General features: G+C 37.4%; 1 protein-coding gene and 1 pseudogene across 1 annotated transcript; both read right to left on the reverse strand.

Annotated features, from left to right (window-relative positions):
* Positions 1–31,354: 31,354 nt before the first annotated feature.
* On the reverse strand, positions 31,355–74,211 carry LOC149748900 (tRNA-splicing ligase-activating factor archease pseudogene; annotated as a pseudogene).
* A 38-nt stretch (positions 74,212–74,249) lies between these two features.
* ZNF484 (zinc finger protein 484) lies at positions 74,250–101,587 on the reverse strand. The gene is given in 6 exon segments (XM_022564582.3): positions 74,250–74,403; positions 74,406–76,486; positions 82,758–82,853; positions 83,129–83,255; positions 91,309–91,353; positions 101,331–101,587. Coding segments are annotated over 6 exon segments (2,409 nt in total). The 5' UTR covers positions 101,352–101,587; the 3' UTR covers positions 74,250–74,364.
* Positions 101,588–144,179: the final 42,592 nt, after the last annotated feature.

Genomic DNA, 144,179 nt, shown 5'->3' on the forward strand with positions numbered 1-144,179 from the left:
CTGCAAAGATAATTTTACTTCTTCCTTTCTAATGTGAATGTCTTTTATTTCTTCTCCTTACTTAATTTATCTGTCTAGGATTTCCAGAACTATGCTGAATAAAAGTGGCAAGATTGGACATCCTTGCCTTCCTGTTCACAAAGGAAAAGCTGTCACTTTTTCACTATTGAGTTTGATATTAGCTGTGTCCTTTTCATATTTGGCCTTCTTTATGTTCATTTCGTTCTATTCCTAGTTTATGGAGGATTTTTATCTGAAAGAATGTTGAGTTTTTTCCAAATCCTTTTTCTGCATCTGTTGAGATGATCATGTGGGGGTTTTTGTTTTGTTTTGTTTTTTTCATTCTGGTAATGTCATGTATCATGACATTGATTGATTTATGTATGTTGAACCATCCTTGAATCCCAGTGTCATATGTATAATCCACTTGGTCATATGTATAGTCCATTTAATGTGCTGTTTAATTTGGTTTGCTAGTATTTTGATGAGGTTTTTAACATCTATGTGCCTCAGGGATATTTTATCTTTTCTTGTAGTGTCTTTGTCTGGTTTTGGTATCAGGGTAATGCTGGCCTTGTAAAATTAGTTTGGAAGAGTTCGCAGTTTTTCAGTATTTAGCAAGAGTTTGCTGTGGTTTGAATATGTCCTTCCAAGTTTCATATGTTAAAAACCTAATGCCTGATGTGATAGTAAGAGTAGGTGGGGTCTTTGAGAGTTGCTTAGGTCATGAGGGCAGAGCACTCATAAATGGGATTAGTGCCCATATATATATATATTTTTGTGTGTGTGTGTGTGTGTGTGTGTGTGGTACATGGGCCTCTCACTGCTGTGGCCTCTCCCGTTGCAGAGCACAGGCTCCACATGCGCAGGCTCAGCAGCCATGGCTCATGGGCCCAGCCACTCTGCGGCATGTGGGATCTTCCCAGACCAGGGCACAAACCTGTGTCCCCTGTATCAGCAGGCAGACTCTCAACCACTGTGCCACCAGGGAAGCCTCCTTATTATTATTTTTTAATAAAAGGCTCCAAAGATACCTCTAGCCCCTTCCATGATGTGAGAACACAGGGAGAAGTTACCGACTATGAGTCAGAAAGAATAGTCTCATCCAAGGGTGATGATGCCATAATGTCAGACTTCCGGCCTCCAGAATGGTGAGCTGTTATTTATAAGCTACTCAGTCAGTGGTATTTTGTTAGAGTATCCCAAATGGAGTAAGCAAGAGTTTCAGAAAGATTGGCATTAATCTTCTTCAAATGGTGACAGAATTCATCTGTGAAGACATCTGACCTTGGGCTTTTCTCTGCTGAGATATTTTTGATTACTGATTCAATCTCCTTACTAGTTTTAGATCTCTTTAGGTTTTCTATTTCTTTTTTACTTAATCTTTGCACATTGTGTGTTTCTAGGAATTATCCATTTCTTCTAGGTTATCCAATTTCATGGCATACAATTAATCATAACAGTCCCTTATAATCCTTTTTATCTCTGTGGAATCCATTTTATGTTTCCTTTCATACCTGTTTGATTTTATTGGGATCTTCTCTCTCTCTCTCTCTCTCTCTCTCCCTCTTTGTTAGACTAGCTAAGGGTTTGTCAATTTTTGTTTTTCTTTTTAAAAAACTCAGCTCTTGGTTTCACTAATCTTTTGTATTATTTTTCTAGTGTCTATTTCATTTATTTTGCTCTGCTCTTTATTTCCTTCCCTCTGCTAAATTTGGGCTTACTTTGTTCTTCTTTTTTCTAGTTTCTTGAGGTATGATGTTAGGTTGTTTATTTGAGATTTTTCTTTTATCTTAATCTAGGGATTTATGACTATAAACTTCCCTTATAGAACTGCTTTTGATGTATCCCATATGTTTTGGTATACTGTTTTCATTTTAATTTTTCTCAAGATATTTTCTAATTTCTCTTTTGTTTTCATTTTTGAAAACAAAATAATCTTTCTCAAGATTATATTATTTAATTTCCACACATTTGTGAATTTTCCAGTTTTTTTATGTTGCTTTTTATTTACATTCCATGGTGGACAGAAAAAATACTTAGTATAATTCAGTCTTGCTAATTTTATTAAGACTTGTTTTGTGACCTAATATGTGATCTAGGAGAAAGTTCCATGTATAGTTGAGAATAATATCTAACTGTTGGGTGGAATTTTCTATATATGGCTCTTAGGTCCATTTGGTTTATAATGTTGTTGAAAGTTAGCTGTTCCTTTATTGATTTTACGTCTCTATGTTCTATCCATTATTGAAAATGTTCTGTGACACTTCAAAAATTCATATCAGGGATTTCTCATTGACTCCATGCTGGCCCACAGTGAAACTAAAAATAGTATTTCCTGCAGGCATTCTTTTTCTTTAAGGCACAATGCAAAGAGACAGAATGACAGTCCCCCCTTTTGTTTCTGTTTTATTTTTTTTTAATATTTATTTATTTGTGCCAGGTCTCAGTTGTGGCATGTGGGATCTTTGTTGCTGCATTTGGGATCTAGCTCCTTGATCAGGGTTCAAACCCAGTCCTCCTGCATTGGGAATGTGGAGTCTTTTTTTTTTTTAATTGGAGTATATTTGCTTTACAGTGTTGTGTTAGTTTCTGTTGTACAGCAAAGTGAATCAGCTATACATATACATATATCCCCTCTTTATTGGATTTCCTTCCCATTTAGGTCACCACAGAGCCCTGAGTAGAGTTCCCTGTGCTATACAGTAGGCTCTCATTAGTTATCTATTATATATATAGTATCAATAGTGTATATATGTCAATCCCAGTCTCCCAATTCATCCCACACCCCCTTTCCCCCTTGGTATCCATGTGTTTTTTCTCTACATCTGTGCCTCTATTTCTGCTTTGTAAGTAAGATCATCTATACCAATTTTTTCAGATTCCAAATATATGCGTTAATATACGATATTCGTTTTTTTTCTTTCTGACTTACTTCACTATGTATGACAGTCTCCAGGTCCATCCACATCTCTACAAATGACCCAATTTTGTTGCTTTTTATGGGTAATATTCCACTGTATATATGTACCATATCTTCTTTATCCGTTCCTCTGCTGATGGACATTTAGGTTGTTTCTGTGTCCTGGCTACTGTGAATAGGGCTGCTGTGAACATTGGGGTGCACTTGTCTCTTCTTTCTCTTTAAGCTACAATGCAAAGGAATAGAAGAACAGGTGTTTCCCTTTAATTACTTAGAGTTTGACACCACCCCCCCTTTGTTTCTGTTCTGAACACTGGCCACAAAATAGTTATAGTTTGACACAATACTTGCCAATGAAATGCCACCTGAGAGATTCTGAGAACTTACTTGTTTTCCTGATCCAGCATGGCTCCTTCCAACTTCTGTTGTCCTTTATAGGTCAATCATGCACACTTGAAAGCAAAATAACACTTTCCAAAGATGATGTGGCAGGGTGATAAAACTTACCTGGGTCCTTCATCACATCATTGAGCTGTGTCTCCAACCCTGGATTTCTTATTAGGTGAGAAGGATAAACTGCAATATATTTAAGCCACTGCTGTATAATTTCCTGTATTCTTGGTAAAGAATGACCCACCTGGAAATGGCATTTCGAGGTGCAGACCTCAATATTTAAAATTGGCTGAATGGGGGTAGAAGAGAATATTCAGTTATTCCAGACAATAAAATTAGACATCTTTATTACATGGTGATGAAAATGTGTGATCAAACAGGTATATATTATCCTGGGACACAAAATATAGGGTAAGGAGAAATGATAAAAGAAAAAAAATTGAGAATTTTAACTTGGGTGTGTTATATTTTGCTACTTTCTATGCAGTCCTCAAAGGCAGGGATGATTTCAGATTTCAGACAACCATTCTGCTCAAGACATGGAAGAATGAAATATAGCTTTGCTAAGGGAACATTCTCTAACTGCAGGCTGTAATGTATATTGAGTCAAAGAGTCATGATTTGGAGTTCTGTGAGTTGAAATAATAACAGCTAACATTTATATGATACTCCCTACATGCTAAACACTGTCGTAAGCACTTTACATTTATTAACATATTTAATCCTCACAACAGCCCTGTGATGGGTGCCATTATCTGCAACATCCTTCCCGTATTGACAGATTTCTAAATGGAGGCCCAGAGAGGTTAACTACATTGCCCCTAAGGTCACACATATAAACAATGATTTGAACTCTGGTTATTTGGCTGCAAATTCCATGATCTCCAAACCTACCCTATAGCACTTCTCTTCCCCAAACTGAAAATATAACAGAGTGGCTACTACCCGTATTTACAGGGTATAAGAAGAGAATGCCCAGCCATTCTTAAACGAACACCTGGGACTGTTCATAATTACCTCAAGGCAATTCAGTTAAGGGAAGAGGGGATAAATCATAGAGGCCAGCTGATGAATGCAAAATCTTAACAGGCTTAAAAATGTTTAGAAAAAAACAGTTGATGACTGTTCCATGTGGGATGCACCAGAAATACAACTGGGATCTTCCACATGAGTTTAACTCAGGTCACATCTGGCTTGAGGATGCTGAGAGCCTTGTGAGGGAGAAAAGTTTACCCCATGCCCCTACAGAGACCACACACTCTGAATTCTCCTGTAAGGGAGATTGGGGTTCATCATCTCCTCTACAGCAGCAGTGGCGCTAAGCTACAGCTGCCTAGTGCCATAGTTCTTGGTTACTCTTTTTTCAGGACTTGTGCAATGCTAGAAGTTGCACTGTCCAGTGCCTCCACTTCCTCATCAGCAGTCACTGTTGAAGCATACCAGGGATTAGGAATACTCCATCTAACACTACACGTGGGGTCATCCTTGCCTCTAGCTAAAAGGTGATTCATCTCTACAGTCTCATCTTCTTCTTAGGACTACTGCCAGTACCAACTGCATTAGGTCAGGCTCACCAGAAGCAAAACGTCAATGGGGACACATGGGACAATGATTGACAGAATGCTCTCATCAACAGGGGAGTGGGGAAGACAGGATAGGGCAGGGGGAAAAAACAAAGCAAAGATGTGATCTGGAAAGTAACATCAGCTTGGTCCCCAAGGGACCTCTGGAACATGAATGGGAAAGAGTTGTTCCCGCTGGAGACAAGAGGGCTGAATTTGACACCCCCAGCCGCACCACCAGTCACTAGTTTCTGGCTGATACCACAGATGTGTGAGTTACTGAGTGAGGCAGTATGTGCCTAGTTAGGGGCAATTCCCTGAGAAGGCAGCAGCTGTGAACCATTAGTACCAACACTCACAGCCACCAGGGAAGAGGTGCCCCACCCCAGTGAAGGCACCTACGGGCCTCCAAGAGCCTCCACTACAGAGATTTAAAAGGAAGGACAAAAACCAGTGGAGCTCAAAGAACTTTAGGGGTAGGGCCAAGGGGCAAGCACTATCTCAAAGTTAGCCTAAGCTCCCCGTTCTCAGTCCCCACTGGGGACCTGGACCTCACATGAACAGGGAAGGTCCAGGCCCTGCAGCCATTGGAGTAAGAGATTCATGGTCTAAAAGCATAAATGAGTACCCAATTATTTTTCCAAAGACTCATATAACACCCTATGTGGGAAACCCTATATCCTGGAGCCACATGTCCCTTTGTGCCACCTCTTCTCCTCCTGGACCATTTCTTCTGAGAGGCCTTTGCACACTTCAGTCTGGTTCCTTCTGGGAGGAACAGGGATACAGGGAAGGGTGAGTGCTGATTCCAAACCCCCACCCTCCTGGGAGACCCAGGAAGGAATAAACAGTGGCTTGGTGAGGAAACCCAGAAGCTTCCTAAGTAGGCTGAAAAGACAGACCCTTTATGCTGTGCTTGGCTGGGCCAAACCATAGGCCAGGCCTTACAGTGCCTCTAAGAGATTGTGTGGACTTAGTAGAAAACAATTTTTTCCTTTCTTTCTACCATTTGAAAAAATTAGTTGACTGGTTTTTTGTTTGTTTGTTTCCATACAGAAGAGAATCAGCACCATAGTTACTTAGAATAAGGAGGTGCCATTTTCTCTGTTTTGACCCCAGAACACAGCACACCCCACACACACTAGTACACACATGCATGTGTGCACGTACACAACTTCCCTGTGGCTTTTGCTCTGGCTCTGGGAGATGCAGCTAAGGCCAAGACGCTTTATTGGAAACATGGTGCTTATAAGGCCCTGGTCCCCATCTCCAGGTAGTCCCAAGCTATCCCCACCAAAGCTGGCCCAGGGTCATCTCAAGGTCTAGACACTGCCAGTCGAGCTGTTGGAGCCAGTGACCTGTCTATTCTTCTTCCATCTATCCACTCAAGATTTTCTAATTTCCTAAAACTGAAAACTCTTTCCTTTTTTCCACGGAAATCCCCCTGAGCCAACAATGCCTTCGAGCCTAGGGAGATTGACCCTGCATGATCACTCAGTGCCTGAGGCAAAGGGATGTGGCCAGTCCTGGGCAGAGCATTGTCAAGATTTGGGACGTTGGGGCACTGGGGATTAGCGTGAGGGAGCAGGGCTAAAGAGACAGAGCCCTGGATGGATATAAAGCTGGGTGCTCCAGATCTTCAGTCCATGACTAGAGGACTGGGAAGGGTGTGGCTGAAGGCCCTGAATCCTGGGGCTGGATCACTGGCACATAAGCCTAGCAAACAGGATGGGGCCAAGGGTTGCAGGGCTTGGGGGTGTGGGCATTCACTGGCATTGTGCGAAGCTGAGTGTGTGGCTCGGGGCTCTCGTTCAGCTGTTGGAGGACTTAGGAAGGCTTGAGAATGAAGGCAATTATAATATTGCTCTCCCTTCCCACAGAACCAGAGTCCAGAACAAACACACACTGACTCCTCCCATGTCTCCCAAGAGGCTGAATACCATGGGGTTCTCAACATTTGAGTGAATGAGGTATAGCTGTTGAAAGAAGTGGAGAGAGATCCATGTGGGAAATGAACTGGAAGGTGTTTCCCGCATCCTAGTATTTCCTAGAGAATTATGCGCTGGGTTCTCTATCACGATGTGTGGACTTGGCAGTAAAACACCAAGACATAGTCTAGGCCTGCAGCCCCTTAAAGGATTTTGGCACCTGGTGACCCCAATCAATCCAAGGCCTGCTCTTCACGGTGTTTTTTTTTTAACTGTTATAAATGGAAGTATTTCCACCTAAAATAGCTCTAGCAGACGTCAAATTTGTATGCCTTATTCCATTTCCTTCTGTCCACCTGAAGCTGATGAAAAATACCATGAACCTTAAATAAACTCAGTATACCAGGCCTTTGCAGACCTGCCTGACTCTTTCTTCATCAATCAAAAGTGAGATGTATTTTATGAACCGTCTATAACACTGGGCAGCAAACTACAGCCAACCAGGTGTTTTGTAAATAAAGGTCTATTGGACCACAGCCACACTCCATCTTTATGTTATGTCTATGGCATCTTTCACATACAACAACACAAGTGAGTCATTGCAACAAAGAACATAAAGGCTACAAAGACTAAAATATTTACTATGTGACCCTTTTACAGAAAATTACTCATTCCATCTGGTCTAAGAGGCTAGCTCTCAATACTAACAAGAAGAGCTACCATGAAACCCCTTCCTAACACTTAAAAGCTCCTCCGCTAACTATTCAGTAAATTTGGTTTGTTCTGTGTGTGCATGTGTGTCTGTGTGTGTGTGCACTAGACCTAGAGGCTCCTGTGAAATGGCCTTGATAATCACAAGTGCTGACCCTGCTGGACTTTCACTGTGAAAGTGAACATCCTTTCAGTCAGAGGTCCCACGGGCCCTCAGAGGTCCCACCGTGGTTGGTCTCTAGTTCAGCTCATTGAACTATCAGTCAGTTTATTTTTTTAAGCTAAGCTGTCCACATTTTCAAAACTCGTGGCAGGTATGTACATTTCTGGCCTGCAGTTTCCAAGAAACACTTTGTTGTAATTCTAAAGTTCTGACAGCTTAGCTTTCAGTATTGCACTACTGTCTACTTGTCTGTGATGGGAAGAGAAAAGCAGCCCCTTCCTTCTCCTTGGCCTGTTTATACTCCCACCTAGCCATAAATTCTAAGGCCACTGGTAAACGGCACATCATTACACGTGTGCCGTTCAGTGTCTGCTGTATAAAATATGGTGACTGATTTAAATACAGGTAACGCTGCCCTTATGGGAGCCATAGCCTCTAATAAGACTGTTCACTCTTCATCATTTTTGTGGCTATCCAGTAATGTGGCAAATTTTAACTGAAAGTGATTAAGGGGACTTCCCTGGTGACGCGGTGGTTGAGAATCACCTGCCAGTGCAGGGGACATGGCTTCGACTCGTGGTCCGGGAAGATCCCACATGCTGAGGAGCAACTAAGCCCATGTGCCACAACTACTGAGCCCGCGTGCTACAACTGCTGAAGCCAGCACTGCTAGAGCCCATGCTCCTCAGCAAGAGAAGCCACTGCAGTGAGACACCCGTGCACCGCAATGAAGTGTAGCCCCTGCTCGCCGCAACCAGAGAAAGCCCGTGCACAGCAACAAAGACCCAACACAGCCAAAAATAAATAAATAAATTTAAAAAATAAAACTATGCTGTTGCTATAAAAAATAATAAATAAATAAATAAATGAATAACTAAAAGTGATTAAGAATTACAAAGTCCACTTTGGGAAACCCTAAACCTTAACAAGGTTTTAAACACCCAGAATTCCTCAATAATAGGAAAAATAAAAAATAACATGTTACCACATTAAAGCTTTTCAGTTAATCATAAAAATTTTCAGGACATAAAGAAGAATTAATCAGTTTATAAATTCGTTTATAATCTGCAGTTGCTCTTGTGCCAATTGATTTTTCAGACCAATAAGTACTTCAATAATTGTACATGACCTCAAATATTCCAAAGGAAAAAGAAAAAAATCCATGTCTAATGGCTCCTTAAAAAATTTTTCCTTCTACATCTGCAGTTGTGAGGAATAAAATGTATAGCAGTGAGTTAAATGAATATGACCATAGACACTGGATTACAACAGAACAAAGAATGCTATGCATTCTTTAAAGCAATTTAAAGAATTTGAAGACTTGGTCCATAAATGTAAAAGGGAAGACATTTTTAATATTAGACAACTTTCATATATATTGTCCCCATGATTTCATCACAATATACAAGTAATGTTAGCATAATATACTTTATATTCAATCTGACATAGTTTCTCACAAAAAGCCTAATTAATCGAAATATCTTCAAATTCCTACGTATGTTGTTTTGGTCAAGTAAAACAAAAAAACAAGTTTAAGATAAAAATATAAACATGCATTCAAACTAGTCAGAAAACCAGTGGTTTAGTGATTTGTACACATTGCAACAAATCATCTGAACCTATAGAGCTACTTTGCAAAAAGTCTATGTAAATTTTGAAAATGTGTTCCTTGAAGTTTTTAACACCAAAATTGACACATTGGTCTTTAAAATTTTTTTTGAATTTAACATCCATGATCTTTGACTGAAACCTTGAAAATCACTAATGAATATGTTTTGGCTAAAGTTTCCTATGGAAATCAGAATTTTAACATTGAGTAAACAAACATACTTCTTTGCCATGCAATAATTTTACTTCTATTCTTTCCTACAAATATCAGGGATCAGCAAACCTGTTCTGTAGAAGACCACACAGTAAATATTTTAGCCTTTAAAGACTATACCATTTCTGCTGCAAATAATCAACTCTAGTGCTGTAGTATGAAAGCAGCCATAGACAACAAACAAACAAACAGGTGAGACCTTGTAAAAACAAAACTGTATTTACAAAAACACGTAGTGGGCCACACTGGACCCACAGGCAGGCACATGCCAACTCCTATATGCATAATCTCTGATCTTTAAATCCTTAAATTCTAAAATTTACAGTATCAGGGTAGAATTTACATTATATTAATATAAGTGTAATTTTATTCATGATTGAAAATTAAAGCTTTAACTATCTTACATTATATATGCATGATTATATAATGTCTACATACATACATACACTGGAATGATGATGCTAAGAAGAAAAAAAGGTTAAATATGGAAAAAGGGAGGACATGAAAACTATGACTTTATGTACACTAGCTGTTCATCCTATGAAGAAATAAATACTGTTGGCTTTTGTATACTCAGGAAAAACAAGCTTAATTTTGCCTCAGTTACAAGAATACTTTCAATTTCCAAGAGTTCTTTTGTGCTTTGATTCTTCCTATAACCATACTCCTCAGGCTTTTTTTTTTTAGGTTTTATTATATTCTACTTTGTAATGGTTGTGTTCCCAAACTATGAAGTGCAATTGCAGCGATATACTGCTACCAGCCTAGTTTTGAAGGTTGAAGAACAGGAGACACAATGTCGAAATGATGGAAAACACCCAATTAACTGAAGTTTATTGGAGGGTCCTCTCATCATACCCATGTTCAAGAAAGGCAACTGATGTGTGTTGTCGTGAAATGGTAAGTAAGCCACCACCTGTTGGGGCAGGGGGCAATGGTCAGAACATTCTGGCACACAACTGTTTAGTTACAGATGGTCTCCATATGTCTTCAAAACCTCTCAGGGTGATGACCTCTCTGCTTCCTGCTAGCTGAAGTCTATATGCTCCTATCCTAGCTTCAAACCCTCCTTAGATTTGCACAAGCATACCAGCTATACGATTACAATCTGTAGCCCATGGATGGTGGAGACAGCTCACTCGTGGAGAGAGAATTTCATTTCCTATCATCTATCTACATCCTTGAAATTTCCCTTAAGGATAATTTAAAAACGTAAAAAAATATCACCACCACCACCCATTTCTTTTCCTGCTCTTTCCCACAAATAAAAGAACATGGGACTGAAGAAGGTAAGGGAAGAGGGGGCGAGAGAGAGAGAGAGAGAGAGAGAGGGAGGGAGAGGGGCAGCAAACTCATAAGGCCTTAGAATATTACCTTGAAGCTAAAGCCGGCCATAGTGCATCCATATGCAGAGGGAGATAAAGTAATGAGGGCTTCCAGAAGAGAAAGGAGGGGAAAAAGAGGGAAAGGGTAGAAATATGAAGTGTAGTAGTCAGTGTTCTCCAGAGAAATGCAACAACAGGATGTGTATATGGAGAAGCATTGATTCATTTTAAGGAACTTCACTCAATTTTGTAGGCACGGTGAATTCAAAATCTGACGGGAGAGCCCAGGAAGCCTGGAAGCTCAGGAAAGAGTTGTGGTTTGAGTCCAAAGGCAGTCTGCTGGCAAAATCCCTTGTTGCTTGGGGAAGATCAGTCTTTGTTCTAGTATGCCTTCAACTGACTTGATGAAGCCCACCCATATCCTAGAGGATAATCTGCTTTACTCAAAGTCCAACAATGTAAATGTTAATCTCCTACAAAACATACCTTCACAGAAACATCCAAAATGTTTAATCACATATGTGGGCACTGTGCCCCAGCAAAGGTGACACATAAAATTTACCATTAGTGGTGAGGAGAAAGACCTGTGCATTGGGAGATAGGAAGAATCATTTCTTTTTTTCTGATTACTCTATACCATCGTGCATTTCTTCCTTTTTTTTTTTAAGGTAATTATCGATATGTCTGTTCCTGTTACCATTTTCTTAATTGTTTTGAGTTTCTACTTTGTTTTCTTTTGTAATTTGTATTTTTATACAGCAGGTTCTAATTAGTCATCCGTTTTATACACATCAGTGTATACATGTCAATCCCAATCTCCCAATTCATCACACACCCCCCACCACTGCTTTCCCCTCTTGATGTCCATACGTTTGTTCTCTACATCTGTGTCTCTATTCCTGCCCTGCAAACCAGTTCAACAGTACCATTTTTCTACGTTCCACATACATGCATTAATATACAATATTTCATTTTCTTTTTCTGACTTACTTCACTCTGTATGACAGTCTCTAGATTCATCCACGTCTCTACAAATGACCCAATTTCATTCCTTTTTATGGCTGAGTAATATTCCATTGGATATATGTACCACATCTTCTTTATCCATTCATCTGTCGATGGGCATTTAGGTTGCTTCCATGACCTGGCTATTATAAATAGCACAGCAATGAACATTAGGGTGCATGTGTCTTTTTGAATTATGGTTTTCTCTGGGTATATGCCCAGTAGTGGGAGTGCTGGGTCATATGGTAATTCTATTTTTAGTTTTGTAAGGAACCTCCATACTGTTCTCCGTAGTTGCTGTATCAATTTACATTCCCACCAACGGTGCAAGAGTGTTCCCTTTTCTCCACACCCTCTCCAGCATTTGTTGTTTGTAGATTTTCTGATGATGCCCATTCCAACTGGTATAAGATGATACCTCATTGAAGTTTTAATTTGCATTTCTCTAATAATTAGTGATGTTGAGCAACTTTTCATGTGCTTCTTGGCCATCTGTATGTCCTTTTTGGAGAAATGTCTATTGAAGTCTTCTGCCCATTTTTTGATTGTTTGTTTTTTTAATATTGAGCTGCATGAGCTGTTTATATATGTTGGAGATTAATCCTTTGTCTGTTGACTCGTTGGCAAATATTTTTTTCCCATTCTGAAGGCTGTTTTATCATCTTGTTTGTAGTTTCCTTTGCTTTGCAAAAGCTTTTAAGTTTTATTAGGTCCCATTTGTTTATTTCTGTTTTTACTTCCATTACTCTTGGAGGTGGATCAAAAAAGACCTTGCTGTGACTTATGTCAAAGAGTGTTCTTCCTATGTTTTCCTCTAAGAGTTTTATAGTGTCCCGTCTTACATTTAGGTCTCTAATCCATTTTGAGTTTGTTTTTGTGTATGGTGTTAGGGAGTGTTCTAATTAGATTCTTTTACATGTAGTTGTCCAGTTTTCCCAGCACCACTTATTGAAGAGACTGTCTTTTCTCCATTGTATATCCTTGCCTCCTTTGTCATAGATTAGTTGACCATAGGTGCGTAGGTTTATCTCTGGGCTTTCTATCCTGTTTCGTTGATCTATATATCTGTTTTTGTGCCAGTACCATATTGTCTTGATTTCTGTACCTTTGTAGTATAGTCTGAAGTCAGGGAGTCTGATTCCTCCAGCTCCGTTTTTTCCCCTCAAGACTACTTTTCCTATTCGGGGTCTTTTGTGTCTCCATACAAATTTTAAGATTTTTTGTTCTAGTTCTGTTAAAAAATGCCATTGGTAATTTGATAGGGATTGCATTGAATATGTAGATTGCTTTGTGTAATATAGTCATTTTCACAATATCGATTCTTCCAATCTAAGAACATGGAATATCTCTTCATCTGTTGGTATCATCTTTAATTTCTTTCATCAGTGTCTTATAGTTTTCTGCATACAGGTCTTTTGTCTCCCTAGGTAGCTTTATTCCTAGGTATTTTGTTCTTTTTGTTGCCATGGTAAATGGCAGTGTTTCCTTAATTTCTCCTTCAGATTTTTCATCATTAGTGTATAGGAATGCAAGAGATTTCTGTGCATCAATTTTGTATCCTGCAACTTTACCAAATTCATTGATTAGCTCTAATAGTTTTCTCATGGCATCTTTAGGATTTTCTATGTATAGTATCATGTCACCTGCAAAGAGTGACAGTTTTACTTCTTCTTTTACAATTGTATTCCTTTTATTTCTTTTTTGTCCCTGATTGCCGTGGCTAGGACTTCCAAAACTATGTTGAATAATAGCAGTGAGAATGGACATCTTTGTCTTGTTCCTGATCTTACAGGAAATGCTTTCAGTTTTTCACCATGAGAATGATGTTTGCTGTGGTTTTGTCATATATGGCCTTTATTATGTTGAGGTAGGTTCCCTCTATGCCCACTTTCTAAAGAGTTTTTATCATAAATGGGTGTTGAATTTTGTTCAAAATCATTTTCTGCATCTATTGAGATGATCATATGCTTTTTCTTCTTCAGTTTGTTAATATGGTATATCACATTGATTTGGGTATATTGAAGAATCCTTGCATTTCTGGTATAAATCCCACTTGATCATGATGTATGATCCTTTTAACGTATTGTTGGATTCTGTTTGCTGGTGTTCTGTTGAGCATTTTTGCATCAATATTCATCAGTGATACTGGTCTATAATTTTTGTTTGTAGTATCTTTGTCTGGTTTTGGTATCAGGGTTATGGTGGCCTCACAGAATGAGTGAGGGAGTTTTCCTTCCTCTGCAATTTTTTGGAAGAATTTGAGAAGGATAGGTGTTAGCTCTTCTCTAAATGTTTGATACAATTCACCTGTGAAGCCTTCTGGTCCTGGACTTTTGTTTGTTGCAGGATTTTTAATCACAGTTTCAATTTCATTACTTGTGATTGGTCTGTTCATATTTTCTATTTCTTCCTGGTTCACTCTTGGAAGGTTATACCTTTCTAACAATTTGTCCATTTCTTCCAGGTTGTCCATTTAATTGGCATATAGTTGCTTGTAGTAATCTCTTATAATCCTCTGTATTTCTTCAGTGTCAGTTGTGATTTCCCCTTTTTCATTTCTAATTTTATTGATTTGAGTCCTCTCCCTCTTTTTTGTGATGAGTCTGGCTAATGGTTTATCAATTTTGTTTATCTTCTCAAAGAACCTGCTTTTAGTTTTATTATCTTTGCTACTGTTTTCTTTGTTTCTATTTCATTTATTTCTGCTCTGATCTTTATGATTTCTTTCCACCTGCTAACTTTGGGGGTTTTTTTGTTCTTCTTTCTCTAGTTCCTTTAGGTGTAACGTTGGATTGTGTATTTCAGATTTTTCTTGTTTCTTGAGGTAGGCTTGTATAGCTATAAACTTTCCTCTTAGAACTGCCTTTGCTGCATCCCATAGGTTTTGGATCATTGTGTTTTCATTGTCATTTGTCTCTAGGTATTTTTTGATTTCCTCTTTGATTTCTTCATCGATCTCTTGGTTATTTGGTAACGTATTGTTTAGCCTCCATGTGTTTGTGCTTTTTATGGGTTTTTCCCTGTAATTCATTTCTAATCTTATAGCATTGTGGTCAGAAAAGATGCTTGATATGATTTCAATTTCCTTAAATTTACTGAGGGTTGATTTGAGACCCAAGATGTGGTCTATCCTGGGGAATGTTCCATGCGTACTTGAGAAGAAAGTGTAATCTGTGGTTTTTGGATGGAATGTCACATAAATATCAATTAACTCTCTCTGGTCTATTGTGTCATTTTAAAGCTTGTGTCTTCTTATTAATTTTCTGTTTGGATGATCTGTCCATTGGTGTAAGTGAGGTTTTAAAGTCCCCCACTATTATTTTGTTACTGTTGATTTCCTCTTTTAGAACTGTTAGCAGTTGCCTTATGTATTGAGGTGTTCCTATGTTGGGTGCATATATATTTATAAGTCTTATATCTTCTTCTTGGATTGATCGCTTGATCATTATGTAGTGTCCTTCCTTGCCTCTTGTAACATTCTTTATTTTAAAGTCTATTTTATCTGATATGAGTATTGCTACTCCAGCTTTCTTTTGATTTGCATGGAATATCTTTTTCCATCCCCTCACTTTCAGTCTGAATGTGTCCCTCGGTCTGAAGTGGGTCTCTTGTAGACAGCAAATACATGGGTCTTGTTTTTGTATCCATTCAGCGAGCCTGTGTCTTCTGGTTGGAGCATTTAATCCATTCACATTTAAGGTAATTATCGATGTGCATGTTCCTATTACCATTTTCTTGATTGTTTTGGGTTTGTTTTGTAGGTCCTTTTCTTCTCTTGTGTTTCCCACTTAGAGAAGTTCCTTTAGCATTTGTTGTAGAGCTGGTTTTGTGGTGCTGAATTCTCTTAGCTTTTGCTTGTCTGTAAACCTTTTGATTTCTCCATCGAATCTGAATGAGATCCTTGCCAGGTAGAGGAATCTTGGTTGCAGGTTCTTCCCTTGCATCACTTTAAATATGTCATGCCATTCCCTTCTGGCTTGTAGAGTTTCTGCTGAGAAATCAGCTGTTAACCTTATGGGAGTTCCCTTGTATGTTATTTGTCATTTTTCCCTTACTGCTTTCAAAATTTTTTCTTTGTCTTTAATTCTTGTCAATTTGATTTCTATGTGTCTTGGCGTGTTTCTCCTTGGGTTTATCCTGTATGGGACTCTGCACTTCCTGGACTTGGGTGGCTCTTTCCTTTCCCAAGTTAGGGAAGTTTTCATCTATAATCTCTCCAAATATTTTCTTGGGTCCTTTCTCTCGCTTTTCTCCTTCTGGGACTCCTATAATGTGAATGTTGTTGCATTTAATGTTGTCCCAGGGGTCTCTTAGGCTGTCTTCATTTCTTTTCATTCTTTTTTCTTTATTCTGTTATGCAGCAGTGAATTCCACCATTCTGTCTTCCAGGTCACTTTTCCGTTCTTCTGCCTCAGTTATTCTGCAATTGATTCCTTCTAGTGTATTTTTCATTTCAGTTATTGTATTGTTCATCTCTGTTTGTTTTTTCTTTAATTCTTCTAGGTTTTTGTCAAACATTTCTTGCATCTTCTCGATCTTTGCCTCCATTCTTTTTCCGAGGTCCTGTCTCATCTTCACACTCATTATTGATTCTTTTTCTGGACGGTTGCCTATCTCCACTTCATTTAGTTGTTTTTCTGGGGTTTTATCTTGTTCCTTCATCTGGTACATAGCCCTGTGCCCTTTCATCTTGCCTATCATTCTGTGAATGTGGGTTTTGTTCCACAGGCTGCAGGATTGTAGTTCTTCTTGATTCTGCTGTCTGTCCTCTGTTGGATGAGGCTACCCCATCATGCATTTCTTCAATGTAGTGGGAATACATGAATTCCAACTAACCCAAATAATGTAAAATTCATAAAGGAAACAGGCCTAAATTGTGTCCTAAAAATTCTTCTCTAACCCAAATGGGATCGAGTACCTCCAAGATTAGGGCAGGAGTCTCTACAGGGCTTTTATGGCTTAAAATTTACCTTGGTTCTTTTTTAAAAATAAACTTTTAATTTTGAGATAATTGTACATTCACATACAACTGTAAGAAATAAACTAGAGATCCCGTGTACCCTTCCTGATTTTCTCCAGTGGCAACATGTTGCAAAACTATAGTACAGGAATTTAACAAAAATATTCATGTTGATACAATCCAATCATATTCAGGTTTCCACGTTTCACATATATGAATTTGTATTTGTGCATGTGTATATTTACCCCATGTAGTTTTCCCACATGCATATGTCCATATATTCACCACTAAATACACAAGAGAGTTTCATTACCACAAAGATCCCTCATGTTGCCCTTTTAGTCACACCCACCTCTCACTTGTCCCCCTAACTTCACCTTTAACCCATGTTAACCATTACTATTTTCCTCATAGTTTTCTCACTTTAAGAAATATTATAGAAATGGAATCATATAGTATGTAACCTACTGGGATTGGCTTTTTTCACTCAACGTAATTTTCTGGAAATTCGTCCAGGTTGCTGCTTTTATCAATAGTTTGCTCTTTTTCATTGCTGAGTTCCTAATATTGAACCAGCCTTGCACATGTGGAATTAACTCTACTGGGTCATAAGGTATCATGCTATTTATACATGATTTGATTTTATTTGCTAATGTTTTTGAGAATTCTTGCATGTATCTTCATGAGAGATACTGGTATGTACTTTTACAGTTTTGTAGTTTGTCTGCTTTTGGCATCAAGCTACAATGGCCTCATAAAATAAATTAGGAAATGTTCCCTCTTCTGTCTTCTGGAAGAAACTGTATAAAATTAATCCTTCTTCAAATGTTTGGTAGAATTTCCATAAGGCTATCAGCTGACTTTTCAGTAGAAACTCTGCTGGCCAGAAAGGAGTGGCATGATACATTTAAAGTGACAAGAGGGAAAAACCTACAACCAAGAACAATCTACTCATCAAGGCACTTGTTCAGATTTGATGGAGAGGTCAAAGATTTTACAGACAAACACAGGCTAAGAGTTCAGCAGCACTGAACCAACTTTACAAGAAATGTTAAAGGAACTACTCCAAGTGAAAAAGAAAAGGTCAAAACTAGAAACATGAAAGTTGCAAAAGGAAAAATCACATCAGTAAAGGCAAAGATATAGTAAAAGTAGGAAATCACCCATTCACAAAGCTAGTAGGAAGGTTAAAAGACAAAAGTATTAAAATTATCTATATGCACAATAAGTAAGCAGCTAAGGAATACACAAAACAATCAGATGTAAAATATGATGTAAATAATAGTAATCATGAGGGGAAGAGAGTACAAATGCAGGGTTGTTAAAATGCATTTGAAATTAAGAGATCAACAACTTAAAACAATTACATACATACATACAACAACTTAAAACAATTACATACGTGTGTGTGTGTGTATCATGGTAGCCACAAATGTACAATATTAAAACAGATACACACAAAAAGAAAAAGAAATCCAAACATAACACTAAAGATATTCATCAAATCGCAAGAGACTAGAAAAAAAGAAGAAATAAATGAATAAGACCTACAAAAACAACCCAAGAGCAATTAACAAAATGGCAATAGAAACATAAATATCAATAATCACTTTAAATGTATTTGGTCTAAATGCTTCAATCAAAAGACATAGAGTGAAAAAAAAAGGACATAGAGTGGCAGAATGGATACTAAAACAAGACCTATGTATATGCTTTCTACAAGAAACTCACATGAGATTTAAAGTCACACACAGACTGAAGGTGAGGGGATGGGAAAAGGTATTCCATACAAATAAAAATCAAAAGAAAGCCTGGGTAGCAATAGTTACATCAGACAAAATAGACTTTAAAATGACTGTTACAAGAGAGAAAGAAGGACATTGTATAAAGACCAAAGGATCAATCCAAGGTGAATATATAAAAATGGTAAATATATACACACCCAACATAGGAACACCTAAATATACAAAAGCAAATATTAACAGATATAAAGGGAGAAATTGACAGTAACATAATAATAGTAGGGGACTTCAACACCCCAGTTATATCAATGGAGGTATAATCCAGACAGAAAATCAATAAGGAAACACTGGCCTTGACACATTATACCAGATGAGATTAATAGATAGAATATCCCATCCAAAAGCAGAAGAATACACATTCTTTTCAAATGCACATGGAACATTCTCCAGGATAGATCACATGCTAGATCAGAAAACAAGCCTTGGTAAATTTAACACAATTGAAATCATACCAAGCATCTTTTCTGAACATAACACTATGAGACTGGAAATCACATACAAGAATAAAGCTGCAAAAAACACCAACATGTGGAGGCTAAACAGTATGCTATTAGACAACCACTGGATCACTGAAGAAATCAAAAAAATACCTCAAGACAACTGAAAAGAAAAGTACAATGATCCAAAATCTATGGGATGGAGCAAAAGCAGTTCTAAGAGGGAAGTTTATAGTGACACAAGCTTACTTCAGGAAACAAGAAAAATCTCACATAAACAACCTAACCTTACACCTAAAGGAACTAGAAAAAGAACAAACAAAACCCAAAGTTAATAAAAGAAAGAAATCAAAAAAATTAGAGCAGAAATAAATAAAATAGAGACAAAAAAAGCAATAGAAAAGATTAGTGAAACTAAGAACTGGTGTTTTGAAAAGATAAAGAAAATTGATAAACCTTTAGCCAGACTCATCAAGAAAAAAAGAGAGAGGTTCCACATCAAAGTCATGAATGAAAAAGGAGAAGTTACAACAGACACCACAGAAATACAAAGGACCATGAGAGACTACTACAAACAACTATATGCCAATAAAATGGACAACCTAGAAGAAATCGACAAATTCCTAGAAATGTACAATTTCCCAAGACTGAACCAGGAAGAAATAGAAAATATGAACAGACCAATTACCTGTAAAAAATTGAATCATAATTAAAATTAAAAAAAAAACTCCCACCAAACATAAGTCCAGGACCACATGGTTTCACTGGTGAATTCTACCAAACATTTACAGAAGAGTTAACACTTATCCTTCTCAAACTATGTCCAAAAAATTACAGGCGAAGGAACACTTTTGAACTCATTGGATGAGGCCAGCTTTCCCCTGATATGAAACCCAGACAAAGATATCACCAAAAAAAGAAAATTACAGGTCAATATCACTGGTGAACATAGATGAAAAACTCTTCAACAAAATATTAGCAAAATAATCCAACAATACATGAGGATCATAAGCCATGATGAAGTGGGAATTCTCCCAGGGATGCGAGGATGGTCCAATGTCCACAAATCAATATGATATGCCACATTAACGAATTGAAGAATAAAAACCATATGACCATCTCAATAGATGCAGGAAAAGCTTTTGAAAAAATTCAACATCCATTTATGATAAAACCTCTCCACCAAGTGGGTATAATGGAAGCACACCTCAACATAATAAAGCCATATATGATAGTCCACAGCTAACATGATGCTCAGTGGTGAAAACATTAAAGCATTTCCTCTAAGATCAGGAACAAGACAAGGATGCCCACTCTTGCCTCTTTTATTTATAATATTGGAAGTCCTAGCCACAGCAATCAGAGAATAAAAAGAAATAAAATGAATCCAAATTGGAAAGGAAAACATAAAACTGTAACTGTTTGCAGATGACATGGTGCTATACATAGAAAATCCTAAAGATGCTGTGAGAAAACTACTGCAGCTCATCAATGAATTTGGTAAAGTTGCAGGATACCAAATTAATATACAGCAATCTGTTGCATTTCTGTACACTAACAATGCAGTATCAGAAAGAGAAACTAAGGAAACAATCCCATTTACCATCACATCAAAAATAATAAAATACCTAGGGATAAACCAACCTAAGTAGGTAAAAGACCTGTACTCAGAAAACTATAAGTCACTGATGAAATAAACTGAAGACAACACAAAGAGATGGAAAGACATACCATGTTTCTGGATCAGAAGAATTAATATTGTTTAAAAATGCACATAGTACCCAAGGCAATCTATAGATTCAATGCAATTCCTATTGAAATACCAATGGCATTTTTCACAGAACTAGAAGAAATAATTTAAAAATTTGTATGGATGGGACTTCCCTGGTGGCACAGTGGTTAAGAATCTGCCTGCCAATGCAGGGGACATGGGTTCAAACCCTGGTCTGGGAAGATCCCACATGCTGCAGAGCAGCTAAGCCTGTGCACCACAACTACCGAGCCTGCGCTCTAGAGCCTGTGATCCACAGCTACTGAGCCTGCATGCCACAACTATTGAAGCCCACATGCCTAGAGCACATGCTCTGCAAAAAGAGAAACCACCGCAATGAGAAGACCATGCACTGCAGCGAAGAGTAGCCCCACACACCGCAGCTAGAGAAAGACTGTGCAGCTACGAAGACCCAGTGCAGCCAAAAATAAATAAATAAATTTATATATATATAACAATCCTTATTTTAAAAAACCAACCAGTTTCTTCAACAAATAAATTATTAAAAAAAACAAAAAAGAATCCTCCTGCCAATACAGGGGACAAGGGTTCAAGGCCTGGTTCAGGAAAATCACACATCCTGCAGAGCAACTAAGCCCATGCACCACAATTACTGAGCCTGTGCTCTAGAGCCCATGCACCACAATTATTGAAGCCCACATGCAGCTAGAGCCAGTGCTCCACAAAAAGCTAAGCCACCACAAGGAGAAGCCCATGCACTGCAACGAAGAGTAACCCCTGCTCACAGTAACTAGAGAAAGCCTGCACACAGCAATGAAGACCCAATGCAGCCAAAAATAAATAAATTTTAAAAATTTGTATGGAAACACAAAAGACCCAGAATTGCCAAAGTAATTTTAAGAAAGAAGAGCAGAGCTGGAGGAATCATGCTCCCTGACTTAACACTATACTACAAAGCCACAGTAATCAAAACTGTATGGCACTGGCACAAAAACAGACACATAGATCAGTGGCACAGAATAGACAGCCCAGAAATAAACCCATGCACTTATGGTCAATTAACCTATGACAAAGGAGTCAAGGATATACAAACAAGAAAAGACACTCTCTTCAATAAGTGGTGCTGGGAAAACTGGATAACTACTTGTAAAACAATGAGATTAAAACATTTTATAATAACATATGCAAAAAAAAACTCAAAATGGATTAAAGATCTAAATGTAAGATCTGAAACCATAAAACTCTGAGAAGAAAATATAGGCAGAGCACTCTTTCATATAAATAGTAATTTTTTTTGGATTTCTCTCCTAAAGCAAAGGAAACAAAAGCAAAAATAAACAAATGGGACCTAAATAAACTTAAAAGCTTTTGTACAGCAAAGGAAACCATTGACAAAACAAAAAGACAACTTACTGAATGGGAGAAAATATTTACAACTGTTATGATTGATAAGGGGTTAATATCCAAAATATATAAACAGATCATTCAATTCAACATAAAAAAAGAAACCAATTTTAAAATGGGCAGAAGACCTGAATAGACATTTTTCCAGAGAAGACATACAGATGGCCTACAGGCACATGAAAAGATGCTCAACGTCATCACTTATTGGAGAAATGCAAATTAAAACCACAATGAAACTATACTCTACATAGACATTTCAGACTGGCTTCTTTCAGTAAGCAATAGCATTTATGTTCCTCCATGTCTTTTTATTGTTTGCTCATTTCTTTTTCTTGCAGAATAATATTCCACAGTTTGTTTGTACGTTCATCTTTTGATGGACATTTGGGTTGTTTCCAGTTTGGGCAATTGTTAATGAATTTGTTCATAAACATTCATGCATAGGTTTTCATGTGAACATAGTTGAAAACTCATTTGGATAATTACTAAGAATAACAACCATTGGATCATATGGTGCAACTATGTTTAGCTTTGTATGAAACTGCCAAACTGTATTCCAAAATGTCTTCATCCTTTTGCATTCCCACCAGCAATGAGTAAGTTCTTGATGCTCCACATCCTCACCAGCGTTTTTGTACTGTCACATGATAAATTTTACCCATTTTGATAGATGTATAGTGATATCTCATTATTTTAACATTGTCATTAAGCAGTCCTCTAAAGACTTGATGATAAGCATTTTTTTCACATGCTATTGCCATCTGTTTATCTTCTTTGTGGAGGTGTCTCTCCAGATATTTTTCCCATTTTAAAATTGAATTGTTTGTTTTCTTATGGTTGAATTTTAAGAGTTCTTCATATATTCTGGATACGAGTCTTTTATCATATATATGTCTTGCAGATATTTTCTTCCAGTGTATACCTTGTCTTTCATTCTCTTATTAGTATTGTCACAAATCAGAAGTTTTAAATTTTAATGAAGTCTAACTTATCAATGTTTTTCCCCAAGGATTGTGCTTTTGTTGTTGTAACTAAAAACTTCTCGCCAAACCAAAGGCTGTTAGATTTTCTTTTGTTATCTTCCAGGAGTTTAATACCTTATAGCATCTAATATTTTAATCTATGATATATTTTGAGTTAATTCTTGTGGAAGGTATAAGAACAGTTTCTAGATTCATTATTTGGCATGTATATGTCCAGTTGTACCAACACCATTTCTTTAAAAGTCTATGCTTTCTCCATTGAATTGCCTATCCTTTGTCAAAGATCAGTTGATTATATCCATGTGGGCCTATTTCTGGGCTCTGCATCCCGTTTCATTAATCTATCTATTCTTTCAATGATATCATGTCCTTTTTAAAAATTTTATTGAAGTATAGTAGATTTACAATGTTGTGTTAATACAATGTCTTTTTAAAAAATTGTAGTTAATTTACAATGTTGTGTTAGTTTCAAGTGTACAGCAAAGTGATTCAGTTATGCATATACGTATATATATTCTTTTTCAGATTCTTTTCCATTATGGGTTATTACAAAATACTGAATGTAAATCCCTGTGCTATACAGTACGTCCTTTTTGTTTACCTATTTTATATACAGCAGTGTGTGTATGTTAATCCCCATCTCCTAATTTATCCCCCACACACGCTATGCCTTGGTAAGCATAAGTTTGTTTTCTACGTCTGTGAGTCTATTTCTGTTCTGTAAATAAGTTCATTTGTATCATTTTAATTTTAGATTCCACATATAAGTGGTATCATGATATTTGTCTTTGACTTACTTCATTCAAAAAGATAACCTTTAGATTCATCCATGTTGATGCAAATGGCATTATTTCATTATTTTTTATGGCTGAGTAATTTTCCATTGTATATATATATATATCATGGCCCAGCCACTCAGCGGCATGTGGGATCTTCCCAGACCGAGGCACGAACCCATGTCCCCTGCATCGGCAGGCGGACTCTCAACCACTGCGCCACCAGGGAAGCCCTCATTGCAGTTTTGATTTGCATTCCTCTAGCAATTAACAATATTGAGCATCTTTTTTTGTGCCTGTTGGTGATCTGTATTTCTTCTTTGGAGAAATGTCTGTTTAGGTCTTCTGCCCATCTTCTGATTGGGTTGTTTTTTGATATTAAGCTGTATGAGCTGTTAGTATACTTTGGAAATTAATCCTTTGTCAGCAGCATCATTTGCAAATATTTTATCCCAGTCCTTAGTTGTCTTTTCATTTGGTTTCAGGTTTCCTTTGCTGTGCAAAATCTTTTAAGTTTAATTAAGTCCCATTGGTTTATATTTGTTTTTATTTCCATTACTCTAGGTGACGGATTCAAAAAAATATTGCTACAATTTATGTCAAAGAATGTTCTGCCTATATTTTACTCTAGGAATTTTAGAGTATCTAGTCTTATATTTAGGTCTTTAATCCATTTTGAGTTTATTTTTGTGTATGGTGTTAAAGAATGTTCTAAATTCATTTCTTTTATATGTAGCTGTCCATATTTCCCAGCACAATTTATTGAAGATGCTGTCTTTCCTGCCTTGTACAGTCTTGCCTCCTTTGTTGTAGATTAATTGACCATAGGTGCATGGGTTTATTTCTGGGATTTCTATCCTGTTCTATTGATCTATATGTCTGTTTTTGTGCCAGTACCATACTGTTTTGTGCCAGTACCATACTACTGCTTTGTAGTGTAGTCTGAAGTCAGGGAGTGTGATTCTTCCAGCTCTGTTCTTCTTTCTTAAGATTATTTTGGCAATTCTGGGTCTTTTGTGTTTCCATACAAATTTTTAAAAATTTTGTTCTAGTTCTGTGAAAAATGCCATTTGTAATTTGATAGGGATTGCTTTGAATCTGTAGATTGCCTTGGGTAGTATGGTCATTTTGACAATATTGATTCAGGAATTCCCCAGTGGTCCAGTTGTTGGGACTCTGCACTTTCACTGCCACAGGCCCAGGTTCGATCTCTGGTTGGGGAACTAAGATCCCACAAGCCACGTGGCACAGCCAAAAAACTATAGATAGATAGATAGATAGATAGATAGACAGACAGATTCCTCCAATCCAAGAACATGGTATATCTTTCCATCTGTTTGTGTCAACTCCAGTTTTTTTCATAAGCATCTTATAGATTTTGGAGTATAGAGTTTTTGACTCCTTAGGTAGGTTTATTCCTATGTAATTTATTGTTTTTGATGTAATGGTAAATGGGATTGTTTCCTTAATTTCTCTTTCTGATATTTCATTGTTAGTGTATAGCAATGCAACAGATTTCTGTATATTAATTTTGTATCCTTCAACTTTACCAAAATCATTAATGAGCTCTAGTAGTTGTCTGGTAGCATCTTTAGGATTTTCTATGTATAGCGTCATGTCATCTGCAAACAAAGACAGTTTTATTTCTTCTTTTCAAATTTAGATTCCTTTTATTATTTTTCTTCTCTGACTGCTGTGCCTATGACTTCCAAAACTATGTTGCATAAAAGTGGCAAGAGTAGGCATCCTTGTCTTGTTCCTGATCTTAGAGGAAATACTTTAAGCTTTTCACCATTGGGTATGATGCTATCTGTGGGTTTGTCTTATATGGCCTTTATTATGTTGAGGTATTTTCCCTCTATGCCCACTTGCTGAAGAGTTTTTTTTTTTTATCATAAATCAATGTGGAATTTCATCAAAAGCATTTACTGCATCTATTGAGATGATCATATGGTTTTTATTTTTCAATTTGTTAATGTGGTGTATCACATTGTTTGATTTGTGGGTATTGAAAGATCCTTGCATCCCTGGGATAAATCCCACTTCCACAATGTCTTGATTATTGTAGATTTATAGTAAGTCCTGAAGTCAGACAGTCTTCTGCCTTTGTTCTTCTGCTTCAATATTGTGTTGGCTCTTCCAGTCTTTTGCTTTCCATATATACTTTAGAATCAATTTTTCAGTATTCACAAAATAGCTGGCTGGTATTTTGGTTGGGATTGCACTGAATCTGTAGATCAAATTGTGAAGAACTGACATCTTGTCAATCTTGAGTCTTCCTATTCATGAATGTTGAATATCTTACATTTATTCAGATATTCCTTGAGTTTTTTATCAGAGTTTTGTAGTTTTCCTTATACAAATTTTGAACATATTTCTTAGATTCTTAAGGGTTTCATTTTGTTGATTCTAATGTAGTGGTCCCCGACCTTTTTGGCACAAGGGACTGGTTTCGTGGAAGACACTTTTTACATGGACGATGGTGGGGGATGATTCAGGTGGTACTGTGAGTGATGGTTCAGGCTGTAATGCAAGCGATGGGGAGCGATGGGGAATGGCAGATGAAGCTTCGCTCCCTCGCCTGCTGCTCACCTCCTGCTGTGCAGCCCAGGTCCTAATAGGCTGTGAACTGCTAATGGTCCACAGCCAGGGGGTTGGGGACCCCTGTTCTAATGTAAATGGCCTTGTATTTTCGTTCCAGATTCCAATTATTCATTGCTGGTACGTAGGAAAGCAATAGACTTTTGCTGTTCTTGGAAGAAGTATTTTATAATGTCAACTAGATCCAGTTGATTGATGGTGTTATTCAGATGAAGTATGTCCTTACTGATTATAGAGGTATTGAAGTCTCCAACTATAGTATCGGATTTCTTTATTTTTTTCTTCAAGTTCTATCGATTTTTGCTTCAAGTCTTCTGATCCTGTTTTTAGATTCTTACACATTAAGGATTGTTATGCCTTCTTGGAGAAATGACCCCTTTATCATTATGTAATTATCCCTGTTAATTTTCCTTGTTCTGGAGTCTGCTTTAAACCAAATTAATATCACTACACTAGATTTCTTTTGATTAGTTTTAGTGTAGTTTTCTCCATCCCTTTACTTTTTTTTTTGTCTCCCTAGGTATATTTATTCCTAGGTATTTTATTCTTTTTGTTGCAATGGTAAAGGGGAGTGTTTCCTTAATTTCTCTTTCATATTTTTCATCATTACTGTATAGGAATGCAAGAGATTTCTGTGCATTAATTTTGTATCCTGCAATTTTACCACATTCATTGATTAGCTCTAATCATTTTCTGGTGGCATTTTTAGGATTCTCTATGTATAGTATCATGTCATCTGCAAGCAGTGAGTTTTACTTCTTCTTTTCCAGTTTGTATTCCTTTTATTTCTTTTTCTTCTCTGATTGCCATGGCTAGGACTTCTAAAACTATGTTGAATAATAGTGGTGAGAGTGGACATCCTTGTCTCGTTCCTCATCTTAGAGGAAATACTTTCAGTTTTTCACCATTGAGAATGATGTTTGCTGTGGGTTTGTCGTATATGGCCTTTATTATGTTGAGGTATTTTCCCTCTATGCCCACTTTCTGGAGAGTTTTTATCATAAATGGGTGTTGAATTTTGTCAGAAGCTTTTTCTGCATCTATTGAGATGATCATATGGTTTTTATTCTTCAATTTGTTAATATGGTGTATCACATTGATTGATTTACGTATATTGAAGAATCCTTGCATCCCTGGGATAAATCCCACTTGATCATGGTGTATGATCCTTTTAATGTGTTGTTCGATTCTGTTTGCTAGTATTCTGTTGAGAATTTTTGCATCTATATTCATCAGTGATATTGTTCTGTAATTTTCTTTTTTTGTAGTATGTTTGTCTGGTTTTGGTATCAAGTTGATGGTGGCCTCATAGAATGAGTTTGGGAGTGTTCCTTCCTCTGCAATTTTTTGGAAGAGTTTGAAAAGGATGGGTGTTAGCTCTCCTCTAAATGTTTGATAGAATTCACCTGTGAAGCCATCTGGTCCTGGACTTCTGTTTGTTGGAAGATTTTAAATCACAGTTTCAATTTCATTACTTGTGATTGGTCTGTTCATATTTTCTATTTCTTCCTGATTCAGTCTTGGAAGGCTATACCTTTCTAAGAATTTGTCCATTTCTTCCAGGTTGTTCATTTTATTGGCATAGAGTTGCTTGTAGTAGTCTCTTAGGATGCTTTGTATTTCTGCGGTGTCTGTTTTAACTTCTCCTTTTTCATTTCTAATTTTATTGATTTGAGTCCTCTCCCTCTTTTTCTTGATAAGTCTGGCTAATGGTTTATCAATTTTTGTTTATCTTCTCAAAGAACCAGCTTTTAGTTTTATTGATCTTTGCTATTGTTTTCTTTGTTTCTATTTCATTTATTTCTTCTCTGATCTTTATGATTTCTTTCTTTCTGCTAACTTTGGGTTTTGTTTGCTCTTCTTTCTCTAGTTCCTTTAGGTGTAAGGTTAGATTTTTTATTTGAGATTTGTCTTGTTTCTTGAGGTAGGCTTGTATAGCTATAAACTTCCCTCTTAGAACTGCTCTTGCTGCATTCCATAGGTTTTGGATCGTCGTGTTTTCATTGTCATTTGCCTCTAGGTACTTTTTGATTTCCTCTTTGATTTCTTCAGTGATCTCTTGGTTATTTAGTAACGTATTGTTTAGCCTCCATGTGTTTGTGTTTTTTACGTTGTTTTCCCTAATCTCATAGTGTTGTGGTTGGAAAAGATACTTGATATGATTTCAATTTTCCTTAAATTTACTCAGGCTTGATTTGTGACCCAAGATGTGATCTATCCTGGAGAATGTTCCGCATGCACTTGAGAAGAAAGTGTAACCTGCTGTTTTGGGATGGAATGTCCTATAAATATTAATTAAATCTACCTGGTCTGTTGTGTCATTTAAAGCTTGTGTTTCCTTATTAATTTTCTGTCTGGATGATCTGTCCATTGGTGTAAGTGAGGTGTTAAATTCCCCCACTATTATTGCATTACAGTCAATTTCCTCTTTTATAGCTGTTAGCATTTGCCTTATGTATTGTGGTGCTCCTATGTTGGGTGCATATATATATTTGGGTGCAAATATATATAATTGTTACATCTTCCTCTTGGATTGATTCCTTGATCATTATGTAGTGTCCTTCCTAGTCTCTTGTAACATTATTTTAGTCTATTTTATCTGATATGAGTATTGCTACTCCAGCTTTCTTTTGATTTCCATTTTCATGGAATATCTTTTTCCATCCCCTCACTTTCTCTTGTAGACGGCATATATATGGGTCTTGTTTTGTATCCTTTCAGCAAGCCTGTGTCTTTTGTTTGGAGCATTTAATCCATTTGCATTTAACATAATTATCAATATGTATGTTCCTATTACCATTTTCTTAATTGTTTTGGGTTTGTTTTTGTAGACCCTTTTCTTCTGTTGTGTTTCCCACTAAGAGAAGTTCCTTTAGCATTTGTTCTAGAGCTGCTTTGGTGTTGCTGAATTCTCTTAGCTTTTGCTTGTCTGTAAAGTTTTGATTTCTCTGTCAAAGCTGAATGAGATACTTGCCAGGTAGAGTAATCTTGGTTTTGGGGTTCTTCCCTTTCATCACTTTAAATATATTGTGCCACTCCCTTCTGGCTTGTAGAGTTGCTACTGAGAAATCAGCTGTTAACTTTATGGGAGTTCCCTTATGGGAGTTCCCTGTTATTTGTCGTTTTTCCCTTGTTGCTTTTAATAATTTTCTTTGCTTTCAATTCTTGTCAATTTGATTACTATGTTTCTAGGCATATTTATCCTTGGGTTTATCCTGCCTGGGACTCTCTGCACTTCCTGGACTTGGTGGCTATTTCCTTTCCCATTTTAGGGAAGTTCTCGACTATAATCTCTTCAAATATTTTCTCGGGTCTCTTCTCTGTCTCTTCTCCTTCTGGAACCACTATAATGCGAATATTGGTGTGTTTATTGTTGTTCCAGAGGTCTCTTAGTCTGTCTTCATTTCTTCTCATTCTTTTTTCTTTATTCTGTTCTGTGGCAGTGTTTTCCACCATTCTGTCTTCCAGGTCACTTATCCGTTCTTCTGCCTCAGTTATTCTGCTATTAATTCCCTCTAGTATATTTTTCATTCTAGTTATTGTATTGTTATCTCATTGTTTGTTTGTTCTTGAATTCTTCTAGGTGTTTGTTCTTTAATTCTTCTAGGTCTTTGTTAAACATTTCTTACATTTTCTCCATCTTTGCCTCCATTCTTTATCCGAGGTCCTGGATCGTCTTCACTACCATTATTCTGAATTCTTTTTCTGGAAGATTGTCTCTCTCTACTTCATTTAGTTGTTTTTCTGGTGTTTTATCTTGCTCCTTCATCTGGTATATAGTCCTCTGTCTTTTCAGTTTGTCTGTCTTTTTTGAATGTGGTTTTTGTTCCACAAGATGCAGGATTGTAGTTTATTTTGCTTCTGCTGTCTTCCCCCTGGTGGATGAGGCTATCTAAGAGGCTTGTGCAAGCATCCTGATGGGAGGGACTGGTGGTGGGTAGAGCTGGGTATTGCTCTGGTGGGCAGAGCTCAGTAAAACGTTAATACACTTGTCTGCTGATGCATGGTCTGAGTTCCCTCCCTGTTGGTTGTTTGGCCTGAGGTGACACAGCACTGGAGCCTTCAGTGTCTTTGGTGGGACTAATAGCGGACTCCGTGAGGGCTCACGCCAAGGAGTACTCCCTGAACTTCTGCTGCCAGTGTCCTTGTCCCTGCAGTGAGCCACAGCTACCCCTCACCTCTGCAGGAGACCCTCCAAAACTAGCAGGTAGTTCTGGTTCAGTCTTCTGTGGGGTCACTGCTCCTTCCTCCTGGGTCCTGGTTCACACACTACTCTGTGTGCGCTCTCCAAGAATGGAGTCTCTGTCTTCCCGAGTCCTGTCGAAGTTCTGAAATCAAATCCTGCCAACCTTCAAAGTCTGATTCTCTGGGAATTCCTCCTTCTGTTGCCAGACCCCCAGTTTGGGAAGCCTGATGGGGGGCTCAGAACCTTCACTCCAGTGGTTGGACTTCTGTGGTATAAGTGTTCTCCAGTTTGTGAGTCTCCCACTCAGCAGTTATGGGATTTGATTTTATTGTGATTGCACCCCCTCCTACCATCTCACTCTGGCTCCTCCTTTGTTTTGGATGTGGGGTATCCTTTTTGGTGAGTTCCAGTGTCTTCGTCTTGATGAATGTTCAGCAGTTAGTTGTGATTCTGGTGCTCTCTCAAGAGGGAGTGAGCACATGTCCTTCTACTCCACCATCTTGAACCAATCTCTGAAGTATTTGTCTTTTTGTGACTGGTTTACTTAACTTAGCATAATGTCCTCAAGGTTTACCTATGTTGTAGTGTATGTCAGGATTTCCTTCCATTTTAAGGCTGAATAATATTGTTTTATATATATATATATATATATATATATATATATATATATATATATACATTTTGCTTATCTATATGTATATATAGATAAAACATTTTGCTTATCCTTTCATCTGTCAGTGGACACTTGCATTACTACCACATTTTAGCTATTGTAAATAATGCTGCTATAATGTGTCTAGGATGGGTCTCTTTGAGTTCATTTTACTTGGAGCTTGTTGAGCTTCTTGGATGGTTATATTCATATCTTTTATCAAATTTGGGAAGGTTTTGGCCATTATTTCTTCAAATATTCTCTCTGCCCTGTTCTCTCTCTCTTCTTCTGAAGTCCCACAATGGTATGTTGATCTTCTTGATGGTGTCCCATACATCCCTCAACTCTGTTCAACTTGCTTCATTCTTTCATCTTTCTGTTCCTCAGACTTGATAATTTTAAATTCACTGATTCTTTTTTCTGCCAGCTCAAATATGCCTTTGAATCCCTGTAGCATATTTCTAATTTCAGTTATTATACTTTTCAGCTCCAGAATTTCATTTTGGATACTTTTTAGGTTTTCTGTCTTTTTACTGATATTTTCATTTTCTTCACATATCTTTTTCTTGATTTTCTCCATGTCATTATTTATTTCTTTGATCATCATTAAGATAGTTGTTTTAATTTTTTTTCTAGTCGTCCACACTCAGGTCTGGATCAATAGCAGAATCTGAATAATAAACCAGTTTCTTGGTTTATTTTTTCCTTTGAATGCCCCATACTTTTCTTTCTTTTTATGCCTTGTGATTTCTTTGTTGTTTTTGAAAACTGGACATTTGGATATAAAAATTTGTTAATTCTGGAGATTCAATTTTCCCCTTTCCCAAGAGTTTGCTGTTTTATTTTGGTTCTGTTGTTATTGTTTTCATTGTTGTAGACTGTCTCTGTGCTGAGGATAAGTCTGAGGTGAAAATTGATCTTCTTGGGTCTTTTCTGAGCTGTACTTTCCCTTGGGCAAACTCCCCTATATATGCAGTTAGTTTTTAATGTCCTGGTCTTTGATGTCTGGCTCCCAAAAGGAGGAGGGAAATGAAGAGGAAAAAAAGGGCGCTAGCTCCTTAAGTCTCCAGGAAGCCACTCCAGCTAGAGAAATAGATGCTTATAACAATGGGGGGAGGTTCAATGATAATGGCACCACCTCATTTTCTGCATCTCTGTTATCAGAAGCAACAATAAGTGATCAGAGCACAGATCCCAATATTTGGAGGACAGCATCCTCTTTGCCTAATCTGGTTCCCACAAGCTATGTTCAAGGCAACCCAAAAACACGTGCACACCTTGCCTGCCCCAGGGCTGGGAATGAGAAATGGGTAACTGCTACTGTGTTCAGAGGTGAAATTGATGGAAGTTAATTGCAATTTACCATACAAATCTTCCATTGGAAGTTGCAAACCTTCAGTAGACTCCAGTATAATTACATCTGACAGATTCTGCCATTGTAAATGTTTATGTGGGGAGACAGATTTCTGATATTTTCTACTCTCCCATCTTCCCAATCTTCTCTGCCTTTTGTTGATTACTGTTACAATGATTTATCTTTCTCCATTCTTTTTATTTTTAATATGTGTCAATATTTAAAGTAGGTTTATTTTAGAAAACATGGGTCTTGGTTTTTTATCCACTCTGACAATGTCTATTTTTAATTGGTGTATCTATACCATTGATATTTAAAGTGATTATTGATATATTTGGATTAATATCTAACTTTTTATTTTTACGTTTTCTATTCATTGCTCTTCTTCTTTGGTCTTCTTATTGTGCTTCACGTTTTTCTTCACTTTGTGGTTTTAATTGAGCATTGTATATTTTTCCATTTTCTCTCCTTTCTTAGGATATGTATTATATATTTTTAAAAACTTTTTTGAGTGGTTTCCTTAGAGCTTTCAATATACATTTACAACTAACAAGAGTCTACCTTCAAATAACACTATACTGCTTCACAAGTAGTACAAATACTTTATAATAACAAACGTATCTTATTCTCCCTTCCTGTCCCTTGTTTTATTGCTGTTATTTATTTCACTTACACATACAAAATTATATATGACATACATACACTTAAACACATATAAGCATACTTAAGCTATTATTATATTAAACAAACTGTTAGGTTAATTATGGATAAAAAGTACAAGATTTTATTTTACTTTTATTTTTCCTTTCTCTAACACTCTCTTTTCTTTATATAGATCTTAGTTCTGAATTTCATTTTTTTTCCTTCTAAAACATTTCTTGCAAGGTAGGTCTACTTGTGACAAATTACCTCAATTTTTGCTTTTCTGAAAATGATTTCTCCTTCACTTTTCAAGGATCATTTCACAGGGTACAGAATTCTAGGTTAGTGGGTTCTCTCAACATTTAAATATTTCACTCCACTCTCTTCTTGTATGATTACTGAAGAGAATTCAGATGAAATTCTCTTCTTTCCTTCTCTATAGATAAGTTGTCTTCCTCTGACTTTTTAGAAGATTTTCCTTCATATTTGATTTTCTGTAGTTTTAATATGAAATGTTTAGGGGTAGTTTTTTGGCATTTTCCTGCTTGAGGTTCTCTGAGATTCGTGGATCTGTGGTATGATGTCTGACATTAACTTGGGAAAATTCTTGGTCATTATTACTTCACATATAGCTTCTGTTCTTTTCTCTCTTTCTTCTTTTTCTGGTATTCCCTTTACATATATGTTCCTTTTTAGCAGTAGTCACACAGTCCATAGATACTCTGCTCTTCTTTGTCTCTTTTCTCTATGCTTTTGCATTTTGGAAGTTTCTAATAAGATATCCTCTAGCTCAGAGATTCTTTCCTCAGTCATGCCCAGCCTACTAATGAGGCCATCAAAAGCATTTTTCATTTCTGTTACTGTGGTTTTTTAATCTTTAGCATACTTTTTCATTCATAGAATTTCTATATATTTCTATATCTCTACTTACATGGCCCATCTGTTCTTTCATGCAGTCTACTTTTTCCATTAGAACCATGGCATAAAATCATAGTCGTTATATTTTATATTTAAAAATTTTTTAACATCTTTATTGGAGTATAATTGCTTTACAGTGGCGTGGTTCTGCTGTATAACAAAATGAATCAGCTATACATATATATATATCCCCATATCTCGTCCCTCCCACCTCCCTATGCCACCCCTCTAATTGGACACAAAACACCGAGCTGATCTCCCTGTGCTATGCAGCTGCTTCCCACTAGCAATCTATTTTACATTTGGTAGTGTATATATGTCCATGCCACTCTCACTTCGTCCCAGCTTAGCCTTCCCCCTCCATATGTTCTCAAGTCCATTCTCTATGGCTCCATCTTTATTCCTGCCCCTAAGTTCTTCAGGACCATTTTTTAAATTAGATTCCTTATATATGGACTCTTGATGAGTCTGGCTAATGGTTTATCAATTTTGTTTATCTTCTCAAAGTACCAGCTTTTAGTTTTATTGATCTTTGCTATCATTGCCTTCATTTCTTTTTCATTTATTTCTGAACTGATCTTTATGATTTCTTTCCTTCTGCTAACTTTGCAGTTTTTTTGTTCTTCTTTCTCTAATTTCTTTAGGTGTAAGGTTAGGTTGTTTATTTGAGATGTTTCTTGTTTCTTGAGGTAGGATTGTATTGCTATAAACTTCCCTCTTAGAACTGCTTTTGCTGCATCTCACAGGTTTTGGGTCATCATGTTTTCATTGACATTTGTTTCTAGGTATTTTTTTATTTCCTCTTTGATTTCTTCAGTGATTTCTTGGTTATTTAGTAATGTATTGTTTAGCCTCCATATGTTTGTATTTTTTACAGATTTTTTCCTGTTATTGATATCTAATCTCATAGCATTGAGGTTGGAAAAATACTTGATGCAATTTCAATTTTCTTATATTTATCCAGGCTTGATTTGTGACCCAAGATATGATCTATCCTGGAGAATGTTCCATGAGCACTTGAGAAGAAAGTGTATTCTGTTGTTTTTGGATGGAATGTCTTATAAATATCAATTAAGTCCATCTTGTTTAATGTATCATTTAAAGCTTGTGTTTCCTTATTTATTTTCAGTTTGGATGATCTATTTGGTGAAAGTGGGGTGTTAAGTTCTCCTACTATTATTTTGTTACTGTTGGCTTCCCCTTTTATGGCTATTAGCATTTGCCTTTGTATTGAGGTGCTCTTATGTTGGGTTCATAAATATTTACAATTGTCATATCTTCTTCTTGGATTAATGCCTTGATCATTATTTAGTGTCCTTCTTTGTCTCTTGTAATAGTCTTTATTTTAAAGTCTATTTTGTCTGATATGAGAACTGCTACTCCATCTTTCTTTTGATTTCCACTTGCATGGAATATCTTTTTTGATCCCCTCACTTTCAGTCTGTATGTGTTCTTAGGTCTGAAGTGGGTTTCTTGGGTGTTGTTTTTGTATCCATTCAGCCAGTCTATTTCTTTTGTTTGGAGCATTTAATCCACTTCTTTTAAGGTAATTATCAATATGCATGTTGCTATTACCATTTTCTTAATTGTTTTGGGTTTGTCTTTTCCTTCTCTTGTTTTTCCTGCCTAGAGAAGTTCCTTTAGAATTTGTTGTAAAGCTGGTTGGTTGGTGCTGAATTCTCTTACCTTTTGCTTGTATTTAAAGGTTTTAATTTCTCCATTGAATCTGAATGAGATCCTTGCCTGGTAGAGTAATCTTGGTTGTAGGTTCTTCCCTTTCATCACTTTAAATATGTCCTGCCACTCTCTTCTGGCTTGCAGAGTTTCTGCTGAAAGATCAGCTGTTAACCTTATGGGAATTCCCTCGTATGTTATTTATTGCTTTTCCCTTGCTGCTTTTAATATTTTTTCTTTGTATTTGATTTGATAGTTTGATTAATATGTGTCTTGGCATGTTTCTCCTTGGATTTATCCTGTATGGGACTCTCTGCACTTCCTGGACTTGATTGACTATTTCCTTTCCCATATTAGGGAAGTTTTCAACTACAATCTCTTCAAATATTTTCTCAGTCCCTTTCTTTTTCTCTTCTTCTCTGGCACCTCTATAATTCGAATGTTGGTGTGTTTAATGTTGTCCCAGAGGTCTCTGAGACTGTCCTCAATTATTTTCATTCTTTTTTCTTTATTCTGCTCTGTGGTACTTATTTCCACAATTGTATCTTCCAGGTCACTTATCCATTCTTCTGCATCAGGTATTCTGCTATTGATTCATCTAGAGAATTTTAAATTTCATTTATTGTATTGTTCTTCATTGTTTGTTTGCTCTTTATTTCTTCTAGGTCCTTGTTAAACATTTCTTGTATTTTCTGCATTCTATATCCAAGATTTTGGATCATCTTTACTATCATTACTCTGAATTCTTTTTCAGGTAGACTGCCTATTTCCTCTTCATTTGTTTGGTCTGTTGGGTTTATACTTTGCTCCTTCATCTGCTGTGTATTTATGTCTTCTCAATTTGTTTTTTATGTGTGTTTTTTTTGTTTTGTTTTGTTTTTTTGCGGGATGCGGGCCTCTCACTGTTGTGGCCTCTCCCATTGTGGAGCACAGGCTCCGGATGCACAGGCTCAGCGGCCATGGCTCACGGGCCCAGCTGCTCTGCGGCATGTGGGATCTTCCCAGACCGGGGCACGAACCTGTGTCCCCTGCATCAGCAGGTGGACTCTCAAGCACTGCACCACCAGGGAAGCCTGGTTAAATTTGTTTAACTTACTGCATTTGGGGTCTCCTTTTTGCAGGCTGCAGGTTTGTAGTTCCCACTGTTTTTGGTGTCTGCCCCCAGTGAGTAAAACTGGTTCAGTGGGTTGTGTAAGTTTCCTGGTGGAGGGGACTGGTGCCTGTCTTCTGGTGGATGAGGCTGTATCTTTTCCTTCTGGTGGACAGGACCACATCTGGTGGTGTGTTTTGGGGTGTCTGTGAACTTAATATGATTTTAGGCAGCATCTCTTCTAATGGGTGGTGTTGTGTTCCTATGTTGCTAGTTGTTTGGCATGGGGTGTCCAGCACTGTAGCTTGCTGGTCATTGAGTGGAGCTGGGTCTTAGTGTTGAGATGGAGATCTCTGGGAGAGCTTTTGCCATTTGATATTATGGGGGGCCGGGAGGTCTGTGGTGGACCAATGTCCTGAACTCGGCTCTTCCACCTATCAGGCTCAGGCCTGACACCTGGCTGGAGCACCAAGACTCTGTCAGCCACACAGCTTATAAGAAAAGAGAGGGAAAATAAAAGAAAGAAAGAAGAAATAAATAAATAAAATACAATAAAGTTATTAAAATTAAAAATTATTAAAAATTAAAAAATTAGAAAGTAATAAAAAAAGAAAGTAAGAAGAAAGAGAGCAGCCAAACCAAAAAAACACATCCACTAAGTATAACAAGTGCTAAAATCTGTACTTAAAAAAGAAGAAAAACCAGACAGACAGAACCCTAGGAGAAATGGTAAAAGCAAAGCTGTACAGACAGAATCTCTCAGAGAAGCATATACACACACACACTCACAAAAAGAGAAAAGGAAAAATATGTGTGTGTGTGTGTGTGTGTATGTATGTATATATATATATATATATATATATATATATATATATAAAGGAAGAGAGCAACCAAATCAATAAACAAACCTAACAATGATAATAAGCTCTAAATACTAAGATAAACATAAAACCAGAAACAAATTAGATGCAGAAAGCAAACCCCAAGTCTACAGTTGCTCCCAAAGTCCACCATCTCAATTTTGGGATGATTCATTTTCTATTCAGGTATTCCATAGATGCAGGGTACATCAAGTTGATTGTGGAGATTTAATCCACTGCTCCTGAGGCTGCTAGGAGAAATTTCCCTTTCTCTTCTTTGTTTGCACAGCTCCTGTGTTTCAGCTTTGGATTTGGCCTTGCCTCTGTATGTAGGTCACATGAGGGCGTCTGTTCCCCTCCCAGACAGGACAGGGTTAAAGTAGCAGCTGATTAGGGGGCTCTGGGTCACTCAGGCCGGGGGGAGGAAGGGGTATGGAATGCAGGGCAATCCTGCAGCAGCAGAGGCCAGCATGACGTTGCAACAGTCTGAGGTGCACTGTGTTTTCTCCTGGGGAATTTGTCCCTGGACCCAGGACCCTGGCCATGGCAGGCTACACAGGTTCCTGGGAGGGGAAGCGTGGATAGTGACCTGCACTTGCACACAGGCTTCTTGGTGTCTGCAGCAGCAGCCTTAGTGTTTCATGCCAGTCTCCAGTGTCCACGCTGATAGCTGTGGCTCATGTCTGTCTCTGAAGCTAATTTAGGCGGTGCTCTGAATCTCCTCTCCTCGCACCCTGAAACAATGATCTCTTGCCTCTCTAGCAGGTCCAGACTTCCCCCACCCCACTCCCTCCTGGCTAGCTGTGGTGCACTAGCCCTCTTCAGGCTGTGTTCAGACAGCCAACCCCAGTCCTCTCCCTGGGATCTGACCTCTGAAGCCCGAGCCTCAGCTCCCAGCCTCCACCCACCCTGGCAGGGGAGGAGACTCTCAGGCTGGTGATTGCTGGTCAGCACCGATCCTCTGTGTGGGAATCTCTCCACTTTTCCCTCTGCACCCCTGTTGCTATGCTGTCATCCATGGCTCTGAAGCTTCCCCCGGTCCACCCCCTGTCTCCACCAGTGAAGGGGCTTCCTAGTATGTGGAAACATTTCCTCCTTCACCTCTCCCTCCCAGAGATGCAGGTCCCATCCCTATTCTTTTGTCTCTGTTTTTTCTTTTTTCTTTTGGCTTACCCCAGTATGTGGGGGAGTTTCTTGCCTTTGGGGAAGTCTGAGGTTTTCTGCCAGCATTCAGTAGTTGTTTCAGGAGTTGCATTCCACATGTAGATGTATTTTTGATGTATTTGTAGGGAGGAAGGTGATCTCCACATCTTACTCCTCCACCATCTTATTATTATTATTATTATTTTTGGTACACGGGCCTCTCACTGTTGTGGCCTCTCCCATTGCAGAGCACAGGCTCCGGACATGTAGGCTCAGTGGCCATGGCTCACAGGCCCAGCCGCTCCATGGCATGTGGGATCTTCCCAGACCGGGGCATGAACCCGTGTCCCCTGCATCGGCAGGTGGACTCTCAACCACTGCACCACCAGGGAAGCCCCTCCACCATCTTGAAGGTCCCCCCTGATCATAGTCATTTTAAATTTCAGGTCTGATAGTGCCAACATCCCTGCCACATCTGAGTCTTGTTCTCATGCTCGCTTTTTCTCTTTAAACTGTTTTCTCCCTTTTAGTATAATTTGTACCTTTTTCTTGATAGCTGAACATCATGTACTGAGTAAAAGGAAGTGTGGTAAATAAGCCGTTAATAATGTGGTGGCAACGTGTGGGGAATGGAAAGCATTCTGTAGTGTTATAATTAGGTCTCAGTCTTTTAGTGACCCTGTGCCCTTTGACTGTTAACTTTACAAATGTTTCTCAGTTTTTCCTCCCTTAGATGGGAAAGGATGGCTAGTGTGGACAGGAGTTGGGTATTTTCTTTCCTCATGTGGAAGGGTAGAGAGGGCTGAGGTTGGTATTTGCTATCCCCTGATGTGGTTAAGCTCTGAAAAAATACCATTTAGGCTGTGGTAAGAGTTTCTCTGGAGGGCAGGCCTTGTTAAGAAGAACAAAATGCTCTGGCAAGTTTCAAAATTGTTCCTTTTCCCTTCTCCTACTAGAAGTATGAGGGGCTTTTTCTCTGATATGTACTGTGAGAATTTGGTTAGGTTTCTGGAGATAAACTCACAAATTTGTGGGAGTCTCCTTTTGACTGAGTCCCACTGGATTTTTTAACTCTCAAACTTGTCCACACTGCATTTCCAGCAATTCATCAATTATAGTTTAGGTTTTCCTACATGTGTACTGGTTCCCATAGAAGTTTCTCCTTGTGGGTTTCTGCTCTGGTAAGTTGTGATAATTTGTTTCTCCAATTGCCTGTCTGTCTCTTCAGTTTGGGGGATAATGGTTTGCCCTGTGACCTCATTTCTCTGGAAGATCCAATAATAGTTTTTATTATTCAGTATGTTCAGCTTTTTATTTATTGTTAGGACAAAGTGACGACTTCCAAACTCTTTACATGCCAGATCAAAAACAGAAAGCCTCTGCTGTTGTTTTTTGTTTGTTCCTATGTACATAAGGTGTCTTTTTTCCTTAGTCAACTTTTCAGAGTTTCTATTGTCACTAGTTTTGAGAAATGTAGTTATGATATGTTTTGGCATATTTTCTTCTTCTTCAGGTTTGTGAGGTTCTTGAATCTATGGGTATATAGAGTTCATCAAATTGGGGGAAATTTGACCATTATTCCTTTAAATATTTTTGCTTGTCCCCCCCTTTGGGGATGCTAAATATTTGTATGTTAGGATGCCTGAAACTGTCTTGCTGCTCACTGATGCTCTGGTGTCTATTTTTTGTGTCCATTTTCTGAGATTACTTTTGGACAGTTTCCATTGCTATGATTTTTAGTTCAGTATTTCTTCCTCAATGTAACCTAATATTAATACAATACAGTGTACTTTTAATCTCAAGCATAGTGGTTTTCTTATTATGAAGTTTGAATCATGTCTTTTTTATACCTTCCATATCTATTTAATTCATTTAATCTTCCCTCTATCTCCTTGATCATTTTTAATACAGTTATAAGTGTACTTTAATGTTCTTGTCTACTAATTCAATCATGTCATTTCTGGGTTTATTTCTAATTCATTTTTCTCCTCTTTCTGGGTTATATTTACCTCTTTATTTTCATGCCTGATAATTTATAATTGTATGCCAGACACTGTGAATTGTTGTATGCTGAATATTTTCATATTTCCACTAATATTTTTGAGATTTGTTCTTAAATGCAGTTTAGTTACTTGGAAACATTTGATCCATTGGGTCTTTCTTCTAAAGTTTGTTAGACAGGATCAGAGCAGCATTTGGTATAGGGCTAAATTGCCCCACTAGTGAGGCAAAACGTATCTATCTGAGTACCTTACCCAGTGCCCCACAAATTATGAGACTTTCCACTGTGGGTGTCCAGAACAGGAACAATTTCCATCCCTGTGCAGTGTTGAGTGTGGTGTGTGTGTGTGTGTGTGTGTGTGTGTGTGTGTGCAGCTCTCTCCTGCCTGGTTCTGTGTCCTGGAATGCTAGTCATTTTGACCTCCCTCAGCTCATCTCCCCATGCAATTTTTTAAGTAAACATTTTCGATTTAGCAAAAATGTATGAAAAATAGTACAGAGTTTCCATGTACCCCACACCTAGTACTCTCTACTATTTACATCTTACATTAGTATGGTGTTTGTCACAAGTAATGTATCAATACTGACACATTATTACTAACCTCATTCAGAATCTACTTTTTTGTATGTTCTTTTTTGTGTTCCAGGAGCCCATCCAGGATTACATTTGGTCATCATGTTTCCTTCTGGCTGTGACACACTTCATTTTTGATGACCTTGACAGGTTTAAGGAGTACTAGAGAGGTATTTTGTAGGATATCCCTGAATTGAGCTTTTTCTAATGGTTTTCTCATGATTAGACTGGTGTTATGTGTTTTGAGGAGGAAGGCCATAGAGGAACGTGCTACTCATTACATCAAATCTTTAGTACATATCATCAACATGATTTATCATTGTTAGTGTTAACCTTGGTCATATGGCTGAGTCCCCAAGTAACTTAGAACACCATTTTGTGCTGTTCGTCCTCTGTTTAGAGACAGGAAGAGCTATAAACAAATACTGAACTATAGTTTCTTATTTTGCAGAAGAGTAGATTAGCCATTCTGTACTTCCTATGTATTCTAGAGAGAGAATATGGAAATATATTGTGGATAATGGGAGCTGTGTTTCTCACTGTCAGAAAAGGGAGTTACAAATATGGAAAGGGAAGTGAGCATAAACATTTTCATTTTGGATATGAATTGGGGGTATTAAAATGAACTCATGCTTTTAAATATATAGATACTGAAACAGATCACATGTGCATGTACATGATATTTTGAATGTTTATGGGAATGTATGTATAGTTATTCATTTATTTATTAGTTCTTTCCCTGATACAAGAAATTATAATATTTCAATAGCAATGTATACACAGCACCCAGATCTTGGTTTCTAATATTATCCTCTTCTATAAATAAATATGATATTATATTATCCTCATCTTCATGTATCCTTTATGACATTGCTAACTTGGGGCTAGGAAAAGAAAAATGAACTTGGAACACCTTGTGGCAGAAAATAAGAAGTACTCAAAAAAAAATGGGAATACATCCAAAGGACATAGGAGTTTGCCTGAAGGGATGCCCACTTGTCTAATATGAGATAATTTGAGCATCAAAATAAATAATGGGGGATGAAGGGAAGATAGCGGAAGAGTAAGACGTGGAGATCACCTTCCTCCCCACAGATACACCAGAAATACATCTACACGTGGAACAACTCCTACAGAACACCTACTGAACGCTGGCAGAAGACCTCAGACCTCCCAAAAGACAAGAAACTCCCCACGTACCTGGGTAGGGCAAAAGAAAAAAGAATAAACAGAGACAAAAGGATAGGGACGGGACCTGCACCAGTGGGAGGGAGATGTGAAGGAGGAAAAGTTTCCACACACTAGGAAGCCCCTTTGCGGGTGGAGACTGCAGGTGGCAGAGGGGGAAGCTTCGGAGCCGTGGAGGAGAGTGCAGCCACAGGGGTGCGGAGGGCAAAGCGGAGAGATTCCCGCACAGAGGATCGGTGCCGACCGTCACTCACCAGCCTAAAAGGCTTGTCTGCTCACCCGCCGGGGTGGGTGGGGCTGGGAGCTGAGGCTAGGGCTTCGGTCAGAGCGCAGGGAGAGGACTGGTGTTGGTGGCGTGAACACAGCCTGCAGGGGGTTAGTGCATCATGTCTAGCCGGGAGGGATGCCGGGGGAAAGTCTGGACCTGCCGAAGAGGCAAGAGACATTTTCTTCCCTCTTTGCTTCCTGGTGCGCGACGAGAGGGGATTAGGAGCGCTGCTTAAAGGAGCTCCAGAGATGGGCGCGAGCCACGGCTAAAAGCGCAGACCGCAGAGACATGCATGAGACGCTAAGGCTGCTGCTACCACCAACAAGAAGCCTGTGTGCAAGCACAGGTCACTATCCACAACTCCCTTCCGGGGAGCCTGTGCAGCCCGCCACTGCCAGGGTCCCGGGATCCAGGGACAACTTCCCCGGGAGAACACATGGCACGCCTCAGGCTGGTGCAACGTTATGCCGGCCTCTACCGCCGCAGGCCTGCCCCGCACTCCGTGTCCCTCCCTCCCCCCAGCCTGAGTGAGCCAGAGTCCCCAAAGCAGCTGCTCCTTTAACCCCGTCCTGTCTGAGCGAAGAACAGACTCCCTCCGGCGACCTACACGCAGAGGTGGGGCCAAATCCAAAGGTGAGCCCCAGGAGCTGTGAGAACAAAGAAGAGAGAGGGAAATCTCTCCCAGCAGCCTCAGAAGCAGCGCATTAAACCTCCACAATCAACTTGATGTACCCTGCATCTGTGGAATACATGAATAGACAACCAATCATCCCAAATTGAGGAGATGGACTTTAAGAGCAAGATTTATGATTTTTTCCCCTTTTCTTCTTTTTGTGAGTGTGTATGTGTATGCTTCTGTGTGAGATTTTGTCTGTATAACTTTGCTTCCACCATTTGTCCTAGGGTTCTATTCGTCCAGTTTTTTAAATTTTTTTCTTAATAATTATTTTTTATTTTAATAACTTTATTTTACTTTATCTTCTTTCTTTCTTTCTTTCTTTCTTTCTTTCTTTCTTTCTTTCATTTTCTTTCCTTCCTTCCCTCCTTTAGACAACAAATCATCCCAAATTGAGGAGATGGACTTCGAGAGCAAGATTTATTATTTTTTCCCCTTTTCCACTTTTTATGAGTGTGTATGTGTATGCTTCTGCATGAGATTTTGCCTGTATAGCTTTGCTTTCACCATTTGTCCTAGGGTTCTATCAGTCCGGGGTGTTTTTGTTTGTTTTTTTAAAATTTTTTTCTTAATAATTATTTTCTATTTTAATAACATTATTATATTTTATTTTACTTTATTTTATTTTACTTCATCTTCTTTCTTTTTTTCCTTCCTTCCCTCATTCCTTCCTTCCTTCCTCCCCCCTCCCTCCTTCCCTCCCTCCCTCCCTCCTTTCTTTCTTTCACTTTTCTTTCTACTTCTACTAATTCTTTCTACTTTTTCTCCCTTTTATTCTTAGCCGTGTGAATGAAAGTCTCTTGGTGCTGCAGCCAGGAGTCAGTGCTGTGCCCCTAAGGTGGGAGAGCCACCTTCAGGACGCTGGTCCACAAGAGACCTCCCAGCTCCACATAATATCAAATGGCAAAAATCTCCCAGAGATCTCCATCTCAACACCAGCACCCAGCTTCACTCAACGACCAGCAAGCTACAGTGCTGGACATCCTATGCCAAACAACTAGCAAGACAGCAACACAAAACCACCCATTAACAGAGTCTGCCTAAAATCTTAATAAGTCCACAGACACCCCAAAACACACCACCAGACGTGGACCTGACCACCAGAAAGACAGGATTCAGCCTCAACCACCAGAACACAGGCACTAGTCCCCTCCACCAGGAAGCCTACACAACCCACTCAACCAACCTTAGCCACTGGGGACAGACACCAAAAACAATGGGAACTACGAACCTGCAGCCTGCAAAAAGGAGACCCCAAACACAGTAAGATAAGCAAAATGAGAAGACAGAAGAACACACAGCAGATGAAGGAGCAAGATAAAAACCCACCAGACCTAACAAATGAAGAGGAAATGGGCAGTCTACCTGAAAAAGAATTCAGAATAATGATAGGAAAGATGATCCAAAATATTGGAAATAGAATAGATGAAATGCAAGAAACATTTAGCAAGGACCTAGAAGAACTAAAGATGAAACAAACAATGATGAACAACACAATAAGTGAAATTAAAAATACTCTGGATGGAATCAATAGCAGAATAACTGAGGCAGAAGAATGGATAAGTGACCTGCAAGATAAAATAATGGAAATAACTACTGCAGAGCAGAATAAAGAAAAAAGAATGAAAAGAACTGAGGACACTCTCAGAGACCTCTGGGACAACATTAAATGCACCAACATTCGAATTATAGGGGGTCCAGAAGAAGAAGAGAAAAAGAAAGGGACTGAGAAAATATTTGAAGAGATTATAGTTGAAAACTTCCCTAATATGGGAAAGGAAATTGTTAATCAAGTCCAGGAAGCACAGAGAGTCCCATACAGGATAAATCCAAGGAGAAATACGCCAAGACACATATTAAGCAAACTGTCAAAAATTAAATACAAAGAAAACATATTAAAAGCAGCAAGGGAAAAACAACAAATAATACACAAGGGAATCCCCATAAGGTTAACAGCTGATCTTTCAGGAGATAGTCTGCAAGCCAGAAGGCACGGCAGGACATATTTAAAGTGATGAAGGAGAAAAACCTGCAACCAAGATTCCTCTACCCAGCAAGGATCTCATTCAGATTTGATGGAGAAATTAAAACCTTTATAGATAAGCAAAAGCTGAGAGAGTTCAGCACCACCAAACCAGCTTTACAATAAATGCTAAAGGAACTTATCTAGGCAAGATACACAAGACAAGGAAAAGACCTACAAAAACGAACCCAAAACAATTAAGAAAATGGGAATACGAACATACATATCAAAATTACCTTAAATGTAAATGGACTAGATGCTCCCACCAAAAGACACAGATTGGCTGAATGGATACAGAAACAAGACCTGTATATATGCTGTCTCCAAGAGACCCACTTCTGACCTAGAGACACATACAGACTGAAAGTAAGGGGACGGAAAAAGATATTCCATGCAAATGGAAACCAAAAGAAAGCTGGAGTAGCAATTCTCATATCAGACAAAATAGACTTTAAAATAAAGACTATTAGAAGAGACAAAGGACACTATCTAATGATCAAGGGATTGATCCAAGAAGAAGATATAACAATTGTAAATATTTATGCACCCAACATAGGAGCACCTCAATACATAAGGCAAATACTAAGAGCCAGAAAAGAGGAAATCGACAGTAACACATTCATAGTAGGGGACTTTAACACCCCACTTTCACCAATGGACAGATCATCCAAAATGGAAATAAATAAGGAAACACAAGCTTTAAATGATACATTAAACAAGATGGACTTAATTGATATTTATATGACATTTCATCCAAAAACAACAGAATACACATTTTTCTCAAGTGCTCATGGAACATTCTCCAGGATAGATCATATCTTGGGTCACAAATCAAGCCTTGGTAAATTTAAGAAAATTGAAATTGTATCAAGTATCTTTTCTGACCACAATGCTATGAGACTAGATATCAATTACAGGAAAAGATCTGTAAAAAAATACAAACACATAGAGGCTAAACAATACACTATTAATAACGAAGTGATCACTGAAGAAATCAAAGAGGAAATAAAAAAATACCTAGAAACAAATGACAATGGAGACACGACGACCCAAAACCTATGGGATGCAGCAAAAATTTCTAAATTCTTAAAAAGGCACAACCTGCCAAGACTGAATCAGGAAGAAATAGAAAATATGAACAGACAAATCACAAGCACTGAAATTGAAACTGTGATTAAAAATCTTCCAACAAACAAAAGCCCAAGACCAGATGGCTTCACAGGCGAATTCTCTCAGACATTTAGAGAAGAGCTAACACCTATCCTTCTCAAACTCTTCCAAAATAAAGCAGAGGGAGGAACACTCCCAAACTCATTCTACGAGGCCACCATCACCTTGATACCAAAACAGACAAAGATGTCACAAAGAAAGAAAACTACAGGCCAATATCACTGATGAACAAACATGCAAAATTCTTCAACAAAATACTAGCAAACAGAATCCAACAGCACATTAAAAGGATCATACACCATGATCAAGTGGGGTTTATTCCAGGAATGCAATGATTCTCCAATATATGCAAATCAATCAATGTAATATAGCATATGAACAAATTGAAAGGGAAAAAACATATGATCATCTCAATAGATGCAGAGAAAGCTTTCAACTAAATTCAACACCCATTTATGATAAAAACTCTCCAGAAAGTAGGCATAGTAGGCATAGTAGACATAGGAACCTACCTCAACATAATAGAGGCCATATATGACAAACCCACAGCCAACATCATTCTCAATGGTGAAAAACTGAAAGCATTTCCACTAAGATCAGGAACAAGACAAGGTTGCCCTCTCTCACCGCTCTTATTCAACATAGTTTTGGAAGTTTTAGCTACAGCAATCAGAGAAGAAAGGGAAATAACAGGAATCCAAATTGGAAAAGAAAAAGTAAAGTTGTCACTGTTTGCAGATGACATGATACTATACATAGAGAATCCTAAAGATGCTACCAGAAAACTACTAGAGCTAATCAATGAATTTGGTAAAGTAGCAGGATACAAAATTAATGCACAGTAATCTCTGGCATTCCTATACATTAATGATGAAAAATCTGAAAGTGAAATCAAAAAAACACTCCCATTTACCATTGCAACAAAAAGAATAAAATATCTAGGAATAAACCTACCTAAGGAGAGAAAAGACCTGTATGCACAAAATTATAAGACACTGATGATAGAAATTAAAGATGATACAGATAGATATAGAGATATACCATGTTCTTGGATTGGAAGAATCAACATTGTCAAAATGACTCTATTACCCAAAGCAATCTACAGATTCAATGCAATCCCTATCAAACTACCACTGGCATTTTTCACACAACTAGAACAAAAAATTTCACAATTTGTATGGAAACACAAAAGACCCCGAATAGCCAAAGCAATCTTGAGAACGAAAAACGGAGCTGGAGGAATCAGGCTCCCTGACTTCAGACTATACTACAAAGCTACAGTAATCAAGACAATATGGTACTGACACAAAAACAGAAAGATCAGTGGAACAGGATAGAAAGCCCAGAGATAAACCCATGCACATATGGTCACCTTATCTTTGATAAAGGAGGCAGGAATGTACAGTGGAGAAAGGAGAGCCTCTTCAATAAGTGGTGCTGGGAAAACTCGACAGGTACATGTAGAAGTATGAGATTAGATCACTTCCTAACACCATACACAAAAATAAACTTAAAGTGGGTTAAAGACCTAAATGTAAGGCCAGAAACTATAAAACTCTTAGAGGAAAACATAGGCAGAACACTCTATGACATAAATCACAGCAAGATCCTTTTTGACCCACCTCCCAGAGAAATGGAAATAAAAACAAAAATAAACAAATGGGACCTAATAAAACTTCAAAGCTTTTGCACAGCAAAGGAAACCATAAACAAGAACAAAAGACAACCCTCAGAATGGGAGAAAGTATTTGCAAATGAAGCAACTGACAAAGGATTCATCTCCAAAATTTACAAGCAGTTCATGCAGCTCAATAACAAAAAAACAACCCAATCCAAAACTGGGCAGAAGACCTAAATAGACATTTCTCCAAAGAAGATATACAGACTGCCAACAAACACATGAAAGAATGCTCAACATCATTAATCATTAGAGAAATGCAAATCAAAACTACAATGAGATATCATCTCACACTGGTCAGAATGGCCATCATCAAAAAATCTACAAAAATAAATGCTGGAGAGGTTGTGGAGAAAAGCGAACCCTCTTGCACTGTTGGTGGGAATGTAAATTGATACAGCCACTATGGAGAACAGTATGGAGGTTCCTTAAAAAACTAAAAATAGAACTATCATACAACACAGAAATCCCACTACTCGACATATACCCTGAGAAAACCATAATTCAAAAAGAGTCATGTACCAAAATATTCATTGCAGCTCTATTTACAATAGCCCAGAGATGGAAACAACCTAAATGTCCATCATCGGATGAAAGGATAAAGAAGATGTGGCCCATATATACAATGGAATATTACTCAGCCATAAAAAGAAACGAAATTGAGCTATTTGTAGTGAGGTGGATAGACCTAGAGTAAGTCATACAGAGTGAAGTAAGTCAGAAAGAGAAAGACAAATACCGTATGCTGACACATATATATGGAACTTAAGGAAAAAAAAGTGTCATGAAGAACCTAGGGGTAAGACAAGAATAAAGACACAGACCTACTAGAGAATGGACTTGAGGATATGGGGAGGGGAAAGGGTAAGCTGTGACAAAGCTTAGAGAGAGGCATGGACATATATACACTACCAAATGTAAGGTAGATAGCTAGTGGGAAGCAGCCACATAGCACAGGGAGATCAGCTCTGTGCTTTGTGACCGCCTGGAGGGTTGGGATAGGGAGGGTTGGAGGGAGGGAAACGCAAAAGGGAAGAGATATGGGTCATATGTATATGTATAACTGATTCACTTTGTTATAAAGCAGAAACTAACACATCATTGTAAAGCCATTATACTCTCATAAAGATGTAAAAAATAATAAATGACATTAAGGTGAATAAAATAAGAATCCAGGATTCCTTATGCATATAATAAAAGAGTAAAGGAAAGCATGGGTTAATTTAAAAAATTACAGAGAGAGAAAGGAAATATCTTTCTTATACTAGAAATCGTCTAGAAGAAGTGACATCAACAACATGGCAGGATAAGAGTTTCTACCATCTTCCCCCCAAAAGAAAACATATTTAGACAATTAACAATGGGTAAGAGACATTTGTGGATGTCCAGGAGGACAGTTCTAGCACAGCATTGGAACAAAAAAAGAAAAATCTGAGAGTGGATGCATTAAATAGGGAAGATGAACAGTTTAACATTACCTGTATCAACCCTCCCCCAAGGCAGTTTAGCTCAGTACCAAGAGGGAATTTCTTGGCCATGTTTTCTCCCATGGGGAAAAGCAAGCATATGAATGAGCACCCAGCTTCTTCAGCTCTGCAGGATGCTAAAAAACAGACCTACTTCTTTTTCACCCCACCCAGAATACTGAGGTGTGCAGTGAGATGAGGACAGGGAATGACTGGGAGAAGAGTAGCTACGTCTCTCAGAGGGCATCAAAGAGATGTGGATCCTATTAACTGCATTAGAGGTTCCAACAGGGAGCCCACCCATGACTGCTGGTAATGCCTTGCCTACAGATCCCCCCAACTGACCCAATGCCTCACATGCCTCACTCACACATACCCTCACACATTGTGACCATCTCCCTGTGCATGCCCCCCCCACAGAATGGTGAGAGTGAGCCTGTGTGGAGGCCTAGTGAGCTTGCATAGGAAGCTGGCACAACTGCAGAATCAGGAGAAACCTCATAAACGTAGGCATTCAGCACCACCTTAGGGAAAGCAAACGGGAGGTTGTCCACACCCAACCTGGCTTTGCAGTATTGATAGAAGGCATACAATCTTATTGTTTCTCCCACAAGAGGCAACAAGAAGCGTGGCACCAGCATATCCAAAGAAAATGTCTGAGAAAACCTCAGAATCCCTAACAGGGCTGATGGAAGGTATTTCTGTCCCAAAGTTAGTCAGTAAAGATGGGAAGATGTCACATCCTCTTCAATACAAAGATAGCAATGCAAGACTTCAAGGAACATGAAAAATCAAGGAAACAGGATGTAACTGAAGGAACACAATAATTTTCCAATAATCAAACCAAAAGAAATGGAGATCTGAAATTTGCCTGAGAAAGAATTCAAAATAGTTGTTTTAAGGAAACTCAGGGAGCTACAAGAAAACACAGAAAAACTATTCAACAAAATTAGGAAAACAACACACAAACAAAAACTTTTCAGTTTAACAGAGAGATAGAAATAATAAAAAAGAACATATCGGGCCAAAGAGCATAATGCATAAAACAAACAAAAAATAGAGAAAATCAATGAGAGAGAGGATCAAACAGAAGAATCTGTATAGTAGAAGACAGGTTTCTTGAAATTATCCAGTCAGAAAACAAAGAAAAAAGAATGAAAAAGAATGAAGAAAGCCTCTGTGAGCTATGGGATAAAATTAAGAGAAGCAATCTATGCACTATTGGAGTCCCAGAAGGAGGAGACAGGGAGAGAGGGGTAGAAAGCTTATTTAAAGAAGTAATAGCTGAGGGCCTCCCTGGTGGCACAGTGGTTAAGAATCCACCTGCCAATGCAGGGGACATGGGTTTGAGCCCTGGTCCGGGAAGATCCCACATGCCACAGGGAAACTGACAATGACCACAACTACTGAACCTGCACTCTAGAGCCCACAAGCTACAACTACTGAGCCCGTGTGCCACAACTACTGAAGCCTGCATGCCTAGAGCCTGTGCTCTGTAACAAGAGAAGCCACTGCAATGAGAAGCCCACACACCACAACAAGAGTAGCCCCCTTCGACACAACTAGAGAAAGCATGCAGCAATGTAGACCCAACGCAGTCAAAAGTGAATAAATAAATTTATTTTTTAAAAAAAGCAATAGCCGAGAACTACCCAAATCTGGGGAGAGATTTAGACATCTAAGTTCATAGGTCTCTTCAAAATTTAAACCCCAAATGATCTTCTCCAAGACACATTATAACAAAACTGTCTAAAATCAAAGACAGAGAATTTTAAAAGAAGAGAGAAATTTTTTTTTACATACAAGGAAACTTCAGTTAAGCTATCAACTGATTTTTCAGGAGAAACCTTGCAGGCCAGTACAGTGGAATAATATATTCAACATGCTGAAAGGGAAAAAAAAAAACTATCAAAGAATTATACTTTACCTGGAAAAGCTGTCCTTCAGAAATGAAGTAGAGATAAAGACTCTCCCAAACAAACCAAAGCTGTGGCAGCTCATCACCACTAGACCTGCCTTATAGGAAGTGTTGGAGCGTTCTTCAATGTGAAATGAAGGGCCCTAATTAGTAACACGAAACCATATTAAAATAAAAGCCACACTGCCAAAGGTAAGTATACTTCAAATTCAGAATATTCTAACACTATAATATGGTGGTGTGCTAACCTCTTGGTGCTAGTGTTAAGGTTAAAGGACAAAAGTATTAAAACTAGCTATAGCTACAACAATTTGTTAATGGATACACAATATAAAAAGAGGTAAAAAAAAAAAGAGGTAAATTGTGACATCAAAAGCAAAAAATGTGAAGGGGAGTAAAAGAGCAGAGTTTTTGCATATGACTGAAGATAAGTTGTTATCAGTGTTAAATAGATGGTTACACGTATACTATGTTTTATGTAAGCCTCATGGTAACCACAAAGCAAAAACATATAGTAGATACACAAAAGATAAAGAGAAGGGAATCAAAGTATATCACTATGGAAAATCATCAATACACAAAGGAAGACAATAGAAAGGAAAAAAAGAAAAAGCAAACAATAAAAAAAGCCAGAAACAGTAAGATTGCATTAATAGGTGCTTCCCTATGAATAAGTACTTTAAATGTAAATGGCTTCAATTCTCCAATTCAAAAGCATATAGTGGCTGAATGGATTTAAACAACAAGAACCAAGGATATGCTGCCTACAACTCATTTCCATTTTAGGGACATATATAGGCTCAAAGTAAAGGGATAGAAAAAGACATTCTGTGCAAATGGAAACCAAAAGGAAGCAGGGATTGCAACACTTACATCAGACAAAACAGACTTTAAGCCAAAAACTGTAACAAGAGACAAAGAACGTTATTGTATAATGATAAAGGGGTAAATTTATCAAGAGGATAAACAAATTGTAAATTTAAATGCACCCAACAACACAGTACCTAAATATATTAAGCAAATACTAACAGATCTGAAGGGAGAAATAGACAATACAATAATAGTTGCAGATTTCAATACCCCACTTTTAACAATGGATAGATTATCCAGAGAGTGGAAGCAGTGGACTTGAATTACACTTTAGACCAAATGGGCCTAACACACATATAACAGAACATTCCATATTATAAAACCAGAATACACATTCTACTCAAGCATACAAAGAACATTCTCCAGAAGAGATGATATGTTAGATGACAAAAGAAGTCTTAGCAAACTTAAGATGATTGAAATCATACCAAGTATCTTTTCTGACCACAGTGATACAAAGCTAGAAATTACTAACATGAGGAAATCTGTAAAATTCACAAAGATGTGGAAATTAAACAGCCTGCTCCTGAACAAGCAATGAGTCAAAGAAGACATCAAAAGGAATCAGAAAATATCTTGAAACAAACAAAACCAAAAATACAACATACCAAAACTTCTGAGATGAAGCAAAAGAAGTTCTAAGAGGAAAGTTTTAGCCTACATTAAGAGAAAAGAAATAACTCAAATAAATAACCTAACTTTACACCTCAAAGAACTAGAAAAAGAAGAACAAAGCCCAACTTTAGCAGAAGGAAAGAAACATCAGAGCAGACATAAATGAAGTAGATACCAGAAAAACAATAGAAAATATCAACAAATCTAAGAGCTAATTTTTGAAAAGATACAGAAAATTGATAAACCTTTTAACAAAGGAAAAAGAAGACTAAATAAATAATATCAGAAATAAAAGAGGAGACATTCCAACTGAAAGAGACTTTACAACTGACAACACAGAAATACAAAGAATCACAAGAGGTTACTCTAACAATTATACATCAACAAATTGGATGACCTAGAGGAAACAGAAAATTCCTAGGAACATGCAACATATCAAGACTGAATTATCAAGAAAGAAAATCTGCACAAATCAATATCAATAACATTGAAGCAGTACAGATGAAGAGAACACTCCCAAACTCATTTTACAAAACCAGCATTACTCTGATACCAAAGCCACTACAAGAAAAGAAAACTACATCCCTGGTGAATATAGATGGGAAAAAACTCATGAAATATTAGCAAACCAAATTCAATTAACACATTAAAAGGATCATACACCATGATGAAGAGGGCTATATCCCTGGGATACAAGGATGATTCAACATACACAATCAATAAATGTGATACATCACATTAATAGAATTAAAGATAAAAATAACACAATCCTCTCAATAGATGTAGAAAAAGCATTTGAAAAATTCAATATCCTTTAATGATAAAGATTCTCAACAAATTGAGTATAGAAAGAATGTACCTCAACATAATAAAGGCCATATATGATGAGCACACAGCTAACATCTTACCCAGTGGTGAAAGGTTGAAAGCTTTTCCTCTAAGATTAGAAATAAGACAGGCATGCCCACTCTCACCACTCTTATTCAAGAGAGTACTAGATGTCCTAGCCAGAGCAATTAGTCAAGAAAAAGAAATAATAGGCATCTAAATCAGAAATAAAGAAGTAAAACTGTCTCTGTTTTCAGATGACCTTATGTAAAAATAATCCTAAAGACTCTGCTAAAAACTATTAGAACTAATAAATGAATTTAGTAAAGTTTCAGGATAATGTAAAATCAACATACAAAAATCAGTTGCACTTCTATACACTAACAAATGATCAATCTGAAAAAAAATTAAAAAATGAATCCTATTTACAATAGTATCAAAAACAATATAATACTTAGGAATAAATTTAACCAAGAAGGTGAAAGATCTGTACAATAAAAACTGTAAGACAGGGAATTCCCTGGTGGTCCAGTGGTTAGGACTCTGTGCTTTCACTGCTGTGGACCCAGGTTTGGTCCCTGGTCAGGGAACTAAGATCCCACAAGTCATACAGTGCAGCCAAAAAAACAAAACCAAACAAACTGTAAGACATTGATGAAAGAAATTGGAGAACACACAAATAAACAGAAAGACGTCCCATATCCATGGATCAGAAGGATTAATATTGTTTAAATATCCATACTGCCCAATGCCATCTATAGATTCAATGCAATCCCTATAAAACTTCCAGTGGTATTTTTCACAGAAATAGATAAAACAATTCTAAAATTTGCATGGAACCACAAAAGACCCCAAGTAGCCAAAGCAATCTTAGGAAAGAACAAAGCTGGAGGCATAATGCTCCCTGATTTCAAAGTGTATTTCAAATCCACAGTAATCAAAACAGTATAGTATTAGCATAAAGAAGACACATTGATCAATGGAACAAAATAGAAAACATGGAAATTAACCCATGCATATTAAGCCAAATAATATTTGACAAGGGAGGCAAGAATACTCAATGAGGAGAGAACAGTTTTCAACACATATTGTTGGGAAAACTATATAACCACATGCAGAAAAATAAAATTGGACCCCTCCCTCACACCACTCACAAAAATTAACTCAAAATGGAAGTAAAGACTAAAGATAAGACCTTATATCATAAAACTTCTAGAAAATAACAGAGGGAAGAAGCTCTTGACATAGATGTTGGCAATGATTTTTTTTATGACACTAAAATCACAAGCCACAAAAGCAAAAGTCAGTAAGTGGCACTACATAAAACTAAAAACTTCTACATAACAAAATAAACAATTAACAAAATGAAAAGGAAACCTAAAGAATGGGAGAAAATATCTGCTAATCATACCTAGGATAAGGAGTTAATATTCAAAATATAGAAAGAACTCATACAACTCAGTAGCAGAAAAAAGAAACAATCCATTTTTAAAAATGGGCAGAGAACCTGAATAGACATTTTCCCAAAGAAGATATCCAAATGGCCAACATGTACATGAAAAGATGCTCAACATCACTTATCATAAGGGAAATGCAAATCAAAACCACAAGATATTATCTCACACCTGTTAGAATGGCTATTACAAAAAACAAAAACAAAAAGAAACAAGAGATAACAAGTGTTTTTAAGGATGGGAAGAAAAGGGAACTCTTGTGCACTGTTGGTAGGAATGTAAATTGGTACAGCCACTATGGAAAACCATATGGAGATTCCTCAAAAAATTAAAAATAGAACTAAGATATGACCCAGCAATTCCACTCCTGTGTCTGTATCCAAAGGTAATGAAATGAGTATCTCAAAGAGATATTTGCACTCTCATGTTCATTGCAGCATTATTCTCCATAGCCAAAGTATGGAAACAACCTAAGTGTCCATCAATGATAAAGAAAACATTATACACACATACATACATACACACACACAAATGCACACACAATAGAATATTATTCACACATAAGAAAGAAGGAAATCCTGCCATTTGAGGCAACGTGGATGGCTCTTTAGGGTATTATCCTAAGTGAAATAAGCCAGACAAAGGCAAATGCTGTATGATCTCACTTATATGTGGAATCTAATAAAACCAATCTCATAGAAACAGAGAGAGTATAGTGGTGGTTGTTGCCGGGGCTGGGGGCCAGGGGAAGTGCGAGTTTGTCAAAGGATACACACTTCTAGTTTAATATTGAATAAGTTCTTGGGATCTAATGTACCTCATGGTAACTATAGTTAACAATACTGTATTATATACTTGAAAGTTGCTAAGAGAGTAGATCTTAAATGTTCTCATCACACACAAAAAGGTAATTATGTGAGACAATTGAAGTGTTAACTGACCTTATTTTATTAATCATTTTACAATAAATGTGTATACAGTCATCACGTTGTACACCTTAAATTTACACATTATATATCAATTATGTCTCAATGAAGCTGTAAAAATAAAAATATGAATTTTTTAAAATAGAAAGTCTTCTAATACACATATAAAAAGTATGGAATTAAAAAGTTATCATTTTACAGCCATCAGAATAATAGATTCATGCAAGAAGCATCAGTAAATGCTAAGTGTAGTGGATGAATCGATGAGGAGTTAAAAGATATTTACATAGTCTCAAAGATTCCCCCCTCCAGGGAACTTATTAATATTAATGGAAAACAGAAACTTGACAGGGGAGAAACCTGGTAGACAGCAACCTTAAATGACCAAAGTTAATATAACTGGTAATGAAGTAAATCAATATCATATGAGTTCTGATATGATGAACTTACAATACAAAGTCATTTCTATGGTTTTTTGAACGAAAATGATCAGAATCTAATTACAAGGAAACATCAGACAGAGACAGTCTACAAAATAACTGGTCCATACTCTTCATTTAAAATGTCATGAAGAGGAGAAGCTTCAAGATGGCAGAAGAGTAAGATGCAGAGATCACCTTCCTCCCCACAAATACATCAGAAATACATCTACATGTGGAACAACCCCTACAGAACACGTACTGAGCACAGGCAAAAGACTTCAGACCTCCCAAAAGGCAAGAAATTCCCCCACGTACCTGGGTAGGGCAAAAGAAAAAAGAAAAAAACAGAGATAAAAGAATAGGAACGGGACCTGCAACAGTGGGAAGGAGCTGTGAAGGAGGAAAGGTTTCCACACACTAGGAAACCCCTTTGTGGGCAGAGACTGCTGGTGGTGGAGGGGGGAAACTTTGGAGCCATGGAGGAGAGCTTAGCAACACGGGTGAGGAGGGCAAAGCGGAGAGATTCCCGCACAGAGGATTGGTGCCGACCAGCACTCACCAGCTGGAGAGGCTTGTCTGCTCACCAGCCAGGGCAGGCAGGGACTGGGAGCTGAGGCTCCGGCTTTGGTAGGATCCCAGGGAGAGGACTGGGATTGGATGCGTGAACACAGCCTGAAGGGGGTTAGTGCACCACAGCTAGCCAGGAGGGAGTCCGGGAAAAAGACTGGACCTGCCGAAGAGGCAAGAGACTTTTTCTTGCCTCTGTTTCATGGTGCGTGAGGAGAGGGGATTAACAGCGCAGCTTAAAGGAGCTCCAGAGACGGGCGTGAGGCGCGGCTATCAGCGCGTACCCCAGAGACGGGCATGAGATGCTAAGGCTGCTGCTGCAGCCATCAAGAAGGCTGCATGCAAGCAAAGGTCACTATCCACACCTTCCCTCCTGGGAGTCAGTGCAGCCTGCCACTGACAGGATCCCATGATCCAGGGACAATTTCCCTGGGAGAACACACGGTGCACCTCAGGCTGGTGCAACGTCACGCCAGCCTCTGCCGCCACAGGCTCACTCTGAACTCCGTACCCCTCCCTCCCCGTGGCCTGAGTGAGCCAGAGCCCCCGCATCAGATGCTCCTTTAACCCCATCCTGTCTGAGCGAAGAACAGACGCCTTCAGGCGACCAACACACAGAGGCACGGCCAAATCCAAAGCTGAACGCCAGGAGCTGTGTGAACAAAGAAGATAAAGGGAAATCTCTCCCAGCAGCCTCAGGAGCAGCAGATAAAATCTCCACAATCAACTTGACGTACCCTGCATTTGTGGAATACCTGAATAGAAAACGAATCATCCCAAACTGAGGAGGTGGACTTTGGGAGCAACGATATACATTATTTTTGCCTTTTTCTTTTTTTGTGTGTATGTGTCCACTTCTCTCTGTGATTTTGTCTGTATAGCTTTGCTTTTACCATTTGTCCTAGGGTTCTGTCTGTCCGTTTTGGGGGGTTTTTTAGTATAGATTTTAGCGCTGGTTATCATTGGTGGATTTCTGTTTTGGTTTGGTTGCTCTCTTCTTTCTTTCTTTTTCTTTCTATTTTCAAATTTTTCTTTTTAATAATTAATTTTTATTTTAATAACTTTATTTTATTTTATCTTCTTTCTTTCTTAATTTTTTTCTCCATTTTATTCTGAGCCATGTGGATGACAGGCTCTTGGTGCTCCAGCCAGGCATCAGGGCTGTGACTATGAGGTGGGAGAGCCAAGTTCAGGACATTGGTCCACAAGAGACCTCCCAGCTCCAGGTAATATCAAACAATGAAAATCTCCCAGAGATCTCCATCTCAATGCCAAGACCCAACTCCACTTGATGACCAGCAAGCTCCAGTGCTGGACACGCTATGCCAAACAACTAGCAATACAGAAACAAGACCACACCCATTAGCAGAGAGGCTGCCTAAAATCATAATAAGGCCACAGACACACCAAAACACACCACCAGTCGTGGACCTGCCCACCAGAAAGACAAGATCCAGCCTCATCCACCAGAACACAGGCAACAGTCCCCTCCACCAGGAAGCCTACATAACCCACTGAATCAATTTTACTCACTGGGGGCAGACACCAAAAACAACAGGAACTACGAACCTGGAGCCTGAGAAAAGGAGACCCCAAACACAGTAAGTTAAGCAAAATGAGAAGACAGATAAACACACAGCAGATGAAGGAGCAAGATAAAACCCACCAGACCTAACAAATGAAGAGGAAATAGGCAGTCTACCTGAAAAAGAATTCACACTAATGATAATAAAGATGATCCAAACTCTTGGAAATAAGATGGAGAAAATACAAGAAACATTTAACATGGACCTAAAACAATTAAAGAGCAAACAAACAGTGATGAACAACACAATAAATGAAATTAAAAATTCTCTAGAAGGGATCAATAGCAGAATAACTGAGGCAGAAGAACGGATAAGTGACCTGCAAGATAAAATAGTGGAAATAACTACTGCAGAGCAGAATAAAAACAATGAAAAGAATTAAGGACACTCTCAGAGGCCTCTGGGATAACATTAAAGGCACCAACATTCGAATTATAGGGGTGTCAGAAGAAGAAGAGAAAAAGAAAGGGACTGAGAAAATATTTGAAGAGGTGACAGTTGAAAACTTCCCTAATATGGGCAAGGAAATAGTTAAGTCCAGGAAGCACAGAGAGTCCCACGTAGGTTAAATCCAAAGAGAAACACTGCAAAACACATATTAATCAAACCATCAAAAATTAAATACAAAAAAATATTAAAAGCAGCAAGGGAAAAACAAAAAATAACATACAAGGGAATCCCCTTAAGGTGAACAGTTGTGCTTTAAGCAGAAACTGTGCAAGCCAGAAGGGAGTGGCAGGACATATTTAAAGGGGAAAAAGCTACAACCAAGATTACTCTACCCAGAAAGGATCTCATTCAGATTTGACGCGGAAACTAAAACCTTTACAGACAGGCAAAAGCTAAGAGAATTCAGCACCATGAAACCACCTTTACAACAAATACTAATGGAACTTCTCTAGGCAGGACACACAAGAGAAGGAAAAGACCTACAATAACAAACCCCAAACAATTAAGAAAATGGTAATAGGAACATACATATTGATAATTATCTTAAATGTAAATGGATTAAATGCTCCAACCAAGAGACATAGACTGGCTGAATGGATACAAAAATAAAACCCGTATATATGCGGTCTACAAGAGACCCACTTCAGACCTAGAGACACATACAGACTGAAAGTGAGGGGATGGAAAAAGATATTCCATGCAAATGGAAATCAAAAGAAAGCTGGGGTAGCAATTTTCATATCAGACAAAATAGACTTTAAAACAAAGACTATAACAAGAGACAAAGAAGGACACTACATAATGATCAAGGGATCAATGCAAGAAGAAGATAACAATTGTAAATATTTATGTACCCGACATAGGAGTACCTCAATACATAAGGCAAATACTAACAGCCATAAAAGGGGAAATTGACAGTAACACAATCAGAGCAGGGGACTTTAACACCCCACTTTCACCAATGGACAGATCATCCAAAATGGAAATAAATAAGGAAACACAAGCTTTAAATGATATATTAAACAAGACGGACTTAATTGATATTTATGGGACATTCCATCCAAAACCAACAGAATACACGTTCTTCTCAACAGCTCATGGAACAGTCTCCAGGATAGATCATATCTTGGGTCACAAACCAAGCCTTGGTAAATTTACAAAAACTAAAATCGTATCAAGTATCTTTTCCTACCACAACACTATGAGACTAGATATCAATTACAGGAAAAAACCTGTAAAAAATACAAATACATGGAGGCTAAACAATACGCTACTTAATAACCAAGAGATCGCTGAAGAAATCAAAGAGGAAATAAAAAAAAAAACCTAGAAACAAATGACAATGAAAACACAACGACCCAAAACCTATGGGATGCAGCAAAAGCAGTTCTAAGAGGGAAGTTTATAGCAATACAATCCTACCTTAAGAAACAGGAAACATCTCAAATAAACAACCTAACATTACACCTAAAGCAATTAGAGAAAGAAGAACAAAAAAACCAAAATTAGCAGGAGGTAAGAAATCATAAGATCACATCAGAAATAAATGAAAAAGAAATGAAGGAAACGATAGCAGAGATCAATAAAACTAAAAGCTGGTTCTTTGAAAAGATAAACAAAATTGATAAACCATTAGCCAGACTCATCAAAAAAAAAGGGAGAAGACTCAAATCTATAGAATTAGAAATGAAAAAGGAGAAATAACAACTGACACTGCAGAAATACAAAGGATCATGAGAGGTTACAGCAAGCAACTCTATGCCAATAAAATGGACAACCTGAAGAAATGCACAAATTCTTAGAAATGCACAACATTCCAAGACTGAATCAAGAAGAAATAGAAAATATGAACAGACCAATCACAAGCACTGAAATTGAAACTGTGATTAAAAATCTTCCAACAAACAAAAGCCCAGGATCAGATGGCTTCACAGGCGAATTCTCTCAGACATTTAGAGAAGAGCTAACACCTATCCTTCTCAAACTCTTCCAAAATAAAGCAGAGGGAGGAACACTCCCAAACTCATTCTATGAGGCCACCATCACCCTGATACCAAAACCAGACAAGGATGTCACAAAGAGAGAAAACTACAGGCCAATATCACTGATGAACATAGATGCAAAAATCCTCTAAAAAATACTGGCAAACAGAATCCAACAGCACATTAAAAGGATCATACACCATGATCAAGTGGGGTTTATTCCAGGATTGCATGGATTCTTCAGTATACGCAAATCAATCAATGTGAGACACCATATGAACAAATTGAAAGAGAAAAAACATATGATCATCTCAATCAATGCAGAGAAAGCTTTCGAAAAAATTCACCACCCATTTATGATAAAAACTCTGCATACAGTAAGTATAGAAAGAACTTACCTCAACATAATAAAGGCCATATATGACAAACCCACAGCCAACATCATCCTCAATGGTGAAAAACAGAAAGCATTTCCACTAAGATCAGGAACAAGACAAGGTTGCCCACTCTCACCACTCTTATTCAACATAGTTTTGGAAGTTTTAGCCACAGCAATGAGAGAAGAAAAAGAAATAAAATGAATCTAAATCAGAAAAGAAGTAAAGCTGTCTCTGTTTGCAGATGACATGACACTATACATAGAGAATCCTAAAGATGCTACCAGAAGACTACTAGAGCTAATCAATGAATCTGGTAACGTAGCAGGATATAAAATTTGTGCACTGAAATCTCTTGCATTCCTCTATACTAATGATGAAAAATCTGAAAGTGAAATTAAGAAAAGACTCCCATTTACCATTGCAACAAAAAGAATAAAATATCTAGGAATAAACCTACCTAAGGAGACAAAAGACCTGTATGCACAAAATTATAAGACACTGATGAAAGAAATTAAAGATGACACAAATAGATGGAGAGATATACCATGTTCTTGGATTGGAAGAATCAACATTGTGAAAATGACTCTACTACCCAAAGCAATCTACAGATTCAATGCAATCCCTATCAGACTACCACTGGCATTTTTCACAGAACTAGAAAAAAAATCTCACAATTTGTATGGAAACACAAAAGACCCTGAATAGCCAAAGCAATCTTGAGCAAGAAAAACGGAGCTGGAGGAATCAGGCTCCCTGACGTCAGACAATACTACAAAGCTACAGTAATCAAGACAGTATGGTACTGGCACAAAAACAGAAAGATAGATCAATGGAACAGGATAGAAAGCCCAGAGATAAACCCATGCACATATGGTCACCTTATCTTTGATAAAGGAGGCAAGAATATACAGTGGAGAAAAGACAGCCTCGTCAATAAGTGGTGCTGGGAAAACTCGACAGCTACATGTAAAAGAATGAAATTAGAACATTCTTTAACAACATACACAAAAATAAACTCAAAATGGATTAAAGACCTAAATTAAGACCAGACACTATTAAACTCTTAGAGGAAAACATAGGCAGAACACTCCATGACATAAATCACAGCAAGATCCTTTTTCACCCACCTCCTAGAGAAATGGAAATAAAAACAAAAATAAACAAATGTGACCTAATGAAACTTAAAAGCTTTTGCACAGCAAAGGAAACCATAAACAAGACGAAAAGACAACCCTCAGAATGGGAGAAAATATTTGCAAGCAAAGCAACTGACAGAGGATTAATCTCCAAAGTTTACAAGCAGCTCATGCAGCTCAATATCAAAAAAACAACCCAATCCAAAAATGGGCAGAAGACCTAAATAGACATTTCTCCAAAAAGATATACAGCTTGCCAACAAATGTATGAAGGAATGCTCAGCATCATTAATCATTAGAGAAATGCAAATCAAAACTACAATGAGATATCATCTCACACCAGTCAGAATGGCCATCATAAAAAATCTAGAAACAGTAAATGCTGGAGAGGTTGTGGAAAAAAGGGAACCCTCTTGCACTGTTGGTGGGAATGTAAATTGATACAGCTACTATGGTGAACAGTATGGAAGTTCCTTAAAAAACTAAGAATAGAACTACTATACAACCGAGCAATCCCACTAATGGGCATATACCCTGAGAAAACCATAATTTAATAAGAGTCATGTACCACAATGTTCATTGCAGCTGTATTTACAATAGCCAGGACGTGGAAGCAACCTAAGTGTCCATCGACAGATGAATGGATAAAGAAGGTGTGGCACATATATACAATGGAATATTACTCAGCCACAAGAAGAAACGAAATTGAGTTATTTGTAGTGAGGTGGATGGACCTAGAGTCTGTCATACAGAGTGAAGTAAGTCAGAAAGAGAAAAACAAATACCGTATGCTAACACATATATATATGGAATCTTAAAAAAAAAATGGTCATGAAGAACCTAGGGGCAAGACGGGAATAAAGACGCAGACCTTCAAGAGAATGGACTTGAGGATATGGGGAGGGGGAAGGGTAAGCTGGGACAAAGCGAGAGAGAGGCATGGACATATATACACTACCAAATATAAAATAGATAGCTAGTGGCAAGCAGCCACATAGCACAGAGAGATCAGCTCGGTGCTTTGTGACCACCTAGAGGGGTGGGATAGGGAGGGTGGGAGGGAGGGAGACGCAAGAGGGAAGAGATATGGGGATATATGTGTAACTGATTCATTTTGTTATAAAGCAGAAATTAACACACCATTGTAAAGCAATTATACTCCAATAAAGATGTTAAAAAAAATGTCATGAAGAGCACAAAAAGACTGAGGAGCTGTTGTAGGTTTAAGGAGACTAAAAGACATGATAACAATGTAAAACATAATCTAGGATTTGCTTTAGCAATTAAGTATGTTATTTGATGAAGTAGTAAAATCTGAATAAAGTCTGTTCATTAGGTAATAGCATTGAATCCGTATTAATTCCTGTTTTGGTAATTGTGCTGTGGTTATATAAGAGAATGTCCTTGTTTTTAGAAAATAAAAATTGAGAATTTGGGATAAAGAGGAATGATATCTTCAATATACTCTCAAAGTTTCAAAACATGATGTGTGTCTGTGTGTGTTTGTGGACGTATGCATATTTTAATGGGGAAAGGGTTGAAGTAAATGTAGTTAAATATTAACATTCGGTGAATCTGGGTAAAGCATATATGAGAATTTTGTAATGTTTTTTCAAATTTTCTTTAAATGTGAAATTATATCAAAATAAAATTTGATGCATAGCTGAATGTATCACAAGCAAAATCAATAGAGAAATGACAGATTAGTAAGAACCATATGCATGGTATATGACAAAGGCATCATTTCCTAAGTATATGGAGCCAACAAAGAAACAATAAGACAGTAAAACAATGGGCAAAGAAAATAAGTAGGCAGTTCATAGTAAAAGAAAAAAAAATGGCTTCTAAACACACAAAATTCTACCACATTCATATGAAAATATAATTTAAAAATATATAGTTACCTTTTTCACTTATCAAACTGTCAGTAAAATTTGACAATCTTTTAACTTCTATGATGTATAAGTTTAAAATATCCCCAACCTGGAAATTCTCTTCATTAAAAACTATACACTTTCTGACATATAAAAATACTAGATACAAACAAATGCCCATCAGAATGTGATGGGGTAAATAATAATGGTACACCCATTATTAATGTATATATAGGATATATACAAGTAAAATTTTAAAAATAAGTGATACAGATATACGGGTTCTAATATCTAGACTAATTAACAAGCCATGCCTACTTTCTGCTTACATTTTCAAAGATTATAATCGGCAGAGGAATGTGCAGACCATGAAATAGTGGAGGTAGCATTTACCTGCACTTTCTTTTGTAATGTTTTAAATATTTCAGGCTGGTGCATATATTATCAATAATAAAAAGTGAATCACATTTTCTCATAGAATTAAATGCCACGTCTGCTGTTTTAAAACCCTCCTGCCACTAAAATCTATTCTTGTTTCCAATGTTTGTATCAATACTTGCATTTTTCATCTTATTTCATACGTCGTATTTTCTAATAGTATGTTAAACAATAATGGTACCAGTGGAAATCTCTAATTACTGATTTTAATTCAACTATTTATTTCCACTTAAAATATTTGTTGCTGCTTTTAGAGAATAACTATATTTAAGTAGTTTTCTACTATGCCTATTAGTAAAGAATGATGAACTAATCACTTTTCAGTAAATATTGATATCAACATATTGCTTTTCTCTTTTAATTTAATTACTTATTCTAATTTCTTGATATTCCATCACTGTTGAGTTTTAGAATTAAAATCACTACTAATTTTCATTTTATATACTGCAAGATTCTATTTGCTAAAATGCATGTGTAGTCATACATAACACGAGTCAATAATTATTTTTGTATTGTACTTACTATGATGGCTGTATAGTGACAGCATATTTTTAAACCACAAATGGTGCAATGAAAATAGTAAAATGTACTGGGAAACACTATCTTTCTCTAGGACTTGGAAGTATTGAATAAAATTATCTTGTCTTTAAACGTGAGCTAAATTCATATATAAGTCCATCTTTTCATGTTATTTTTTAAAATCAACTTTATTGATATAATTTACATACAATAAACTGCACCCATTGTGTTGAATTCAATGCATTTTGACAGTTGCGTACACCAACACAATAAAAATACAGAACATTTTCATCATCCCCGAAAGGTTCCTTGTACACATTTTCTGGTCATCCCTCCCTCTGCCCCTAGCCCCAGGCAACCACTGATGTGATTTTTGTCACTTCACTGTATATTAGTTTTCATTTCTAGAATTTCATATAAATGCAACCATTCAGTATATAATACTGGTTTGTGTCTGCTTCTTTTACTCAGAATGGCTTTGAAATTCATTTATGTTGTTACATATATCAGTAGTCCATTCCTTTTCATTGCTGAATAGTATTGTAGTATTAATTTATGAACATACCACATTTTGACTATCCATTCACTTGATGATGGACATATGGGTTATTTCCAGTTTGAAGATATTATGAATAAAACTGATATCAACATTCATGTACAAGTCTTTGTATGGACATAAGTTTTTATTTCTCTTGGATTAAATATAGGAATGGGATGGCTGTGTTGTATAGTAGTTGTATGTTTAACTGTTAAGAATTTGCCAAACTATTTTACAGTGTTTGTGTCATTTTATATTCCCATTTGCCATGTATGTGTTCCAGTTGCTTCACATCTTTCAACACATGATGTCAATCATTTTTAGTGTTTTTAATGAGTGTATAGAGGTGTCTCATGATTTTAATTTGTATTTCCCTGATGGCTAATGTTGAAAATCCTTTCTTGTCCTTATTGGCTATTTCATATCTTTTTTCATGAATGATCTCTATTTGAATTTGTTGCTGCTTTGCGGGGGGCGGTTATCTGGCTTTTTACAATTGGGTTGTAAATTTCTTTATATTTTCAGAATACAAATCTTTTGTCAGATGTCTACTGCAAATATTCTCTCCCATTCTGTATCTTGCCATTTCATTTTCTTAACAGTACCTTTCAAAGGACAAGTTTTTAATTCTGAAAAGTCAAACTTAACATTTTTTCTTTTATAGTTCATTATTTGTGTGTCCAATCTAAGAAGTATTTTCCTATGGTCCCAGTACATTTTAAATGGTTGCTCTATAATGACATTTACAATTTTTTATGATTGTTGACTTTTTTCAGTTTTTTCTTTTTGAATTTTGATCAATTATGTCTTGCTAGGGAATCATTTACTCTTGGTAGTATTCTCTTCTGGTCCTATTGATTGACCCAGTATCTGTGGCTGTTTTTACTCATTACACATCTTGTTTAATTTTGCTATCTGTCTACTTCATTTCGGTTTCTGTGGGGTATCTAGTTTACTGGGGTTTTAAAAAATCTTTTCTATTTATTTTAATAGAGAAAAGATGGACTACTTTATAAATTTGGTGCCTGAATAAATTCAGGCATACTTCCCCATGCAAGAGAAATTTAAAATAGAACGGTTTATATAAAGCATGTCTATTTTTATCACATAGTAAAAGTCAGGAGGTAACTTGCTGCTAGTGTTGATTAAATATATGTCAGGACATGTCTCTGATTCTTTTGGCCTCACCCCTATGGTTGAGAAAATATTGCCTCTGCCCCAGGCATCATGTAAAAGGAAGAAAGCGTAAATTGATGACAGCAGCTAAGTCTGTCCTTTTCTTTAGTAAAGCAAAGGTTTTTCCAGAACTACCAGTGTTTTGCTTCTCCTGGCCTGAGTCAGTTCACTTGGCCACTACAAGCTTCAAAACGTGCTAATGGAGTAAGCAGTGAGAGAGGAGTATTGGAATTGCTCAGCAAACCAACAGTGTCTACAACTGTGAAAGTGACTATCCATATACAAGAAAAAAGATATACAAAGTATACAAAAAACCCCACAAACACTTAAAAATCTTATAATATGTGAAGATTAACTAAGACTAGAAATTCAGAAACTGTGGAAGAATTGAGGCGCATATTTAAACACGTAAAAAGGGCTTCCCTGGTGGCGCAGCTGTTGAGAGTCCGCCTGCCAATGCAGGGGACATGGGTTCATGCCCCGGTCCGGGAGGATCCCACATGCCATGGAGCGGCTGGGCCTGTGAGCCATGGCCGCTGATCCTGTGTGTCCGGAGCCTGTGCTCCGCAATGGGAGAAGCCACAACAGTGAGAGGCCAGCGTACCGCAAAAAAAAAAAAAACAAAAAAAATAAAATGTGAATGGGAAAATATCATATACAAATTCAAGAGACAAAAAATAGGCTATTTTTTTTTAAAGGAGTCACTACCTTTAGAACATAAAAAGCTGTTACAAATTGACAAGACAATCCAAAAAGAAAAATTTAGGATGGTTTATAAAGGCAACTTTGCAGATTAGCAAAGTGGCGAAGGAACTTTTAAAGAGGTATATTAACATGTCAATTAAAATAAAACAGTTATTACTTTGAAATCATAAAATTCCTCAAGGTTAAAGAGTAACAGCTACTTGTAATACAGGGGAAGGGCATATTTTTATACTAATGTTAGAAATATGAAATGCTAGTCTTATTCTAGAGAAATCTGGCAACATCTATTAAAATAAGAAAACACAATTCAATCCATCAATCTCACTCTTACAGGGGGAAAAAAAAGCTCCAGTAGGTAAGGGCATGATTATGCTTGTCCACTAACCTATTATGCTATGTCAGCTCTTGAAGATGTTTATCAGATCATTTTTCCTAGTGATAAAAATGTCAATAAACAGTGGCAAAGTGGTTGAACAAATTATGGCATTCCACACCATGGAGTCTTCAGCTGGTTAAAGTACTGTTGAGTGCAAAAGATGCAAAAATGTGTGTATAATCCCATATTAAGACAATTGAAACACACACTCATATATGTGTGCACAGATAACATATTAATGTGTCTACATATGGTTATGAGTATAAAGAAAAATAAAAGAAGTTCATCAGCATTGCTTATCTGTTGACAGACTGTTGGTGGCTGGAGTGGCTGAGAATGGAGAAAGTACAAAATTCAAGAGATAAAATATATTATGTCACATTTATATAAAGTTTTATGTGTGTGCACATGTGTGTCTTTAAATATTTTTTTTAATTAAAAGAAAGGAGATTTTTGGACTGACCTATTTGTCCCCACTGGCTCTAGAGACATGGGCATGAAATTAAAGCAACAAACAAGAGGAATCATATTTCTTGAGGAATTTGCTTCTATAGGAAGGCTTCTTCCACTGTATCAAATATATAGTTTCCTCCCACTATGAATTTTGTGACATTTTAAGAAAATGATGTATTCTTAGAAGACTTATTTTTCTCAATTATTTATCTGATGTCCAGTAAGGTGTAACTCATGGACAAAGACTTTTTGACATATAACATACAATATACAATATCATAGGGCCTCTCTGTAGTATGAATAACTTGTAATTAATAATTTATAATTCTGACTTGTGTAAGAATACTTTCTCACTTTTAAGAAATACACAATTTTACTTGTGTATAATACAGAATACTGAAAACTGATTTCTGAATGAAGCTATTCCCATATTTAGTGCATTTGTCTTCCTCTAGCAGAAATTTTCTGATAACTTCCAGGTGTAGTGTTTTCTAGTCACTGCTTTTATAGGTTTTTCTCTCCAAAATGAGTTTCTGTAATGAAGTATGATTTGTGAATGCAGCCCTACCCACATTTAATCAAAGTACTCTCCCCTATGAATTACCTGATGTATAATTAAATACTGGTCCAAGTGACCATTTTCTTACATTTACTGAATTCACAGAACAAGATTCCTTTTTGAAAAATTAATATAAAGTGCATTTTTAATTTAAAAATTTCTATTGTAAAACTGCCTTAAAATAGTTTTGCTGTAAATACAAGTGAACTGTATTATAGTGCTGTCATAAAAAGATACAGCTGTGGAGAATGGACTTGAAGACATGAGGAGGGGGAAGGGTAAGCTGGGATGAAGTGAGAGAGTGGCATGGACATATATACACTACCAAATGTAAAATAGATAGCTAGTGGAAAGCAGCCGCATAGCACAGGGAGATTGGCTCAGTGTTTTGTGTCCACCTAGAGGAGTGGGGTAGGGAGTGGGGAGGGAGAGGCAAGAGAGAGGAGATATGGGGATATATGTATATGTATAGCTGATTCACTTTGTTATATAGCAGAAACTAACACACCATTGTAAACAATTATACTCCAATAAAGACGTTAAAAAAAAAAATGATATGGCTAACTCACACTACTTTCCCAAGTCTATACTCCACATTTCCCCCAATCAATTTATACCGACCTTGGGGTTTACCTACTTAAGATTTAGCTCTCATATTCCACTGATAATTTTCCATCATCCATTCCTCAATCAATTCCCAAGTATCCCTTGAGATACATGGAGGCCCACAAAACACTCTTCATTTCTCCTAGAGATTAATTGTGTGTTTACGAAAGGTAAAGTATCTTTTTTTTTTTTTGGCTTGGTAATGTAGAATTGTATTTTTTAAAATATACCTGAGAATAAAAAGTTGAGGGGCTTCCCTGGTGGCGCAGTGGTTGAGAATCTGCCTGCTAATGCAGGGGACATGGGTTTGCGCCCTGGTCTGGGAGGATCCCACATGCCGTGGAGCAACTAGGCCCGTGAGCCACAACTACTGAGCCTGCGCGTCTGGAGCCTGTGCTCCACAACAAGAGAGGCCACGATAGTGAGAGGCCCAAGCACTGCGATGAAGAGTGGCCCCCGCCTGCCACAACTAGAGAAAGCCCTCACACAGAAACGAAGACCCAACACAGCAAAAATAAATTAATAAATTAATAAACTCCTACCCCCAACATAGAGAAAAAAAAAAAGTTGAGAATCAAACTGCTGGGCTCTTGCCACCAGTTTTCATTAACTCAACTTTCTATTAATTAGCCAATGGGTGGGGGGGGCATACTATCAAAGAAGGAATCTGAGAGGCTCTTAGTCAATCTCCTCCTTTTGCTAAAATTTGGCAGCTACCATAATAAAATCTGACACCACCAGAAGTAATTTTCTCATATGTATCAAAGTTTATAAAGTGTTTAACAAAAGAGTGAATGCCTTAACTTTTAGCAGCAAAAATTGGTAATAAAGTCATGTTGCAAATCAGAGCACTTTCATTTTTTGGAAAGTTTGGAGAGTTTTGGTAATTAAAAATATGTATTTCTGGACTCTGCATTCCTTAAGTAGCAACAGCTATCTCAGTGAATTAAAAACTTATGTTAATGGCAATGTAGGTGGTCTGTACCAGTACTCCCTCTGAGAACTAAAAAAGGTGGAAGAAAATATTAAAAACGTTTAGCTTTGTGACAGCACTGGAGAGCTACCAAGGAAGTGAGAAACTGCAAGAATAAGATTAAAGACATAACCTCTGGAATTTGGAACTATTTATTAAAAAGAGTTGTTTACTAATTCTTAAATGCTAGGCAAGAGAAACTTACGACAGTTTTTTGACAAACTCATGGGACTAAAGGGACAAATAGTAGAATTAAGTTCCCTCTAAGGAGGAGCGTCCTGATAAATCTCCCAAAGTCCTAAGTCTTGTGGGTATCCCCTAAGAATAAGAGTGAAAAAAAACAAGCCCTCACAGGGACTGCAGCCCAGTTTCGAATAATCTTAGTACATGATTGGATGAAGGCAATCAGGGATTGCTCATGTTCCTAGGCTGGTCACCTGTTAGAAGCAAAGGAAATCCTCTCTGAAAGATATCCAGGTCATCTAATCATACCTACAATTTTTAATATATAATGTCTAAGCAGTTCACTTAAAAGCACCAGGTATATGAGAAGACAAGACATCACCAAAACCCAAGAGAAACAATAGTCAACAGAAAAATACTATGGGATCTAGACAATGGGGTCATCACTAGGAGAAGGAGAGGAACATAATGAAGTAAATGCATAATTTGAATAAATAATAGCTAGAAATTTCCCCAAATGTGCAAAAAAAAAAAAACCCCAAAGAAAAAACCATTAAGCTCCAGATTTTAAAAAACACTGCAAACCCCAAGCAGGATAAATACATAGAATATCATACCTAAGCATATCACTGTCCAACTGTTGACAGCCTAAGACAAAGACATAGATTTTAAAGGAGTGAGAGGAAAGAATAATTTAAAAAAAACATAACCTTCAAAGGTAACTGGATTGAAAGCTTACTTTTCAACAAAACAATGAAATACAAATCAAAACAAAATATCTCAAAATACTAGAAAATAACTGCCAACTTAGAATTCTATACTCAGTAAAAACATCCTTTAAAAATGAAGGCAAAATTGAGACATTTTCCAACAAATGAAAACAATTTGTCACTAGCAAACATACACTAAAAGAAATACTAAAAGGTGTTCTTCAGTCAGAAAAAAAAATGATTCTAGAAGGAAATTCAAGAAGGGAAAAAAGTAACAAAAATGGTAAATATATGGATTAATTTAAATGCATATTGACTCTGAAACAGTAATGATTGAGTGTTTCAACTACATTCAGAATTAAAATGCATGCTACCAATACCATATAAGTCAAGAAGGAAATAAAGTTAATGTTCTAACTCTTCACCTTATACAGAAAGTGGTGTACTAATTTACATTAGCCTTTAATAAGTGAAGTATGCATATTGTATTAATATCTTACATAGTAAATTTTGAGAGACAAAAAGCACCACCAGAGATAAAAAACAGATATTTTATAATGATTGTTTCAACTAACCAGAAAGAGTATAACAATTCTAAATATGAATATATGTAAAGACAAAGACTTAAAATATATAAAACAAAAATTGGTAGCTCTAAAAGAGAGACAAATTCACAATTATTCTGGGAGATTAGTACACACATTCTTTTAGTATCTGATACAATATAGAGGATTAAGAATTTAAGAATATAGAGGATTTGAAAACAATTGATTAATTTGTAGAGATTGAAAGGAAATAGTACTCTTCCAAATGTGCAGCTATCTTCTAAGAATACAAGCTCAAATGCAAGACAATTGCCCCATAATAACCTAGTATGTAATAATAAATATGTAGAGAATGCATTAACGAAATTCGAAGGAAAGAATTCTAGGTTTTAAAACTCATTTTCTTAATTTGTTTCTTTTTCAAACAGAAATCAGTAAAAAGTAGGGGTTTCTGTGGAAGATGCTGAGAATCAGGAGTGCTAAATCTGTAACCTGCAGCTAAATTCCATGATCTCAGGGCTAGTTCTAGTGTGACAGGTAGTCTATGGGGTGCTGCTTACATCATTGATCACTTTTGGGATATAGGCTGGGAGCACTTTATACCTCTTGGCCATGAGTTATCTGCTGCCATGGCAGGGAATTAGTAAACGAGGGAACACATTGGTTACTTAAAGATGCCTGTGAATATTCAGGTAAGTCTGTGGTTCTGCTTTGCCAATCTCAAAGTCAAATTGTTAATTTTAAATTTACGAATCCAAATTTCCACACACTAGTAAACATTATAAACAATAAATAATACTGACTTCCCAAAGGAAAAAAAAGTAGAGTCCTTCTTTGTCCGTTTAATGTCAATTTTCACAAAAACGTCTAGCTTTTCTTCATTATAGACCTGAATTGTCTATACTGTTGCCTTGATTTCAGTGTCCTTAGGGTGCTTGGACAATGAAAATTTTTCTTAGAACACTGTTCATTAAGAAATTCCTTTGGTCAACATTGAATATTTTTGCTATGCAGGGCATGAAAAACTCAACAGCCCTGATTTATAAAGCTCCTTATCCAAAATGTGAAACAAGAAAGATTGCCAAGTTATCTCCTTCCAAATGTACTATTTGCAGGGGCTTGACAATCCCAAGTAACCAAGCATGGCCATTAAACACTGCTTAAACACTTTCTCCAGAGTGTCTCCGCATATGTATAAAACTGGCCGTCAGCTGTGAGATCCAGATATTCATACTTCTGACTAGATAAAGTGACTGGTTACCTCTTGCTTCTTAGTCAAGCTATAGCTCCTCAAAACTTTTATCCCCACACCATGATTGTGGCACTGAGCATTCTACTTCCCCAGTATCAGATTTCTGATGTATACTGAGTTGTACTTTCCAGTTGAAGGCTTTCCTAAAGTCACTACATTTATAGGGTTTCTGTTTAGTATGAATTTTCTGGTGTTTAATAAGATTTGATCTGATGGTGAAGGCCTTTCCACATTCAGCACACATATATGGTTTCTCTCCTGTGTGAATTCGATGGTGTTCAAGGAGTTGTGTCTTCTTAATAAAGGCCTTCCCACAGTCACTGCATTCATAGGGCTTCTCTCCAGTATGAATTCTCCGATGTCGATTTAAGTGTGACTTCTGGATGAAGGACCTCCCACATTCAGTACAAATATAAGGTTTCTCTCCTGTATGAATTCTCTGATGCATAATTAGTGTTGATTTTCTTGCAAAGGCTTTCCCACATTCACTGCACTCATAATGTTTTTCTCCAGTATGAGACTGCTGATGTATATGGAGGCCTGATTTCCGAGTGAAAGCTTTTCCACAGTCATTACATTTATAGGGTTTCTCACCAGTATGAATTTTCTGGTGTGTAAAGAGATTTGATCTGTCAGTAAAAGCCTTTCCACATTCAGCACATCTGTAGGGTTTCTCTCCTGTGTGAATTTGCTGATGTACATGAAGCTGTGATTTCTTCGTGAAGGATTTCCCACAATCACTGCATTCGTAAGGTTTCTCTCCAGTATGAATTCTCTCATGTGTAATAAAATGTGACTTATGGAAGAAGGCCTTCCCACATTCAGTGCAAACATAGGGTTTTTCTCCTTTATGAATTCTCTGGTGCATACTCAGTGTTGACTTCTGAATAAATGCTTTCCCACATTCACTGCATTCATAATGTCTCTCTCCAGTATGACATTTCTGATGTATCCTGAGCCGTGACTTCCAGGTGAATGATTTTCCACAGTCACTGCATTTATAGGGTTTCTCTCCAGTATGAATTTTTTGGTGTTTAATGAGATTTGACCTGTCAGTAAAGGCCTTCCCACATTCAGTACATATATAGGGTCTCTCACCAGTATGAATTTTCTGGTGTATAATGAGATTTGTCTTGTGGGTGAAGACCTTCCCACATTCTGAACATATAAAGGGATTCTCCCCTGTGTGAATTCGCTGATGCACATGGAGCTGTGACTTCTTTATAAAGGACTTTCCACAGTCACTGCATTCATAAGGTTTCTCTCCAGTATGAATTCTCTCATGTGTAATAAAATGTGACTTCCGGATAAAGGCTTTCCCACATTCAGTACATACATAGGGTTTTTCTCCTGTATGAATTTTCTGATGCATACTTAGTGTTGATTTCCTTGTGAAAGCTTTTCCACATTCAGTACATTCAAAGTGTTTCTCGCCAGTATGAACTTTTTTCTGTATATTGAGGTTTGAATTCTGAGAGACATTTTTCCCAAATTCATTATAATTATAGGGTTTTTTCCCTCCAGTATGAATTCTCTGGTGTCTGAACAGATCTGACTTCTGGATAAAGGCTTTTCCATGTGGACTGAATTTACAATCAGTCTCCTCAGTGTGAGGAGTTTTCTCATGGTTTGAGTTGAGGGAAAAGTCCTTCCCATATTCAGTGCATATATAAGGTTTCTCTCTTGTATAAACCTGAGGTACAGCAAATTGGGACTTCCGAGTGAAGACTGTTTCACATTTGCTGCACTCATGATGTTTCTCTTCAGTATAAAGCCTTTGATGTGCAAAAAGGTGTGACTTATGGGTGGAAAGTTTTACACAATTAGAAAATAAACAGAGGTTCTCCCCATGAAATTTTTGATGTTGAATGAGAGTTTGCTTATGACTCAGAAGTTTCTTACATTGATTATATTCACAAGCATTCATTTCTGTATGAGAATTCATATGAGTAAAGATATTACCATATCCAATAATCTTATCAAAATTTTCTGTTACATTGTTTCTATTATAATTACATAGGCTTACAATAGGCTTCAAACTCTTTTGAAATGAGTCATAGTTATGGAGTCTTTTTCTTGAAGGAACAAGGTATGTGTTTACACGAAACATTTTCCTAATGTCTTTATTATATTCACAGTCTCCCTCATTAGCTAGTGTATCCTTGTTGATGAAGGCAACATGACTTAAATGTTTGTTCTGGTTTTCCTCACATCTCCCTGTCTGTTCATCATCTTGCCACAATTCTTCTAAAATGGAATACAGGTCATCTCTTGTGAAGAGATTAATTCTCTCAAACTGGATTGAAACTTCTTCAGACATTCCCTGTTGTGACGTTTCAAAACCAATACCCTGATCTAAAAAATAAAATAAAATAAAACACACAAAGAACAGTTAGCAGAACACAGAAGGGATGATACATAGAGTGGATACAGGGTGAACACAGAGAAATGGAAGAGGTTTATATAAACATAATACTAAATATAGATAAATATATGAATAAGTATATGTGTAGTAATCTCTTTATATATAATAATATGCAATAATAAAATAAGCATTTACATTAACTTGCTGTCTGATAAACAATAGCATTTAGATTTGCCAGGCATTTTTCCAAGTTCTAACTCATTTAAACATCATCACAACCTTTTGATATTGGTGTTATTATTATCCCTATTTTACAGATGAGGAAACTGAGCCACAGAAGAGTTAAGTAGGGTGTCCAAATCAAATGTTTAGTAATTGGGGAATATGAGATTCAAACTGAAGTACATCAGTTCTGTGCATGTAGCAGAACTACATAGTAAGGGGTCAGAAAAACAAAGTGACAAACTAAGTGGCTAAAAAGAAGTGTTTCTGAGTCTAGATTCTTACTATCCTTCATCTATAAATCTTAATCTCCCTGCTTTCTCTTTTCCCTATTAACCACTGTGCCCTAAATACCAACTTATTTATGTTTAGAAAACTATTGTAGCCTCAGTCATCCTGAATTAGCTTTACCATTACAAACAATAAATGTATGTATATGATTCAATTCTTTATGTCCTGTTTGGGGTGCACATACATGCATCTAATAGGAAGAATATAACAGCAAAAAGGGCCAACTCTGAAGCAGAGACTGAAAGTTGTCCATCTGTCCCCTTCCTTCAACAGTATTAAGCTTGTAGCCAAGCATGTGCCTGCCTCAAAATAGGTCTAAAAAAAACAAAAAAACAATAGGTCTGTGCAGCCTCATTTGTCATTAGGTAAAGCCAAGTAATTCAGTTATCACCAATCAAATGGGAGTAAAAATTATATTTTTTGTAATCAGGCCAAGGTCTTAAGGAAGTGGGTGTGTCTCCAAAAACCCTCTCCTCTTCCCACTGGCTATATTTCAGACTTGCAGCTGGCAATGCCCAAGGCAGAGATAAGAAAACTACAGCCTCAGGCTAAATCCAGGCCTCTACCCAAAAGCTAAGAAAAGATTTTACAGTTTTGAATGGTTGAAAAAACAAAAGAAGAGTAATACTTCATGGTACATGAAAACTATATGAAATTCAAATTTCCATGTCCATAAAGTTCTTATTGGAACACAACCACATCCATTCGTTGATGTATTGTCTATAGATGCTTTGGGGCTTCAAAACAAAATTGAGTAATTATGACAGCAATCACATGCCTCACAAAGCCTAAAATATTTACTTCTGGGCCTTTACAGAAAATATTTGCCGACCCCTGCTCTAGGAGATGATGGTGCAATGACTTTCTAGAAACTCTGTCCCTAAATAGTCATTGGAAGCAGAGTGGCCTGGCAGACCTGGACCACTCACTTTGGAACTGTCATGTGATGGGTCAATGTTTATATTCTCTAAGTCACTGTTTCTTGGGGGTCTCTCAGTGACAGGGGCTTAGTTTTACTCCAATATACCATTCTTGCCCAGAATAAGAATCACTAATATTCCAAATTCTGGAATAGTGTGTAAGACAAGATTCTCAGTAAATATTTAAGTAAAAATTAGATTATTCTTGAATATAGACACAGTCTAACCTCATATCCATTTCATTCTATCTCTAAGGCCTTGTAATGTCCCCAAACACATTCTTTATTTTTTATATTACATTTTTACTCACACACATTAATGGCTTTCATTAATCCTGAGGACCTCTAATACTGATTTCTAAACATGGATTTTCATCTTTTGCAACCTTTCACTTTCTTTAGCTTATAAATCCATTGCTACACCTGACAACATTTACATTATTACCAAACAAAAAGTTTGCTCCTGTGGTAAAAAGTTTATCCATAATTCCTCTGTCACACATTGAATTACTCATTCAATAAAATACAGAGTCATAATTCAGGCCAATAAAATGAATGTATGCAAGCTATCTTTCCACCAGTCACTAAAATCTATTTTATTACTGAATCCAAACATCTATTCTTTTCCTTTTCCCCATTAAGCTTCCTTTTTCTGGTCCTCTGTTCCTATTCAAAATTCATTTTCTTCATGGATCATTTAGGGTTCTATGCTCTGAAAATGAATCTCAAATCTCAGCACAACTCTAGGAAGACTCTCTTTTCTTTTAACTTAAAAACAAACACAGATATTTCTGAGCCTTTCATAGTCATATTTAATCGGCATAGATTTGCACAATAACAAATGCTTAATGCTCAAAGCCTGAAATTTTAAACATTTCTTGCAGTTATCTTCCCTTTCTAATTACAATTATTGGCCCTTTGAATTACTCCTAGCAGAAAAATTTTCAAATCCCTCTGAAATAGCACAAAATAACCTCCTCTGCCTATGACATAAATTAAAGAAGTTAATTTCACTAACTATTCACTAAGGAAACATTTTAAAAAAGAGGTAAAAGACTCAGTTATCACACAAATTAATGTTGTTTTCTCTGAATTTCTGGGGGTTGAAGAATTAGAAAAGGGAAAAGCAATGTATGCTGTAATAGTTAGGTCCAATTCAAGGAGTAAGTGAAACCTGAGAGCAAAGCATAAGTATGTGGATTATCTGAATAGGCAGATAGGCCAGAAAATAAAGGGTCAGACACAGGGGTATCATTAAAGAAAGTGTTAAAACAAAGTAAACATGATTATGGAAACTAAACAGAGATAAATGTGAATTGCAAATATGAGGCATGTTCTTCCTTTAGTTTATAAACCCATTGAGAGAGGAATTTGTCATATGTTAGATAATATTTTGCACCATATAGCTATGACAAGATAAGCAGAATATTTTAATCAGCATCTAAGAAAAAAAGTTAAAAAAAAAAAAGGAAACAGTACATCCAAATAGGGTTAGAATAATCCAGGCATAAGTAAATACAGACATGGTTTTGGTGATATCACTGGAAAGTAAAAGGAGGAGGGCATCTAATTGATATTTTATAAAAGAGAAAAATTAGTAGAAAGAGCATAAAGAATTATTTGAGAAGATGAGTCACAGGGAAAAGCAAAAAGCACAATAAAATATGACAAAATTTTGAAAGGTGTACCATCTGCTGTTAGCATGCTGCACTGTAACTGCTCTTCCTCCACACAAGCAGCCACCTGATGGGCCCTTATATGTGTAAGGTATCAGTTGTTCCCCTGAAAGGCTTATGCCAGAATTGAGACACATGATTCAATCTGAGACACACAGATAGGTCTAGGCCACTTTAACGAAGGCATTGTCCTTTACTTATGTCCCATAATGCCAATAACTTACAACTTCAATTGGTTAAAAATATGACAGAGCATTATAATTTATTTATATTGTTTAAAATCTTATAAACCCTGCTAAGGTCTGTGTGTACATTACATGTATTTAAACTCTGTGTTGATTATTTGTTTTTGCTTCTTTCACATAACATTTCATAGTGCATTTCTGTATATTAGTACTTCCTATACTTATAATTTTTTTTATAGCTATGGTAGTTTTTCCTCTGTTTGGACCATTTGGGATGTTTAGTTTATCCTCATACATAGTGTAGCCATAAAAATCTTTGTGTCAACTTCTTGACTTTTCTTTTGCTTACTTCCTTGGAGTATGTCCCCAAAGTAGAATTTCCAGGGCAGGAAGCATGTTCAGTTTAATATCACTTATTATATGTTTCCAGAGTTCTTTCCAGAAAGATTTGGCTAAACTTACAGAGCTTTCAGCATTGTACCTGTTTCTCAATGTACCTGCCATCATTGTTTTAACTGTTATTTGTTTTTTGATGTTTTTATGTTTGTCATTTTTATTTCAATTTCACTTATTGCTAATCAGCCTACAAAATATACATATAAATGTGATTATTTACTCTGATTCTTATTTCCATTTATTAAGTATACTCTGAGAGAATAAATATATCCTCACCCACCCACAGAGAAAAAAAAAAAATATGACAGAGACTTGTGGCACTCAGCAAATGTAGCATAAAGTAACACAGCTCGAAGTGTATACTCACCAGAGAGCAGTAAAGCCACAGAACAAGAGAAGAAAGACCCCCTGGTGGTGGTCATCGCCTAAAGATCCTTCCAAAAGTGACTTAAGAGAGCAAGAAAAGGAAACTTGCTTGGGTTTTTTATGGTGGTTGGGATATGGGACTAAGCTGACTGATGAGTGCAACTTCCCACTAGTACCAAGGGAAAGAGCACCTGGGCTTTCTTGTCAGTTTGCCCAGATGTGGGGCAGAAGGTGAAGAGACAGTGGTGAAGTTTAGAAGGTGTCAGCAGTCAAATACCAAAAATGAAGTCAGGATCTACTACAAGGTACATGATAAGATGTTCAAAATATTTTGTTATTAGAGAAACACAAATTAAAACAATAGTTAGAAATTAAAATCCATCCGATTAGCCACATTATGTGAAATTATTAAAAATATGGGCAGGGATGTGGAGAAACTGATGCCCTTGTATGTTCAGGGGATTGCAGACTAATACATCCAATCTAGAAAACAACATGTTTATACTTAGTGAAATAAAGTATTAGTATACTCAGTAATAAAACAATCCCACTACTCTTCCTCAAGAAATTCTCATTTCCTATAAGAATAGAAATTATTACAGTACTAGTTGTAGTAGCTAGAAAGTTGGACAAGTAAATGTGGTATATATACACACTATGAAATGTATGCGTCAATTAGAAGAAATGAACTAGAAAAACACATTGTGACATGAACCAATTTAGTTCTGAGAGAAAAAAATAAGAAACTGAGTAGGACATACAGCACAGTACCATTTCTATAAATTAAAATGACCAACAATTTAAATTTTACAAATACCCCACAAATACAAGGATAGATTGCAAACATATCAAATATAATAGAGCAGTTGCCTCTGGGAAGAATAAAAACAAACAGGAAGTGAGGATTAAAAGGAATAAGTAAAGAAATAAAATAAAATTTATTTTTAATTGTAAAATAGGGAATTCCCAGGCTGTCCAGTGGTTAGGACTCTGAGCTTCCACTGCAGGGGGGCACAGTTCGATCCCGGTCAGAGAACTAAGATCCTGCATGCTGCAGGGTGTGGCAAAAAAAAAAAAAGAAAAAAGTTATGAAAGAAATAAAATAAGAAGGGGAGCTTAAACAGAATGATGAATATATTGACTACAAACTGGGGACTATAATTTACTCAATTTCCTGCACACAAGGTACAGAAACTTTTTGTAAAATATCAAAATTAATAAATTAATCAGAAAGACCTAGTGAGTGTTGTGTTACACTAGTCAGGTAGGAAGAAAATGTCAGGAAGCATAATTACTAATATCACATACAATAAAAAGCTGTCCCCAATTGTAGGTAATGGTACCCTCAAAAGTCAACAGTTGGAGGAGAGGCATGGGAGAAGATATAATAAGGCCATCTCTAGGTGACAATTCTGAAGCACTAAGGGAAAAGAAAAACAATGAAAAGAAATCAGCAGGAGTGTGACCCACAGTAATTTTTTTAAAAAGCAACTCTATGAGCCCCTGAATGTGTAAGAAAACGATTTAAGACCTTGATGGAGGTAAAAAGAATAAAAAAATGCTATAAAAAGGGAGGAAAAGCAAAAAGGCAGTATCTTAAATCCAACATACCAGTAGTTGTAGCACATCCCTCCTAAAAAGTCAAGCAAAGTGGGATGAAGAGAGTGGCATGGACATATATACACTAGCAAATGTAAAACAGATAGCTAGTGGGAAGCAGCCACATAGCACAGGAAGATCAGCTCAGTGCTTTGTGACCACCTAGAGGGGTGGACTAGGGAGGGTGGGAGGAAGATGCAAGAGGGAGGAGATGTGGGGATATATGTATATGTATAGCTGATTCACTTTGTTATAAAGCAGAAAATAACACACCATTGTAAAGCAATTATACTCCAATAAAGATGGTTTTTAAATTAATTAATTAATTTAATTTAATAGACAACCAGCAAGGACTTACTGAATAGCACAGGGAACTCTGCTAAAAAAAAAAAAAAAGTCAAGCAACAAAGACACTGATATTGGAAGGGGCCTGAAGTGGGGATGGCATTTAGATGTCCAAGGGGCCAATATCAACTCTATCCATGCAGTTCCAAAAGTTCAGAATGTTGAGAAACATCATAATAATAGCACTTCAAAGTTGTCAGCCTCTGCCAGTACAACTGCAGTTCGGTTGTACTATCTCTTATGCTTTTTGTTCCCTACTCACCTAGATAGCTCTGGCTTGAGATTTCACCATCCAACATACATGGCTGTTCTCCCCGCTCCAAGTTGAAAATGACTTCTGGTTTGGGAACTTGACACCCTAATAACAGGAAATGATAAAATACTTGATTTCAGAGGTCATACAATGAAATATTCCATTTACTTTCCAGAAAAGTTCATGGGGAACAGAAGTATATTCATAATATTGTTAAGAACATAGGACAAAAAATAAGGACAAAACTATTACACACTTCAGATGTCCTGCAGTCTTTAGAAGTCCCACGTACCTCAGAAATCTCACAGATTTCAGAAATTCCACTGAGAAAGAAAATACACTCAATTAGGTACAGCCTTACCCAGCAGAGCTGTGCTTACCCACTGAGATCAAGTTGAAATAGTTTTCCAGCATTACATCCCTGTATAGGCTTTTCTGAGCAAGGTCCAACTGTTGCCACTCCTCCCTGCTGAAGTCTACAGTTACATCCTTGAAAGACACTGATCCCTGGAAAAACACATGCTTATTCAATGTAAAGGATCAGGATTGCAGGACAGGAACAAGATATTTAGAAACTTATTTTTAATAATTTTTAACATGATATGACATATAAGATTCCCACTAAATACCTAAATTTTACATTATTATTTCAAGGAAAAAATAAATATTAAAAGTATCATGCCATTCTTTCTATGGTTCTGATAATATTCTGGAGTTTTATTTTGTTTTGTTTTTATCTGTGTACTGGTTACAAAAGAATAAGCTGTGAAAACTCATCAAGCTGCATACATGATTTGTGCATTCTTTTCTATGTATGCCATATTTCATTAACACTTCACTTAGAATATATCTTCTGCTTTTCACTTTGCACTCATCAATCCACTAAGTCAATTCTTTCTTTAAAAAAGATGAATAAAATAGGCTTCTTTTTCCAATAAACTGTGTGGTATTGGTATAAGTATAGACGATAGAATTCAATGGAATGTAACCAAGAATCCAGAAATAAACCCTCATATTTAGGGTAAACTGATAATTCAACACAGGTGTCAAAACAATTTAAAAGGGGAAAAATAGTCTTGTCAACAAATGGTGCTAGGACAAGTGGACATCCACATGCAAAAAAATGAGGTTGGACTCCTACCTCATGCCATATTAAAAAAATAAACTCAAAATGGATCAAAAGACCTAAATGTTCTTAAGTTTTAGCTAAGGGTATATCTTTGTGACATTGGATTTGGCAATGATTTCTTTTTTTTTAATAGATCTTTATTGGAGACTAATTGCTTCACAATACTGTGTTAGTTTCTGTTGTACAACAAAGTGAATCAGCTATATGTATACATATATCCCCATATCCCCTCCCTCTTGAGCCTCCCTCCCACCCTCCCTATCCCACCCCTCTAGGTCATCACAAAGCACCCAGCTGACCTCCCTGTGCTATGCTGCTGCTTCCCACTAGATAACTATTTTACATTTGGTAGCATATATATGTCAATGCTTAGATATAAAATCAAAAGCACAAGCAACCAAAGAAAAAAATAGATAAATTGGACTTTATCAAAATTAAAAACTTTGTGTTTAAAAGGATACCATCAAGAAAGTGAAAACACAGGGAGAATTCTCTGGTGGTCCAGTGGTTAGGTCACTGCGCTTCCACTGCAGGGGGCATGGGTTCGATCTCTGGTTGGGGAACTAAGATCTCACATGCCCTGTGGCGCAGCCAAAACAAACAAACAAACATATAAAAGGTGTACTTTTAAAAAAAGAGAGTGAAAAGACAACCCAAAGACTAAGAGAAAATGTTTGCAATTATATATCTGATAAGGGACTTGTGTATAGAATAGATAAAGAACTCTTACAACTCAATAAAAAGATAAATGATCCAATTAAAAATGGATCAAGAATCTGAATATACATATCTGCAAAGAAGATATACAAATGGCCAAAAAAGCACATGAGAGGGTCTCAATATCTTTAGTCATAAGGGATATTGAAATTCAAATCAAAGAGATACCCTTCAAATTCACTAAGATGATTATAATTTAAAAAATGCTGTTTGTGCCTATTTGTATTTTTATGATTATTTTGTAGCAAAATAATAAATGACATTAAAATTTTCATTCTGACATTTAAAAAACTGCTTAAATCATTAGTCATTAGTCATCAGAAAAATACACCCATTAGGATGGCTATAATTTTAAAAAAAAAAGACACATAATAACAAGTGTTAGTGAGGAAGTGGAGAAACTGGAACCCTCATACAGTAAAGATGGGAATGTAAAATGGTGCAGTCATTTTGTAAAACAGTCTGATACTTCCTCAAAAGGAATAATATGACCCAACAGTTCCACTTCTAGGTACATACCCAATAGAAATAAAAACACTTATCCACATGAAACTTGTATAGGAATGTTCATAGTAGCATTATTCTTAATAGTCAAAAATAAAACCAGTGCAACGTCTGCCAACTAATGATGAATTTTAAAATGTGGTATATACATACAAGAGATTATTCAGCCATAACAAGAAATGAAGTATACTGATTTATGCTACAATATGGATGAATCTTGAAAATACTATGCTAAGTGAAAGAAGCCAGTCACAAAAGACCACATATTATATGATTCTATTTATATGAGATGTCCAGAACAGGCAAACCTATTGAGACAGAAAGAAGACTACTGGTTGCCCAGGGCTAGGGGGGAATGGAAGGATGTCGGCGGGGGGGGGGGGGGGGGTGTCGGAGTAGGGAGGGAAAGAAAGAAAATGTTCTACAACTGTGAAAAAGGGTGCACAACTCCATGAATATACTAAAACCCACTGAATGCACACTTTAAATGGGCAATATATATGGTATGTGAAGGAGACCCTTTTGAGGCACTGTCATTTCCAGATGGCATACAATAGTTTGTGGCAGTCCAGTGTTTCTTCCAAGAATAACTATAAATGCCAGATGAAATACTGAAATCATCTGTTTGGAAGTACTGGAAGCTTGTTAGGTACTAAGACTCTCAAGAGAACATTGAAGATTTAAGTTGATGTACGCAGACACTTTTACACTGGGAGTATTTACCAATTCTGGGTGTGGCAAAAGGTGAAAATCCAGCTTTGAACAAGTAGAAGGCTACAGTTGGGTGACAGAGAAACCAGAACTCAAACACATGGCCAATTTTCCCCTCAGGACATCTGTCAAATTCTAGGGTTGTATGGGCAGAAGACTAAAAACTTAAGCAGAATAACCTCTGAAAAGCAAAGCAAAATTTTAGTAGTCTGGTAAGAAGACAGAGTTGGCATCTATCAGGAGGAGGGTCCACAGAGGACAAACCAGGCTCTCAGCTGAAAATCTTAGATGGCCAGAGTGAACCAAAGGTAGACTATTATTAGGGCTTAAACTCAGCCTTGATTCAACATAACACTGTGCCTGACTGGATAAAGATGTTCATCTTCTACTCTATCTGCTCAGGGAAAGATGAAATCACTATTGAGAAAGATATCATAATCTAGATCTTCTACAATGCTTTATACATGTTTTGATACAATAAAAGAAATCCTATGCCTATCAGAAAACGGGGCCAAATATCCAAAACCAGAGGAAAAGAATTCAAAAGAAGCAGTCCTACAGCACTTTGGAGTTAGAAGAAAAGATGGAGAATTTCATTAGAGAAAATGGGACTTATAATAAAGATATCAAATGAAAACTGAAAAATTCAGTATCTAAAATTACGAACTGAGAGAGGTTTAATTGCAGAATACAGAATTACTAAAATGGAAGACAAGCAAACAGAAAATATACAAACCAGACCACAGAGTTTTTTTTTAATAAAATAAACACAAGCGCATGTGACGTATCACATGTACAACACAGTGAAAAGGAATAACATATTGTAGTCTGAGAAGATAAAGAGGGAGAATATGAGGCAGAAGCAAAATTTGAAAAAGTAATGGTGAATGACAGCAACTCAAAGATTCAAGAAGTTTCTCAAATCCCACTTTACAATACTGTAAATACTGACTATGCAAAAACAGTAACAGTAATATCTTGTGAAGTTTAAAATATGTGTAGAATTTAAATGCAGCAAATGGAATTAAGGTGTTTTAGTATCTACTGAGAAGGGGGAAAGGTAATAATGAGTTAAAAATGGATATTGTAATATCTAGGGAAACAAATGAAAGAATGTATAACAAGCAAGTTAACAAAATTAAAATTAAAATTTTGACTAATCTAAAAGAAAGTCAAGAAAGGAATGTAAAAATAATATTAAACAGACAGTTCAAACATAAAACTAATAAAACTGGATATAGGACTTCCCTGGTGGCATAGTGATTAAGAATCTGCCTGCCAATGCAGGGGACACGGGTTCGAGCCTTGGTCCAGGAAGATCCCACATACTGCGGAGCAACTAAGCCCTCACACTACAACTACTGAGCCCATGTGCCACAACTACTGAAGCCCGTGTGCCTAGAGCCCATGCTCCACAACAAAGAAGCCACCACAATGAGAAGCCCAGGCACCACAACAAAGAATAGCCCCAGCTCGCTACAACTAGAGAGAGCCCGTGCCCGGCAACAAAGACCCAACGCAGCCAAAATAATTAATTAATTAATTTAAAAAGAAAGAAAGAAAGAAAAAAAAACCCGGATATAAATTCAAGTATATCAGTAATTGCATTAAATATAAATAAACTAAACAATCAAATTAACAGCAAAGATTGAGACTTCCAGTTCAAAAAAAAAAAAAAAAAAAGGTAAATGCATTCCACCCTATTCATCCTGCTAAATACCTACATTTTTTTCTAAAAACCTAGAAATATATACAAACATCTTTCCACACCCTTGACTTTCTCTCAAGAGCATACTTTCCTACAGTTAAACTAATTTTAGCATCTTTTGGAATCTTGATAGCCCCAAAATTTCCCAAAACATCAAATATAGTTCCTTTTTGCTCAACAGTTCTTCCTTCAATCTGTCTCTTAACATTCATATTTTACTATAACCAAGAAGAAGAAACCAGGCTACATCTTCAACCTTTTGCTTGAAAATCTCCTCAGAGAAAAATACAAGTTCATCATTGACAAATCTGCTTTTCACATAACTACAGGACAAAATTCAGCTAAGCTTTCTGCCACTGTATAACAGAGATGTCCTTTTCCTCTAGCTTCCAGTAACATGTTCCTCATTTCCTTCTGAGTCTTCAGCAGCGGCACCATCAACACCCATATTTCTATCAATAGTCTGTTTATAATAATTGAAATATTCTCTAAAACAATATAACTTTTTTCCTAGTGTGCTCCTCACTTCATTCTGAGTCCTCTGGCAGAGTTAACATTCATATTTCTATTACCAGTCTGTTCGAGGAAATCTAGGCTCTTGCTATTATACTCTTCAAAATTTTTACAGTTTCTATTACCAATTCCGAAGCCATTTGACATTTTTGGGTATTTGTTACAGCATCATTCCACTTCCAGGTACCAAAATCTGTAATGGTTTCCTATTGCTGCTGCAACAAATTGCCACAAACTTAAAACACAAATTTATTATCTTACAGTTCTGGAGGTCAGAAGTTGAAAATAGGTCTTACTGGGCTAAAATCAGTGTGTTGGATGCACTCCTTCTGGAGGCTATAAGGGAGAATCCATTTCCTTGTCTTATATGACTTCTAAGAGGCTCATGGTCCCTTCCTCTATCTTCAAAGCCAGCAGAGTAGCATCTTCAAATCTCCCCTTGACTCTGACCCTTCTGCCTCCCTCTTTCACTTATAAGGAACCGTGATTACACTGGGCCCTCCCAGATAACCCAGAATAATCACCCCATCTCAAAATCCTTAACTTAATCACATCTTCAAAGTCCCTATTGTCATGTGAAGTAACATATTCACGGGTTTCAGGAATTAGGATGTGGATACCTTTGGGGGTTATTATTCTGCCTATCGCAACCAGTAAGAAAAGATGGGATAGTAAAAGTAAAAAGAGTGGCTTAAAATTTCTGAGTAAAAATGACTTACAATCTAGAATTAGCTATGAAATTACTGAGGGTAAAATAAAAATATTTCCAGACATCCAAGGTCTCAAAAAATTTACTTTCCACAAAATACTTTCTAGAGAGCTACTGGATAATATTCTCTAAAACTGAAAGCATAAATCAGGAAACAGCCAGAAAACAAGAGCTCTAATACTTGAGAGACATGAAAGGAATTCCTAGTATCATGCCAAAGGGAGACCCCCAAGTCAGTAGATGAGTATCAAATAGAGAGCAACTTCAAGCAGGTCAAAGACTCTAAGGGAAGCTTCTTTCAACAGCTGAAATAAATACCTATATTCTGGAGCCAAATTGCTTGGGTTTTACTTCTGGCTTCACCACTTACTAGCAGTGTGACCCAGGGCAAGTTACTTCTCTGTGGATCTGTTTCCTTCTCTGTAAAATGAGGATAATGATTATAGATACCTCAAAGGGGTTATGATTAAATCAGTTAATAGAGAATGTTTATAGTGCCTAGCATATAGTAAGCCTATATTAATGTTTGTGATTACTGTTATTATCTAATATATTTTAACATATTGAGAAGATATTTATATACCTGGGAAGAATGTGGAGTTGAAATAGTGATCCAAATATGGAAAATGAAACAAATGATTAAACCAAACAATAATTAATTCCAGGTAAAACAAAAAATAGTGCATAAAAGGTAAAATAAATGGTTCAGCTGTGAATATAATTAAAATAATCATAATAATAAATACAGCCTATTGATTTACCCAAAATTATGATATACCTATATTAGAAGGAGGGGAAGAAGAAATGTTCGTATAAGTGTTGAAGCCTTAAGTGTCTGAAAGAGAGTTAAATCCCTATTTTCTATTGTGCTAAGTCAGTAGAAACTGCCTAAAACTGAAAACCAAAAGGTACCAATATAAACATGTTATTTAGACATGGGAACGTAAATACTAAAAAAATTAGTTCAATTGAATTCAGAGTGATGTGATTACCTTTAAGAAACTGCAATTTGAGGGATAAGAGAGCAGCTAACAGGTGGTTTGTTTTTTTTTAAATGAAGCTTCAAAAAACTATTTGATTGAGTAAACATATCTATAACCTTAATGATATTCAAAATTAAATATTTACTTTTAAAAGTTAAAATGCAAAGAACAAAGAGGTTAAAAAATTGAAAAAAAAAAGACCATGCTTAATATATAAATAACTCCTCCTTTAAAAAAAAATCAATGAACTGACTTCAACCCCTGGAAAAATAGAGTAGATGCACTTGTCCCTATTCACCCACTAAGTATTTCTAGTAACCATAGACATTATCCATAAAGCAAACATAAGAAGACTGAAAGCTTAAAGAAAAAAAAGCAAACTGTCTAGGGACCTCAGGAACCAAGGAACTACACAGCATGAGTTTCCTGAAGTCTATTGACTCATACAGCCCTGACCAAGTACTAGAAAAGCCTACAACCCAGAAACACCAACAAAGGCACAACAAAAAAACTCACAGAAAAGTCTGCTCTCTCTAGCTAAAAGACCAGGAAAGGGGCAATCTAGAAACAGAAAACCTTTAGGCAAAACATGCTCCAGCCAAACATAATAAATAAACAGAAAACTCTGGGCCTGATCCCCTGCCCATCAGCAAAGACCCAGTGCGTAGCTTAGATTCCCACTCTTGCCTGGCTGAACAGAGGGGCCCCATCACGCTCCAATGGAGTGGTATGGAAAAAGAAAAAAGCCAAGTGGAGTTTTGGGACTTTCATCCATGCATAGTAGTAATGAAAGAAAAAAACAGAACAATATCCCTCCTAAACATGATATAAAATCCTTAAAAATATACTAGCAAATACAAATATATAAAAAGAAGTGTATGTCATGACCAAGTGGAAATTATTCAGAGGTTGCAAGGCTGCTCAATATGTGAAAATCAATCAATGTAATCTACCGCAGCAATAAGCTAAAAAGGAAAATCACCTGACCATGTCAACTGATGCAGAAAAAGCAAATGACAAAACTCAACATCCATTCACTCAAAACTTTGCCTCACAAGGTGGTCCTTGCACCAGCAGCACTAACATCCTGTGGGAATCCCAGTCCTATTAAATCAGAATCTGAAGTCATGTGCAAGTTGAAAAGCACTACTTTGTAAGTCACTATAGAAAACCTGTTAGTGAACTTCTAACAGGGTTGTTAAAGACACTGTCCTATCTCCATTCATCTGAAGATCTATCAAAAATTTTCTCAAACATCAAAAACCAGGAAATAGTTACTATAGATGAAATAAATTACTTTTCAACAATATAAACCATGTATTTCACTTCCATCATTGCTATGTCTTTCAGGAAGATCAGAGACAATTTTACAGTTCAAAGTTCATAACTGTGTGAAGCCACACAACTCATATATACCTATAATCCAAGCTTGACTTGGAGTTGATAATCTCTTCTTTACTTTCTCTGATCTTAGTTTTCATTTATTTATACTTACACATTTACTATATGGGTTAATAGATGCCTCCTAAAATCCACTAAAAAATAAAGAAAGCAACAAATAAATACATGAACAAATAAGAACTCACCAGGGACTTGGTCATTTCTGGTTCTTCTGGGAAAGGGGCAGAGATCTGAAAAAACAGATTGACAGAGGGACCGATGAGAGAAGGAAGTGTGTCAATGGCACACATGGACATATACATCATTTAGTGTCCATGCAACTGACCCAAAAACTTATTCCTAGAATTACATTATAAAAAAATCATCCTGTGTTGCACAAAGATTTAAATCCAGGAGTTTTACCACAGCTAATACCAAAAAAAAAAAAAAAGTTTAGAAACATCTTGATAACAATTGTGGACAGCTAAATACTTTATAGGGCATCCATAGACATAATGTCATGTAAAATTAAACTACTGTAGAAAAATGTGTTAAAATGCTAAGTAAAAATAAAAATATGTACCAAACAGTATGAGTCCATTTTCATTGAACAATATGTGTGTACATACACACATACATGAATGAATTCATGCACATGGAGAAAATTATCTGGAAGGAGCTGTATGTTAACAGATATAATATTTGGGTGATGGTAAAATTATAAGTAATTTGAATGTTTATATTTTTCTTATTTGCTAGTAAAAAGCAAAGTAACTTTTTAATGATTTTGCTCTGAGCTTCTGTGACCAGCCCATCACAAGTAGTGAGAACATCCATAAGTAAGACCAAAAAAAGGGAGACTGCTAGCTTTTTCACTGTTCTTTGCTTACAGTTCTTTTTTGGGGGGGCCACACCCCATGGCTTGCGGGATCTTAGCTACCAGAACAGGAATTGAACCAGGACCCAGCAGTGAAAGTGCTGAGTCCTAGCCACTGAACCACCAGGGAATTCCCGCTTCCCATTCTTAAAAGGGAACTGTCAATGGAAACTTTGTCTTAACTACAACATAGTAAGTGGATTTGGTTCTAGTTAATAAACCTTAAGACCTAAGTCACTTACTGACAGAAGCCACTGTTTTCTAATTTTTTTTTTTTTTTTTTTTTTTTTTTTTTTGCGGTACGCAGGCCTCTCACTGTTGTGGCCTCTCCCGTTGCGGAGCACAGGCTCCGGACGCGCAGGCTTAGCCGCTCCAGGCCTAGCCGCTCTGCTACATGTGGGATCTTCCCCGACCGGGGCACGAACCCGTGTCCCCTGCATCGGCAGGCGGACTCTTAACCACTGCGCCACCAGGGAAGCCCCTCTAATTTTTTTATTGAGTTTTCTAACATAAAGAGTTGAATTATTAGTACAAGAAATACACATATACCTTCCATCTAGTTTCAACAATTAGTATTTTGCCATATTTGTTTAATCTTTCTATATAAACATATAGTTACATGTAAATGCATACATATATATGAGTATACTGGTGTATATACTTTTTCTTTGGCTGAACCATTTGAAAGTTGCAGATGTCATGACACTTCATGCCTAAATTCATAACATCAATCTCCTAAAAGATTATTATCATGCCTGAGAAAATTATTAGCAATTCTATAACACTTTAATATTCAGCTCATATTCAAAATTCCCAATTACCCCAGAAAAACCTTTTCTTGCTGTTTTGTTGAAAGCATGTTCCAATCAAGACTCATACATTGGGGACTGTGTCCCTTTTACCCTAGACCTATCCTCCCCAGTATCTTTTTATGATGGACTTTTAAAATTTTTGCTTCTAACATACACTTTCTAATATAAACAACATTTTGGTTACTTCTTTGCTAATTTTTTTGTGTGGTATAACTTGTGTAAAGTACATTAATATTAAGTATACAGCACTTTCCCCTATTTTTCACATCTGCCATCCAGATCAAGAGAGAGAACACTTCTAGCACCTTTGGAAAGTATTAGGGAATCAAACCGTTATTTTTGAAACTTGTCAAAAAGCAAAAGAGTCAGTCAAGCATAACCAAACACTTCATGAAGGAATTTCTTTTTCTGCTTATATAATTATTCCAGCTACAAGTTGCCAACTAAAAATTGGCACTTGCCATCTGCCTCTACAAGGGTTAAGTCACTAGCCACTGCAGCTGCTGACCTTCAACACATCCTGAAAGGAGTTCAGGGTGGAGATCAGGAATGAGGCACTTGATGCTCTGGCAAAAACTGGCAGAACAGCCCTGCAGATAGTAAGATATTTTCAGGAGAATATTTTATGAGCCCAAATTCTTGCATCTCCTCATATCTAGAAAGGCATTAAAATCATTAACAGAGACATCTGCTCCTTGTGACTAGCAGCAACCTTCGCAGGACTAGCAGCAAGACTTTGCCAAAATGTGTGCTTGACTGTACGTACCACCCCCTTCACCTGAATCATATATAATAGTGACCCTCTCTGCTAGCTCTCGGAGCAGTTTCTCAGAGCTATATAAAACAGTCTCCTGGGCTATGGTCCTCATTTTGCCCCAAATAAGACAACTCTCAACTCTCACATTATGCATTTTTATAAGTCGACAAAGTAAAGGAATGGTAGAAATAGAAATGTCCATTTTGCACACATAATGAAATATGGATCTAAGAAACAATCGTCAATGGCTGCTCACATCACAAAACAGATAACCAGACATTATGTGCCTCCTGATCAAGTATATCACCTGGGAAGTAGTCTTGCTCCCCAGAAAACAAAAACAAAAAAAGGAATCTGAATCTGATCAAGCCTCTAAATCTTACCAATCCAATCCACATAAAATGATACTTTAAAATGTATTGTAATTTTTTAAGGTGTGATAATATCACCGTGGCTATTTTTATTAAAGGAATTTTACATATTGAAATATTTATGGATAAAATGACAAAATCTTTGAGATTTGCTTCAAAATAATCCAGCAGAAGAAAAAAAATATTGGAGGAAGGGATAGACGACAAATGACTGGGCATGAGTTGATAATTGTGAAAATTGATGGGTAATTGCGGCACGAGGGTTTCTCTCTAGTTGTGGCGTGGGGTTTTTCTCTTCTCTAGTTATGGCACATGGGCTCCAGAGCGCATGGGCTCTGTAGTTTGTGGTACATGGGCTCTCTAGTTGAGGTGCACAAGCTCAGTAGCTGTGGTGCACAGGCTTAGTTGACCCGTGGCATGTGGGATCCTAGTTCCCTGACCAGGGATCGAACCCACATCCCCTGCATTGGAAGTCGGATTCTTTACCACTGGACCACCAGGGAAGTCCCCTAAATGAAGCTTCTTTATACTACTTTCTCTACATTTGTATTTTTTTAATTTTCATAGGAAAATTTAAAAAGTCATTTTTTTAGATAACATCGGCTGAAAAAAATGCACAACCTAAAAGGTGAGAATTATGTTTTATTTGGCGGACTTGCTGAGAACTTAAGCCCAGGATGCAGCCTCTCAGATAGCTCTGAGAGACTGTTCCAAAAAGGTAAGGGAGGAGCCAGGATATATAGGAGTTTTTACAAAAAAAAATAAAAATAGGTAGCTGGAACATGAAAAGATTACTGTTAAAGAAAATCCACTGTAATAGCCTATATGGGAAAAGAATCTAAAAAAAAGTGGATATATGCATAAGTATAACTGATTCACTTTGCTGTACACCTGAAACTAACACAACATTGTAAATCAACTATATCCAATAAAAATTTTAAAAAAAGAAAAGAAAAAGAAAATCCAGACATCTCAAGTTAATGAATTTAGCAGTTCTCTATGTATGGGAAGATTCAGAGTCTGGGCTCATTAAATCATGGCTTTGATATGCACCTTAAATATCTAGGGCCAGTATCCTGGTTTTTTTCCATCCTGAATCCCCTCAGGGTGCACAGTGGGGGCGAGTGCAGTGGCTGATGGATTGTTGACCACAACTTCCTTTGTTTACTGATACAGCAGATGACAACTTTCTTTGTCCAAAATAATCAGAGATCTCTGACTATAGATTGAATAGCAGATGATATTAAGGAGCTACTGTAACTTTTGTTAGGTGAGTAATGGCCTGGGGGTTATGTGGGGGAAAAAAGTCCACATCAGTTGGTTTGTATGCTAAAGTATTTGTGGGTAAAATGACATGGTATCCAAGATTTGTTTTAAGATATTCTAACTAGAACAAAGCAAGTGAGAAGAGATAGGTGAAACAACACTGGCAAATGGTTGGTAATTATTGAGACTGGGTGATGAGGGCATTTGTAGGTTCATTATAACATTTTCTCTACTTTCCTCTACTTTCCTGTATGTTTGAAATTTTCTATAATAAAAACTTAAAAAAATAAATCCTCTCCCACTACAGGGAACAGCCTTTGAGTACATGACATGAGCCATGCATTGTTCGCATTGCAAAAGATCATGCTTTGTTTCAGCAAGTCCACCTCTGAGAAGATTCGTGCTTCTGGGCTTCCCTCTCCCCACTCACAGGAACTGTCACATTCCTGCCAAGCCAGGATTTGAACTGGATATGGGATCTATGAGACAAGCTCTTTTTGGCTGGCATGTTCACAATGAGCTTCACCTCCGTTTTCTTAGAACTCCAGACTTCCCAGGAGCCCTAAGTTGAGTGAGGGTCCAAAGACTGCCAGTGATTATCGGGCCAAGTTGGGCTGGAGTCTGAAAAAAACGATCCTGAAGGTTCAACTAAGTGGTCTGACCTCAGGGCTCTGTGGAAACACAAATGGATCCTGACAGAGAGAGTGCCACTCAGTGACAGCCTCTCAGCTGTCCTCGCAAGAGTGCATCAAACAGTATGGAACAGGGTGGCACAGGGGAAATATATGAGGTGTGGAGCCAAATCAATGTACATTTGAATCCCAGGTCTTCCATCTTCTAGCTGTGACAATCGGAAGAACTTACTTCAGTCTCAGTTTCCTCATCCTTATACTTTTAAGATAAACCAATTTTATAATACTTAAAAAGCACTCAGTCCATGTGTGGCACATAAGTGCTTGTTATATATTAATTACTGCTATTATTACAAAATCAGTAATCCACATAGAATGCAATTACTGTATCAAACATTATCTGACTTCACCAGTCCCTCAAGTCATCACCAACCCTGACAATTCCTCACTCCCACTCCTCAATCTGCTTACTACAACTGTCAACTGCTGCACACTGACCTCACCCCAGCAGCCATCACTCACACATCAGAATCACTGGTTCCCTTGTCCTGCTTCCCACAGGCCGCAACTGAGGCAGAAGATAGATGGGTTCCAGGCTAGACATTTACAACCATCCTCTGTTTATATTTCTTGAGGCAAGAAATAGATGGGCTCCAGGTTAGACATTTACAGCCAGCTTCCTGTTTACACTTCCAGATAGAAAGAACACAGGAACAGGGTAAACAGCTGCACTTTGCCTCCAGTGGACACTTTAAGATAACAGTAATGGCAGGGGCAGACAGGAGCTGAGTCCTGCCCAGATAAACGATAAAGAGACCACATATTTCTCATGTTTGAGGTCAAGGAGACCTCCCCAACTACACGTGCAAAAAAGGGAGGGGGTGCCACCCCATAATAGGTGGTGTCAACCTTCCCACAGGCTTCTGCACTGGAATCCATCTTGGCAAAAAGATGTGCATACATGTGAGGGAGGGACCTAGGATAGGTCAGGTGTGGAAAAAGAAGTGAGATAACTGGTTAAAGATAAGCAAAGACCCAGATGAAATGCCTTATATAAATGATTTAACCACCTCCTTACTTCACTCCTCCTCATTAGGGAGGATGCCCGTACTCTTTCTCTCCGGGTGTGTATCTCTGCCTTGCTTCTGTCTTAACTACACAAACTGTTTCTCTATGTCTCTCCCACATGTTGTGCTGTGTCTCTAATAATAAACTTTGTACCTGTTTTTACGGTTTCTGCCTCCTTGAAACATTCTTGCTTTCAAATGGGGCAAGAGCCAGGGAAACTTTGCCCTTGCTGGTCTAGGGGCTAGGATTTTTGGTTTTCAGCCAGGCTACCCAGGTCCAATTCTTGGGCATGGAACTAAGATCTCGCTTCAAGCCACCACTCACTGCTCTCTCCACGAGATCACAATCACTCATTCTACAGTCCCTGATCACAGAACCTCCAACATCTCTACCTCATGGTCCTGGTTCTACATCAATCATGCCCTGAAAAGGAAAAACTCCTCCTGTGTATTTTTCCTCTATTCTCAACACTTCTGGCCACCAAATGTGTGTGTGTGTGTGTGTGTGTGTGTGTGTGTTGTGTGTGTTGGGAGGAGGGGGCCGCAAACCAAGCAATTCTACAACACCAGCTGGGTGTCCTACAATTTAACTCAGTTCTGACACCATCTACTTAAGAGTTAGCACTAGATCACACAGGTTAAGGGCTTAGTCCTATGAGACTGTCCCCACCCCAACTTCAGGTGCCAATCACAAGTTCAGGTTGTTACTTGTGCTCTGACCAACCGGTTATAATCAGAGGTTCCCACGACCTCCTCCTCAGTCTCCATTAATTTGCTAGAGCAGCTCATAGAACTCAAGAAAATATTTTACTTATTAGATTACCAATTTATTATAAAAGAATATAACTCAGAAACAGCCAGGTAGAATAGAAGAGATGGTTATGGCAAGATATGTCGGAAGCAGTGCATCTCTCTCCCAGAATCTCAACATGTTCAATCCAGAAACTCTCCAAACCCCACACTTTTGGGTTTTTATGGAGGCTTCACAATGTACAAATGATTGATTAAATAACTGGCCATTGGCAACTGATTCAACCTCCAGCCAGAGAGTGGGTTTCAAGTTCTAAAACGCTAATAATTTGCTTGGTTCCCCTGGCAACCAGCCCCCATCCAGCAATTCACTAGGGCCTTTCCAAACATCACTTCAGGTGTGCTTGAAAGGAATGTTTTATAGCAAAAAACCCCCACTAATTTCACCCTATCCCTTTGATGCTATTTCAAGAGACAGGAACAAAAGAAGCCCCTATAGCCCTTATCACTTAGGAAATAATAAAGGTGTTAGGAGCTATGTGCTGGGAACTGTGGATGAAACCCAAAATATATATTTCTTATTATATCACAATACCACATGTACCAATAACTGGCCTCCACACTGTTATCACTACTGTCGACTGAAAAAAAAATGCACAGCCTAAAAGGTGAGGATTTTATTCAGCAGACTCACTGAGGACTTAAGCCCAGGGTACAGCCCCTCAGATAGCTCTGAGGGACTGTTCCAAAGAGGTAAGGGAGGAGCCAGAATATATATGAGTTTTTGCAAAACAAAACAAAACCAAAACCATCTAATTGGAACATCAAAAGATTACTGTCAATTAAAGAAAATCCAGACATCTCAAGTTAATAAATTTAGCACTTTCCTATATATGGGAGATGCAAGAGTGTGGGCTCACTGAAATCATTCCTTTGACATGCATCTAACTATCTAGGGCCAATATCCTGCTTTTCCCCATTCTGGATTCCCCTCAGGATGCACAGTTGGGGGTGGCTGCAGTGGCTGATGGCTTGATAGCCACAACATACTTTGTTTACTGAAATGGCAGGCAGTGTTCTTTGTCCACACTACCCACAATGCATCTCCATCAGTGATCCCAAGACTCCAATTCCAGACATACCTGCACCTGTGATGGACTCTGAGAAATCACCCAAGGACTCCTACCACTATCCACACCACTCACTAGGCCTACACCATTAGCCTTTCCAACAAATTTACACACAAACACGCACACCAGTTGGAGCTCAATCAGTGAACAAATCTAGGAATATTTTTGAATTTTAAAGGTAAACTTTAAAATCTAAAACACATCTAAATCATGTGTGAAAGAACAGATTATTTACAGAAAAAGAATTAAGAAAATCAAGATGCCCCATCTGCAGTAATGAAAGCTAACTGACATCAGAAGTAGCATCTAAAGGACCACTTCTGTTAGGGCCAAAGACATTTTCAGAAATAAAAGCACTTGAAGAATATCTCTTATCATTACCTGAGGAAAATACCCACAAAAAGTATTCCAAACAAATGTAAAATAAGTCAGATGAGAAACAGCAAATGGAAAAATTGTTCAGCAATAATTTTTGCAAGAGATATATAATTATTTAAAAAGATGATTATGTGATAAGGAGGCCATTAAACAGAAAATTAATAATACTATCCTATGACAAAACATTTTAAACTATCTCAGGAAAAAAACAGGAGTTATCTGGGGTGTAGAATGGAAACAATGAACAGAAATTTCATCAATCTAATAAAAGTATGAAAAAGGAAAAGAAAATGAGTTAAAATAAATAGTAAACATTAAAACAGAAGGTATAAAAATCAGGTAAATCATTATTACACTAAACTGAAAAGGTAAAATTATCCTATTGACAAACAAAGACTAGGTTATAGGTTGGATTTGAGAAAACTAAAATGTATCTATTATAAGTAGTTAACCTAAACAATGAGACAAATAGAAATATAAAATAAAGACCTGGGCAAAGATAAATCATCCAAATGAAATGAAAGTGAAAACAAGGATAGCAATATAAATACCAAAGTGAAATTCAAAATTGAAATTGCTTTGTGTTGAAAAGAGGGATCCTGTAATAATAGCATCCAATAAATGAAAAAAATGATACAAAATGCATTAACCATTAGGTTTATGTGTGTCTCTCCCCCAAACACACACAAATAAATCTAGCAAAAAAGCATATAGAACTACAAAGTGAATTATTAGTGAGAGATTATTTTTATATCTTTTTCAGAATATGATGAATCAAGTAGACCAAAAATAGGAAAGAAAAAAACTTGAAAAATACTAACAGGCTATATTTAATATACATTAAGAGAAGTTTATACCACACAAACAGAAAATATACTTTCTCCTATAGCCATTGAACAAAGTTCAATGTAACTTGTGTAACCTGTCTTCAAGGAAAATCTTGACAAATTTTTAAAATTTGAGACTTTGTAGTCTACAGTTTATGACAATATAATAAAATTTTAAATAAACAAAACATATCAATAATTTGGGAATGAAGAAACTCCAATAACTCAGGATCAAAGTGGAACATCAAACTGAACTTATACATTTCAAAGATAAAGATGTATATAAAAGAAACTTTATACCCCTAAACGTATCCAGTATAAAACTGGGAAAATAAGGGAAAGAATGGCAATTTACATAAAATGGAGATAAAAGAGAAACTATCTAAAAATAAAAAGATAAAATTAATATAAAAACAGAAGAGAGTATAAACACAATCGGTACTTCAAAATGACCAATAAAGTAAACCTTGAGATGATTGATAATAAAAAAGGGAAAGAAAAATGATACATAAATATTAGGAATGACACAGTAGCTACTAATCTGGATATGGAAGGGATCAAAAAGTCTCTAGCAAAGTGTACCATGATAACGATAAAGAAAATTTTCACATACAGAGGTATGGGGAAGTCATTCTGGCTTATACATGGTTCTGCCTGAACTTGTGTGAACACACACAGCACATCCGCTTTAACCATTAAAGTAAAGAAGTCTGTTTCGAAGATAAAAATAAATAACTCCCTTCCCGTGGCATCCCCTTCCTAGACACCAAGATCCTGCTCTCTCACTTTATATGTACTAAATCTGGTGCTCTTAAAACCTTGAAGGAATATATCCCTGTCATGTTTGATGTATGATTTTTGTTCTGATAAGGTATAAGACTATGCTAAAAATCATGCTTCAACCCAGAGATTCCTCAGAGCCTTCTGAGACGCTATCTCCTGCGCTACAGTCCTCAGTTTGGCTCAAATAAAACTCTTTTCTACTCCTGTTATGATTATTTATTGATTATTTCCATCGACAACTTTTAAAATATCAGAAATAGAAACAAACCAGTAATTAGAAAAAAGAGGAAATCAATGAAGATCTAGCATCCTTCCCCCTCAGAGCCTTCATTACTCAGGCCCCACAGTTATCCTCCCCACCCCCCACAGACTGCGGGAAGCCGTCCACAGATCCAACATCAAAGATCCCACAGACCCCATCACTCCGCCTGGGAATCCACCATCGTAGACCCCATCACTCCCACCCCATGTCTCCGCGGATCCACCATTAAAGACGCCACTATCAATCCGCCGGGAAGCCACCATCAAGACCACACCGACCGCTATTATTCCATCCACTGACCGCCTCCATCACTGACCCGATTGTTCTTCACGGACATCAGAGACACCTCTTCACTCAGCCCTCGGAAACTCCCTGCACTCACCAGCCCCTCACCCTCGCTCTTTCAAGACAGTGGTCATTTAATCACTGGAACGACAACAGCACCCACTTCCTTTTTCTGGATCCCTCCCTGTCCCTGCGGAATTCCTTAGGCGCCTCCTGGGTGTGCGCATGCTCAGTAGCGGCTTCTTTGCCAAAACTTGCCAGTATCCAGCATGGCGCTCTGCTGAACCCCGCCCCTCTCTAAATGTCTTAAATTTGAAGTCATTATGGCGGCGCCCCTGTAGTCACTCAGGCCTGTGGGCGGCCATGTTGAAGTGACGTAGACTTGTGTGTAGTTAAGAGTTGTCAGGAGGAAAGGTGGACCAGAGGTATGTATCCTGGAATTAAGCCAGGAACAACCCAGAGCTCTGGGTGACCAGAGTCGGTCACCCCAAGTAGCCCCAGGCCTTTCCCCTACTCCTGTGGCTTCAAACACCATCAAACAATAATATCTAATCAGCAATTATTAAACACTCCGCCCCCAAACAGTAGAATAAACATTCTATGCAAGCACCTATGGAGCATTTACCAAGGGATACCATAAGCTGGGCTGTAAAACAAATCTTATCGAATTTAATAGAACTGAAATCTTAGACAGTATTGATGGAAATAATAAGTAAACAATCTAAGATAGGAATATAAAAGAGTTTTATTTGAGCCAAACTGAGAACTGTAGCCCAGGAGACAGCTTCTCAGATAGCTCTGAGGAACCACTCCCCTGAAGCATGGTTTTTAGCATAAGCTTAAACCTTATCAGAACAAAGAGCATACATCAAACATGACAGGGGTATATTCCTTCAAGCTTTCAAAAGAGACAGATTTATTACATATACAGCGAGACAGCAGGACCCTGGTGTCTGGAAAGGGAACTTTATCTTTGAGGGAGTGTTAACATTGGAAGCTATAGGAAGGGAGTTATTTATCCTTACCTTTGAAACAGACATTCTTTACCTTAATGGTTAAAGCAGATACACTGTGTGTACTTGACAGGCCATGAGTCAGGCTGCTTTAGTTCACCCAAAGTTCAGGCTGAACCATGTATAAGCCAAAATGACTTCTCCATACCTCAGTATGTGAAAATTTTCTCCATCAAGAGTATGTTCTCTGGACACAATAGAATCAAACAAGAAACCAGTAACAGAAAGACAATGGGAAATTAACACTTGTAAATTAAACAACACAATTCTAAATAATCCGTGGGTCAAAAGAGAAGACTCAAGGAAATTTTTTTTTTTTTTTTTTTTCCCGTATGCGGGCCTCTCACTGTTGTGGCCTCTCCCGTTGCGGAGCACAGGCTCTGGACGTGCAGGCCCAGCGGCCATGGCTCACGGGCCCAGCCGCTCCGCTGCATGTGGGATCCTCCTGGACCGGGGCAAGAGCCCATGTCCCCTGCATCGGCAGGCGGACCCTCAACCACTGCACCACCAGGGAAGCCCTCAAGGAAATTTTTTTAATACATTGAAATGAATGAAAGTGGAAACGAAATGTATCAAAATTTGTAGTTGACAAGTAAAGTAGTGGTGAGAGGAATTTTATACTGCTAAATGTTTACATTAGAAAAGAAGAAAATTCTCGAATCGATAACCTAAGTTCCCACGTTAATAAACTAGAAGAGGAAGAGCAAAAAAAAAGGTCATGAAAAACTTAGGGGCAGGATGGGAATAAAGACACAGACTTACTAGAGAATGGACTTGAAGACACGGGGAAGGGACAAAGTGAGAGAGTGGCATGGACATATATACAGTACCAAATGTAAAATCGATAGCTAGTGGGAAGCAGCTACATAGCACAGGGAGATCAGCTTGGTGCTTTGTGACCACCTAGAGGGGTGGGATAAGGAGGGTGAGAGGGAGATGCAAGAGGGAGGGGATATGGGGATACATGTATATGTATAGCTGATTCACTTCGTTATAAAGCAGAAACTAACACACCATTGTGAAGCAATTATACTCCAATAAAGACGTTAAAATAAAAGAGGATACCCAAAACCATTCTACACACATAAATTTGACAACTTAGAAAAATACACCAATTGCTCATAAAAGCACAAACTCCAACAACTTTCACAGCAAGAAATAAATATGTTGAGTAGCTCTATAATTGAAGTCAAAATTTAAACATCTGAAAATGAAATCTTCAGGCCCAGATGTTGGAGATTGGAGATTTCTAACAAACATTTAAAGATTAACACAAATTCTATACAATCTCTTTCAGAATAAACAATTGAAAGGAACACAGTCCAACTAACTTCATGAGGCCAGTATTGCCCTGATACCAACATGAAGGACAGTACCAAAAAAAAAAAAAAAAAAGAATACAGATCAATATACTTCATGAATGTTGATAAGGAAAAAATCCTTAACAAAGTATTAGCAAATAGAATTTTTAAATATATTAAAAATAAAATTCAACTGAGTAAATTTTAAAGATCTTATTGGCTTTATTCAACGATTCATGAGCCTGGCAGCATCCAACGTAGCAGATAGAAAGGAGCTCTGAGAAGCTGTGCAAAATGAAATTTTTTTATGGGCAGAAGAGAGCAGGAACAAGGAAGTTATTTCTATCAGGCAGAAAACAGATTGGTTATTGCAAGATTACTTTCCTTTAGGGAATGACAGGGGTCTATCAGGCAGATTACCTAACAAGTGCTGATCAGGTGATTCTGTATTGACTGGTTTAAGATTTTATTTCTTGGAGAGCTGAAACTGTAATTAAGGTATGTGTCGGTTTGGTGACATGAGGTTTAGCATAAGTGACTCCATTTGGGGCCTGTTATTATGTTTTTAACAAATATATAAAAATAATCATACACTATTACCAAGTGGTGTTTATTAAGTCATGGAATAAATTAAACCAATGTAATCAATCATTGTAATCCATCATATTAACAGGATAAAATTAAAGATATTACATGATCTTATCAATTGATGCAGAAAAGGCATTTGACAAAATTGAACAGTCATTTCTTGTTTTCTTTTAACTGTCAGGAATTAAGAGTAGAGGTGAACTTCCTAACTTCATAAGTTAGGGGGGGAAACTATAGCTAATATCAAATTAAATTATGAAAGACTGAATGCTTTCTCCCTAAGTTTGGGAACAAGGCAAATATGTTTGTTCTCACCACTCTAATCCTACCTAGCCCTGGAAGACCCAGCCAGCTCAATAAAATAATTTTGAGACAAAATAAAGTGGAAATCATTCTACTCATTTTTTAGACTTATTATATAGCTACAGTATCAAGACAGTTTGATATTAGCAAAGAGACAGACAGTTCAAAGAAAAAGAATTGGGAACCCAGAAATAGTACACAAGTACAGCCAACTTATTTTTGACAAAGGTGCAAAAGCAATTCAATGGCAGTATAGTCTTTCCAACTGTAACAGAGGAAGAACAGAACTAACACCATGTTGGAACAGCCTCCCTCATTTTTTAGCTTATACTCTATTACTCTAGTCCTGCGCATAAAGAGTTAAATATTAGAGAAATATTGCTTGTGCCCAAATAGCTCATTAAGTTTCTCCTGAGGAAAGTTTCCATCCCCTGGTCCCGAGCTAGTTATGGCTACTACTTGTAGATAAGTTTGCTTTCAGCCCAGAAATCTTGCTAATAAGCAGAGATAAGAATGGTAGAGTAAAACTAACTACTAACAATTTTAAGTTTTTACAGGGGGCTTGTGATCCAGCCTACATGAGCAAGCAGAAGGACAAAGAAATGTTATGCTTCCCTTGAAGGCCAGGTGGCTCCAAGAAGTCTGCACTCCACTTTTACCCTTTAATCTTGAATCCTCCTGCTTCCCCTTTCCCTTAACATAAAAGAAGCCTGAATTCTATTCCAAGTTAAGATGGTTCTTTAGGACATTAGCCAGCCATCTTCTCAATTTTCTGACTTTCCAAATAAAGTCACTATTCCTTGCCCCAATAACTTTTCTCTCGACATATTGGCCTATTGTGGACAAGCAGTACAAGCTTAGACTCGGTAACACAACAAATGGTTTGGAAGCTGTGATATTGTGATTTATAAAAAGAAATATATATATTTGGTCTTTGTCCCCCCACTCCTGGCACAAAGCTACTAAAACATTTGGAATTTCCTGCGTGATAAGAAAGAAAAAGTTGTCTTTTGTTATGTTAATGAGGTGACTCTGGGAAATCACCTAAGGATGGGGGCTAGTTATCAGGGGAGCTAACCAGGGGCCCCTGACCTCCTACCTAACTTTCAGTCTCACCCCACTGACCTCCAGGGAGGGGAGAGAGCCTGAATCAAGCACCAGTGGCCAACAATTTAATCAATCATGTCTATGAAATGACACCTCCGTAAAAATCCAAAAGTTCAGAGAGTTTCTGAATTGGTGAACACATGGAGATTTGGGAAGAGTGACGCTCTCAGAGAAGACATGGAAGTGCAGTGCCTATTCCCCATACCTTTCCCTTTTATAATAAACTGGTAATCTAGTAAGTAAAATGTCTCTCTGAGTTCTGTGATCCACTCTAGCAAATTAATGGAAACCAAGGAGGAAATCACAGGAACCTCTGATTTATAGCCAGTTGGTCAAAAGTACATGTAACAAAACCTTACTTACCATTGGGATCTAAAGTCTGGGAGGGAGTAGGGGGGCAGCAAAGGGGGGAGCATTTAACCTGTGAAATCCACTACTATCTCCAGGTAGAGAGAAATGTACACTTTAAACTTACACAATGTTATATATCAATTATTTCTTACAAGGGGTTAATATCCAAAATATATAAAGAACTCATACAACTCAATAGCAAAAAGACATAATTCAATTAAATAATGGGAAAAGGATCTGTATAGACCTTCATATGTATATATAATGGAAAATTATTAAGCCATAAAAAGAAGGAAACCCTGCCATTTGCAACATCATGGATGGACCTTGAGGGCATTATGCTAAGTGAAATAAGTCAAACAGAGAAAGACAAATACTGTATGATTTCACTTATATTTGAAAATTTTAAAAAGAAAGAAGGAAAAAATTGAACTCAGACAAATTGGTGGTTGCCAGCCATGGGGGTGGGGGTGGTTGAATGAGGTGAAGGGAGTCAAAAGGTACAAACTTCTGGGACTTCCCTCATGGCACAGTGGTTAAGAATCTGCCTGCCGATGCAGGGGACATGGGTTTGAGCCCTGGTCCAGGAAGATCTCACATGCCACGGAGCAACAAAGCCCGTGCGCCACAGCTACTGAGCCTGCACTCTAGAGTCCGCGAGCCACAACTACTGAGCCCGTGTGCCACAACTACTGATGCCCACACACCTAGAGCCCGTGCTCCACAACAAGAGAAGTCACCGCAATGAGAAGCCCCTGTACCGCCATGAAGAGTAGCCCCTGCTAGCCACAACTACAGAAAGCCCGTGAACAGCCAACAAAGACCCAATGCAGCCATAAATAGATACATACATACGTACATTTATTTTTAAAAAAGGTACAAACTTCCAATTATAAAATAAATGAGTCCTGGGGACATAATGTACAGTACGGTGAAAATAGTTAATAATAGTGTACTGTATATTTGAGAGTTGCTGAGGGTAGATCTTAAAAGTTCTCATCACAAGAAAAACATTGTTACTGTGTGGTAATGGATATAATTAGACTTATAATAATGATCATTTTGTTATATATATATGTACGTATGTATACATATATATCAAATCATTATGTTGTACACCTGAAACTGATACGTTGTATGTCCATTATATCACAATAAAAAACTGTAATTGTGTGAGATGATGGATGTATTAACTAATCTTTTGTGGTAATCATTTTCTAATATATATGTGTATCAAATCATTACACGGTACAGCTAAAGTTTACATAATGTTATATATTAATTATTTCTAAATAAACTGTGGATTCAAACTAAACAAAAAATATTTTAAGACACAAATAGATCAAATTAAAGTAATAGAGAAAGATATAGCATGCTAACATTAGTCAAAATAAAGCTAGAGGTTTTGCACAGCAAAGGAAATCATCAAAAAAATGAAAAGAGGGGACTTCCCTGGTGGTCCAGCAGTTAAGATTTTGCCTTCCAGTGCTGGGGTGCAGGTTCGATCTCTGGTCGGGGAGCTAAGATCTCACATGCCTCATGACCAAAACACCAAAACATAAAACAGAAGCAATATTTTAACAAATTCAATAAAAACTTTAAAAATGGTCCACATAAAAAAATCTTTTTTAAAAAATTAAAAGACAACCTACTGAATAGGTGAATATATTTGCAAATGATATTGCTGATAAGGGGTTAATATCTAAAATATATAAAACTCACTATCAAAAAAACAAACAAACAACCCAATCTAAAAATGGGCAGAGGGAAATTCCCTGGTGGTCCAGTGGTTAGGACTTGGTGCTTTCACTGCTTTGGGCCAGGGTCCAGTCCCTGGTTGGGGAACTATGATCATGCAAGCCATGTGGCATGGCCAAAAAATAAAAGGGAGGAGGGGGCAGAAGATCTGAATAGACATTTTTCCAAAGAAGACTTACAGATGGCTGACAGGCACAGGAAAAGATGCTCAACATCACTAATCGTCAGAGAAATACAAATCAAAATCGCAATAAAATAGCACCTCACACCTGTCAGAATGGCTACGATCAAAAAGAACACAAATAACAAATGTTGGCAAAGATATGGAGAAAAAAGGAACACTTGTACACTGTTGGTAGGAATGTAAATTGGGGCAGCCACTGAGGAAAACAGTATGGAGGTTCCTCAAAAAACTAAAAATAAAACTACCATATGGGGCTTCCCTGGTGGCACAGTGGTTAAGAATCTGCCTGCCAATGCAGGGGATGCAGGTTCAAGCCCTGGTCCAGGAAGATCCCATGTGCCACAGCGCAAGTAAGACAATGTGCCACTACTACTGAGCCTGTGCTCTAGAGCCCACAAGCCACAACTACTGAGCCCATGCACCACAACTACTGAAGCCCACGCACCTAGAGCCCCTGCTCTGCAATGAAGAGTAGCCCCTGCTCACCACAATTAGAGAAAGCCCATGCCCAGCAATGAAGACCAAACACAGCCAAAAATAAATAAATAAAATAAATAAATTTATTTTTTAAAAAAAGCTACCATATGATCCAGCGATTCTACTTCTGAGTACAAATCTGAAGAAAACAAAAAAACTTAATTCAAAAAGATACATGTACCCCAATGTTCATAGCAGCATTATTTACAATAGCCAAGATATGGATGCAACCTAAGTGTCCATCAATAGATTGAATGGATAAAGAAGACGTATGAATATCTATATATTCACACAGACACATATACATACAATGGAATACTACTCAGCCATAAAAAAGAATGAAATCTTGCCCTTTGTAACAACATGGATGGGCCTTGAGGGTATTATGCTAAGTGAAATAAATCAGACAAAGACAAATACTGTATGATTTCACTTATATGTGGAATCTGAAACAAATGAACAACAACAACAAAACAAACCAGAGAGACTCATAGATACAGAGAACAAACAGACGGTTGCCAGAGGAGAGGAGGATGGGGGGTTGAGTGAAATAGGTGAAGGAGATTAAGAGGTACAAACTTCTAGTTACAAAATAATTGAGTCATGGGAATGAAATGTACAGCTTTGGGAATATAGTCAATAATATTGTAATAAATTTGTATGGTCACCGATGGTAGCTAGACTTACTGTGGTGATCATTTTGTAATGTACAGAAATATTGAATCACTGAGGTGTGTACCTGGAACTAATACAGTGCTGTAGGTCAATTATACTTCAATTTTTTAAAAGGATATATAATCACAGTATTCTAAAAGGTTCTGCAGTGAGCTATATTTACATTGTTATAATGATGCAAACACTAATTATGATATAATTTAAAGTATGATAAAATTTTTGGATAGAAGGTGAGGAATGACAGGAGGAGGTATTAAATTTTCATCCCATAATATTTATAAATTTAAAGATTGCTTTTTTCTTTTCTATTTATGTATCTATGTGAGATGATAGATGTTAACTAAACCTTATTGTGGTAATCATTTCACAATATATATAAATCAAACCACCATACTGTACACCTTAAACTTACTTATACAGTGATGTGTGTCAATTATTTCTCAATGAAACTGGAAAAAAAACTGGTAGAACTGAAAAGAGAAGAAGTCAAATTCACTGTTACTATTGGAGACTTCAGTATTCCTCTATCACTAATTGAAAGATCCTATAGGCATAAAATCAGTAATGATATATTTGAACTCACCAGCACCATCAATCCACTGGACATAATAGACATTTATAAAAAATTCATCAAACAACAGCAGAATACACGTTGAACTCAAGCTCACATGGAACATTCACCAAGATAGATCACATTCTAGGCCATTAAACAGGTCTTAACAAATTTACAGGGATACAAATTACATAAAGTATGTTCTCAGACAACAGTGGAATTAAACAAGAAATCAGCAACAAAAAAGGAGCTGAAATATCCCAAAATATTTGGAGACTCTGCAATACACTGCTAAATAACACATGTATCAAAAAAGTCTTAGGAGAAAATTTTAAAATATTCTGACATTTTTCTCAAGTGCTCATGGAACATTCTCCAGGATAGATCATACCTTGGGTCACAAATCAAGCCTTGGTAAATTTAAGAAAATTGAAATCATATCAAGTATCTTTTCTGACCACAATGCTATGAGATTAGATATCAATTAGAGGAAAATATCTGTAAAAAATACAAACACACGGAGGCTAAACAATACACTACTTAATAACCAAGTGATCACAGAAGAAACCAAACAGGAAATCAAAAAATACCTAGAAACAAATGACAATGGAAACATGACAACCCCAAATCTATGGGATGCAGCAAAAGCAGTTCTAGGAGGGAAGTTTATAGCAATACAATCCTACCTTAAGAAACAGGAAACATCTCAAATAAACAACCTAATGCTGCACCTAAAGCAATTAGAGAAAGAAGAACAAAAAACCCCCAAAGTTAGCAGAAGGAAAGAAATCAAGAAGATCAGATGAGAAATAAATGAATAAGAAATGAAGGAAACGATAGCAAAGATCAATAAAAGTAAAAGCTGGTTCTTTGAGAAAAAAACAAAATTGATAAACCATTAGCCAGACTCATCAAGAAAAAAAGGGAGAAGACTCAAATCAATAGAATTAGAAATGAAAAAGGAGAAGTAACAACTGACACTGCAGAACTACAAAAGATAATGAGAGATTACTACAAGCAACTCTATGCCAAAAAAATGGACAGCCTCGAAGAAATGGACAAATTCTTAGAAATGCACAACTTGCCAAGACTGAATCAGGAAGAAATAGAAAATATGAACAGACCAATCACAAGCACTGAAATTGAAACTGTGATTTAAAATCTTCCAACAAACAAAAGCCCAAGTCCAGATGGCTTCACAGGCGAATTCTATCAAACATTTAGAGAAGAGCTAACACCTATCCTTCTCAAACTCTTCCAAAATATAGCAGAGGGAGGAACACTCGCAAACTCATTCTACGAGGCAACCTTCACCCTGATACCAAAACCAAGATGTCACAAAGAAAGAAAACTACAGGCCAATATCACTGATGAGCATAGATGCAAAAATCCTCAACAAAATACTACCAAACAGAATCCAACAGCACATTAAAAGGATCACACACCATGATCAAGTGGGGTTTATTCCAGGAATGCAAGGATTGTTCAATATATGCAAATCAATCAACGTGATACATCATATTAACAAATTGAAGGAGAAAAACCATATGATCATTTAAATAGATGCAGAGAAATCTTTCGACAAAATTCAACACTCATTTATGATAAAAACCAGGCAGAAAGTAGGCATAGAGGGAACTTTCCTCAACATAATAAAGGCCATATATGACAAACCCACAACCAACATCATCCCCAAAAAACTGAAAGCATTTCCACTAATATCAGGAACAAGACAAGATTGCCCACTCTCACCACTCTTATTCAACAGAGTTTTGGAAGTTTTAGCCACAGCAATCAGAGAAGAAAAAAGAAAATAAAAGGAATCCAAATCGGAAAAGAAGAAGTAAAACTGTCACTGTTTGCAGATGACATGATACTCTACATAGAGAACCCTAAAGATGCTACCAGAAAACTACTAGAGCTAATCAATGAATTTGGTAAAGTAGCAGGTTACAAAATTAATGCACAGTAATCTCTGGCATTCCTATACACTAATGATGAAAAATCTGAAAGTGAAATCAAGAAAACACTCCCATTTACCATTGCAACAAAAAGAATAAAATATCTAGGAATAAACCTACCTAAGGAGACAAAAGACCTGTATGCACAAAATTATAAGACACTGATGAAAGAAATTAAAGATGACACAGATAGATGGAAAGATATACCATGTTCTTGGATTGGAAGAATCAACATTGTGAAAATGACTCTACTACCCAAAGCAATCTACAGATTCAATGCAATCCCTATCAAACTACCACTGGCATTTTCCCCAGAACTAGAACAAAAATTTCACAATTTGTATGGAAACATAAAAGACCCTGAATAGCCAAATCAATCTTGAGAACGAAAAATGGAGCTGGAGGAATCAGGCTCCCTGACTTCAGACTATACTACAAAGCTACAGTAATCAAGACAGTATGGTGCTGGCACAAAAACAGAAAGGTAGATCAATGGAACAGGATAGAAAGCCCAGAGATAAACCCACGCACATATGGTCACCTTATCTTTGATAAAGGAGGCAAGAATATACAGTAGAGAAAAGACACCCTCTTCAAAAAGTGGTGCTGGGAAAACTGGAGAGGTACATGTAAAAGTATGAGATTAGATCACTCCCTAAAACCATACACAAAAATAAGCTCAAAATTGATTAAAGACCGAAATGTAAGGCCAGAAACTATCAAACTCTTAGAGGAAGACATAGGCAGAACACTCTATGACATAAATCACAGCAAGACCCTTTTTGACCCACATCCTAGAGAAATGGAAATAAAAACAAAAATAAATAAATGGGACCTAATGAAACTTAAAATCTTTTGCATAGCAAAGGAAACCATAAACAAGACCGAAAGACAACCCTCAGAATGGGAGAAAGTATTTGCAAATGAAGCAACTGACAAAGGATTCATCTCCAAAATTTACAAGCAGTGCATGCAGCTCAATAACAAAAAAACAAACAACCCAATCCAAAAATGGGCAGAAGACCTAAATAGACATTTCTCCAAAGAAGATATACAGACTGCCAACAAACACATGAAAGACTGCTCAACATCATTAATCATTAGAGAAATGCAAATTAAAACTACAATGAGATATCATCTCACACTGGTCAGAATGGCCATCATCAAAAAATCTACAAACAATAAATGCTGGAGAGGTTGTGGAGAAAAGGGAACCCTCATACACTGTTGGTGAGAATGTAAATTGCTACAGCCACTATGGAGAACAGTATGGAGGTTCCTTAAAAAACTCAAAATAGAACTATCATGCAACACAGAAATCCCACTACCGACATATACCCTGAGAAAAGCATAATTCAAAAAGAGTCATGTACCAAAGTGTTCATTGCAGCTCTATTTACAATAGTCAGGACATGGAAGCAACCTAAGTGTCCGTCATCGGATGAATCGATAAAGAAGATGTGGCACATACATACAATGGAATATTACTCAGCCATTAAAAAGAATGAAATCATGCCATTTGCAGCAACATGAATGGACCTGGAGATTATCATACTAAGGGAAATAAGTTAGACAGAGAAAGATAAATATCATATGATATAGGTTATATGCAAAAATCAAAAAAATGAATACAGATGAACTTATTTACAAAATAGAAACAGTCTCACAGACTTAGAGAATTAACTTATGGTTACCAGGAGGGAAGGAGGAGGGGGAGGGATAGATTGGGAGTATGGGGTTGACATGTACATACTGCTATATTTAAAGTAGATAACAAACAAGAACCTACTGTAAAAATAAATAATTAATAAAGTTAAAAAAAAATAAACTTCCACCTTAGGAAGTTAAAGAAAAAGGGCAAGCTAAAACTAAAGCAAGCAGAAGAAAAGAAATAAAAATTAGAGCAAAAATAAATAAAATTGAAAACAGGATATTAATAGAGAAACTGAACAAAACCAAAAGCTTGTTTTTTGAAAACATCAATGGAATTGATAAGTCTCTAGCTAAGCTAACTAAGAAAAAGAGAGAGAGGACAAAATTACTAGTATCAGAAATGAAAGAGAGAACATCACTACTGATCCCATGCATATTAAAAGGACAAAAAAGGAATTTTGTAGCAGAATGTAAATTTCTGAGCAGTTTCAATTTCCAAGCAAAATTGAGAGAAAGCTACAGAGATTTCTCATATACTGCCTGTCCCTATACCTGCATAACCTCTGCCATCATCAATATCCTCCACCAGAATTGTACATTTGTTATAACTGAGCAACCTAGGTTGACACAACATAATCACTTAAATCCATAGCTTACATTAAAGTTCACTCTTGGTGTTGTCCATTATATAAGTTTGGAAGATGTATAAATACATGTACCCATCATTATGATATCCTCTGTGAAAATTCTCTGTGCTCTGCCTATTCACCCATTCCCTTACCGTAACCCCTGGCAACAACTAATCTTTTTCCTGCCTCCATAGTTTTGCCTTTACTAGAATTTCATATAGTTGGAATCATACAGTATATAGCTTTTGGCTTCTTTCACTTAATAATATGCTTTTTAAATCCCTCCACATCTTTTCATAGCTTAATAGCTCATTTCTCTTTAGTACTGAATAATATTCCATTGCCTGGATGTACCACAGTTTATTTATTCATTCACCTACTGAAGAACATCTTGGTTGCTTCCAAGATTTGCCAATTATAAATAAAACTGCTATAAACATCCATGTGAGATTTTTGTCTGGGCATAGATTTTCAAGTCCTTTGGGTTGAAAGGAGCACAAATGCTGTCATATGGTAAAGTGTGTTCAGTTTTGTGAGAAACTGTCAAACTGTCTTCCAAATTGGCTGTACAATTTTGCATTCCCACCAGCAATGAATGAGAATTCCTTTTGCTCCACATCCTCATGAGCATTTGGTGTTTTCAGTGTTCTGGATTTTAGACATTCCAATAGATGTGTAGTAGTATCTCATTGCTGTTTTATTTTGCATTTCCCTGCAGACATATGATGTGGAGCATCTTTTCATATGCTTATTTAACATCTGTATATCTTCTTTTTTTTAATCATTGAACTGTACATTTACTTATTTATTTATTTTGTTGCACTGGGCCTTAGTTGTGTCAGGCGGGCTCCTTAGTTGCAGCATGTGGACTCTAGTTACGGCATGCAAACTCTTAGTTGTGGCATGCATGTGGGGTCTAGTTCCATGACCAAGCAGGGATTGAACCCAAGCCACAGCAGTGAAAGCTTGGAATCCTAACCACTAGGCAACCAGGGATCTCCCCCAAATAAAGTTTAGAATCAGTTTGTCAGTATCCACAAAATAACTTGCTGGGATTTTGATTGGGGTTACAATTAATTTATAGAGCAAGCTGGGAAGAATTGACATCCTGACAATACTGAGTCTGAGTCTTCCTATCCATAAACATGAAATGTCCCTCATTTTATTTAGCTCTTCTTTGATTTGATTCATCAGAGTTTTGTAGTTTACCTGGTATAGATCTTATGCATATTCTGTTAGCTTTATATGTAAAGATTTCATTTGGGGGGGTGCTAACATAAATGATACTGTGTTTTTAATTTCAAGTTCCGCTTTTTCATTGATGATATATAGGAAAGTGATTGACTTTTGTATTTTAACCTTGTATTCTGAAACCTTGCTATAATCACATATTAGTTGTAGGAGCTTTTTGGTTGATTCTTTCAGATTTTCTACATGGATTATCATGTCATCTGTGAACAAAGACAGTTTTATTTCTCTTTCCAAATCTGTATAATTTTATTTACTTTTCTTGTCTGATTGCATTAGCTATGATTTCTAGTATGATGTTGCAAAAGAGTGGTGAGAGGAGACATCCTTGCACTGTACTTGATCTTAGTGGTAAAGCTTTGAGTTTCTTATGATTAAATATGATGTTAACATAGGTTTTAAAATAAATATTCTTTATCAACTTGAGAAAGTTCCTCTCTATTCCTAGTTTACTGAGAGTTTTATCATAAGTGGGTGTTGGATTTTGTCAAATTATTTTTCTGTATCTATTAATATAATCATCTGAATTTTTTAGCCCATTGATATGAAGGATTATATGAATTGATTTTCTAGTGTTGAACCAGCCTTACATATTTGAGATAAATCTCACTTAGTCATGGTGTATAATTCTTTTTATACATGTTGGATTTAATTGGCTAATGTTTTGTTGAGGAGTTTTGCATCTATATTTATGGAAGATGTTGTTCTTTAGTTTCCTTTTCTTGTAAAGTTTTTGTCTGGTTTTTGGTATTAGGACAATCCTGATCTCAAAGAAAGAATTAGGAAATATTCCCTCTGCTCTTATCCTCTGTAAGAGACTGTAAATAATTGGTATAATTTCTTCTCAAAATAGTTATTAGAATTTACCAGTGCAACCATCTGGACCTAGTGCTTTTTGATTAAGAAGGTTATTAATTATTGATTCAATTTCTTTAATAGATATAGGCCTATACTTCTTTAATAGATATAGGCCTATACAGAGTGTCTATTTCTGCTTGTGTGAATTTTATCAGCTTGTGTCTTTCAAGAAGACACATGAAGGAAGGGAAATACCCAACTCCAGTTCCCTCAAGCCTTTCTGACCCACCTAAAGTGTAAACAATCTGAGGAGCCCGTGTGAAGGTCACAGCCCAGGAGCACAGACTCACTAAAAGTGAAACCTAATCAGAGGGATATAGAATGAATACCCCCTCACACACATTTACCACCACATCAATAGCATTTTTGTACAAAAAGGGAGATAAAACCAAGGGCACTAGAGGAAATAGCCTCTGATACATTCAGCTACAGTAAACTCTAAACACAGCTTAATTCCTATCCTGAAAAACATAAATCCCCATACTAAACACCTATTCAGTTACTTTTACCCAGTACATCATGTCCAGCTTTCAAAAAAATCACAAGGCATACTATAAAAACGACAACAAAAAAGCAGTTTAAAAAGATAGAACCCAACTGTCAAAACAGACTCAGATATAGCAGAGATGTTGAAAATTTCAGACTAGGAACTTAATACAATTTTGATTAATATACTAAGGGCTCTAATGGAAAAAGTGGACAACATGCAAGAATAGATGGGTGATGTAAGCAGAGAGATATAAACTCTTAAGAAAGAATCAAAAGAAAGCGCTAGATATAAAAAACACTGTAACAGAAATAAAGAATTGCTTTAATAGGCTAATCAATAGAGTGAACTCAGTCAGACAAGAATCAGTAAGGTTGAAGATATGTCAATAGAAACTTTCCAAAATGAAAAGCAAAGATAAAAAGGAATGGAAAAGATAGAACATATTATCCAAGAACCAAGGGACAGTTAAAAATGGTGTGATATCTGATTAATGGGGATAAAAGAAGAAGAAAGAGAGAAAGGAGCTGAAGAAGTAGTATACAGTGAAATTACCTCCAAAAGTAACAAAAATTGAGGGAATTTGTCACCAGAAGACTTGTGTTGCAAGAAATGTTAAAAGAAATTCTTCAGAAAGAATGGAAATTATGTATAGGTCAAAAGCTTGGATCTCATAAAAAAGGAAGAATATTAGAGAAGGAATAAATTAAGGTAAAATAAAATCTTTCATTTTTCTTATTCTTAATTGAGGTAAGAGATAATAATTTGTTCAAAATGATAATAGCAACAAATAATCAGTGACTATAGCCTATGGATAAGTGAAATGAATGACAGCAATGTTGTAAGGGATGGAGGAAGGAATTGGATATATAATACTCCATTATAAGGTAATTGCACTACCTGTGAAGTGGTATTGTGTTATTTCAAAGAGGAGTTGGACTAGTTATAAATGTATTTTGCACACTCAAATCAATCACTTAAGAAGTCTTTAAAAAGAAGTATAATTGACACACTAAGGGAGGAGATAAAATGGAATCATATCAATTGCTCAGTTAAACAAAAGAAGGCTGAAAAAGTAGAAACAAACAAAAAGAAACAAAGAACAAAGGCAACAAATAGAAAGAAAACATATTATTCAACTATATCAATAATCACTTTAAACATCAATGGTTTAAATACACACTGAGTACACATAAAACACAAAAACTGTCAGAGTGGACAAAAAGCAAGATCCAACTATATGTTGTCTACAAGAAACCCACTTTAAATACAAAGACACAGATAGATTAAAAGTAAAATGATGGAGAAAGACACACCATGCTAACACTCACTAATGAAAAGAAAGCTGGAGTAGTTATTTTAATTTGAGACAAAGCAGACTTCAGAGCAAGGAAAATTATCAGGGATAAAGAGAAGCATTACATAATGATAAAGGGGTCAACTCTCCAAGAAGACATAACAACTTATAACACTAATGGATGTAGACAAAATTGTCCCCAAGAAAAGCCAGCTCTATTTAGCAAAAAGCAAGGAAGAAGGCAGTCCAGAAGGACAGAAACATTTTGACCTGTTTTAATCTGGTCAGGCTGCTATAAGAAATACCACAGACTGGGTAGCTTATAAACAACAGAAATTTAATGTTTATGGTGCTGGAGGCTGAAAAGTCCAAGATCAATGTGCCAGCATGTTTGTCTTCTGGTGAGGGCCCTTCCTGGTACATAGCCAGTGCCTTCTTGCTGTGTCCTCACATGGTGGACTGTGTCCTCACGTGGTGGATGAAGCTAGGGATCTCTCTGGGGCCTATTTTATAAGGCACTAATTCCACTAATGATTGTTCCATCATCAAGACCTAAGCAACTCCCAAATGCTCACCTCCTAATATTATCATCTTTGGGGGTTAGAATTTTTCTAACTTCTCTTTATTTTATTTATTTTTTTCTTGAGGTATAGTTGATTTACAATATTATATTAGTTTCAGGTGTACAACATAGTGATTCATAATTTTTATAGATTATTCTCCATTTAAAGTTATTATTAAATATTGCCTATGTTCCCTGTGCTGTACAATACATCCTTGTAGATTATTTATTTTATACATAGTAGTTTGTACCTCTTAATTCCCTACCCCTATCTGGCACATCCCTGCTTCCCTCTCCCCACTTGTAACCACTAATTTGTTCTCTATATGTGTAAGTCTATTTTTTTCTGTTATATTCATTTGTTTCTTTTTCTTGGATTAATTATTTTTTAGGTTTATTTTTAGATTCTACATATAAGTAATAACACACAGTATTTGTCATTACCTGTGACTTATTTCACTAAGCATACATAACACCCTCTAGGTCCATCCCTGTTGTTGCAAATGGCAAAATTCCATTCTTTGGTCTGGCTGGGTAGAATTCCATTGTGTGTATATATACAACATTTTCTTTATCCATTCAACTCTTGATAGGCATTGAGGTTGTATTCATATCTTTGCTATTGCAAATAATGCTGCCATGAATATTGTGGTGCATGTATCTTTTTGAATTAGTGTTTTCATTTTCTTCAGATATATACCCAGGAGTTGAATTTCTAGATCATATGGTAGTTCTACTTTTAGTTTAGTTTAGTTTTGATTTTTAATTTTTTCCCCAACCTTTAGTTTGCCTTTTCACTTTCTTTTTATTTTTTCCTTGTTTTCTCCTTTTTTTTTCCCCACACCACGTGGCATGCAGGTTCTTAGTTCCCTGACCAGGGATTGAACCCAAACCCCCGGCAGTGGAAGCATGGAGTATTAACCACTGAACAACCAGGGAATTCCCTATTTTTAGTTTTTTAAGGAACCTCGATACTGTTTTCCACAGTGGTTGCACCAACGTACATTCCCACCAAGAGTGTACAAGGGTTCCCTTTTCTCCATATCTTCACCAAAATTTGTGTTCTTTTTGATGATAGCCATTCTGACAGGTATGAGGTGATATCTCACTGTGGTTTTGACTTGCATTTTTCTGACGATTAGTGATGTTGAGCATCTTTTCATGTGCTCGTTAGCCATCTGTAAGTCTTCTTTCAAAAAATGTCTATTCAGGTCTTCTGCCCATTTTTTTATTGGGTTGTTTGTTTTTTTGATATTGAGTTGTTTATATTTTTGGATATTAATCTCTTATGATCATTCACTTGCAAATATACTCTCCCATTCAGTAGGTTGTCTTTTTGTTTTGTCAATGGTTTCCTTTGCTGTACAAAAGTTTTTAAGTTTTGCTAAGTCCCATTTGTTTATTTTTGCTTTTGTTTCCTTGTGAAGGAATGTTCTAATTTTATTCTTTTACATGTAGCTGTCCAGTTTTCCCAACACTGACATACTGAAGAGACTTTTTCCACATTGTATGTTCTTGCCTCCTTTGCCATAGGTTAATTGACCATAAGTGTGTGGGTTCATTTCTGGGCTCTCTATTTTGTGCCAATGATCTGTGTGTCTGCTTTTGTGCCAGTACCATACTGTTTTGATTACTGTAGCTTTGTAGTATAATCTGAAGTCATGGAGCATGATTTCTCCAGCTCTGTTCTTCTTTCTCAAGATTGTTTTTGCTATTCTGGGTCTTTTGTGTTTCCATACAAATTTTACAATTATTTCTTCTAGTTCTATGAAAAATGCCTTTGGTATTTTAATAAAGGTTGCATTGAATATGTAGATTTCCTTGAGTACTATGGACATTTTAACAAAATTAATTCTTCCAATCTATTAAAGTGGTATATCTTTCCAACTGTTTGTGTTGTCTTCAATTTATTTCATCAGTGTCTTATAGGTTTTCAAGTCCAGGTCTTTTATCTCTTTATGTAGGTTTATCCCTAGGTTTTTTTTTTTTTTTTTTTTTTTGATGAGATGGTAAATGGGATGGTTTCTTTAATTTCTCTTTCTGATGGTTTGTTATTGGTGTATAGAAATGCAGCAGACTTCTGCATATTAATTTTGTATCCTGTGTCTTTACCAAATTCATTCATGAGCTCTATTAGTTTTTTGTTGCTGTCTTTAGGAATTTTTATGTATAGTATCATGTCATGTGCAAACAGTGACACTTTTACTTTTTCCTTTCCAATTTGGATTCCTTTTATTTCTTTTTATTGTCTGATCACTGTGGCCAGGACTTCCAATACTATGTTGAATAAAAGTGGCAAAAGTGGGCATACTTGTCTTGTTCCCGATCTCAGAAGGAACTCTTTCAGCTTTTCACTGTTGAGTATGATGTTAGCTGTGGGCATATCATATATGGCCTTTATTATATTGAGGTATATTTCCTTTATATCCACTTGATGAAGAGGTTTTAATCATAAATAGTTGTTGAATTTTGTCAAAAGATTTTTCTGCATCTGATATTTGTGTGCATCTGATTTCTGCATCTAATTTTGTGTGTGCCCTTTAAGAGTGGAGTCTCTATTTCCCACAGCCCTCTTGCTCCTCCAAAAGTAAGCCCCACCGGTCTTCAAAGCCAAATGTTCTGGGGGCTTGTCTTTCCAGTGCAAGACCCCCGAGATGGAGAGCCTGATATGGGGATCAGAACCCTCACTTATTGGGAAGAAACTCTGCAATCATAAGTATCCTTCCATTTGTGGGTCTCCCGCCTCGGGGTATGGGTGTTGACTATACTGTGACTCTGCTCCTCCTACCTGTCTCATTTTAGTCCTTTCTTTACATCTTTAGTTGCAAATCTTTTCTGGTAGATTCCAGTCCTTCTCATCAATAGTTGCTCTGTAGATAGTTGTAATTTTGGTGTACCATGAGAGTACACCACTTCTTACTCCACCATCTTGGCCAAGCTCTGTTCCTCATTAGGATTTCAACATATGAATTTTGGAAGGTCACAGATATCTAGGCCATAGTACTACCCAATTCCAAGTAAACACCACAAAAGATCTGTGCCCTTCTCCTCACCAGGTTCTGAGGCTCCGAGAATATGTGTGGCACCCTGTATTTCATCCCTGCCCTATAATAACAAGGCAGCATTGAACCCCCTCCCTATTGGTGGCCATGGCTACAGACATAGGCCACCAGCACCACTCTTACTTTGCATTTCTTATGTGTTTTTTTCAAATTAAAACTGTGCCTTCTGCACACAAAGCACCTGCTCTCTTTCTGTTTTCTCACTCTAATGCTAATTCCTAAGTGTACCTTTCTAACGGGCACAATTAGACACCAAGAACATTTTGGAATTACAGTGGTCACTGTTGCAGAACTTGAATATGAACAAGTTGTTCATATGAGAGGTGCCTTAGAACAAGAACAACAAAATATTTTTACAGTTCAACTGTCTGTTTCACATGTGGAGGCTCCAAAATGAAACTTAGACTCAAAAATTGCCTCCCTATAATAGTATATAAATTTAATATGAGAATTATGAGGAAATATGAGAAACTGTTTCCCTAAACAGTAACTTTAGACAATATTCAGAACTAGCTTCTACTGTTCACATTTCTAATGCTCTTTTGACTTTTTTTTCTTGATGACTCAGAGCCAGAAACTACAAATATGGTATGTAAACAAAAAATTGACTGAAAAATCATCCCATGGCATGAAATTCAACATTTTGCTAAACATTTTAGAGACTTGAGGTAACAACAACAAAAAAAGGACCTGAGGAAAATATTTGTTCTCTTTATCTAAAAAAGAGATCATTTTGTTTAATACGGGAGGCACCCCCTACTTCGTTTCCCTATTTGGGGATTAAAATACTGGCTTTTAAAAAATTGAGGTAAAATATACATATGTAAAATTTACCATGTTAACCATTTTTAAGTGCACAGTTCAGTGGCATTAAGTATGCTCACATTATTTTGAAAACATCACCGTCATTTATCTCCAGAATTTTTTCATCTTCCCAACTGAAACTGGACCCATTAAACAATAACTGCTATTCTTCCTTAATCCCAATTCTGGCGACAATCATTCTACTTTTTTCTCTATGAATTTGACTATGTACTTGACTCTAAGTACATCATATAAGTGGAATCATACAATATGTATCCTTTTTGTGCCTGGCTTATTTCCCTTAACATAATGTCTTCACATGTCACCCATGCTGAACCATGTGTCAGGGTTTCCTTCTTTAGGTTGAATAATATGCCATTGTATGTACAGTATATATCACATTTTGTTTATCTATTATATGAATGAACATTTGAGTTGTTTCCACCTTTTTGCTATTAAGAAAAATGCTGCTATGAACATTGGTGTGCAAGCATCTGTTTGAATCTCTGCTTTCAGTTCTTTGGGATATATACCTAGAAGTGGTATTGATGAATTATATGGTAATGCTATGTTTTACTTTTTTTTTTTTTTTTTTTTTTTTTTGCGGTACCTGGGCCTCTCACTGTTGTGGCCTCTCCCGTTGCGGAGCACAGGCTCCGGATGCGCAAGCTCAGCGGCCATGGCTCACGGGCCCAGCCGCTCCACGGCATGTGGGAACTTCCCGGACTGGGGCACGAACCTGCGTCCCTTGCATTGGCAGGTGGACTCTCAACCACTGCGCCACCAGGGAAGCCCTATGTTTTACTTTTTGAGGAAGTGTCAAACTGTTTTCCACAGTAGCTCCACTATTTTACTTTCCCACGGACAATGCAGGAGTGATCCGATTTCTCCATATCCTCTCCAACAGTTATTTTGTTTTTTAGTTTTTTGTTTTTAAACAATAGATATACTAATGAATGTTAAGTGGTATCTCACAGCCTTGCTTTTCATTTCCCTAATGATTGGTGATCTTTTCATGTGTTTACTGTCAATTTGTATATCTTCTTTGGAGAAACATCTATTCAATCCTTTGCCCATTTTAATGACCTTACTTGTTGCTCTTTATGGCATCTGTATTGGGTGCTAAGAAATGGGTAGCTCATTTTCTTGGAGTCCTAATTACACCCTGGGTTGCTGGTGCTGTTATCTCCTTTACCCAGAGGCAGAAACAGGTCAGAGGCGTTGAGTGACTCTTCCAAGGAGGTGCAGGACTCCAAAACAGAAAGGTAATTAAGAGAAGACCCTACTGGAGAGAGCTTGATGGGACCAGAGAGTTAGGAGTGCCAGATTAAATATAGGATATACTTAGATTACAAAACTGTTTGTGTTTATTCTTATATTTCTTTATATATTCTGAATATCAATCCCTTGTCGGATATATGATTTGCAGACATTTTCTCCCATTCCATGATTTACTAGTTACTTTGTTAATACAGTCCTTTGATTCACAAAAATTTTTCATTTTGATGAGGTCCAATTTATTATTTTTTTCTTTGTTGATCATGTTTTTAGTGTCATAAATGAGAAATCATTGCCAAATGCAATGTCATTAAGCATTCCCCCCAAGTTTTCTTCTTGGAGGTTGATACTTTAAGGTCTTATGTTTAGGTTCTTAATCCATTTTTTTCTTTAACATCTTTATTGGAGCGTAATTGCTTTACAATAGTGTGTTAGTTTCTGCTGTATAACAAAGTGAATCAGCTATACATAAACATATATCCCCATATCTCTTCCCTCTTGCGTCTTCATCCCACCCTCCCTATCTCACCCCTCTAGGTGGACCCAAAGCACTGAGATGATCTCCCTGTGCTATATGTGGCTGCTTCCCACTAGCTATCTATTTTACATTTGGTAGTGTATATATGTCCATGCCATTCTCTCACTTCATCCCAGCTTACCCTTCCCCCTCTGCTTGTCCTCAAGTCCATTCTCTACATCTTTATTCCTGTCCTGTCCCTAGGTTCTTCAGAAGCTTTTTTTTTTTTTTAGATTCCATATATATGTGTTAGCACACAGTATTTGTTTTTCTCTTTCTGACTTACTTCACTCTGTATGACAGACTCTAGGTCCATCCACCTCACTACAAATAACTCAATTTCATTTCTTTTTATGGCTGAGTAATATTCCATTGTATATATGTGCCACATCTTCTTTATCCATTCATCTGTTGATGGACACTTAGGTTGCTTCCATGTCCTGGCTATTGTACATAGTGCTGCAGTGAACATTGTGGTACATGAATCATTTTGAATTATGCTTTTCTTAGGGCATATGCCCAGTAGTGGGATTGTTGGGTCGTATGGTAGTTCTATTTTTAGTTTTTTAAGGAACTTCCATACTGTTTTCCATTGTGGCTGTGTCAATTTACATTCCCACCAACAGTGCAAGAGGGTTCCCTTTTCTCCACACCCTCTCCAGTATTATTGTTTGTAGATTTTTTGATGATGGCCATTCTGACCGGTGTGAGGTGATACCTCATTGTAGTTTTGATTTGCATTTCTCTAAAGATTAGTGACGTTGAGCATCTATTCACTTGTTTGTTGCTAATCTGTATATCTTCTTTGGAGAAATGGCCATTTAGATCTTCTGCCCATTTTTGGATTGGGTTGTTTGTTTTTTGATATTGAGCTACCTGTATATTTTGGAGATTACTCCTTTGTCAGTTGCTTTGTTTGCAAATATTTTCTCCCATTCTGAGGGTTGTCTTTTTGTCTTGTTTATGGTTCCCTTTGCTGTGCAAAGCTTTTAAGTTTCATTAGGTCACATTTGTTTCTTTTTGTTTTTATTTCCATTTTTCTAGGAGATGGGTCAAAAAGGAACTTGCTGTGATTTATGTCATAGAGTGTTCTGCCTATGTTTTCCTCTAAGAGTTTTATAGTGTCTGGCCTTACATTTAGGTCAATAATCCATTTTAAGTTTATTTTTGTGTATGATGTTAGGGAGTGTTCTAATTTCATTCTTTTTCATGTAGCTGTCCAGTTTTCTAGCACCACTTATTGAAGAGGTTGTCTTTTCTCCACTGTATATTCTTGCCTTCTTTATCAAATATAAGGTGACCTTATGTGCGTGGGTTTATCTCTGGGCTTTCTATCCTGTTCTATTGATATATAATCTGTTTTTGTGCCAGTACCATACTGTCTTGATTACTGTAGCTTTGTAGTATAGTCTGAATTCAGAGAGCCTTCTTCCTCCAGCTCCATTTTTCTTTCTCAAGATTGCTTTGGGGTTTCCCTGGTGACACAGTGGTTAAGAATCCGCCTGCCAATGCAGGGGACATGGGTTCGAGCCCTGGTCAGGGAAGATCCCACATGCCGTGGAGCAATAAATCCCATGCACCACAACTACTGAGCCTGCACTCCAGATTCCATGAGGCACAACTACTGATCCTGTGAGCCACAACTACTGAAGTCCACGTCTAGAGCCTGTGCTCTGCAACAAGAGAAGCCACCGCAATGAGAAGCCTGCATACTGCAACGAAGAGTAGCCCCCACTCTCTGCAACTAGAGAAAGCCTGCGCCCAGCAATGAAGACCCAATGCAGACTAAAATAAATAAATAAAATAAGTAAATGGAAAAAAAAAGTTCACTTTGGCTATTCGGGATCTTTTCTATTTCCATACAAATTGTGAAATTTTTTGTTCTAGTCCTGTGAAAAATGCCATTGGTAGTTTGATAAGGATTGCACTGAATCTGTGGATTGCTTTGGGTAGTATAGTCATTTTCACAATGTTGATTCTTCCAATCAAAGAACATGGTATATCTCTCCATCTGTTTGTATCATCTTTAATTTCTTTCATCAGTGTTTTATAGTTTTCTGCATTATAGGTCTTTTCTCTCCTTAGGTAAGTTATTCCTAGGTATTTTATTCTTTTTGTTGCAATGGTAAACGGGAGTGTTTCCTTAATTTCTCTTTCAGATTTTTCATCATTAGTGTATAAGGAATGCAAGAGATTTCTGTGCATTAATTCTGTATCCTGCTACTTTACCAAATTCATTGATTACCTCTAGTAGTTTTCTGGTAATACCTTTAGGATTCTCTATGTATAGTATCATGTCATCTGCGGTGACAGCTTTATTTCTTTTCCGATTTGGATTCCTTTTATTTCTTTTTCTTCTCTGAGTGCTGTGGCTAAAACTTCCAAAACCATGTTGAATAATAATGGTGAAAGTGGGCAACCTTGTCTTGTTCCTGATCTTAGAGGAAATGGTTTCAGTTTTTCACTATTGAGAATGATGTTGGCTGTGGGTGTGTCATACATGACCTTTATTAACTTGGGGTAGGTTCCCTCTGTGCCCACTTTCTGGAGAGTTTTTTTTTTTTTTTTTTTTTTTTTGCCATACGTGGGCCTCTCACTGTTGTGGCCTCTCCTGTTGCGGAGCACAGGCTTTGGACGCACAGGCTCAGCGGCCATGGCTCATGGGCCCAGCCACTCCGTGGCATGTGGGATCTTCCCAGACCGGGGCACGAACCGTGTCCCCTGCATCAACAGGCGGGCTCTCAACCACTGTGCCACCAGGGAAGCCCCTGGAGAGTTTTTATCATAACTGGGTGGTGAGTTTTGTCAAAAACTTTTTCTGCATCTATTGAGCTGATCATATGGTTTTTCTCCTTGAATCTGTCAATATGGTTTATTACATTGATCGATTTGTGTATATTGGAGAATCCTTGCATTTCTGGGATAAACCCCGCTTGATCATGGTGTATGATCCTTTCAATGGGCTGTTGGATTCTGTTTATTAGTATCTTGTTGAGGGTTTTTGCATGTATGTTCATCAGTGATATTCGCGTGTAGTTTTCTTTTTTTGTGACATCTTTGTGTGGTTTTGGTATTAGGGTGATGGTGGCCTCATAGAATGCGTTTGGTAGTGTTCCTCCCTCAGCTATATGTTGGAAGAGTTTGAGAAGGATAGGTGTTAGCTCTTCTCTAAATGTTTGATAGAATTCGCCTGTGAAGCCATCTGGTCCTGGGCTTTTGTTTGTTGGAAGATTTTTAATCACAGTTTCAATTCCAGTGCTTGTGATTTGTCTGTTCATATTTTCTATTTTTTTCTGGTTCAGTCTCGGGACAAATTCTAAGAATTTGTCCATTTCTTCCAGTGTTTTCAATTTTATTGGCATATAGTTGCTTGTAATAATCTCTCATGATCCTTTGTATTTCTGCAGTGTCAGTTGTTACTTCTCCTTTTTCATTTCTAATTCTATTCATTAGAGTCTTCTCCCATTTTTTTCTTGATGAGTCTGGCTAGTGGTTTATCAATTTTGTTTATCTTCTCAAAGAACCACCGTTTAGCTTTATCGATCTTAGTTATTCTTTCCTTCATTTCTTTTTCATTTATTTCTGATCTGATCTTTATGATTTCTTTCCTTCTGCTAACTTTGGGGGTTTTTTGTTCTTGTTTCTCTGCTTGCTTTAGGTGTAAGGTTAGGTTGTTTATTTGAGATGTTTCTTGTTTCTTGAGGTAGGATTGTATTGCTATAAACTTCCCTCTTAGAACTGCTTTTTCTGCACCCCATAGGTTTTGGGTCATCGTGTTTTCATTGTCATTTGTTTCTAGATTTTTTTTATTTCCTCCTTGATTTCTTCACTGATCTCTTGGTTATTTAGTAGTGTATTGCTTAGCCTCCATGTGTTTGTATTTTTTACAGATTTTTTCCTGGAATTGATATCTAGTATCATAGTGTTGTTGTTGGAAAAGATACTTGATACGATTTTAGTTTTCTTAAATTTACCAAGGATTGATTTGTGACCCAAGATATGATCTATCCTGGAGAATGTTCCCTGAGCACTTGAGAAGAAAGTGTATTCTGTTGTTTTGGGGTGGAATGTCCTATAAATATTAATTAAGCCCATCTTGTTTAATGTGTCATTTAAAGCTTATGTTTCCTTATTTATTTCCATTTTGGATGATCTGTCCATTGGTGACTGTGGGGTGTTAAAGTCCCCTACTATGATTGTGTTACTGTCAGTTTCCCCTTTTATAGCTGTTAGCATGCTTTTGCCTTAAGTACTGAGGTACTCCTATGTTGGGTGCATAAATATTTACATTTACTATATCTTTTTCTTGGATTGATCCCTTGATCATTATGTAGTGTCCTTCTTTGTCTCTTGCAATATTCTTTATTTTAAAGCCATTTTGTCTGATATGAGAATTGCTACTCCAACTTTCTTTTGGTTTCCATTTTCATGGAATATCCTTTTTGATCCCCTCACTTTCAGTCTCTATGTGTCCCTAGGTCTGGAGTGAGTCTCTTGTAGGCAGCACATATACGGGTCTTATTTTTGTATCCATTCAGCCAGTCTATGTCTTTTGGTTGGAGCATTTAATCAATTTACATTTAAGGTAGTTATCAATATGTGTGTTCCTATTACCATTTTCTTAATTGTTTTGGGTTTGTTATTGTAGGTCTTTTCCTTCTCTTGTGTTTCCTGCCTAGAGAAGTTCCTTTAGCATTTGTTGTAAGGCTGGTTTGGTGGTGTTGACTTCTCTTAGCTTTTGCCTGTCTCTAAAGGTTTTAATTTCTCCGTCGAATCTGAATGTGATTCTTGATGGGTAGATTAATCTTGGTTGTAGGTTTTTCTCTTTCATCACTTTAAATATGTCCTGCCACTCCCTTCTGGCTTGCAGAGTTTCTGCTGAAAGATCAGCTCTTAAACTGATGGGGATTCCCTTATAGGTTATTTGTTGCTTTTCCCTTGGTGCTTTTAATATTTTTTCTTTGTATTTAATTTTTGATAGTTTGATTAATATGTGTCTTGGCATGTTTCTTCTTGGACTTATCCTGTATTGGACTCTCTGTGCCCTCCTGGACTTGACTGACTCTTTCTTTTCCCATATTAGGCAAGTTTTCAACTATAATCTCTTCAAATATTTTCTCAGTCCCTTTCTTTTTCTCTTCTTCTTCTGGAGCCCCTATAATTCGAATGTTGGTGTCTTTAATGTTGTCCCAGAGGTCTCTGAGACTGTCCTCAGTTCTTTTCATTCTTTTTTCTTTATTCTGCTCTGCAGTAGTTATTTCCATTATTTTATCTTCCAGGTCATTTATCCGTTCTTCTGCATCAGTTATTCTGCTACTGATTCCTTCTAGAGAATTTTAAAGTTCATTTATTGTGTTGTTCATTATTGTTTGCTTTCTCTTTAGTTCTTCCAAGTCCTTGTTTAACGTTTCTTGTATTTTCTCCATTCTTTTTCCAAGATTTTGGATCATCTTTACTAGCATTACTCTGAATTCTCTTTCAGGTAGACTGCTTATTTCCTCTTCATTTGTTTGGTCTGGTGGTTTTTACCTTGCTCCTTCATTTGCTGTGTGTTTTTCTGTCTTCTCATTTTGCTTAACTTACTGTGTTTGCAGCCTCCTTTCTGCAGGCTGCAAGTTCATAGTTCGCATTGTTTTGGGTGTCTGTCCCCAGTGGGTAAGTTTGGTTCAGTGGGTTTTGTAGGCTTCCTGTTGGAGGGGGCTGGTGCCTGTGTTCTGGTGGGTGAGGCTGTATCTTGTCTTTCTGGTTGGCATGACCATGTCCAGTGGTGTGTTTTGGGGTGTCTGTGAACTTATTATGATTTCAGGTAGCCTCTCTGCTAATGAGTAGGATTGTGTTCCTGTCTTGCTGGTTGTTTGGCATAGGGTCTCCAGCACTGTAGCTTGCTGGTCGTTGAGTGAAGCTGGGTCTTATCATTGAGATGGAGATCTCTGAGAGAGATTTCACCATTTGATATTACGTGGGGCCAGGATCTCTCTGGTGGACCAATGTCCTGAACTCGGCTGTCCCACCTCAGAGGTTCAGGCCTGACACCCAGCTAGAGCACCAAGTCTATGATTGTGGAGGCTTGGTGGATCCAAAATCTGATGTAGTAGGCCAGCAGGCCAGAGCCTCTGGGAAGAGTTCTCTTAATCCATTTTTAATTAATTTATGTATGTAGTGTAAGTTAAGGGCTCAACTTCTTTGTTTTCATGTGGGTATGCAGTTTTCCCAACACCATTCATTGAAAAGACTGTCCTTTCTCCAATTCAATTGTCTTGGCACCTTTTTCAAAAATCATTTGCCCTATTTTAGCTTATTTGGGCTGTTATAACAAAAATGCCATAATTTAGGTGTTATAAGAACAAACACTTATTTTTGACAGTTCTGGAACCTGAGAAGTCCAAAATCATGGCACAGACAGATTCAGCATCTCGCTTCCACATAGATGGCTGTCTTTTCACTATAACATCACATGGCAGAAAGGGCAAGGGAGGGGACTTCCCTGGTGGTCCAGTGGTTAAGAATTGGCCTTCCAATGCCAGAGATGGGGGTTCAATCCCTGGTTGGGGAACTAAGATCCCCCATACCTTGGGACAACTAAGCCCATGCACTGCAACTAGAGAGAAGCCTGCATGCTCTGGGGTCTGTGTGCTACAACTAGAGAGCCCACGCACCACAACTACTGAGCCTGTGTGCTCTGGAGCCCAGGTGCCACAACTAGAGAAGCTCACGTGCCAAAACAAAGAGCCCACGCATCACAAAAAAGATCCAGCTCAGCCAAAATAAAATAAAAATAAATAAATAAATAAATACCTTTAAAAAAAGAAAAAGAAAGGACAAGGGAGTTTTCTTGGGTCTCTTTTATTTATTTATTTATATTTGGTCTTACTGCACAGCTTGTGGGATCTTAGTTACCTGACTAGGGATTGAGCCAGGGCCACAGCAGCTGAGTCCTAACCACTGGACCACAAGGGAATTCCCTCTTGGGTCTCTTCTATAAGGGTATTCATTCCATTCATGAGGGCTCCACCTCCCACAGGTCTTACCTCCTAATTACATCACACTGGGCATTGGGTTTTTAACATATGAATTTTGGGGGAGCATATACATTCAAGCCTTAACATGAGCATATATTGGAGGGTTTATTTCTGGGCTCTCTATTCTATCCTGTTGGTCTATATGTGTGTCTTTATTCCACTACCACAATATTTTGATTACTACACCTTTAAGGTAAGTGTTGAAATCAGGAAGCATAAGCCCTGCAGTTTTGTTTTTCTTTTTGAAGATTGTTTGGGCTATTTGAAGTCCCTTGAGATTCCATATGAATTTGAGGATAGATTTCTCTATTTTTGCAGAAAACATAATTGGGATTTTGATAGGGATTGCATTGAATTTGTAGATCATTTTGGATAGTATTAACATCTTAACGTTGTTGAGTCTTCCAATCCTTGAACATTGGATGTCTATTTATTTGTGTCTTTGTTAATTTTTTTAGCACATTTTGTAGTTTTCAAGTCTTTCACCTCCTCAGTTAAGTTTATTCCTAACTATTTTATTCTTTTTGATGATATTGTAAGTGGAATTGTTTTATTAATTTCCTTTTTAGATTTTTCATTGATATTTTGTAGAAATGTTCTGGCTAGAATTTCCATTACTATGATGACTAGATGTAGGGAAGGTCTTGTCTTGTTCCTGATCTTATATGAAACACTTTCAGTCTTTCAATATTTGAGTATGATGTTAACTGTGGGGTTTTCATACATAACCTTTCTTATAGATGGATTATTTTTTGTGGTACGCAGGCCTCTCACTGCTGTGGCCTCTCCCGTTGCGGAGCACAGACTCCGGACGCGCAGGCTCAGCGGCCATGGCTCAGGGGCCCAGCTGCTCCGTGGCATGTGGTCCCGGACCGGGGCCCGAACCCGTGTCCCCTGCATCGGCAGGCGGACTCTCAACCACTGCGCCACCAGGGAAGCCCTAGATGGATTATTTTTTATATCTGTTAGGTCCAATTGGTTGATAGTGTTGTTCAAGTCCTCTATTTCCTTACTGATATTCTTTCTCTGGTTTTCCTATTTATTATTGTAAGTGCAGTGTTGAGGTCTTCAAATATTATTGTAAGACTGTATTTCTCCCTCAATTTTTTCAATGTTTGCTTCATAGCTAGATCTCAATGCTACTACAAGCTGGTCTGATACTCACAGCCAGGCCATTTTGTTCTCTTGTTGGACATAAACTACCTCACAGAATACTAACTTCAGAGAAGATTACTCTGAGACCATCATAAATTGAATCAAAAACAAGGACACTTTATAATGTTGTCTAAGCACAGACCAAAACAAGATTGCTTTGCCACTCACAAAATAATTATCAAGTTGCCACTTCTGACAGATTCCAATCTAGAACAGACCCCCTACTCCCTGAGACTCTACCCCAAAATCATTCAGAACCCAAATCCTATGATAGGTTCTAACTCCTCTTACTAAGACACCCTATGGTTCCCCATGACGTTCTTCATCCTAAATGCATTGTAACTGTTTAACTACAGATGTGTTCCTAGTGGTCTTTAACTGAAGGGCTCTTAAAGACTCCCTGGTGAAGAGGTTCCTGAGCACTGAATCAGGCCCTACCTCAGGGCCCTGTACATGATAGGGAGGTCATATCTTTGTATGCAAGCACCTGGGGAAAAATACAAGTTAGAAATGTGATCAAGAGAACTAAGACTGAATTTTATATTAATCTCAGATTTAATATGCACCTGCCATTTGGCAAAGGCTCAGTTTCCATGAAAGGAGTGGCTGACCTGAGATTTGGGGGAGTTAAGGAGAGGGGCCTGGGACAAAGAGGGCAGATAGTGGAGCTCATAGGAGGCCATAAGCCATATGCCTCTTGAGAGTTCAGAGTTCAGACAAAGTCTGATTTCCTAGATACCAAGCTCTTTGCCCTTAGCCCTTACTTATCCAGTTTCCCTCTTTCCCTCTGCTGACTGGAAGCTGTATTTTTCATATAAAACTGTATTTCTGGTATAAACATATCTCAGCTATTGTTTTTATTTCCCTATTATTGAAGAAAAAATTATTTGGACACGTTAAAACAACAAGGCAGACTTTATTCTGGACCATAATAATAGATGCATCATATACACGGACTACTGCAAAGGGGTTTGCAGTAGGGGAGAGGGATTGGGATCAACTCTGAATACACCAAGAATAAGAGGGAGATTTATAGCCAAGGAGCAGGATGATGGAAAACTACTAAGGAAACACCAAGCCTAGGGGGAATTCTTCTTCGAGGATGCAACAAGATTCTTGCCCAAAGCCAGCCAGGGTGATAAGATATGGAGAGAGAGGATGAGTAATTTGATCAGATATTAAAGATGATCAGATACTAAGGGTGAGAGATTTTCACTCTAGGATTCTTGCTAATACCAGACTAAGAAGTCCAAGGACAGAGCCCAAGGTTGGGGCCTAGTGGAGAAGAGTGCTCAGAGGAGCCTCATTCAGGTTTGGCCCAGGAGGGTCTTTGTCACCATCCTGATGGCTCTGGAAATCCATGAGGGTAATGAATACAACACAGAGGAGAGTTAACCAGGTGGATTAACTGCTGGACTTGGAAGCCTTTCTGATAGTCAGTTTTTCTTATGTGAGAAATGAGTCACGTATGGGAAGTGCTGCATATGGGCCCTGTTACCTGGGGCTCCCATCTGGACTGGTCCCCAGCCCCTAGCCTGTGTCGCTACAGAGCCCACCATACTGCCACCTGTCTGACTTTTCCAGGTGAGAGATTTTCTTTTCCAGATCTTAATCCCAAACTTTCTCCTGAACGATTCTGGACCCGAATCCACCTGCCTCCCATTCTCCTCCCTCCAGAGAGAATCCTTGAGGTCCCCGGAAGGCACCTACTCCGTATGGGAGAAGGGCCTTACCAATATTACTGTCTCAAAGCAAAAACTATGAGTTGGGCACTGCCGCCTTGTTCCTGGACACAAGCAGCAGCGAAGGAGGGCTGTGGGGGTGCGGGTGGGGGGCATGTTTGTTACTGTTGGCAAGGAGTCCTGTGGTCCCACTGATCAGTGCACAGCTTCAGGCTCGTTCTGACAGAGGAGAGAGGTTCCAAAAGCGAGAGTCATTTTGGAATTCCGTGTTTGTTATCACTGGGATCAGTGTAAGCACAGACATCTGTGGTCCAGAGAGTGTGATGGTCACACTCAGTGATGGTCAGGCAGAGATGGTTGAGTTTGGGAGTCATTGAGGGTGCTCTGTGCTCGCTGATGGGGTGGTCAATTTTGGTTCCAGGCTAACCGATTTGTCTCGGTTAGCCCAGAACTCCCAGGTGGAGTCATGAACATAGCTAATCCCATGCAAATCAGAATGACTGGTCTCCCTCTTGAGTGCATTGACTGATGGTGTCCAGGTCACTGATGCAACACCTGTGAGGTCAATGTAGGCTCACTAAGGATGACTGTGTCCCCAGTGATTCAGGCGTCTGTGATGTGAGTGACAGGGATGTGTGGGCTTCACGATGTGGGAACACTAATGTGGGGCTTCCTGCTCGCTGATGGCATGGATGTCGGGCCAGGAATGTGGGCTTTATGGGATAGTAACATTGGTTGTTTGGGGGCATCAGTGAGGAGAGTCTGTGTGATTGGTGATGGCTTTCATTGAGTTCAGTAATGAGAGATTAGTGGCTGTAATAACTGGGGTCAGTGAAATTTAGTGAGGAGGGTCCATGGGTTCAGTGATGAGGATCAGGTGAGGTCAGTGAATGGCTGACTGATTGGGGGTAGTCATTAACAGGGTCAGTTGGTAGAGACTTTCTTGATACCCTGGTCACAAGTATAGATTTTAATAGTTATTAGTACAGTGCATTCATGTGCTTAGTGCTAAGTTATTTGTCTCCCTTTAACTCATCTCCATTTTTTTCATAATTACCACCTATGAATTTTTTAAAGTTATTTTTAATTTACATTCAATAAAATCAGCTCTTTTTGGTGTAGTATTTATGCGTTTTGTGTAACCATCACCACATTCAAGTTGCCTCATGAATTTTTTAGATCTTGGCTCCACCCTTTATGACCTTTGTGACCTTGGGCAGTTTTCTTTAACTCTCTGCATCTCCACTGAGAGAATTAAATGAGTTAATACATGTGTGTGGCATAGAATAACTGCTCAACAAATGTTAGCTATTAAGCTAATATACCTTCTCCTATTTTATTTTCTTCCTCACAGATGGTAATTTTTGTAACATCATCCACTATTTACTGAACTGAAATGTCAACTTTTATGTTAATTAACTTATGAGAATTTGATCACTTTATTTCCCATGTTGATGACTGAATGGATTATGAGCTGAATCTGCAGCAGAAGGTACATGGCAGCTTCACTTAAGTCAATGGACAGGAATATTTGCCTTCCTTGCAGTCCTTTGCTCAAACTCCTCTATTCAGAAAATATTTATTGTGCACCTATGTGAATCAAGAACCAGTGATCCCTAAAATTCATATGGAACCAAATGGTTCCCGAATTGCCAAAGCAATTTTGACAAAAAAGAAGAAAGCTGAGGTATCATCCTCCCAGACTTCAGACTATACTACAAAGCTACAGTAATCAAAACACCATGGTACTGGCACAAAAACAGACATGTAGATCAATGGAACAGAATAGAGAGCACAGAAATCAACCCACACACCTACGGTCAATTAATCTACATCAAAGGAGACAAGAATATACAATGGAGAAAAGACAGTCTCTTCAACAAGTAGTGCTGGAGAAACTGGACAGCTACATGTAAAACAATGGGATTAGAACATTCCCTCACAACATATACAAAAATAAACTCAAAATGGACTAGAGATCTAAATGTAAGACCTGAAACCATAAAACTCCTAGAGGTGAACATAAGCAGAACACTCTTTGACATACATTGTAGCAATATTTTTTGGATCTGTCTCCTAAGGCAAAAGAAATAAAAGCAAAAATAAACAAATGGGATATAATTAAACTTAAAAGCATTTGCACAGCAAAGGAAGCCATCATCAAAATGAAAAGACAGCCTACAGAATGGGAGAAAATACTTGCAAATGATGTGACTTACAAGTGGTTAATATCCAAAATATATAAACAGCTCATACAACTCAATATCAAAAAAAACCCCAAACAACCCAATTTAAAAAATGGGCAGAAGAGCTGAATAGACATTTTTCCAAAGAAGACTTACAGCTGGCTAACAGGCACATGAAAAACATCCTCAACATTGCAAATTTTTAGAGAAATGCAAATCAAAGCCACAATGAGATATCACCTCATACATGTCAGAAGGGCTATCATCAAAAAGTCTACAAATAGGGCTTCCCTGGTGGCGCAGTTGTTGAGAGTCCACCTGCTGATGCAGGGGACTTGGGTTCGTGCCCCAGTCCGGGAAGATCCTACATGCCACGGAGCGGCTGGGCCCGTGAGCCATGGCCGCTGAGCCTGCGCATCCGGAGCCTGTGCTCCGCAACGGGAGAGGCCACAACAGTGAGAGACCTGCGTACCGCAAAAAAAAAAACCAAAAAACAAAAAAACGTCTACGAATAACAAATGTTGGAGAGGACGTGGAGAAAAGGAAATCCTTGTACGCTGTTAGTAGGAATGTAAATTCATGTAGTCACTATGGAAAACAGTATGGAGGTTCCTCAAAAAACTGAAAATAGAACTACCACATGAGCCAGAAATTCCACTCCTGGGTATATATCTGAAGAAAATGAAAACACTAATTCAAAAAGATACATGCACCCCAGTGTTCATAGTAGCACTATTTACAAGAGCCAAGACATGGAAGCAACCCAAGTGCCCATCAATAGATGAATGAATAAAGAAGATGTGAATATATATATATATTTATTTAATGGAATGTTACTCAGCCATAAAAAAGAATGAAATTCTTCCATTTGCAACAACATGGATAGACCTAGAGAATATTATGCTTAGTGAAATAAATCAGATAGAGAAAGGTAAATACTGTATGATATCATTCATATGTGGAATCTAAAAAATAATACAAATGAATGTATATGTAAAACAGAAACAGACTCATAGATTAGAAAATGAACTGGTGTTTACTGAAGTAAGGAGAGACAAATTATGGGTGTGGGATTAAAAGATACAAACTACTATCTATAAAATAGATAAGCAACAATGATATATTGTATAGCACAGGGAATTATAGCCACTAGCTTGTAATAACTTTTAATGGAATATAATCTGCAAAAATACTGAATCATTATGCTGTATACCTGAGACTAATATAATATTGTGAATCAACTCTACTTCAATAAATAAATGAATTCACAGGCCAAAATAAAGTAGACATACATAAAAGTTTGGCAATATTCACCTTATACTTTACATTATGCTGCTCTGCTTAAGAAGAGACAAACTACATCATAGCACAATAATAAAATGCAATTAACTTGAAAAAAAAAAGAACCAGTGATCCAGGTAACAATATTCATGTTATGGTAGGGATGACAGGCTGTATGTATATATACAAACAGATGAGGAAGGTGACTTCATGCAGTGTTAAGTGCAGTGAGGAAAATGGCATAACAGGGTTGACTGATTGTGGGAAGCCACGGGAGGGTGTTAAAGTAGGGAGTGAAGAGATCTGTTTCAATTTTTAAAACCACTCTGGGTGCCGGGGACTAAGGGATGGGGTGGAGAAAAGGGTCCTGGGGACTTTATTATGGCCTATGTGCCAAATAATTGATGTTAAAAAATAACATGAAGAACATTATAGGGAAAAAAATGCAGTCAGAGCTAAAGCAGGCAATCCCTGCTGGAGTCATGGGGTAGAATGTTCACAAATTTCCCAGTGCAGTTTCAACCCCTACCTGTGTTTTTCTCTGGCATGGAATCATAGTAGGTGACTTCAGGACACAGTGGCCCTGTACCTTTAGAGACCCCAGGTCCCAGGACAAGTGATGCTTATCAGGAGCTTCTGGGGCCTGGGAAACTGGATCCTTGGGCCAGGTCATTGTTTCTTTTTGAGATCTGGAGACATGTTTCAACAGTAAAATTTTGTATTTCATTTCATCCCTATGTGCTATCAGCCCCACTTGTGGAAGCCTGCATTCACATCTCTGCCCTACACATGAGGCAGGGTGGCAGGCCCATCTGGGGCAGGGTCAGGGTTTTGTTTTCACTGGAAGAGGCGACATTTGCCTTAATAGGGCTTGAAGTATCAGGAGCGCTGGTTGCATGTTAAGTTATGTGGGTCATCTGTGACATGGACAATCTCTAAGTCAGGCTGTTTTGGGATTAAATGAGATGCATCATACCCCATCATACAGAGGGTGTGCCTTTTGCCAGATGCTGTGCTGAGGGCCTCACAAACTCTCACAAGGGCCTTATAAGCTCATCTTCTTGTTCTCCCGACCTGTAAGTCCTTATCTTCTGGCCTCTCTTGGATCCCATCTGCCTGACTCCAGAATTGGTTTGATGGTGTTCTTTTTGTTTAGTGACCTACAGCATGCCTGCCTCTGTTATGTGATTGTTCCTTCAGAGTACCTGGGTCAGGCACAGCCCCCATGAAACCTCTTCTCCTTTAGAGTACCAGGGATTCAGCCTGGGTGCTGGTGGCTTCCCTTGTCTCAAGGTCCACAGTAGAGGATCAGATAGGGTAAGGACCAGGGAAAGCCCAGGAAGATACCCTAACTCAGAGGCCATAGTGCCCACCATTCCTCCAGATTGCCGAGGATGACCCAGACTCAGGTGAGTTAAGCTTTGTATTTACACATCCACACCTACCACTCTTTGTTTGCCAGCAGATTTCAGGAAGTTTTTGCAGTTCCATGCAAGGGAAAGGCAAAAACAGGAGGTCTTGTGATTGGGGAGTAAGTGGTACAGAAAAGGTGTGTTTAGAGAACATCAACTCAAAGGAAAGACCAAAATCTCCTAGGAAATTGTGGGGGAAACTTTTTATGAGACTTAATTTTGAAAAATCAACTGGAGATAATGAAACAAAGTTTATCTTTTTAAATAAAATCAGATTGCTTTGCAACTTTACACTAATTCCGAGAAAGGACAGAGAATGAAGGGGCTTAATTGTTCTTTAACTTTGTAATGGAAAATTTCAAACATACACAAAAGTTGAACAGTAACAGGAGCCTCTGTGTATCATTATCCATCTTCAACCATTGTCAACTGTGTGATTGTCCTTTTCTGAGTACAATTTCCCCCACAAAATTAGATAACCACGTCTGCAGAGGCACATTCAATGTTTTACATTGTTGGCAGTTCCAAGCAGTGAAATAAGGAACTTCCTCATACACATGTATACAGTCAGGAGGCAAATAGATTTTAGGGTTGGTTCTGGCAGCAAGGTTATGACATTGAAGTGTTTTCAAGATGCCAGTGGAAGTCAACCTGACTTCCCATTAACAGTATGAGAAACTGTGCCTATGATACTAGCCATTGCGTTGAAAGGGGAGTGTTCATATATGCTATTATATACTTGAACTGTCCCTGTCAGAATATATAAGAAAGTGGTAAGAGTTATTGTTCTGATCACAGGTACCAACGAATGGGGCCTAGAGATGGGAGAAACAGCTTACTTTTTTCTGTACCCTTTTCTACTTTGTAAATTTTGTGGGTATGCTTGTGTGTTTATATGTTTTACCATGCATATATTATTCAAAAAGATGAATTAATTTCAAGAATTTGGCCAATCTAAAGGGTTGTGTCTCATTTTAATTTGTATTTCTTAATGACTTTTGAGTTTGAGCCTGTTTTGTATGTATTTGTTGACCATTTGTATTTTTGTTTCTATTGACTGGATTTTCGCGGCCCATTGTTTTGTGTTGTTTATTTTTATTGAGTGATAAAAGCACTTACATATTTTGAATAGCCACCAGCCCTCCTTATTTTGAGTGAGTTCCAGATGTTATTTTATTTTATAGAGAGTTTGAATTTAAGTTGGGTTACCTTTAATCTTTTTCACTATTGTTGGTATACAGAACTCAATGGATTTTTGTATATCAACTTGACATCTAGCAACCTTGCTAAACTCTCTTGTTAAGTGTAATCATCTGTTCACTCTGTGTAGACCTTTATTTCTGTGAATCTTGAGTGTTTATTTCTTCCTTTGCAAGCCTTTTTAATTTCTATTTTTTTTAAATCTTACTATGAAGTCTAGCACCTTCAATACCATGTTCTGTAGCCATGGAGATTATGGCCATCCTTGTCTACTTTCACATTTTATAGGGAATGTTTTTAACATTTCACTGTTAACTGTAATGGTGCTGCTATGTTAACTATAATGATGATGATCTTTGCCTACCCAAGGTTTACTAACAAATTATCTTTTTTCTCTAGAAGCTTTATACTTTTAAACACATTAGTTTACATCTTGAATTAATTTTTGTATGTGTTATAGTTATTTTTTCTTCTAGTTTTATTTAGATATAACTGACATGTATAATTTTAAGCTGTACAATATGATTTGACTTAAATACATCATGAAACAATTATCACAGTAAGTTGTTTATTGAACATCCAACATCTCATATATATTAACATTAAAGAAACAGAAAAAAAATTTTTTTCCTTGTGTTGAGCACTCTTAGGATTTACTTTCTTAACAACTTTTTATATATAACATACAGCAGTGGTAATTAAATTTATCATGCTGTACATTACATCCATAGTACTTATTTATTTTATAACTGGAAGTTTGTACATTTTGACTACCTTCATTCAATACCCCCCTCCCACTATGCCCTGCCTCTGCTATCCATAAATCTGATCTCTTTTTCTATGAGTTTGTTTATTTATTTTTGAAGTATAATTGACCTACAACACTGTGTTAGTTTCTGGTACACAACATAGTGATTCAATATTTCTCTACGTTTCAAAATGGTCACCATAATAAGACTAGTTGTCATATGTCACCATACAAAGACATTACATAATTATTGACTATATTACTCACACTGTACAGTATTTGTCTTTCTCTGTCTGACTTACTTCACTTAAATATTACCCTCTAAGTCCATCCATGTTGTCGTAAATGGCAAGATTTCATTCTTTTTTATGGCTAATATTCCATACAGCATATATATGGGTCTTATTTTTTTATACATCCAGATACTCTGTCTTTCAATTGGAGCATTTAGTCCATTTACATTTAATCATTGATAGGTATGTACTTATTGACATTTTATTCTTTGTTTTGGGTTGTTTTTGTAGTTGTTGTTGTTTTTTTTGTCCAATTTTTTCAACTGAAGTATAGTTGATTTATCTTTTTTGTTCTTTTCTTCTTCTTTTGCTCTCTTTGCTTATGATTTGATGACTATCTTTAGTGTTATATTTGGATTCCTTTCTCTTTTTTGTGTGTGTATCTTCTATAATTTTTGGTTTGTGGTTACCATGAGGTTTATACATAGCAATCTATACATATACATGGTTATTTTAAGTTGCTGAACTTAATTTGAAATGCATTTAACAACCCCGCATTTTTACTCCTCCCCCCCACTTTGTTTACTGTTTTTGACATCATATTTTACATCCTTTTGTTTTGTGTATCCCTTAGCTACTTATTGTGGAAATAGATGATATCACTACTTTTGTATTTTAACCTTCCTACTAGCTTTATAAGTGGTTGATTGACTACTGTTTTTGCCTTTTCCAATGACATTTTTCCTTTTGAACTCTTCATATTTCGAGTTGTGGCCTTTTCTTTTTCACTTAGAGAAAAGATGTTTTGTAATGCTGAACTCTTTTAGCTTTTGCTTGCTTGTAAAACTTTTGATCTCTCCTTCAAATCTTAATGAAAGTAGAGTATTCTTGGTTGTAGGCTGGGTAGAGTATTCTTGGTTGTAGGCTTTTGCCTTTCATCACTTTAAATATATCATGCCACTCCCTTCTGCCCTGCAGCGTTTCTGCTGAAAAGTCAGTTGATAGCCTTATGGGAGTTCCCTTGTACATAACTTGTTGCTTTTCCCTTGCTGCTTTTAATATTCTCTCTTTATCTTTAATTTTGACATTTTAATTATAATGTGTCTTGGGGTGGTCCTCTCTGGGTTGATCCTGTTGGGAACTCTCTGTGCTTCCTGGACCTGGATGTTTGTTTCCTTTCCCAGGTTAGGGAATTTTTCAGCTATTCTTCAGCTATGTCCTATGCCCCTTTCTCTCTCTCTGCTCTTTCTGGTACCCCTATAATGTGAATGTTAATATGCTTGATGGTGTCTCAGAGGTCTCTTAAGTGTCTTCATTTTTTAAAATTCTTTTTCCTGTTCAGCTTCAGTGATTTCCACTACTCTGTCTTTCAGTTCCCTGATCTCTTCCTCTGCATCATCTAATCTACATTGATTTCTTCTAGTGTGTTTTGTATTTCACTTATTGTATTCTTCATCTCTGTTTGGTTCTTCTTTATATTTTCTAACTCTGTTAAAACTTCTAAGTTCTCACTCTGTTTATCCATTCTTCTCCCAAGTTCTTTGAGCATCTCTATTATCATTACCTTAAACTCTTTATTGGGTAGATTGCTTGTCTCCATTTCACTTAGTTATTCTTCTGGGGCTTTATCTTGTTCCTTCATTTGGAACATATTCTTCTGTTGCCTCATTTTGCCTAGTTTGCTGTTTTTATTTCTATGTATTTAGTAAATTGGTTACATTTTCTGATCTTGGAGCAGTGGGCTTATGTAGGAAACATCCTATGTTATCCACCAGTGCATTCCCCTCTGTTCACCAGAGCTATATGTTCTAGGGATGTCCTCTCTGTGGGCTGCATGGGCCCTTCTGTTGAGGCAGGCTGACTGCTGTGGGTGTGCTGGTAGGCATGCCTGGCCCATGGTCTGGTTGGTTTCCAGGCTCTGCCTTGTGCAGTGGCTGCTGGCCACAGGTAGATGGGGCCAGGTCGTGGCACAGCTGGCTGCATGGCCAACTGTAAAGGAAGAGAGTCCTGATCCTGATGCCAGCCTGCTGGTGGACAGAGCCAGGTCACAAGGTGGTTGGCTACAGAGCTCCAGGTGCTTCAAAAGCTAGTGCTGGCCCACAGGTGGGTAGGGTCAGAGCCTGGAGACTCTGCCTGTGGGAGTGGGGTCCCAGAGCTGGTGTTGGCCCACAGGTGGGCAGGACCAGTGTCCAGGGGGTCCCTGGGCTGGTACCCATCCCCTGTTGAGTGAGGCTGCATCCTAGGGCTGATACCAACATTCCAGTAGTCAGGGCTTGGTTCTGGGGTGGGTGAAGGCTCAGGAGGTCCTACAGCAGCTTGTCTCCTGGTGGATGGGGCTGTGTTCCTGCTCAGCTAGCTCTTGGTCTGTGGCATCCCAGGACTGGTGCCATGGGCTTGTGTGCAGTGTTGGGTCCTGGCCCTAATAAGTTGGAGGGAGGATGCCAAAATGCAATTGCTAGCACTAGTGTCCACATGGTAGAACAAGCTTCCCAAAATGGCTGCTGCCAGCGTCTGTGTCCCCAGGATGAGTCCCACTTGCTTCTAATCTCTCCAGGAGACTCTCCAAGATCAGCAAGTGGGTCTGACCCAGGCTCCTTTCAGATTACTGCTTCTGTCCTGAGTGCTGCAGCACGTGAGATTGTGTGTGCACCCTTTAAGAGTGGAGTCTCTATTTCCCACAGCACTTCCCAAAGTCACCCCACTGGCCTTGAAAGACAAATGTTCTGGGGGCTCATCTTCCCCATGCAGGACCCCTGAGCTGAGGAGTCCAATATGTAGCTCAGACCTCTCATTCCTTGGAGGGAACCTCTGCAATTTTAATTATTTTCCCACTTGTGGATCTCCTACCCAGGGGTATGGGACTTGACTATACTATGTCTCCACCTCTCCTACCCATCTTGTTGTGGTTCTTTCTTTATATCTTTAGTTCTAGAAAATATTTCCTGCTAGTCTTCAGGTAGTTCTCATCTATATTTGCTCTGTAGATAGTTGTAATTTTGGTGCACCATGGGAGGAGGTGAACTCAGGGTCTTCCAACACTGCCATCTTGGCCACCTTCCTCTGTATGTTGACAGTTTAGTTAAACTACTCCATAATATTGCTGCCTCAGCATCCATTTTGTGTGGCCGCACAGCCTGCAGAGACCTTGAACAGACACTAGCTCCTCCCTCCATCACATGTCCTAGAAAACAGCTCACAGAGTTAAATGTAAGTTGATGATAGAACTCCCCGATGGCTCTTGTGATAATCAGTCTCCTCGTCTCCCAGGGCCTTCCCCTTAGATACGAACCTCAAGGAA

Source organism: Delphinapterus leucas, chromosome 6, assembly GCF_059928025.1.
Source record: "Delphinapterus leucas isolate spDelLeu-1000000601 "Yukka" chromosome 6, BTC_Dleu_Yukka2, whole genome shotgun sequence".
Taxonomy (NCBI): domain Eukaryota; kingdom Metazoa; phylum Chordata; class Mammalia; order Artiodactyla; family Monodontidae; genus Delphinapterus; species Delphinapterus leucas.